Source organism: Rattus norvegicus, chromosome 15 (assembly GCF_036323735.1).
Source record: "Rattus norvegicus strain BN/NHsdMcwi chromosome 15, GRCr8, whole genome shotgun sequence".
NCBI lineage: Eukaryota > Metazoa > Chordata > Mammalia > Rodentia > Muridae > Rattus > Rattus norvegicus.
This window is the reverse complement of record NC_086033.1, coordinates 51079540-51223089: the sequence shown is the minus strand read 5'-3', so window position 1 is coordinate 51223089 and position 143550 is coordinate 51079540. Positions and strand designations below refer to the sequence as shown.

General features: G+C 45.9%; 3 protein-coding genes across 13 annotated transcripts; 2 read left to right on the top strand and 1 right to left on the bottom strand.

Annotated features, from left to right (window-relative positions):
- Positions 1-7097: 7097 nt before the first annotated feature.
- Positions 7098-22331, top strand: Chmp7 (charged multivesicular body protein 7). 2 transcript variants are annotated; one of them, NM_001108872.1, is made up of 10 exons: positions 7098-7491; positions 9318-9489; positions 17894-18079; positions 18235-18368; positions 19134-19182; positions 19408-19527; positions 19774-19872; positions 20077-20137; positions 20567-20746; positions 20953-22331. In NM_001108872.1, exons 1-10 carry the CDS (start codon positions 7193-7195, stop codon positions 21003-21005), a joined length of 1353 nt encoding a protein of 450 aa, NP_001102342.1. In that variant the 5' UTR covers positions 7098-7192; the 3' UTR covers positions 21006-22331. The 2 variants fall into 2 exon arrangements, with proteins under 2 accessions (NP_001102342.1, XP_063130563.1); XM_063274493.1 differs by lacking the exon at positions 20077-20137 and having other exon boundaries at positions 7103-7491; positions 20953-22330.
- Positions 22332-31449: 9118 nt separating this feature from the next.
- On the top strand, positions 31450-38762 carry R3hcc1 (R3H domain and coiled-coil containing 1). The gene is made up of 8 exons (NM_001399508.1): positions 31450-31547; positions 31763-31890; positions 32255-32392; positions 33136-33874; positions 34596-34768; positions 36354-36424; positions 37598-37693; positions 38465-38762. Exons 2-8 carry the CDS (start codon positions 31781-31783, stop codon positions 38596-38598), a joined length of 1461 nt encoding a protein of 486 aa, NP_001386437.1. The 5' UTR covers positions 31450-31547; positions 31763-31780; the 3' UTR covers positions 38599-38762.
- A 1484-nt stretch (positions 38763-40246) lies between these two features.
- Positions 40247-131543, bottom strand: Loxl2 (lysyl oxidase-like 2). 10 transcript variants are annotated; one of them, XM_039093153.2, is made up of 15 exons: positions 129716-129839; positions 102538-102908; positions 92401-92576; positions 76126-76337; positions 72722-72944; positions 69094-69298; positions 65549-65632; positions 63563-63714; positions 61197-61364; positions 58669-58831; positions 53027-53270; positions 46578-46693; positions 45346-45482; positions 43267-43378; positions 40247-42656 (listed from the first exon to the last, which is right to left on the bottom strand). In XM_039093153.2, the coding sequence occupies exons 2-15, from the start codon at positions 102899-102901 to the stop codon at positions 42577-42579; spliced, it is 2436 nt and encodes an 811-aa protein (XP_038949081.1). In that variant the 5' UTR covers positions 102902-102908; positions 129716-129839; the 3' UTR covers positions 40247-42576. The 10 variants fall into 10 exon arrangements, with proteins under 10 accessions (XP_038949081.1, XP_038949076.1, XP_038949077.1 ...); XM_039093148.2 differs by having other exon boundaries at positions 102538-102913; positions 129716-129811; XM_039093149.2 differs by having other exon boundaries at positions 69094-69295; positions 102538-102913; positions 129716-129811.
- Positions 131544-143550: the final 12007 nt, after the last annotated feature.

Below are 143550 nucleotides of genomic sequence, written 5' to 3'. Positions count from 1 at the left end.
TCTCTCGGTGCTACCGAGTTCTGTGATTAAAGTCAATGGGAAACTACAGCAGCCCTAATGTAAGTCAGGCAGGGTGACAAAGGGCACAGACCTGTCAGGAAGGAAGGTAAGAATCACTTCTCTGGAAAGAGAGCCAAAACCCTGCTGAGGTGTTTGCTTCAGGTGGAGGAAATACTGAATGGGTAGTAGAAGAAGGTGATTAGAAATACCAGCTAAGGCCATGTGACCAGTGGTAAAAGAGGATTATAATTGACATGAATGTTTGTAGAAGTTTGGTTTGATTCTTCCTCCTAGCCCCATGCTCCCAGAAATAAGACTCAGACTCAAATATAATTTACAAAAACCTTGGTCATATAGCCAGGCTCTTCTCTGACTAGATCATAACTTTGGTAACTCAATTAGCCTATATTCTGCCATGCAGATGGTCACTTGTGCTTAGGTACCATGTGTCTAACTCATCACATCTTCCTGGGTGGATCTCCTGCCTGGAACTCTTTTTCTTCCTGGATGTTCCTCCTCCTATTTCCTGCCTAAGGCATAGGCCGTCATATTTATTATTGACAGATGCCACATCCATACAGACACAACATATCCTCTCTACAAATGCTTCTGCAATAATTGTTAAGAATGTAGTTATACAAGTATTTGTGTTTTCTTTCCTCAATTTCTTTATCCTGTGATGTAACATCAATTAAGAGAATATCAATGGTTATCATATTTATGCTTGAGATACTAAAAGGATGTTCCTTAAGCGACGTTGCCACCTATTGTAAATTTATAATGTGTTTGTGGTGGTACAAGGGCTAGTTACATCATAGTAGGTGCGATTATGGCTTGATTAAATATATATTGCATTTGCAATTGTACATGGGATAGTTTTAATGTTTAGTCTTTATTATGGCCTGGTTATTGATTTCATTTGGAAATTCAACATGACATAAAGCAGATAAGATTGTAAATTAAGCTGACGAGGGGTGGAATTGTGGTGGTTAGTTTTGGTTGTAAACTTGACTACATCTGGAATTAACGAGAATGGAAGGCATACCTGTGAAGGATGTCCACTTAATTTGAAGGGGGAAGATCCACCTCTAATTCAGATCTTTGAGGTAGCAAGACGCACCTTTAGTTCAGATCTTTAATCCAGATCTAAGCCAGGCCATGCCTTCTTGTGGAAGCCTATGTAAGGACATGGAAAATGGAGGCTTAAGTTCCTTTTTGCTCTTGTCTTGACATTGTCCTGGCATTGGGGCCTGTTTCCTCAGGATTCCAGCACACACTGCAGATAATCTGAGGCATCCAGCCCATGGACTGAGAAACTGCTAGATTCTTAGACTTTCTGTTCATAACCATGTAGCGTATAATTATTAACAAATAGTCCATGCTGTTGCCAGCTTGGCACCTGCTGGCTGTCTCAGTCTGCTTCCAGCCTGGTACAGAGCCTGAGATTGAGTCCGAATGTCTCCTGTTACCAACGCCTTCCCATCAATGCTGGCTCAGACTCTCTAGAGCTACAAAATCGCTCTCTCGGTTCCCCCATGCTAGCTGCTGCTAAATCGCCTTGCACTCCCAAATTTCTGTGGCTAGCTGGGGGGTGCACTCTCACCAACCCACGCTCTGTTGCTCAGTTGAATTGCCTGGAAATGGAAAATACCAGACAATCTTAGTTTAGAATCAACAGATGACACAGCTGCTGGATGTGGAATCTGTCATCCTAAACTCATCAACTATTCTATGTTAGAAATCTTCTGGTGGTAGATTCTGGTGGATTCCACCACCAGATCAAACAGTCCCCAGTCTACATGGTACCTCCTATTGATCCTGCCTTGCCATCCAAAAAAGGAAGTACTCTCCTCCTGAGTTTCCTCTTTCTCTCTGGGACCCGGAAGGCCCACCTCTTCCTTGCCTGGTGATTAGCATCTTGTCTTTATTATTCACTCAATTAATTAGGGGAAAATTCCACAAGATAACCACCTGTTCTAGACCAAGCTAGAGCACAGCTTGTAAGTCATTCTAATAATACCATATATGTATTCATTCTATAAGTCCTATTATAGTCCTAGAGAACACTGAGTAATATGCCTGGGTATATGATGGTTCCTACCCAGGGAACCTGATAATCATGATGAAACTACAAATAAAAATTCACTGGAAAAGTGGGGGGGGGATGAGGCAGAGAGCTGTTGAAGAAGTCATTCAGTGTCAATCTCTGTTGGCCTTATACATATGCATGCATACATGTATGCATGCCTTACATGTGCACATATGGACATGTACACACACATACATACAAAGAAAACTCCAAGACTCATCATCACCAGTTCAAAACTGGTACCAATAATGGGTAATAACAAAGTCTCAGGAGTCAATGTTTATTTTTAAAAAAAAACACCAGTAATTCCTTATGTACCAACAGTGATTCCAAATGATCATTTCTCTTTCATTTTAAGAAAACAGAATATCTTTTATTCCATGTTTGGCAATTTCTCACATGTAAGCAATGCATCTTGATCATGTGTACCTAACTCCTTTCCCCTTCTCCCCTCCAACACACACATCTTTCTCATCTAATGCCTCTCCTTTTTTGGCTAGTAACCCACTGAGTCCCATTGGTGCTACCTGTTGGAATGTTGACTTGAGTTTGTGCAGGGAGCCACAGCTGCAGAGTTCGTGAATGCAATAAGCATGTCTTGTCTCAAAGACAGCATTTCCCAGAGCCTTCCCTGTCCTCTGGCTCTTCCACTCTTCCCACTTCTTTGTCTGTGTATAGAGTCCACTCAGAGAATGTGAGGAATATAAACAGAATGGATCCAGGGCCTATAGCCACAACAAGCGCTTAGCTTCCTTCCTAAAAATGCCCACGGAGAATTGTGAATCTGTTGTTGTTATTGGCGGGTATTTTGTATATGTGGGATTGTGAGTTAGTGGTCATGTAGGTATATAAGTGTATGTGGTTGTGTGTACATTCAATATATGTTCATGTGTATTGAGGTCAGAGGCCAATCATGGTGTTGTTTCTCAGGAGCAGTCTACCTTGGTTTTTGTTTTTCAGAAGGGTCTCTCATCAGTTCAGAGCTTACCAAGTTGCCTAAGCTACCAGTTCGCCCTGGGGATTTACATGTTTCTGTCTCTGTGGTGATAAGATTATGGGTCTGTGCCTCTGCACCTGGGATTTTTGTGTGGGTTCTGGGACTCAAACTCAGATATCAGGCTTGCATGGCATCCACTCTACCCACTGAGCTGTCTCCCTATTCCCTACAAAATTTGTTTGGGTTTATTCTTTTTTAGATTTATTTTGCATCTGAGTAGTTTGCCTGCATGTATGTATGTGCAATACATGCATAACTGGTACCTTCAGTTAGAAGAGAGTATCAGATCCCATGGAACTTGAAATGTGGATGGTTGTGAGCCACTATATGGGTGCTGGGGACTGACCCCAGGTCCTCTACAGGAGCAACAGTGCTTTAAACCACTGAGCTGACTCTCTAGCCCTGTTGTTTAGTCTTAAATTTTATTAAGATGAAGTGATGGCTTCTAAGTCTTTTACACTAAAGAATGACTTGAAGATGGAGGGGAAAATAGTAATCTTTTATTATTATACTTATCAATGATAAGTTATTTTAAATTGTGAGTGTGTGTGTGTGTGTGTGTGTGTGTGTGTGTGTGTGCGTGCGCACGTGTGCACACGCGCTTGTCTACTTGGGCACACCATGCAATCATGTAAGTGTGGAGGCCAGAGGACAACCTTGTTTGAGACAGCTGCCTGACTTTATATGAGAACTTGAACTCAAGTCCTCAGGCTTTTGTGGCAAATGCTTTTGCCCACCAGGTTACCTTCCTAGCCCCATACCAAGATTTTAAGTGGGTGAACTGGACTGCCAGCTTCCCAAATGGCTGCTGTGTTGTTCTAGAAAGTCATGGTCACGAGTAGATGGAAAGTGATAGAAAGTAGATGGAAAGTGATAATGGTTTGGACACAGCAAAAGAGGAGCAAAACAGGGTCTTCCAAGCTTTTTCTAACTGTCCAATCATTAAGACAATTTAATTTAGAGGGTTTTGAGCTCAAATACACTAAGAAACAAATAATACATTTATGTAAATAAAAATACAATTGTTGTTTTTACCTAATATTATACCTAAGAAAATATTCTGGTTTTGGTTGTGAGCCTAGCCTTTAATGGCTGAGCCATCTCTCCAGTCCTAAGAAAATATTCTTATGCTATAAATTATAGGCTTTCATAGATTTTTAAACTAAATTCCTCCATCTATCCGTTTCACAAACAGTCCCTAGGATGTGCCTAGCACTCTGCTAGAAACAAAGATGATTAAGATCACAGTCCATGTTTGCAAAGGCACATAAACTAGCCAGAGAGATGCACATTAGCAGAGACTTAGAGTGGTGTGGCACTTAATACATAGTAAAGAGGTATGCAGGGTTATGGAAAGAGAAACGCAGAGCAAGAAGAACAGGAGATGACAGAACCAAGCAATGGTAGAAAAGCTTCCAGAACCAATGCTGGTAGCTGAGGAGAACTGAAACAAGTCTGGTGACTCTGTAAATCCCATAGTCAGTGAATATTTTATTTCTCACTTTTCTCATTTGGCTCATCCTAAAGGCTGTGAATCCCAGGCTTAGGAACTAGTATTAGAAATAAATGGATAAGACTGGAGGGCTTGCATATTTCTATGGAAATAAAGAGGACTCCTGACAATGGAGCAATGGGACAATGGACAATAGACAATAGGAGCAATGACCTGGAACATCCTTAGAACAGAGCAAAAATGTGTGAAGCCTCGGGGATGTTTGTAGAATGTAGCTGGAATGGGATATCATTCCATCTATGATATCAGCAAATAAATATCCCCTCCCCAGTAGAGTGAAACTGTGTTCTCCAGTCTTAGAATAAAGATTCCTACCATTCCTCATATACCTGCAGCAGACTCATGTCTTAAAGGTCAGTTTGGAGACTTGTACCCAACAGTCCCTGGCTTCACTGATTCTGTTCCCAGTTACCTCTTCAGTCTCCAGAAGGTGGAAGCCAACCTTACTGCCTGGAAGGGTCAATGAATGAAGTGGAATTTTCAGATGTAAGCGACCCCAGATACAGCAATTTGCTCTCCTGTAAATAGTTCAACTCTTAGCTGGGTTGAGAAACCCTGGTTTCTTTTGGGACACGGCTGATTTACTGGGCCTGACAGGTAGCACAGTACAGATTTGTTTCATTAGATTTAATATTTGTAGCTCAGCTCTCTCCCTCCTCCCTCCCTCTCTACTCCTGCCCTTCTGTCCCCCTCTCTACTTCTCCTCTCCTTTCCACCTCTCTCCTCTCTGGCTCTCCTCCTCCCCACCTGATTCAGCTTCCTCTCCTGTAAAAAAAAAAACAGGTAAAGTGGGAAAACTTACCTTACAAACTATGAGAACAACAGCGAAAGCGTTTGAAAAAGATTGTTGGAAAAAGAAAAAAGAAAAAGATTGTTAGGTGAGATATTTTGAACACACTTTGAGAAATATAGTACATAGATATCAATTGGTACATACATCACATAACTAAACACCCCTTCTCCTCCTTCAGAACGCTTATTAAAATTCATTAAAACTCAATGCTTATGAAAAGTCTTAAGGCTATTTCAACTACTCTAAACCCCAAAACGCATCACATTTCCTTCAGATACCCCTTTAGGAAATACCAATTTATAAAGGCAATTGTTAACAGAAATTACTTTTTTTCCATGCCCAAACTAACTTTCGCTTTACTTTTGAACTTTACACCAACAGTTCCTTTCACCCTTTAGGTTGTTTGCTTGCTTGATGGGGCTGGATCTGTAGTCACCTACAGTGCAAGAGAATTGTAAAACTACAATTCTACAATTCCGGGGGAATCCACCCGACTCCCTCTTCTGGCCTTTGTGGGCACTGCACTACGCGGTGCGCTTGCATAGAAGTAAGAAACATACTTTTAAACACACGGTAATTATGGGAATCATTACTAACCTGCATTGTTCTGCTTCTGTAACCTGAAGGCTTTATGCTCCCTAATCAAGGAGAGACGCCATGGTACTTACTATACCTGTGTTTCATTTTTGTTAAAAGTTTGTATCCTGTCGTGCTTGCCAACGCAAGCGTTACTGGTAGTATGGAACCTGTGTTTTTTCCCTTTATAAACCTGTCTTTAACCGGAGCCGTCTCTCTAGACTTGTGGTGAGTGCGTGCCCTTGGCCGGGTCTGTGTAAACTTCAAATTCATAAAGAGCTCGTCCCAGTCTCCTTTTGTGTGAGAATGGTCCGGCTATAACACTACCACCACCACAATTTATTCACAACACTGAACAGATTTTTGTGAGACTCCTCAAGACTGAAAAGTAACTAAGAGTAAGGTTTAAACCTTAAAGTACTTTTTAGTACTTTTCAGTACTAAAGTACCTTTTAATACTTTCATAAAGTATTTTCTGCAGTAGCGCTGTCATTGCAAGACACTTGCATCGCGGTCTGCCCCCTCCTTCGAGGAAGCAGAACTGGTAGCAGCCGGAGCTCCAGATGAGAGTTGGAATGATGCTGGCTTTTTTTTAAAGACCTGGCAGAATATGAATTTTCAGGAGAAAATGGACACCCCAGAGCAAAAGAGCGGGAAGAAAGTGATAATCCTATCTGTAGCCCTAAAAACGTGTCCAATGTCATGGAGTTTTTCGGACCATTTTTGTTAATTGACTGATACTCTAGTGAAAGAAAGGTATCTTGGGCGTTTGTTTAATTTTAAAGTCTCTGGGCTAGGAGCGCTAAAACAGATCGACAGTTCGCGATCTACCTGCAGATCCAGTAGCACTAATTTGGTTAACCTTAAGCCCAAACCACCAGGGAAGGTGCAATTGATAGCCTCTCTAGAACGCTTCTCCAAACTCTATGGTTGCGCACACGCGCAAAACCCTTCATGTCGCACAAAGGCCACGGAAAGAAGGTTCCGCGCCTGCGTTCTGCCTCGTTCGGGCAAGAACGCCCTCTTCTCCCGGTCCTGGCCAAATGAATGCAGCGCTACGCCTGCGCCCTGAAGACTTGCGAGACTTTTATCACACTGGCGGCAGCGGTGACGTGATGGCTGAGGAGGAGGGCGTGAAGGAAGGACGGAAGCCGAGAGGGACCTGGGGCGGAAGGGGACCCGGGCCAGGCTTGTGTTCGGTTCCTTGGCGGGGCTGGGGTTCCGATGTGGTCCCCGGAGCGGGAGGCCCAGGCCCCGACCGGGGGAGACCCGGCGGGCCTCCTGCCGCCCGAGTGGGAGGAGGATGAGGAGCGCATGTCTTTTCTGTTCTCCGCTTTTAAGAGGAGTCGCGAGGTGAACAGCACCGACTGGGACAGCAAGATGGGCTTCTGGGCTCCGTTGGTGCTGAGCCACAGCCGCCGCCAAGGGGTTGTGCGCTTGCGACTGCGGGACTTGCAGGAGGCCTTCCAGCGCAAAGGCAGTGTTCCGTTGGGGCTGGCTACCGTGCTGCAGGACCTGCTGCGGTGAGGACCGAGGCCGAGCGGGCGAGGCGGGGGGCGGCTCCCCCGGGCTGACATCAGACCTGCCCCTTGACAGCCCAGACTCAGCGTCCAGGGTTTGTTCAGTGGGTGGAGGAGGAGGAAGATGAAGAGACTGCTCCACGGATGGATGTCTGGACTCAGAGAAAGAGGGACTGGGGTGGTTGGAGTGTCTGGGATAGTCAGAATGGTCCAGACGAGATCCATCCTTGAGAGGTGTCAGCGGGACACTTGAACAGGGATCCTGTTATGCAGTTACTTCAACAGGACCTCCAGATTTGCATTACCTCTGCAGCAGATCTCTGAGAGGGGTACTTTGAACTAAGAAAGAACAGAGCTAAGGAGCGAATACTCGTGAGATTATAGACATCTTGACTAAAGAATTCTGGCACAGGTCGCACAAGTAACCTTTCCTGTTATGTCCAGGACTGAGATTATTTGGACCAGAGAGGAGAGTTTAACTGTGTAGTTGGGGGCCTCTGAAAGGGCCTCTGAAAGGTGATAAGTGTGTGTGACAGGTACAGTGTTCAGGTCATGCTTGAAGAGGTGACCGATACTTCATGGTTTCAGATACTGTCAAACTCCATTCTCTGGCCTTTTTAATAATTTAGGGCAAGATGGTACAGGTATTATCTTTAAAAATAAACAATCTCAGAGAGATCAAGTAACCTATTCCAGGTTACACAGCTAGAATAACCCCAGGACTGGATCCTTCCTTTGAATTCTAAATCATTTGTATTTTATACTATATGTATCATGCCCAGCCTAGCCTAGCACTATGTCTCTTTCAATGAATAAAGAGAGAGCCAAAGGTCTTGTGTTTGTTTTAGAGTAATGCTTTCTCATTAAATGGTCACCCTTCTTTACTGCTGTTCCCAATACCTTTCATTGCCTAACCTTGGCCTAAGAAACCTTTCTGAAATTCTCCTCTAGAAAATGTGCTTCAGAAAACGTTTTACCTGATGCCAGAGGTGGAAAACAGTTCAGTCAGCCAGGGACAAAACCAAAATGGGCTACCTGATTCAGGACAGTCTTGTCCAAATCCAGAGACCTTTAACACCTTGACCTCTTCTGGCTACTGATCCTTGAAACAGCCTGGTATTGTCCAGATTTGATATTTACACATCCACAGCTTTGCTCAAGGGCCACACAGCTGTGCCCAGATCCTGGCTTTACTGTTTTCCAAACTGTGGCCTGCATAGGATACAGCTGCCACCTGTAAGCCTTAGGTTGACCAATTATCTAGGTCTATCATGAGAACTTGAGGATCTTCATACAGCCCTTCACAGTAACCGTCCATGGCAAGCATTTAGTAGACTTGTTTGCTGTTGTTACTGCTGCCAGGGAATGCATCACGCTTGCAGCCTAGCTTAGAGATAGCATAAAACCCCAATCTGTGTAGCTTTTGGCCTTCTTCCTGAGGTCTGCAAAATGCACAGAGTTTTTCATTTGATTGTTCCCAACCCTCTTGATAGAAGAAAACCTCCACATAGGCCCAGTGAAGCCTTTTGGGCCTCTGTTGTCTTAGTGGGACACTTGCATTTTTTGAGGCCAGACGAACTAGTTGCCATCTGGCTGCCTTTGCCTTCTTAGATCATCATTCTCCTCTTTAGTTAACATGCTGGTGATACCATCTATGGTGCTAAGTGACTAGGAGGCTGAGCACCGAGTGCAGGTGACACTGCTGGTAGCTGGTACAGAATAGACAGGTGATGGTGATGATATCATGCCTCTGGGGGTAAAGGGTAAGTAGGGACCAGGACAGGCCATCGCCACTACACATCTTTACATGCCTTTCTCTCTCTCTGCAGTCGAGGTGAGCTGCAGCGAGAATCAGACTTCATGGCCAGTGTGGACAGCAGCTGGATTTCCTGGGGGGTTGGAGTCTTTCTGCTGAAGCCCCTCAAGTGGACTCTTTCTAACATGCTGGGGGATAACAAAGTTCCAGCGGAGGAGGTGCTGGTGGCTGTGGAGCTGCTTAAGGTGGGTGTGCAGGAGAGGGGTGGGGTGGCACCGGGTGTGACAGGATCACCACAACCTTCTTCTTTTTTTTTTTTAGATTTATTTATTCATTTATTATATATAAGTACACTGTAGCTACCTTCAGATATACCAGAAGAGGGCATCGGATCTCTTTACAGATGGTTGTGAGCCACCATGTGGTTGCTGGGAATTGAACTCAGGACCTCTGGAAGAGCAGTTGGGTGCTCTTAACCGCTGAGCCATCTCTCCAGCCCTCACCACAACCTTCTTAGGGAAATGCTGTCTCTTTGCCAAGTAATGGGGCTAAGGACCAGGTCTTCACTCCGTCTTTTGCTTTGAAATTTGTCGGATTATGAATTCATTGGGTTATTATCACATTTCCAGGGTGAGCTCTGTCAGGAGTTGTCAGTAACAGACAGCTGATCACTTCTGGACATTTGGGGACGTTAATGATAAGCTATAGTTTAGAGTGTGCTCTGCTGTCTCTAGTTTACTGGCAAGGAATTCCCAGAATTTTATTATTAAGTTATTGTATTTATTATTGTACTTGGGATTGCACCTAGGGCCTTGTGTGCATTGGGCGAGCGCTCTGCTGTGAGCTCTAGCCCAGCCTTCTTGCTAAGCTCTGGTTTCCCATGATTCTTCTTTTCCCTCCAACTTCTCAGTAGCTTGCTTATCAGTGTCCCCTCTCTTCTTTTTGGATGAGGCCACCAGGTGCCATCCCTTCTTTCTCTGCTGCCCAGTCAGCTTCTTTACTTGCTACCTTTACCCAGGCCATGTGCTGACAAATGTGACCTCAGAGCCTCGAGAAGCCATGAAACAGCTCTCCTGTTCCACACAGGACTTAATGAAGCTAACAGGAACCATAGTCACTTTCTAAAGTGATGTAGTCAGTCTAATCCTGTGTCACAGAGAAGCAGGCCAAGAGCTCAACAGACACAAAAGTGATGCCGTACCACCTCCTGTTACTAAGCAGATACTTCACATTCTATTTGGTGACACCTGATTTCAATATGTTGATGAGTAGTCCTGTTTTCTCTTGTTGGGTAGAGAAGAAAAAGGTGTTTATAGAGAGGAACATGTCAGGAACACTGATTTTCCTAAGGCTAGACAAAGGAATTCGACAAAAAGAAGAAAAACAAAACAAAATTGTCCATGATTGTGCTGTTTAAAATAGAAAGATACAAAAAAATTTCTTTTTTGTTGTCCCTTTCCTATTTTTGGGTGTGTCCCTTTTCCATTTCTACATGTGAAGATCTCAGTGGTTACTTTAAGTTTTTATTATGTTTATTTTGTTTAGTGGTGAGGGTGGGAACTGTTAATGCAAATGGAGGTCAGAGGGCAACTTGCAGGGGTAGTTCTCTCCTTCCACCATGTGGGTCTCAGAGACTGAGCCTAGCTCTTCAGACATGGCTCTCCAGCCTTGACCTGCTGAGTTAACTCATTGACCCAGATGAGTTTTTTTCCTCAGTACCTAGGATTGAACTTGGAACTTTGTGAATACTAAACAAACTTTCTGTCATCCTAAGAGCCCTTTTAAAATGTTGCACCAAGTTTTGTTCTATAAAGGTTGCCGTGAAATTGTAACAATCTTTGAACATAGTTATCCCACCTCTGCACAACAGGCTCCCTTTGACTTCATCTGGTGGTTGTGATTTCCTTGGGCATCTGCCAGCCTATACCTTAGTCACTGTCTTCAGCTGACTTCTCTGAAGTCATTGCTGAAGAACCCTGCTTTGAGCTTCCTGTCCCAATTCGTTAAAAATGGTGAATTATACTGGTCGGTGGTGGCTCACTCAACCCCAGCACTCAGGAGGCAGAGGTAGGTGGTCTCTCTAAATTTCAGGCCAGCCTGGTCTACAGGGCAAGTCCCAGGACAGCCAGGACTACATAGAAAAACCCTGTCTGAACAAAACAGACAAACAAAAAGAGGTGAATTATGATTCTAGAATTTAGAATTTGCCCTCTCCCATATTACTACCCATTCTCTCTCCTATGTCATCCCTTGTACCCGTTCTAGGATCCTCTTTTTTTAAAAGACTGCTGTTAACAGAGGCTTCCCAGCTACATTCAGTAAAGTGACTTTCTACAGCATCCTTGGATCCATGATTTCTTTTTCTGTTGTGTTCACAAAAACTCCAAGCATAGTACCACAGATCCAGAGTTCTTCATTATCTGCATTCTTGATAAGGCCGTTGTGGGGATTTTGAGTATTATAATTTCTATGCAATATTTTCAGTCTTCATCAGCCGGCCTTACCCTCAGCAGGCTCAAATGCACCAAAGCAGAGCACAGCATCTCCCAGCATCCAAACTGCCTTTTTCTGTGGCACTGCGGGCATCTCCCACTGTCCTTTCATTCTCCCACTGTCCTTTCATTCTCTTCCATGTCCCATATCCACCCCTCAGCTCAGCTCAGCCAGCTGTCTGTAAGCCCTGCCAGTTGCTCATCTGGTTCTGCCTTTAGATTTTTCAAAAGTATGGTAATGCTTTTGGGGTCAATGGCCTTTCTAGACTTTCTTTTTTTTTTTTTTTATAAAGATTTCTTTATTTGTGTTTGTGTATGTGTGACTGCAGATGTTCACACCATGGCATATGTGACAGTCAAAAGGTCAACTTCTCGGGAGCCAGTTCTCTGCTTTCACCTTGTTTTGAGGCAGTTTCTCTTGTTTCTGCTGCTGCACATTGTACAAACTAGGTTCCAGGTGATTCTGCTGTCTTTACCTCACCGTGTTGACATCGGTGGTGAGATTACTGTGTCCTTCCTTTACAGCTTTCTAAGTCTAAGGTCAGCTCCTCTTCTTTAAGCGTGGCACTGCTGTAGTCACATCCTAAAGCTGATCTTTCAGTCCTTACTATAAGCCAGAACTGTGCCTGCTACAACCTGAGGACCAGCTTTTGGCACACCTAAACCTTTTTGTGGTATCTTCAGTGAGCGTGCCACGAGTCTCTGGTAGTGGATGGACAGGAGGCTGGATGCTAGAAATTTTATTTTCAGTCAGTAGAGCACAGGTGTCCTGAAATCCACACTTTGACTTCTTGAGGGATGAATAGAGTATAGGAATTTATCTTTGGTCAAATTGGATACTTTTAGCAGTTTCCAGTTTGTGTTCAATTTTCTCTACCCTGAACTGTGATGACACCTTTTCTTCCAACCTTTTTTCATTGCATCAAAAATGCTGCTGCTGGTTTGTCTCCATTTGCAGACACTGGTGGCCTGACCAGTTTCTTCAGGATTGCCACAGGTTTAGACCTCTTGAGATCTGCAGTTACAACATGTCTCCCTGCTTTCCATAGATTAGCACCTTTCCTGATCTCCACACATAACCTTGGCAGGAGAGTATGCCATGCCACCAGCATGCCAGTCATGGTCATGTTGGTGGTGCTGGCCCCGCTATGGTTTCACACACACACACACACACACACACACAGAGAGAGAGAGAGAGAGAGAGAGAGACAGACAGACAGACAGACAGACAGACAGACAGACAGAGGTGGCAGGCATCTGGGATAAGATAGTTCTAATACTTCCACCTTTGAACCAGTTGGCTTTGACACAGTCTCATTACCCTTTGTGCTTGGGACTCTGGCTGTTCATCATCACTGTTCTTCACTTTGGCTGCGTTGTGATGGTTTAGCATTCATGCCTTGTATCTTCAGCATTAAGGCTCAGGCAGGTGCACCAGATGTCCTATGCCTGGCACAAGCCTAAGCAAGATGAAGACTGAGTACCCCAGATGCTAGTCTTATCTGGGGCAGGACTGAGAAGTTGAAGCATTTCTAGGGGTGTGCTATATACGCAGTATGGCAGGTCTTTTGGTTTTTCAAGACAGGTTTTCTCTTAATAGCCCTGCCTCTGCCTGCCTCCCTAGTGCTGGGAACAAAGCATGTGCAACACTGCCTGGCTCACATTGTTCTTACAGACCAACTACTCTGTTTTCAATAGTGTTGTGATGTGTATGTGTATGATTGTGTGTGTGTGTGTAGATATGGATCGTCATGGCGCATGTGTGGAGGTCAGAGGACAGCTTTTGAGACTTGATTCCCTCCTTGCACCTTGCTTTGAGGCAGGATCCTTTTGTTTCTGCCCTCCAGTGAACTCCAGGCTGGCTGGCCCATTAACTTGCAGGCAGTTAGTTAGTTGTCCTGTGCCCATTTCCCCACTCCATATGGGAGTGTGGGGGTTACAGATGCATGCCATCAAATCTGGCTTTTACTTGTGTTCCTGAGTCACTGCGCTTGCACTCAGCCTCTTTAACCTGCTGAGCCAGCATCTCTCCAGACACATTTAATTTTCCTTTTAGTGTTTACTGATAACTGAAAAAGCTCCACGTGTACTTGTTTATTGCCTGCCATCCTCTCAAAAGGAATCCCATGAACTTTAGGCCCCTGGGAGATGTCTAGTATCTAGTAGTCAATAAATATTTGTTGAAGAATGAATATACACATGCCTGTATCCACTCCATCGTCTTTCTAGAAATAAAATTGCTCCATAGCTTGCTTTTTTCCGCTTTAATATGTTGGGAGCATCTTTCTGTGTCCTATGTGGTGTAAATCTCGCTTATCTTTTTTGACAGCTGTACAGTAATCTGTAGATCTGTCTACCACCATTTATGCAGGGGTTCCCACAAGTGGACTTTAAGTCATTACAGTTTCTCTTGCTTTTCCATCTTTGTAGTTCTGTGCCTTTTACATGTTTAACAAAAATAATTGCCCAGTTAGATACCAGTGGGGTAGCTCAGTTGGTTAAGTACAGACCTGGGTTTGAATCCATAGCACCCACATAAGAAGCCATGGGCAGAGGATAGCACTTAAAATTCCAGGGCTAGGAAGCAGAGGTGGGAGGAGTGCTGGGGCTTGCTAGCCAGCCAGTCTAGCTGAATTATATACCCATCTTGAAAATCTACGATGGAGAGGGATTGCAGAATATACCTGGTGGACTCCACATGCACCCCCCCCACGAGTACCTACATACATGTGCACACACATGTGAACACATATAACCACACACATAAAAAATAATTACCTGGGGGTGTGCATGAGTATGTGTGTGTGTGTGTGTGTATGTGTGTGTGTGTGTGTGTGCGGGCGCGCGCGTGTGCAGTGTTGAAATGACTTTCACAGTGTAGTCTAAGTTGGTCTCAGTTTGTGGTGATCCTGCCTCAGCCTCTGACACGCTGGACTCATAGATATGAGCCCTGCAATACTGTAGTTTTAGGGGTTTGTGTTTACTTTAATCAAGAGTGTCTTAGAAAGCTAGCTCTTCACATCCTTGTCAGCATTGGCTGATGCCAATCTTTTAAATTACTTTCTTTTGATATGTCTAGCACCTTTTAAAAAATGTTTATGTGTGGCTGGAGATCAAACCCCGAGCCTTGGGCTTGCTTGGCAATCACTCTACTACCATCTTGTTAGATCCTCATTTTTTTAACCTATCTTATCTACCATTTACATGGCCCTTTCAAGAATTGCCTGTTTCTATCTTTTACCTGTTTTTATGCTACATTGCCTGTCTTTCTTATTAATTTGTAGAAGTTCTTTATTGTACATACCTGTGCATTAGGAATCAAAGATGTAAAATGTGTGTGTGTGTGTGTGTGTGTGTGTGTGTGTGTGTGTGTGTGTGTGTGTACGTCCTCTTGAGCCAGGGTCTCTCACTGAACCTAGAGCTAGGCTGGTATCCAGCAAGCCCAAGTCTCGTCCCTGCACAGCACTAGGGTTACAGAGGGTCAGCCATGGACTGTTTTCTCTGTGAGTGCTATGAGGTCAAATTCAGGTCCTCATGCTTTAGCAGCAAATGCTCCTACCCACTGAGCCATGTCCCCATTCCCAAAGGTAGAAATATTGCTCCTTAGATTCTTGTTTAAGTTTTATTTGTGATTGTCCTTCAAGTAAAAAAAAAAAATCATTTGTTTGTGTGTGCCTGAATCTGTGTGTATGTGTATGGAATTGCTCATTACAGGATACACATGGAAGTCAGAGGACAACTTGCAGGAGTCCCTTCCCCTCCAACCATATGATCCAGGAGACTGAACTATGATGGGCTTGCTTGGCAACAGGTGCTTTTTTTTACCTGGTGAGCCACCTTGCCAACCCTCATGATGTAGAAGTTTTCATGTCTGCAGTGAGAGCTCCCAGGTTTTCCTTTTGAGTACTAATTGCTGGTCCTGCTTACAAGAGTATCTTTTGCCACAAGTATAGCCTTGTGTGTGCTAAGCAAATGCTCTACCAGGGTACTATATTTCTAGCTTCTTTTTTATTCTAATTACTTTGTGCCTATTTTTTAATTTACATTTCAGTTCTCAAATATTTGTGTTTGTGTGGTGAGGGAAAGCCCTGTCTTCCTTGGCCAGACAGCCAGTTTCCTCCATCCATTTTACTAATGCTGTGTACTGAGTCTGTATGTGGCTGTCACACTGCTTTTAGCCATTGTCGCTGTGAATGGTGGGTCTTTCTGGGAGGGGTTGTTGGTCTAAAGGCTCTGTCTTGCTGAACTCTTGTGTACTGTCTTGAATGTGGTTGGCCACTTGCTTCTTACAATGGTTCCTTTCCCTGGTTTTGTTCACAGGGAACTGTGGGTTCTCTTTGGTTCCCCCCAGGCTATCCTATGGGTCAGATCACTATTTCCACATTGGTCGTCCTTAAGCTTGTCACTGTCTTGTGAATCTCCTTGTGTTTTCTCACTCATACTTGTGTCTTGATGCCCTCTGTATGCTGGGAGCTTGAGGGCTCTCCTACAGTCTCCTTTCAGGCTTGCACATCTGATGTGTCTCTTTAGATGCCCCAAACCAACTTGTCCAAAGTGGAATGTTAGTGTTCGAGACAGGTGTCTCCTGTAGTCTTATATATGAGTCACCTCAGATGTAAACAAGCTCCCTTTCACCTCAGTCCTTGTTCACACACCATGGGTGGTTACTTTTGTCCTTTAAGTTTTGCTGGGATCTACTGCATCTCTCTGTTTCCTAAATGCTGTCCTCTTCAGAGAGGTAGTGATGGCTCTTCTTGCATAAATGGCTTCCCTGCCTCTAATCCTGACTTTTCATCCCATCCTTTGTCACTGTTTGTTCTCTGACAGTCCAGCCGTGGCTTCTTGATAACCACCTGTCCTCTGCAGAATAAAGAAGAAAGGTGTGATGTTCATTTTATACAGTGTTGACATGCTTCTCTTCTCCCAGACACACACACACACACACACACACACACACACACACACACACACACGTACCATGTGAGCTCACACTTCTGTGCCAGGACCTGCTGTTCTTACACACCTCAACCTCTTTCACGTAGGAATGGCTCACCCTTCAACATTGTGATCCATGGGCTTTGAATTATGTTTAAGAACCCTCTGAAATCCCATGTTGGAGGGAAAGTGGCACTGTTCTTTGGCACTTCTATTTCTTAATCTTCTCCCTAGTGTAGCCTGCATATTCCTCCTGTCTATCACAGGTTTTTCCTTTCAACTATTTATACAGCCATAATAGCATGCACATCTGCAGTTCCTCATAAATGGAGACACCAGGATGGAAAGGGGATTATCATATTCTTAGTCTGTGTTCAAGAAGCTGAGGATCTGTCTGGTAGACTGGCAGGCGTAAGGTCATGGGCTAAGCTGGAAGTGAGCTTTGGCTTTTGATCACAGCAGGTTCTACTCTGCCCTCTGTCTTATTCCTCCTATAAGGAGCCTCAGGCCCAACAGACATGGCCATATGCAGCCCCAGGTGCACAAGCATGAATGGAGCTACTGCCACTTTGTACCTCTTATTTCATGCAGCCACTGCTCTCTTCCAAAGTCTAAGTATACAGACCCTTTTCCCTGTGTGTGTGTGGTATAGTACTGTGTACTATATTCATTCTACTTATATGTATTTTTTCATTTACTTATTTTGTGTGTGTGCACACCCACGTGAGCGCCCGCGTGCCCTGTGGTTTTCCTGCATGGTCAGATGGTCTGTGTGAGTCAGTTTTCCCCGTCTACCATGTGAGTCCCAGTTATCAGGAATGGGGACAAGTACCCTCACCTGCTCAGTCATCCCACAGGCCTACCTTAGTTTTTGCGGCAGTCTCTCGCTGAATCTGGAGCTCACTGTTTGGCAAGGCTGACTGGCCACTGAGCCTAGGTATCTGCCTGTCTTGGCCACACCGCTGCTGGGTTGCAGATACATGCTGTGGCAATGCCTGGTCCTTACCTGAGTTCTGGGCATTCAAACTCAAGTCTTCTTCTTGCCAGCAGGCACTTTACCAACTGAGCCATCTCCCTCGGCTGCTTTTTAAGCTGCCACTTTGGATGGGTCAGTACTTTGCCGGTCTTAACATTCTGGCCTCCTGGGTCTGAAGTTCAGGGTCAAAGCTCATGCATCTTGTAGTGGTAACCAGGGCCTTGAATCTCTTTGCATTCCCTGCAGGAAAAGGCTGAGGAGGTGTATCGCCTGTACCAGAACTCACCCCTCTCCTCCCACCCTGTGGTGGCTCTGTCAGAACTGAGTGCTCTGTGCGCCAACTCCTGCCCAGATGAGAGAACCTTCTACCTCGTGCTGCTGCAGCTACAGAAGGAGAAGAGAGTCACTGTCTTAGAGCAGAATGGAGAGAAGGTGTGGAAGCATGCCTGTCCGTGAGTGCATGCATGTGCATGTGTGTATGTTTCATGGACTCAAAATGAGTTGGTCTGCACGCATATACCCAGGCCTGGTGGTGGATTTCTCAGCTTGTGTGGTAGGGACAGCAGTAATTTGTCCCTGTCCCCCAGATTGTGAAGTTTGCCAGGGGACCACATGCCAAGGTGTCTCCTGTCAACGACGTGGATGTTGGGGTCTACCAGCTGATGCAGAGTGAACAGCTCCTCTCTCAAAAGGTTGAGTCGTTATCCCAAGAGTCTGAGAGGTAATCAATCTCCTTCCCTACCTGGCTGACTCTGGAGCCCCAGTGAGTGGATCTTTTAAAAAACAAATACAACACAAAACCCCACTAGGAGTATATCTGCATTTGCAGGGTGCTTATCTAGTATGCATTGAAGCCATGGATTTGCTCTCAGCATTGCAAAAAAAAGTTACTCTTTACACAATTACTAGGTACTCCGTACAGAAGACTCAAAGGAAAGAAAGCAGCAGAAAGTAAAGGAGAAAATTGACTGGTGATTACAACTGTTAACATCTCGTTAATGTTCTTCTGAAGCCTGGTGTCCTACCTGTGAGGAGATAGTAAGGCAGCTCTGTGCCAGCACAGGGCCTGTTTAAGGATTTCTTGCATTTCCCTTGGGCTTTTTTTATAGGCATCCTTGGTAGGAGCCACAGATGCTTTCCTGTTTGGCAGACAAGCATACTGAATTAGAATTCTTCACTCCTTCTCTCAAAGAATCACAGGAGTGTTGGCATGGCCATGGCCAAGGTCTTCAGTGTGTAGCGATCAATCCCATGCCTTCAGTGAAAAGATGTGTGTGTAATTCTCTCACCTTCAGAACTGATCACTTTGCCTTGCCACATATAGAGCTGAAGCTTCTATGAGACTGCCAGTAGGTAGTTGGCTATCGCTGTGGCTACAGGTTTAGTGGATTGTTGACTTCAGGTCTGAAGCTCCTTTGACTAAGTGCCCTTGAACATTATTTGAGACCCTGCCACAGCCCAGCCCTCTTCGTCTGTTCTTCCACAGGTGCAAAGAGGAAGCCCGCCGGGCATGCCGAGCAGGGAAGAAGCAGCTGGTAGGTTCCCTTCTGCAGCCTTGGAGTGGTATCCCCAACTGTCAGAGACAGGGGCCCAGAGGTTCAGAGAACAGTCTGATTGGGGTTCAGGGAGCAGCATCTACAGGTGGCTCAGGCACCACAGCTTACTTTATAGAGAGAAGGCCTGGAGTGTTCTGTGGCTGTGGTTTGTACTGGCTGTGTGGCCTGCCATGTCCCATCCTGATCTGCTTCTGTACCCGCCAGGCACTGAGGTCTCTCAAGGCCAAGCAGAGGACAGAGAAACGCATTGAGGCGCTGCACGCCAAGCTGGACACTGTTCAAGGCATCCTGGATCGCATCTATGCCTCGCAGACAGACCAGATGGTAGCCACGCCCCTCCGTGCCCTCTGGTCCCAGTCTCCCACACTGACTCCCTCCCTTGTGCCTGCTGTTTCAGGGCATCCTGGGTTCTTCCAGGGTGTGGCTGGGTTCTCTTTCTGGTTGGGAAGTTTAACTTCTATGGGTGTGAGGTGAATTGACCTTGGGTGGCCAAGCCCAAAGCCAGCTTTGGTGATGAAACAAGGTTGTATTTTGATAAATGTTGCACAAATAACTTGGTCTTCTCTTTAGGTTTTTAATGCCTACCAAGCTGGTGTGGGAGCCTTGAAACTCTCCATGAAGGATGTCACAGTGGAGAAGGCAGAGAGCCTTGTGGATCAGATCCAGGAGGTACAGGGGCCTGGGAGAGTTCATGAGAAAGGAGTTGTAGAGAACGTGGTTGACTTACTTTGAGCCTCTTTTCCAAACTTGACTCAGCCTCGTACCTGAAAGGAACCATTCCTTGACTATCAGATCTCTGTAGTCCTGAGTATTACCCCAAGGCTTTGAGCTGCCCAGAGCCACCATTCCCTTCTTTATGTTTGTGTCTTACAGCTGTGTGACACGCAGGATGAAGTTTCTCAGACTCTAGCTGGTGGGGTAACCAATGGTTTAGGTGAGTTGACAAGGAGACTCTTCCCTCCTTTCTGAGAGACCTCACTTCCTAGGCCAGGACAGGTCTGATCATGAACTTGACCCTTCTCTGAGGCTCATCTGCATGGGTAGTTGGAGGGAATTGATGTTCTCTCCCTGACAGCTATTCTGAGGGTCCTCTGTACTCCTTCTCCATACTGATAAAGCTTCTGACCAGCAGTCCTCTCTCAGGGCACAGGGAAGGCAGGGCCAGTTTCCTGGGATCAGTGGACCATACCCATCTGACAGCCCAGCTCTGCTTATAGAGAGAATATCTGCCTAAGGTACCCTTTGCCTCATGCCGCATGTGGCTGCTGACCTGCAAAGGTGCTGCTGGGCTGTGAAAGCCAAGCTGTCCTTAGGCATATAGGTCCATTTCTCTCCTGGGGCTAATGCGCCTTCTCTCTCCCAGATTTTGACAGTGAGGAACTGGAGAAGGAGTTGGACATCCTCCTTCAGGACACCACCAAAGAACCTTTGGACCTGCTCGAAAACCCCCATGAGACGCTTTATACCAACAGTGTGCCTAAGCCTAGGATCTTGGATGCTGAACTTGAAGCTGAACTTGAGAAACTATCCTTATCAGAAGGAGGTACGGAGCTATTTCCCATGTCCTAGACACGTGACTCTGGCTGATAGGAGGAGCCAGGCATAGAACTGACAGATTCCATCCCTAGAACTCAGATCCCAAAACCCTGCAAGGGAGAAGTGGTTATGTACATGGAGAAGCAGATGGTCAAGCTTTGGGATGCTTTGGTTGTAGGACTTCCTATTGAATATTATCTTTTCTTCTTGCAGGTTTGGTCCCAAGCAGTAAATCTCCAAAAAGGCAATTGGAGCCAACTCTCTAAAGCCATTGCAGGAATTCAAGCAAAGGACCCTCATGTATTAGAGATGCAGCTTTGTGCGTGTACATAGTTATTTAATGAAAAACACTGAGAAGTTGTCAGAAGAGGAGGAAAGAACCACCTGGATATATCTGGATGCTGCCGCTCATACCAGGACAGATCCAACTTCTGGAAGCCATGCTATGGAGGCGTGCTCTGGTGATGTCATGGACCTACCTTCTCGTCTTTATAGTGCCACAATTTATACAGTTCTGTGTTTGACCCATCGTCTTCATAGCCTGCAGTTCTTGCCATTGGCTCTGTTAGGTTTGTCTTCACCCACCAACTTCATTCCAGCCAGTGAAGGTGAAAGGTTTGCAGCTTGGCCCATCAAAGCCAGCCCTCCCTTCCACTCCCAAGGTTTTTAAACCACTCACTCCCCTAGCCTGTGCTTTATTGGAATGGGAGTCAAACGAGTTTTATTCAGAGAGACCAACAGCCGGGTGTCTGGAGAAACGCTGTCCACAAGACGTTTCTCTACATGCTTCCTCAGTCTCTGGGCATTCGTGGCTCTGAATGTTGGGGTCATGGCGGTTTCCGGGGGGCTTATGTGATTGGGGGCCACGGCCACTTCCATCTTAGGCAGAAGCAGGTCTGTTGATGAGGTTGGGGAAGGATCAATCTGTCTTTTGAACTTGAGCAGGAGAAACACAAATAAACTCCAGGCCCCAGGGTGTGAAAGAAGCTGGGTTCTCAATTTGGCCCCATTATAAATGATGTGTTTTCTGGAGCAAGCCACACAGCGAGCACCACATTTACCTGTTTCTTGAGCCTGACACTCAACTGGCAGGCTCCCTGTTAGGATCTGGAAGCGTCTTACCATGTATCCACCACTCAGGGCAGGGGGCCTGAGCCAGGATGTGCAATAGGAGGAGGTGGCACTCGCCTGCTGCATCTGCTGCATCTGCTGCATCTGCTGCATCTGCTGTGTGCTGCCTTGGGCCTGCCCTGCCCTGCCCTGCCCCTGCCTCCTGCAGGCAGCTCTGTGCTTCGGTGGACTGCAGAACAGGCAGGAGATGTAGATCTGAATGCTATGTTGGCAGCGTGGAGAAGAAACATGACAGCCACACTGCCAGTCTGCTGCCCAGGGACGGTGACTGCCTGGACCTCTTTGCACTGCCCCTCCTGCTTGTGGTAACATGGAGCAGAAGGGAGAACTTTGCCTCGGGCCAGGAGCACGAATCACTGTCTCCCACTTGGCTTTGGCAAATGGAATACTGGGGGTGAAGAAAAACAATCACTATTTTTTCTTTTTTAATCTGGTAAATAATTAAAAGAGAAAAACACCAGGTTTTGTTGTTGCCTATTCTTTAGGTGGTTTCAATTTTTTTTCTTTTACTTTTCATTTGTTTGTTTGTGCTAGGGTCTCAGCTGGCCCTGAGTCCTTGATTAGTCTTCTTTGTGCCTTAGCTTCTTTATTATACTTTTAATTGTGTGTGAGTGTGTATATACATGCATGCAGGTACCCACTGAGGATCATGTGATCTCTTGAAAGCTGGAGTTACAGGTAGTTGTGAGCCATCTGACATGGGTGCTGGTAACTGAACTCAGGTCCTCTTCAAGAGCAGTACCTGCTTTCAACTGCTTGACACCACCCTAGTAACATTGTGTCAATAAAGGAGCTGAATTAAACAGCGGTGCAGAGTGCCAGGAAATTAAGTGATGTTTATGAGCTCACATAGTCCATGGCTGGGCTCAAATTGAAGATCCCACTGCCTTGTCCTCCTAAATGTTGGGATTACAGGCAAGTAATAAATACCACATGCTATTTACTCTGGTCCTTTAAGAAGATGTAGAACTCAGGCTAGGCTGGGGCTGTGGTCTCCTAGGAACTGAGGGGTGACAACAACAAACCATCTGCGATTTTGATGATAGCTACAGAAGGCAGACAGGTAGAGCAGGGAATGGTAAATTTGGCATTGGTTTCTCCCTCAGGCCCCTCTGGCTTTCCCACTTTTACCCTTTCTCTACAGCCTTCCTAATTTCTGTTGTGTTTTGAATATGAAGTATCTCCCCAAAATTTCATATTGGAACACTTGTTTCCCAACTGACAGTACTGGTTTGACAAACTGAGTAACCTATAGGACACAGAGTCTTCAGGAGGAAATGGGTCATTAGGGGGCGGGCCTTGTGGTTTATAGTCCAGTCCTACTTCCTGTTTTCTGTCACTCTCCACAGTAACTGGCTTCTCATGCTTATACTGCCCTGCTTTCCCTGCCATCGTGGATGTATCCCTTCTTAAGTGTAAGCCAAAACTGTCTTAGGGTTTTACTGCTGTGAACAGACACCATGACCAAAGCAACTCTTATGAGGATAACATTTAAAAGGGGCTGGTTTATAGGTTCAGAGGTTCAGTCCATTATCATCAGGACAGGAACATGCCAGCATCCAGGCAGGCATGGTACAGGAGGAGCTGAGAGTTCTACATCTTCATCTGAAGGCTGCTAGCAGAATACTGACTTGCAGTTAGGATGAAGGTCTTTTTTTTTTTTTTAAAGATTTATTTATTATATATAAGTACACTGTAGCTGTCTTCGGACACACCAGAAGAGGGCATCAGACCCCATCATAGATGGTTGTGAGCCACCATGTGGTTGCTGGGATTTGAACTCAGGACCTCTGGAAGAGCAGTTAGTGCTCTTAGCCGCTGAGCCATCTCTCCAGCCCAGAGACCCACAACCACAGTGACACAGTCTACTCCAACAAGGACAAACCTACTCCAACAGGGCCACACCTAGTAGTGCTACTCCCTTGGCTGAGCACATACAAACCATCATGTTCCACTCCCTGGCCTCCATTGACTTGTTCAAACATTTGAGTCTATGGGAGCCATACTTAAACATAGCATAATGCAAAATATATTTAGTCCAACTTCCAAAGTCCCCCATAGTCTATAGCAGTCTCAACAATGTTAACAGTCCAAAGTTCAAGGTCTCTTCTGAGGTTAATCCAATCATTTAACTGTAATTCCCAAAGCAAGGCAGGAAACCAGCTGGGCAAACTCCAAACTCTGCATCTCTATGTCTGATGTCAAAGTGGTTTTCAGTTCTCCAACTCCTTTTTCATTTTTGTCGACTGCAACAAACTTCTTTCTCCTGGGCTGGTTCCACTCCTATTAGCAGCTTTCCTCAGCAGATAGCCCACATCTCTAGCATCTCCAACATCTTGGGATCTCCCAAGAAAACGTCAATGTTACAGCTTCTTGTTCCAATGTCTGGGATCCATCCACACATGATCTTCTGGGTTCCTCCAAAGAGCTGGCATCACTTCTCCAGCTCTGCCCTCTGTAGCACTCTTAAGCTCAGGTTGATCCACTCCATTGCTGCTGCTGTTCTTGGTGGTCATCCCATGGTACTGGTATCTCCAGTTCACTGGGGTCTTCAACTGCAATTAGGCTTCACCAGTAGCCTCTCATAGGCTCTCTTCATGGTACCAATCCTCAACTCCTTTGCACAACCCCTTTAGTCCTGGGCCATCAACTGCAATTGAGGCTGTACCTTCACCAATGGCTTTCCATTGCCTCTCACAGTGCCAAGTCTCAGCTGTTCTTCATGACTCCTTCATGTCTTCAAAACCAGTACCACTTGAATGACTCTTACACATTACCAAGTACAGCTGCAGCACAAGGTATGTCCTTGGCTATCTCTGGAACACAGCTTCTTTGTGCTCTCAGAAAACACCTCCCAGAAAATTTCACCTCAGTGATGCTGGTCTCTTCTTAATCATTGATAATGTCTTAGTTCCAGCTAACCAGCATCAATTGTCCCAGTCGTCCCTTCTATTCTGGACTCTAAAGCCAGAACCACATAGCTAAAGCTGCCAAATTCTGCTGCTTGCTGGAGCTGTAACATGGCCCCCTTGTTCTATTACATTATCACTAGCTTTCTGTTTTCCAATTCCTTCACTGCCTAAGCTTGGCTGTCCTGGAACTTGCTCTGTAGACTGGCTTTGAACTCAGAGATCTGCATGCCAGTCTGCTAAACACTTGGATTACAGGTGTGGTTTACCAAGCATGAATTTAAGTTTTCCTTCACCTAGAACTTGCTCTGTTCTAGGCTCGCCTTGAACTCAGAGATCTGCTTATGTTTGCCTCCTGGGATTAAACATTTGTACTACCATGGCTGGATCTAAATTTAGCTGGGTGGTATCTTGACCCAAGGTCACTACTCCCTTATATCAATTTAATATCCTTGAACACAGGATTCAGCTCCATTTCACTTCCCGGTGCCCCTTTAATACTCGAACCATATATTTTGTATTTTTCCTTCCTCAACTTATTCCTTTTCATTAAAATGCTCCTCATTAGAGTGGACTTTAGTAACCACACAACAGAATTTATACCAGACTGTTTTGAGACTTCCTTTTTCAAAGCAATTAATCTAAATCTCTTCAACTGAGCCTCAGGCAGACTCTTCAGACAATGGCAAAAAGCAGCCACATTTCCCCCTAAAATACCACAAGAACAGTCTCTAGGCCACATACTAAAAGTCTCCACTGAAACCTCGTGGGCCAGGTCTGCACAGTTCAAACCACTCACAGCAACAAAGTCTTCCATATTCCTTCTATCCTAGAAGGAATTAAACCCCACTTAAAGCATTCCAATGCTTTCCAAATCCAAAACCCCCAAATCCATACCCTTCCAAACAAAAAAGATAAACATGCTCAGGCCTATCACAGCAATAACTCAGTCTCTGGTACGAACTTCTGTCTTAGTTATGGTTTTACTGCTACAAACAGACATCATGATCAAGGCAACACTTTTTTTTTTAAGAAGTAAACTTTATTTTATTTATAGACTTGTATTTTATATTACATGTATGTAATTCCACAATAATACATTTTTTCTTTTTTTTAATTGGATATCTTATATATTTACATTTCAAATGTTATCTCCTTTCCCAGTTCGCCCTCTCCCATTCCCTCTCCTCCTGCCTCTATGAGGATACTCCCCCTCCCAACCACCCATCCGCACCTCACTGCCCTGGCATTCCCCTACACTGGAGAATCAAGCCTTCAGAGGACCCAGGGTTTCTCCTCCTATTGATGCCAGACAATGCCATCTGCTATGTATGTGGCTGGAGTCATGAGTCCCTTTATGCATACTCTTTGGTTGGTGGTTTAGTCCCTGGGAGCTCTGAGGGGTCTGGTTGGTTGTTCTTCCTATGGGGTTGCAAACTCCTTCAGTATTTTCTCTAACTCCTCCATTGGGGGTCCCTGTGCTCAGTCTGATGGTTAGCTGCAAGCATCCTCATCTGTGTCAGTAAGGCTCTGGCAGAGAGCCTTTCAGGAGACACCCATATCGGGCTCCTGTCAGCAAGCACTTCTTGGCATCAGCAATAGTGACTGGGTTTGGTGGCTGCATATGGGCTGGATCCCCAGGTGGGACAGTCTAAGGCAACTCTTATAAGGACAACATTTATTTGGAGCTGGCTTACAGGTTCAGAGAGGTTCAGTCCACTATCACCAAAGTGGGAACATGGCAGTGTCCAGACAGGCATAGTGCAGGAGAAGCTGAGAGTTCTCTTCATCTGAAGTCTGTTAACAGAATACTGACTTCCAGGCATCTAGGATGAGGATCTTAAAGCCCACACTGACAGTGACACTCCTCCTCCAACAGGGCCACACCTTCTAATAATGCCACTTCCTGCGCCAAGCATATACAAACCATAACAGAAACCCCTTCTTCCTAAAGTTCTCTTTGCTAAGTGCACAGAGGCACTTGATCACAACAAATGGAAAATGGTAGTCTGCTTTGTCACCACTACCCTGTTTCTGTGGAACACCTCTTGCTTACAATTATTTCATAACTGATTTCGTTAGATTTAAGGGTAAAAAAGTATTCTGCAGTCAATATGGATTTTAAAAATAGATTTTAAAATATGTTATGTATGTGTATATGCCTCACTCCACAGGCACAGTTCAAAAGACAGTTTGGGACAGTAGGTTCTTTCCTTCTGTGGTGTGGGTCCCAGTGATCAAACTCTGGCTGTCAGACTCAGCAGCAAACAACTTTACCTACTGAGTCATCCCTTGAGACTTCAATGATAATTTAGTTTTATCCTCAGGTACAAGTGTGCACATACATGCATGCTCACACACACACCACCCAAATATACTATATAAATACCACAAACCCTCTTGCATAAATAGCTATACACACATACAAATTTGATCTCATCAAAAATGTCAACATTACTGTTTTTATTCCCTCTCTCTCTCTCTCTCTCTCTCTCTCTCTCTCTCTCTCTCTCTCTCTGTGTGTGTGTGTGTGTGTGTGTGTGTGTGTGTGTCTCCAGACCTGTGAAGAACAAAGGTCAAACAAAGTTTTCTTCAATCATTCCACCTTGGCTGTTGTTTGTTTTGTTTATGATTTGTTTTTATTTTATGTTCATTGGTATTCTGCCTGCTTGTATTTGTGTCAGATCACATTTTTTGAGACAAGGTCTGTCATTGAACTTAGCTCACTGATTCAGGGAGCTTGTCCACCTAATGAGAGCCAATTATCTCCTTGTCTTCAGCCCAACCTCCCAGTGCTAGGATTACAGACATGCTTACCTTATTATGTGGGCTCTGGGGGTCCACACTTAGGTTCTTGTGCTTATCCAGCAAGTACTTTACCAAATGAACTGTCTCTCTAGCTCCTCCCTCCTTCTTATAAAGCCTCTAAGATTCCATCATGGATTTGATGATCAAAAGTTCTTTGCATACCAAAGTCAGACACCAATCTAAAACTCCTGCAGGAAGTGGGTGGTGATGGCACACACCTTTAAGGCAGAGGGCAGCCTGATCTACAGAGTGAGTTTGGTTTAGCCAGGGCTACACAGAGAAACCCTGTCTCAAAAAAAGCCAATAAATAAACAAAGAAGCAATAAATAAACAGGCTCCATCATGTGTCGACTGTGGTGCAATATGTTTTTAGGAAGCAAAGGCAAGCAGGTTTGTGCATGTGTGAGGCCAGCTTGAGCTGCATAGTGCGTTCCCGACCAGCCAGGATGACACAGTGAGACCCTGTCTCAAACAAAACAACAAAAGCACTTTCTGCATGAGTTGAAGGAATCGAGCATTTTCAAGGTATAGTACTAAGTCAGGAGTACCCCTACCAGGAGGCCATCATTACATTCTTATCAATCAATAAACAAAAATGTGGGAATGGCTAATTATTTATGAAGGAAAAAGAAGTGGAGAGGCACCAGGTCAGGAGGGGAGAAATCTGCTTTTGCTGTGCTGACTAGTTGTCAGCTCTACGTCCTTGACTGGGCCCTGAGGGGGAAAAATGCAGTTATGTGCGGGTTTTACTAAAAGCCTTGAGAGGTGAGCTGTGCGTGACAGGTTGCAGGTGTCTCCAAGCTCCAGCACTTTGCCTCTTCCACCTCAGGCCAAGCAGGAGCGCTCCTTTCATTCCTGTGTGACTGCAGGTTTGAGACTACCTGCTGACACCACAGTTTATAGGATTTTCTGGTGTTAACATTTTTTTGTTCCCTTAAAATTGCACAGACATGTTCTGGCATATTAATTGCTAGAGATATGTACAGGGCACTCAATCCTCCCTCCCTTGGCTTCTATCTAATACATACATACATACATACATACATACATACATACATACATACATACATACGTTACATATGAGTTTACAACTTTAAAATTACTTTATTTTTAATTATGTCTATATGTACATGCGCACATGTGTAGTGCAGGTGCCTATGAAAACCAGAGATCCCATGGAACTGGAATTACAGGCAGTCGTGAGCTTAATTAGGCTTAATGTGGGTCCTGGCACCTGAACTCAGGTCCTCCGCAAGTGTTGTATGTGCTCTTAACCACTGAGCTATCTCTCCAATACCAATGGAAATATTTTTTTAGTATTATCTGCATCAGCTATTTGTTTACTTTTTTTCTGGAACATCATTTTAATCTGTAGAATCATGTTTTCATTGGTTTGAAGAAAATGTCTTTTTTCTTTTTTTTAATACTTTCTTAGGTTATATTAATTATCGATGTATGGATTTCTGGTGTAAGGGTCTGTGTATTTGTAGTGTGTGTGTGTGTGTGTGTGTGTGTGTGTATGTACAACTGTGGATGTGCTTATATAATTGTACATGCACAATCAGGGCAAGCATGTGGTCAGAGGACAACCTCAAATGCCCTTCCTCAAGCATCTTCTAGTTTTATGATTTGTTTGAGACAGAATCTCCCATTGGCCTGGCACTTTGCTTCCAGGAATCCTCCTGTGGGCTAAGTAATTGACAGTATCTTAATTTTTATTATTTTTAAATTTATCGTGGGTTTATTGTAACCCCACTGTAAGCTGAGGGATTTGTGCAATTATTGATTAACTTGCTTTTCTTCTCTCTCTTTGTTACTTTGCTTCTTCCTTTCTTTGTTGTTGTTATATGAGCTTCCACTGTATATTTTGTGAGCCTTCTGTTTGGTGCTTTCAGTTTTAGAACGTCTGTGTCTTTTTAGTGATCTCTTTTACCATGGTGTATAATTCCTCGGTGTTACGTGGTAAGGTCCTGGATCTTATTCCTGCCTTCCCCTTCCCTGTCCAGCAGGGAGCCAGGAGTTGAGTGCAACCCATGTAGCCTGGATCAGTCCTTAACATCTCAATCATGCTTCCTATTTGGGGTACAATTCTAGAATATACCAGCTTCTCTCACTGACTCAATTCACCTAGTTCTTGGCATCTGTGCTGGACTTTTGTTCACTGTATCACTATTTAAAGGTGTTGAGTCTTAGTCATAGCATATCTATAAGCATTGGTTTGGCAAGCACACTGCATCTGGATTCTGACACTCAACTCTAATCAGCATATTAGTGGTTACTGGCCCTAGTGGACCACATGGCCCAACTTGGGTCTCTGTGTGACAAGAGACCTTTGCAGGTCTCTCATTGAGATGATGCAGGGGACAGATTCTGGATACAGCATTTAGAAACGTTTGAAAAGGTGTGTGATTGTTTTGCCTGCTTGTATGTAGGTGGATCACCTGTTTGTCCAAGGAGTTCAGAAAAGGATCCTTTGGAGTTGGTGTTACTGATGGTTCTAAGCCACTCTGTGGGTGCTGGGAACTGAGCTTAGGTCACCTCAGAAGCAATACGTGTTCTTAACAGCTCAGCCAATTTTCCAGTCCCATAAAAAGGATTTATTTACTTGTTTGTATGTGCACCAAATTTGTGTCTACGTGCTGGTGTCACTGGGACCTGACACAAGAGAGCAGTTCCCCTTCTTAATTCCTAAACCATCTCCTTAGCAACAACCTCCCTCCTTGTTCTTCCATTAGGATCTGGTCAAGGGAATCTAAGATTAGAAATATATAATGCCATCACTATCTAGCATGTAATAGCTGTTCCCACATGTCTGCTGAACTTAATTGGTTGTAGAAGACAAGAAATAACTGATTTTGGAATCAGAACCACTTTAAAAATTTTTATTTTATTAGTTATTTTGTTTATTTACATTTTAAATGTTATCTCCCTTCCCAGATTTCCCTCCAAATCCCCTCCCCATTCCATCCCCCTTCCCCTAACTCCACGAGAGTGCTCACCCACCCACCCACCCACCTATTCCCACCCCACCACCCTAACATTCCCCTACACTGGGGCATCAAGCTTTCACAGGACCAAGGGCTTCCCCTCCCTTTGATGCCAGACAAGGTCATCCTCTGCTACATATACAGCTGGAGTCATGGGTTCCTCCATGTGTACTCTTTGGTTGGTGGTTTAGTCCCTGGGAACTCTGGGGGTCTGGTTGGTTGATGATGTTGTTCTTCCTATAGGGTTGTAAACACCTTCAGCTCCTTCAGTCTTTTCTCTAACTCCTCCATTAGGGACCCTGTCCTCAGTCCGATGGTTAGCTGCAAGCATCTGTATCAGTAAGGCTCTGGCAGAGCCTCTGAGGAGACATCCCTATCAGGTTCATGCCAGCAAGCACTTCTTGGCATCAGCAAGTGTTTGGGTTTGATGACTGCATATGGGATGGATCCTCAGGTGGGGCAGTCTCTGGATGGTCTCTCCTTCAGTCTCTGGTCCACTTTTTGTTCCTGTATTTTCTTTAGAAAGGAACAATTTTGGGTTAAAATTTTGTGAAGAGGATGGGGCCACCCAGAACCACTTTTGACTAGTGTAACTCTAGGCAAGTCATATCACCTTTTTTGGGGGGGGGCTCCATTTTTCCTAGAATAATCTCTTAGTTGCTTCTTTGTGGGAGAAGCCCTATGCTTTTGGGTTAGAGGCAGCTGGGGCCCTGCCCCAGCTCTTTACAAGACAAGAACACGCCCCTCTGCGGCACGTGCGTTATATCCTCCCGGCCGCACGATGGCGCTGATTCCGCTGGGAAGAAGGGGACGCTCAGGCTCTTGGGGACCCTGAGCGCGGCGGCAACTTTCTGGGCTGCCGCGGTGAGTGTTGAGGGTGTCACGGGTTTCCGCCTGGGATCGCGGATGGGAAGGACGGCTGAGTGTTGTGGGGCGGTTTCAGCGGGCTGCGCCTAAGAACTGAAAAGCTAAGGTAGCACGCGGAGAGATGAGGCGGTGCTGGGAGCAGGGGATCCAGCCTGGCCCTGGACGTGAGCGCACTCGGCTCCACACTCACGCGCCTCCCATTCCGCTCCACAGTGGCCAGGGTTGCGAAAGTCTCCAAAGTCCTTGCCGCAGGGACATTTGGGGCTGTGGGCGGCCTCTGGGTTCATATTCTGACCCCCTCCCTGTCCACCGCCCCTACAGGCTCTGCCATCTGTCACCCTGGCCCTTCTCTGCTTGGACGGTGTCTTCCTCTCCTCGGCCGAAAATGACTTTGTCCACCGGGTCCAGGAGGAGCTCGATCGTTTCCTGCTGCAGAAGCAGCTGTCCAAGTATGGGGAACGAGGGAGCGGCTTTTAATGCCAGAAAGTGCAGGGTTTGCCCCTCCCCCAGATTCTGTGCCCAGGTAACTGGCTGGTCCACTGGCAAGGCCCTGCCTTTAGCCTCTGCTGCCTTGTCCAGTCACACCTTTCTTTTGTATTGGAGCATCATCCTAGCCAGGCAGAAGTACCCACACTCTTCTAGATGATGGGAACTAAGCTCCGTGGGATGATTTACTTTGCAATTAGGCAGGGACCTGCTTGGGCACAGTGAACCTGGTGTTAAGCCACCATAAACCTGGGAGCGGCCTGGGTGGGAATCAGTGTGGGGTGGACCTGCAGCCTCAGCTTAATATGCCATTTGGTCCCTTCCCAGGGTCCTACTTTTCCCCCCAGTCTCCAGCCGCTTGCGGTACCTGATCCACAGAACAGCAGAGAATTTTGATCTCTTGAGCAGCTTCTCTGTTGGGGAGGGCTGGAAGAGGAGGACAGTCATCTGTCACCTGGACATCAGGTGTGTTTGTCCTACTGCTTTGGAGAGTCCTCAGCAGTTGCTTGCGTGCGTGCATGCATGCGTGCCTGTGTGTCATGATGATGATGATGATGGTGGTGGTGGTGATGATGGTGATGATGGTGATGATGATTGGGCTAGCTGGCTAGCCACGGAGGGTAGAGCTTGGTAGGAGCCAGGGCCTGGAACCTCCAGTTGTGTGAAGTCACAGTTGCCTTTTGCTTTATCAAGTATGAAGCTGACTTGGCTAACTCAGCTGTTCATGTTGGGCCAAAGGAGAGAGAATGAACACAGCAGTCGGGTTAGCAAGGTTGGGTCTGTACTTCTCTCTCCTTTGTAAGCACGTTCTCCAGAGAGACCTCGGTACAGGGGACAAACGCGTCAGCTTGTAGCCATCTCTATTGCCTTGTGCATCTCACAGGATGAGTATCTTATCGTTGTGACTGATTCTAACAACAGTTCCCAGATAAAATACTATCCTTGTTTATTCTGTAACCGAAGATTCAGCACCGAAGATTGTAGTATTCGAGAGGGACCCTTTGGGTGTGTCAGGGATGGCGTTTGCCTTTGCCGCTGTGCCTTTTTAAGAGATTGCTTTGAGGGTCGTTTTTTGCTTTGAGGGTCGTTTTGGTTGTGACTTTTGCTGAATGCTGACTTGACAGTATCATGCCTGAATGGTAGGTAGCCCTAGTAGGTCATTTTGCTGTAAACCCAAATGTCCTCCGAAACTTTTGTTCCCGCTCCAGAGTACCCAATTCAGATGGCCCCTCTGGTCCCTGCCGTCCTCCTGCCTCCCATCCCAGCAAGTACCGTGGTCCTCGGTATACCTCACATCAGGGTGCAGCTGCTGGTCCCCGAGGTGCTCCAGCTGGCCGATGGCATCGTGGACGGAAGCCAGATCAGCCTCTGTATGTGCCCCGGGTGCTACGCAGGCAAGATGAACCAGTGGCACCCTCCATCCCCAGCCTCAAGGGAGAGGACCCAGCTGGTGGAGTTTCAGAAGAGCCTAGAGAGGGCGGTGCTGCGGAAGCTGAGGCTGATCAGGGAGTTCCCATGTTGGTGACTCAAGAAACAGAGCTCCTTGAGCGCCCAGATCCAGGCTATGCAAATGAGCCACAGCTGGAGCTGGGTGATGCTGAGCCCTCTGAGGATCCTGAGAAGGAACATGGGGCAGAGGCAACCGTGCAGCAGGGGTCCAGCCCGCAACTGGCCATGGAGGAGGAAAACAGGAGTCAAGGGATGCAGAGCCTGGTGAACCAAGAGGAGAAGGTAGAGGGAGAGGAGAAGGAGAAGGTGGACGAGAAGGAAGAGGACATAGGCAGGCAGAAAGAGAGGGTAGGTGAAGAGGAAGGGAAGACAGATGTGCAGAATGGGCAGGTGGATGCAGAGGAAGAGAAGATGGATGAAGACGAAGACAAGGCGGATGGGGAGGAAGACAACAAGGACGATGCTGATCTGGACCATTTCAGTGAGCTGCTGCAGGAGGTGATGAGGCTCTTGAGCCCGGAAAAGGGAGGGCGGAGGTGAGGTGGGTGTGGCCTCGTGTGTCAGGGAGAAGTATCTTGGGGTGGAGGGGGTGGGGGTGGGGTGATGTGTGTTAATGGGATGTGTAGAACGGCTCAGGCCTGGGTGTTGGGCATTTGGGTTCCAGTCCAACCTTTTAGGAGATGCTTATTCCTAAGCTTAAAGTCTGTTTAAGCTTAAAGGTAGTATACGCATCGCAAGATAGTGGGAAGAGAGTCTGCGTGGGTGCTTTTCTCTGTTGGAGAAAACCAGCCTCCTGCTTGGCGCTTTGCCTCCAGAACTGCATTTCTTGGAATGCAATTCCAATGTGCCTGCCCCTTAGGTGGACTTTGGATCAGTTGGGAGGGTGGGCATCTTTGTTTGCTGTTTGATATATAGTCTATGAGAATATTACACTTTTTAGTAAGGTAACTGAAGATATGCAGTTTTGAGCAAACTGCCTTACTCTCTGCCCCTCCATGTTTCCCTCCGAAGGGAGTATACGTGCACTTTTCAAGACGCAGTTGTCAGTCATCCAGTGGGGACTCCCTAAAACCAAACACGCTCCCCTAACACACCTATAATCTGCCATACCCAGATTCCTACTAAGCACACTTTCCCCCAGAACTGTCATTTTGGAAAGCATAGGCGGGGGCCCCGTGTGGCAGAGCGCTCCCTTGTCAAAAGGTCTGTTCGCTCCCAGATCACAGCCAACCTAACGGAAAAGGAGATTGAAATAGAGAAGATCCACCTGGACACATCCGCCTTCACAGAGGAGCTACCCGGGGAGAGGGACCTGACCCACCTGGTGGAGATCTACGACTTTAAGCCAACACTCAAGACTGAGGACTTGTTGGCCACTTTCTCTGAGTTCCAGTGAGTATTAAAGGTTAGGGAGCGGGGGAGACTGGGAGAAACTGGCATGGCACTTTCCTTTTAGGGGTGAATTGCCTGCCTCAGAAAAAAGGCTGTGATGTCTGAGCTTCTCACTCAGGCGCAGGTCCGCCCGATAGCTCTGACTGAGGGAAGGGAAGGGTTGGTGTTTGAGCACTGCTGACACGCTCACAAGCACTAGACCTGGGCCAAGTTCTGCATGTGCAAACCCCTGCTGGGACTAGCAGGCCTTCCGTCAGTCTTAGGTCACAGCTGTCCATTCACCAGCCATCGGGGCACTGGGTCTGCAGTAGCCCGAGTGTTGTCTTGGTGGGTCTATTTATGGGTCAGCTGGCTTGAGCAGGTCTGACATAGAATGGAGGGCTACACCCAGAGACCGGATCTTCTGACTTGCCCGAATTCCCATGGATCCAGTCTTCTGCCATTTCTTCTGTATTCTAGTTTGAATTTTTTTTCTTTTTCCATTGTCACCGCTTTACCTGTGTGGACTCTTTGAAGCCCCTTTCTGGGCCTGGTGAGGTGGCTCAGAGGTTAAGAGCACTTGCTGTTCTTGTAGCTGCCGGGCTTGGGATCTAGCACCCACACAGTGATTGGAAATCATTGGTAACTCTAGTTCTAGGAGACCTATGGGCACAGGCACTCATGTGGTGCATGTTTACACATGCAGGAGGCAAAATACTCAGAGAATAAAATAAACCCAATTAAAAAAAAAAAAAAAAGGAAAGTCATGTTCTCCCTTTCCTTCCCCTATCACCGTGCTTCCTACTGTTCGTTGTCTCCTGCACCTATGCTGAAGGGACAACTGAGGGGGTGGCACTTTTTCAACTGTTTCCTTCTTTTTTTTTTTCTTACATTTTTAAAAAGATTTATTTATTTTTTCTATATAAGTACACTGCAGTTATCTTCAGACACACCAGAAGAGGGCATCAGATCTCATTACAGATGGTTGTGAGCTACCATATTGTTGCTGGGATTTGAACTCAGGACCTCTGGAAGAACAGGCAGTGCCCTTAACCACTGAGCCATCTCTCTAGCCTTCAACTCTGTTTCTAACTGTATGGCCACAGAGGGCAGTGCCACTAGCAGAGGTGGGCGAGTCCAAACTGCCTCTAGCTTCTTCCAGGCATAGAGTCTATGGTACTATCTTGAACAACAGGGAGGAGCCAACCAGAGCCATGCCCCCTCTGTGTTTGTTTGGGTCCATCTCCTCTCCTACCACATATGCCTTTTAGCTTTATTATTCAGAGCCCATGCCCAGCCTAACTATGGCAGAATCTGGTGAACCCTTTTCACCCTTTCCCTAAGTGAGCCTTCCAGTGTTGGCTCCTTCTTTCCTAGATGCTGACTGGTGACCCACCTTACCCGATTATAGGGTGACATTGGTTGTTCTGAAGCAGACCTAATGCTCTGGCACATGGTCCACTCTTTAACAGAGGCCAGAGCTTTGTCTTGGGGTTCAAGTTGGATGGAACCTCACCTAAAGGATCCATGACCTAGTCTGTAAGATCCAGGGGGAAGGGTCTTGAGCACTGGCTTTTGTGATTGACTGTGTCCTCTCCCCACACAGAGAGAAGGGGTTCAAGATCCAGTGGGTAGATGACACTCATGCTATCGGCATCTTTCCCTGCCCTGCCTCAGGTAAGGAGGCTTCCTGTTGGCCTCTGCTCCTTCTCTGGCAGAGGTGCTGGGTCCCTGGGTGGAGGGCCACCCATGTCCAGATGTGGGCTGCCTTGAGCCCATGGGCTTGGCTCTCAGACAACCTGAAACACAGTCTGGATGCTGAGACTCTGGCCTGGGAAGCTCAGGAAGTCTTCAGCCTTTTCTCTTTGTAACAGTGCCTTCAGTGCAGAGGCAGTAGGATCAGTGACATTTACTTAACAGGTGGCATAGGCCAAACCATGGGTCCTTACCTAAACTGACACTGGTTTGAGCGTCTGGTGCTCAGGGTCATGGGTGTTTGTCACAGCTCAGGCAGGTACTGTCTTGTACAGTTTTCACTTCACCCTCACGTGTAGGGCCATCATCCCCTCTCAGACAGAAGGTCGAGGTTCCCAGAATGCCGGAGTCTATATTGGATTACAGACCTCTCACTGTGGAAGCCTTCTCACTTTGACTCCAGTACTCCTCATCCCCTCCAGCCACTATCCCATGCTGTCTCTGCCATTCCACTGTCACTGTAGGAATAGTTATCAATAAGACCCTCTTGGACCACATAAGGTTTGGCCTAGTCCTTAGAAAGTCAAAAGTTGGAGGTGGGGAGGAGCAGAGGGAGTGGTAGGGAGGGAGCCCCTGGAAGGGTGAGTAGAGTATAAAAAGGTGAAGCCACCACTGAGGATCATAGAAGGATAAGCTCTATGCTCTGGCCAGGGTAGCATTGGCTGCCTCCTGGACCTTCTGGGAACAGGATAGCAAGAGGGAGTCATGCCCTGACCTCAGTTTCCTTGTGCATATAACATATCTGCTGGATTCTCATGCCAGGAGCATTTTGGCCCAATATGGGTGTTGCAGGGAGTACCAGTGTTCCTAGTGGGTAAGGGAGTCTGGTTTAAGCTCTGGCTTTCGAAGGCAGAACCTGCCCCTCCTGCTCTGAGAATCTGCACACTGGGCTGCGGCAGCATCTAACAGCACAGATGGCAGTATCCTTCCCAGCCCCACACTGTTTTGTAGAGCTTTACTGAACTAGATCAGAGGCAGAGCATCTGGGACTGGGTGTGTAAATTGGCTGTGGCAGTTTGGTGATACAAGTGCTCCAGACCCCTGAGGGTTTTGCCTTGCACAAGAATCATCCCAGCACTTGCCTCCTTTCTCTAGCTCTTGAGGCACTGGCCAAGGATTTCTCCGTGCTCAAGATCCGGCCACTCACACAGGGGACCAAGCAGTCGAAGCTGAAAGCCTTGCAGAGGCCAAGTAAGGCAAAGCCTGTCCCCTTGCAGGGAGGCTGCCTGTGCTTATGCGTTTGGTTTGTTTCCCTTCTTCAACCCTCTGCTCTTCAAGAGCCTGGGCCACAGCAGCTAGTGGGGCTCAGCTTCCCCTAAGCCTGGACAGGGCCCAGGGTTAGCTACCACCTATGTTACCTTCCTGATCATTGATCTGGGAAAAGCCCAGCTTTGCTTCTAAAGGGCCATGGAGACTACTCTGTAAGGGTCAGAAGTACTTGGGCCTAGATCAGGCAAAGATGGGACCTTGGTTCTGTTGCAGACTTATTTAACCTCCAGTGAGTCACTTGTTACAGGAGCTAGAAGCCAAATGTTAGCCCCTTCCCTTTCCTCTTCCAGAAAGCACAGTGAGGGCTCTGAGAGGTCAGTTTTCATGATAGCAAAGATGAAACCCGCAGAGTGGGCCCAGGGGAGGCCTTCCAGTGCCACCCATGTCACTGCAAATGGGCTGTGTCTTAGACTTCTTGATGTCCAATGATCAGGTGTCTCATCCTGAGTGTTTCCTCTCAGGGTCTTGAGCACTTCACCCCCACTGCACATATAAGCCAGGGTGACAGGAGGGGTAGGTTTGTGTAAGGTCTCACAGGGAGGCAGAAAGATAGACCTGGAGTCGTCCTGGGTCCCTCTCACAAGTATCTGGCTGCTGTGGGCACAAGTGGGCCCCAGCCTCTGTGGCATACTATTACACACGGGCTCACCCTAGCTTTGAATCTACGTCCTACCCACTGTGTCTTCCTTTCAGAGTTCCTGCGACTAGCAAAGGAGAGGCCGCAGACAGACTCAGCAGTGGCCCGCAGGCTGGTGGCCCGGGCCTTGGGGCTCCAACAAAACAAAAAGAAAGAGCTGCCTACTCCCCCAAGTCTTCTGCCATCTTGAGGTCCCGGGCCCAGCTGTCTGAACTAGACTGGGCCCCAACACCACACGCCTTTACGGATACCAGGGCAGCCCCTTGCTCTCACTAGAGCTGCTATGGGGCACAGCAGGCTTTAGTTGGTCTGCTCCCAGAAATTGAGAAGAAATAAAAATTTAAAGTTGGTGTATTGATTGTTTCCAAGTGTGACCTTTAGGGACACTAGGGGGTGCTGTCCCATCCCTTACTGTGGGTCTGGTTACTGAACCTGGAGAATCCCATCTTCAGGGACATTTGTGCACAGGTGGCCCTGTTTGGGGAGTAGGTACTACTTGCTCCATGCCACCTGTTCAGTCTCCCTCATTGTATGGAAGTGGGGCATGTGGGAGTGCTTGGATATTATTTAAGGGAGCCTTGAAAAGTAAGCATGAATGAAGCTGTGAGGTGAGTCTTGAGTGACTGCTAAGCATAGAACCAGACAGTGCTCGCCTTACTTGAGTCTTGAGTGTAGTATTGGAGGCACAATGGCCCACTCTGAAGTTTGGGGGTTGTTGTCAATCTCAGGTTTGCCAGGGCCAGTACACTTTTAACACAGGAGAACCCAGGGAGTGCTGGAGCCCCATTCTGTTAGTGTGCACCCTGTTCCTTGGGGAAGTTGCCCTGTGACTAGCTGTCTTGTCTGGTTCTGACACATTGTGTCCTTACCCAGGTTTCAGTAAAGAACAACTGTTGAAGAAGGGCCACAGCTGACCTCTGCTGCTTGTTCAGGTCTCTCAGATTGCTTCTCTGGGCTGCAGCTTGTGTTGGTGCAGCCCTTCAGGTCATAGGGAACTTTGGAAGACACTGGGACCATTCCTATTTCAAACTAATATGTACTACACTAATAGATTTGGAAGCTCTGGGCCCAGGGGTAGTAGTCCAAATGAAACTTAGGATGTATCAGGAACAAATACTTCTATGTATTAGCATAGAAGTATGTGCAGTGAAGTGGACTTTGGAGCATAACAAAGGACACAGTTGCTAGCCCTGCCGAGTAGATAACTTATGGTCGATATTGTCTCTTCCCAGTACCATAGGAGCCAGCTGACAGTGGACTAAACCAGGAGCCCACAAGAGCACTTTCCTCCTTGTATTTTCTCCAGGATGTTTGTCATAATAACAAAACACTTGAACACTAGTTACATAGGTATAAACAAAAATGCTATTATTCAGTGGAGTTGTGGGATGGCTAACTTTTGTCATCAAGTTAACTGGATTTAGGATCTGGTGGGAGACACATTTCCCACTGAGGAGGGAAGACCCACCCTGAATGTAAAGAGCACCGTCCTGCTGGTTGGGGTCCTACACTGACTGGAAGGGGGGAAGTCACATGGATGTCTACATTTCTCTCTTGGTCCATTGAGATTTGAGCAAGCAGTTCCCCACTACTTTGGCCATAGCTTCAAATTGTTCCTGCCTTCAAACCATGTGCCTAAATCCTTTCTCCCCTAAGTTTCTCCTGTTGGATATGTGGTTGCAGCAACAAGAAGGGTAACACCAGTTGGACCCATTATTAGCGGTGCAGCAGGAGACAGTGCAATGCCATTGACAGCAGCCTGAAGTCCCCTTCCCCCTTAGGAACCTCTGGTTCCTTTTTGATTTTGCTGCGAAGAAGAAATTCGAGATGAGCCAGAATGAAGCAGAGTTAAATGTTTATTTAAAATATTTTAAATATAAATTTAAGTTACAGGAGTAAGAGGTGCTCAGGGAAAGAGTAAGGCACACCTGAGAGCTGAGGTGTGGGCTTCTCAAAGGAAAACCGTCCTTAAGTGTCTTAACAATTAGTTGTACACAGGAGTTCTGAAGCCTTTGGTATTGCTTGATTGGTTTCTAAGTCCCACCCCTAATCTCTTCCCCTTTTTGATAGTAAGAGTAAAAGGTGGCTCCAGAGGTGCCTTGGATAGGACTGTGCCCTGATAAAATGAAACCATGGGTCATAAGTGTAGCATAGGAGTCTTGAGATATGCCTTTGACTGTAAATGAGTTTTCTGGCAAAGTTGTAGGAAACTGTATGTTTATAGCCAGGAAAGGAAAAAGGGCATTTATATTTTGGCCTTAAGCATAACTCCTTGCTGCTTTAACATTCTTACTTGAAATAATCTATACTTGTATGTCTATAATTGTATATAAATATACAAAATGAATATTAGCACCATTCACAATGTTATCTGTGTTGGGATTCTCAGCTGGCAAAAGCTTCAACCAGACTCTGAGGTGAAGGGCCCCCTGCATGTCCCCCCATGATGTTTCTTCCTATCCTGTCTCAGAACCATCCAAGTCTGCAGTCATCCCTTGGAGCCTTGGGATATAGGCCTTGCTGTTGTACTTTAAGTTGTGGCTATAATTGCATAGAATACAGACGTTGCTTTAACTGGAAGAGGTTGTTATAGATAACCTTGATTATCACCCAGATGGCATTTAGAACCACTATGGAAACACCCCTGGGTGGGTCTTTGAGGGTGCCTCCAGAAGAGGTTTAACAGGGAAGAGGGAAGGCCCACCCTAGACACCAGTAGCACCATTCCACGGACTGGGGTTATAGGCTGAATATAAAGGTAAAAGCAACGGAGCACCCGCACTCATCCCGCTTCCTGACTGTGGATGTAACATGACCAGCTGCCCCCGCCACCATGCCTTTCCCACTGTGATGGACTGGACTTTTGAACTGTAAGCCAAAAGTAGCCTTTCCTTAAGCCACTTTTGTCAAGTATAATACAGAAGATTAGAACTGTGACTGATCATTGTTACTAATCTCTGAGGTGAGAAGTGTGGTCACCGAGAACAGAGCTGAACGGGTTATTCTGGTGGGAGTTTGGAAGACCAGTATGCCAAGAGGAATGTGGGACAGTGGAGGCCTGGTACCTGAGGTTTTAGTGGAAATCAAGGACTATCTGTCTATCTGGAACTGAGCTAGAAGTCAGCTGCATCCTGCCTGTGTTCTGAGTGAGTCTTAACTCAAGAGTGATGAACTAATTTGCTTGGCGTAGGAGGTTTTAAGACAGGATAGCATTCGGGCATGCTGTGCTTCTGTTCATTGCTCTTACTCAGGCCCACAGTAAAACTGAGCAAGTGGAACAGAGGGATACAGGAGAATGTGCAGATGGCTAAGGCAAAGAACGTGTACACGTTTAAAGCAGCCAAGAAAGGTGAGTACTCAGAAAACAGCTACAACTGATATAGAGCACATTGCCTTACATGTGTGAAGTCCTGGGTTTGATCCCCAGCACGCTGGAGATGGAAGCAGGAGGCTCAGAGGGTCCAGGCCATCCTCAGCTATACAGTGAGTTTCAGAACCAGACACCTCATGCTCCTGCCACAATGCCTTCTTTGCCACTACGGATTGGTTCCTCAAACCACAAGCTCACATAAAGCCTTCCCTACTCAAGTTGATTCTGCCAAGCAGTTTGTATGATGAGAAGGAAAAAAAAAAAAACAACACACCTTAGTACAGAGGTCTCAATATTCAAGTTTTCCAGAAATGACCTAAGAAGGGGAAGAATGGAATTCAGCTTGACCACCTCTGCAGTTGTTGAGTTCATACCTGCCGTGTTCCCAGAAGAAAATGGCCCATCTATGCAGAGCATGGTGATGTCACACTTGGGATATACCAAAGCTTGGATAGGGTAAGCTGCTCAAAGCTTGTCATCAAGTTTGGATAGCTATGTGCCAGAGCCCTGCCCCTAAGGGAATGAATGAGCACCTTTCTTCTCAGCTGGATCTGGCTAGCAAGGAGGTGGCAATCGGTATTCCCACCAGGGGTCAGTAAGTGACCATTAAGTCATAAGTCATTTTTCTTTCCTTTCTTTTCCTTCCTTCCTTCCTCCCTTCCTTCCTTCCTTCTTTTCTTTTCCTTCTTTTGAGACTGAAGCTTGGTCTAGTGTCCAGAGTGAAAATCTTGTGGCAATCCTCCTGCCTGAGTGCGGGGATTACAGGCATGAGCCATCATGCCTGGCCCAGAGTCGTCTTTACTGCACAGAGAGCTGATTATTTAGGAGTCCACTGAAGTGTTCGAACTTCTGTTCTGTCTCCTCACTGAAGGCTCCACCTGGAAAGCAGGGGTCAAGGAGACAGAATTCAGTACATTCTCAGCTGTGGCCCCCTCTCAGTGTGGTACTCGTGAGTGCTAGAGCCAGACACTCAGCAGGTACCTTGCCAAGTCCAGAGGGCACTTAAATAGGTACAGTGCCTTCAATTTTCCCTGCCACCAGGGATGAGGCCTGTCATGTGCCAACAGGGACAAGATCTGCTTTCCTCCTTGTTGTCCAAGGAAAAACTTCCTTGTTGTTGATGAGGCAGGAGAGTCGCTCACAGCAAAACCCAACACTCAGAGCTCAGGAACTGCTGATGTCCACATAGTTGTCACATGAGTGATGGGTTGGTGTCCTTAGCTCCAGCCCTTATATAGACCTGGGGTCTGCTCTTGCTAGGTCAACCAGTCCTGCACCACCCTCTCTCTTTGGCCAGGACTGGCTGTGAACACCCGATCCCCACCCAGGCCTTCATGCATCTCTGGTTTTCTTTCTGAACTAGGAATTTGATGCTGGCTCCATTCCCAGCTTCTCCCAGATTAGCTGCCTCTAGCCCCAGAGAAAGTAGGGCAGCTGTGTTCTGTGTCCTAGCCTCTTAAGGAGGGTGGGGCCACCGAGGGAACTTACCTACGTGACAATTGTACATCCAGATGCGGTAGCCATCATAGCGGCTCCTGCACTTCATGATGTTGTTAGAGAAATCTGATTCTGGCACCTCATAGTTGGGGTTAATGACAACCTGGAGAGGATCAAGACAGAGAATGCTGCAACTGCCTTTCTGGCTGCCCTCCACCCAGGGCAGAGGCTGGGTGTCCCTAAGAGTTTGGCTGGGTCTGATGCTCTATCCTGGAGTAGGGACCACTCTGAAAAGCCTGTGCCTGGCTTGCTAACCACAGCTTGCCCAGGGCATGTGCCATGTGGCACTGTCTGTCCAGACAAACTGTTAAATGTCTCTTTCTAGGGTGACCTTATTTTTCCCTGATCTCTCTTCGCCCTAAATCTTAGTTGTACCTCAGCTCCACCCACTCAACATGAGGTAAACAGTATCTCCCACACTGAGGTCCAGGCAGCTTCCTGTCTATTCTAGCATCCCTGAAGGATGTGCATGAGTGCATCAGATTACAACCTGTGCTCACATCAGGGTCTTGGGGTGGGCGTGGCCAAGGCAGGAGCAAGGGCTGGGGTGAGCTGTGTGATTTTCACGGTCCTCTCTGCACTCAGACCCAAGATTCCAAAGCTCAGGAGCATATGAAGGAAGTGGATCCAAGTCTCTGAAGCTGGAGGGATGAAGCAAGGACCACCAGAAACCTGTCTGCCCATCCATTCCTGTCTGTATACCGCTGGCTACTTCTTCCCTTCTGGAGTTCTCTTCCAAGCCTTACAGTCTGTCACAGAGGCTAGCTCTTGTGTCCTGTTGACTCATAGTCTAGGCATCCATAGCTCTGTGTCATTAGAAGCATGAGCACAACTGTAGGTCCATCCATTGATGATTAAACAGCGTAGGGGACCAGAACACCAACCACATAGAGACTTATGGTCTGCATTTGCCTGGCTGTAACATGAATATATCAACAGTGTCTCCTCACTGGGAGAGCCAAGGAGTCAATGTGTTGCCTGAGCAAAGGCCAGCCTGGGCTATCAGAGACCTTTAAGCACTTCTAGCAGATATGAAGATACACATTTACCTGCCTAGGGACAGCAAGTTGTCAACATGAGCTACCAAGCACTGTCTACATGTCCATGGCCACGGATGTCCACTTGTTAAATAAGAGAGCTCTGCTCCTGGGCCAGCTGTGGCTCTGGGCTTGACTTGTGGTTGGAAAGTGCTTGGCTATCTACTTTTTGAGCTGATGATGCCTAGTCAACCTTTCAAAGCACCCTGTGGTTACTTCTTTGCAGGTGTTGGCTCTTCAGGGGAGTGTCTAGCAGCAGAGACTGTGGGCTAGACCATGGGCTGGCTGAATGCCCACTAGGAATGGATTCAAGGCAGAATGACCCAATTCTAGTCACACACTTTGCCATCCAACAGGGCAAGCGGGAAGCGCGACGTGTGAGGCTATGTAGAAATGAGTCCTCTGTAGGCAGGAATGCAGCCATGTGCCAGGAGGACACTGGGATACAGTGCATCTCCCCTGCCACATGGCCACCACTGTCTACAGGAAGGTCTCACAAAATAGTCTCCTGGCCAGGTTGTCCTTAATTTGACTTTCTAGCTTTACAGAGTCATTTACATGTGTGGAGAATGATCCTTTTGCAGATCCTCTAGAGGAAGGAAAATCATACCTCCCCAGGATGACACAACTGCTTTTAGTCTCAACAGAACAGTAGGAAGACTAGAGGAAATCAGGATGGTGGCTGAAGAGGAAGCTGGAGACGTGGGTTGCCTCAGAGTATACAGAGCCAACTGCTGACTCACTCAGTCTAAGTCAGCTCACTGATACATTTTGATTTCAGGCTCATGAGGTTAACTGAGTTATATATAACTGTTTCTATATCTTGGGTGGCACCATGGGCTCTCAGCATGCCCTGTAGACTCAGTGTCCCTCAAGCCCACATGCATCATGAAAATTGCTTGACAGATATGATGGCCTCTGAGTGTGGCACCCTGACTGGCCTCATGAGTCTTATTTCTGGACATCCACAGGAAGGAGGCTGGGGGAAGCTGCTTCTCCTCCTCCCAGCAGCTCTGTGTTCTGCCCACCTCACCTGAAACAGGTAGTCTCCAGGGGGCACATCGGTGATGTCTATCCACTGGCAGTCAATGTCATGACGATACATGTCCCAGCAGCCCATGGTGATGCCTTGTTCTCCGAAGTTGGCACACTCGTAACTCTTCTGAATGTCTGTAGGTGAGCAGAGAAGAGCATCATCACATGACTACAGTCCCCACCTCCTCTTCGAATCACCAAGCCTCCCACCCTGATCTACCCCAGCCATCTCATGTGGGTTTCTGATACCTTCTCATTTCAGCAGAACCCTCTTGCAAAATTCCCTATCTATATGCTAGCATCCCCTCCAAGTCTGGCTCAAGGTCCTTTCCTCCACAAAGCGTTCCCTGACTGATCTGGACTATGCTGGCATTTCTGTGAAATCCTTAGCCTGCAGTAGGGATGAGTGTTGTAGTGATCTGTGTTTACCATTTATCTTTTTTAAAAAAAGATTTGTGAGATATATATGTAGTAGCTGTCTTCAGACACACCGGAAGAGGGTATCGGATCATTACAGATGGTGGTGAGCCACCATATGGTTGCTGGGAATTGAACTCAGGACCTCTGGAAGAGTGGTCACTGCTCTTAACCACTGAGCCATCCCTCCATGGTTTATCTTAACATGAGGTCACCTCATCTTTCTTCTCTAGACCATTGGCAATTGGACTACAGGCTCATATCTGATCTGCCTTCCTTGTCCCTCATAGACTGTCTGCACATAGTAGGCTTCAAAACCTCTTTGCTTATATGATTTTATGGGCCCATGCCAGCATCTAGAACCTCATGTGGGTGATAGGTAGAGGACAAATGTCTGTCCCTTGGTGTGTCAGAGTGGCAAGCTAGGCAACTACAGTAAGGTATGATGACCTACCAGAGAATGGTGTGTGCAGGGGGGTCAGGGAGAGAAGTTGGATGCATCACAGGGCTCTATAGGCTGTTAGAGGAGAAGAGATTGGTATTGGGATACCCAGGAAGAATTGTCCGTGGCAAGCAGACAGGGAGGCATGTGAGTCAAGGCCAAGTGCGCAGACCTCACCTGGAAGCCACACAACCCTCTCCCTACTAGTGAGCATTGCTCTGGGGGGCGGGGGGAGGCCACATGAACCCCCAGTAGTGCCCAGAGTGGTGTAATTAGTTGTTGGGCCTGCCTCCCATCCAGGTGGACTGTGTTCAATACAGTGGGAGTGGTCAAAGTTCTGTGAAGCCCCAACCTTCCCCCTTCAAACATACCTCCCTCACACTCAGTGTCCTCCAAGCAGAAGCTGGCCTTGTGGCCCTCAGCCACCTTGGTGCCGTTGAGGCTCAGGAGGTCATAGTAAGTGAATACTTCCATGCTGTGGTAGTGCCTGGCAGCCAGAAACAGAGCCAACTGTTAGTGTCTGGGACCATGGCTGCCTGCAAACAGCTTCCTAGCTGGTGATTTGGCCTCAAGGCAGCCGAGGCCAAGCATGGCAGGGAGAGGACTGAGGAAGGAAATGAGAGAATGGAAGGCCGAATTGAAGACAGTAACTTCCAGGCAAGGATGTCAGGCATTTCACCATGCCTTGATCCTGTGTGGCAGTGTGGCAATGACATAACTTAATGCATGGGGTACTGTGGTGTCAATGAATTGATATGACAGCCCAGTGTCTGGCATTCAATCAGCCCAAGAAAAATAAGCTTTGTAATACTCAGGGGCCTTCCTGAGTACCCACTGGCTCTCTGCCCACTCCCACATGGAATCTTTCTCCAGATTTATTACGAGTCTGACAAGTGCCCATGTAGTAAGATTGTCTTTCCTCTGGGGGCGCTATTGGGACACTATGATTTGTTCAGAGGTGTAGCCTCTTACATGACTGGGGACATGCCCTCAAAGGGGCTTTCAGGACCATAGTCTCTTCCTTTCTCTCTCTGCTTCCTGGTTTCAGTGTGCTTGTCCCTATGCATGTCCCCACACAGATGTGCTACCACCTTCTGCCCTTGGACACCAGAGCTTTGAACCTTCCAAACTTTAAGCTAAACAATCCTTTCTAGATTCATTTCCTCGGTTATTTTTTTTTTTAACTAGTATAAAACTATTACAACAGATTAATTTTAAGATCACATTATTATTTTTTAAAAAAGTCTGAATACAGAAAAAGAAGAAGATAAAAAGTGAAAGGGTGAGGCAGCAATTACAGAGAAGAGTCACCAAGAAACAGGCCATGTGGGGTTGGGGATTTGGCTCAGTGTAGAGCGCTTGCCTAGCAAGCGCAAGGCCCTGGGTTCGGTCCCCAGCTCCGAAAAAAAGAAAAAAGGAAAAAAAAAAAAAAAAGAAACAGGCCATGTTCCCAGAGAAGGTCAAACGTATACCCTAGTGACACATGTGCACTCTAGTCTGGGAGAGGAGCAGCAATCCCATCCTCCTCAAATTGATCAAATCAAACAGGAAAGGGAAGGCTATGGAAGGTTACTGGAATGGAGAGTGGGTGGTTCTCAGAGAGGCATGTGACAGCAGCTCAGTAAAGCAAATCTCTGGGGATCTTTGTAGAAGGGGAGCTAGCTGCAGGGGTGCTCACACAAGCCGGGTGCAGTTCCCTTGACCGATTGTTTACGATGGCCCATGCTGTCACTTGAGAGAAATTGGGAACAGATGTCCTGAAGAGTGACACATCTGGTTTAGGACTAACAAGGGAACTGTGCTGCTGAGGGGAGCCGAGGGGTTTCCAGAATCATCTATTATGCAGGTCCAGGATAGAAGATCTCAGGCTGGCTCTAGTGCCATCTCCACCTGCTATATGTGTGTTATACCTGCAACTATTCTAACACACCCATCTCCTGGGACCACTGCTGGGACATTTAGTAAAGGAAGACCTGTGAGACCAAGGAACTGTGGAGGCAGAAGCTCTGGCTTCCTTTATGCCCAGCCCAAGTTCCCTCTTTGGTAAAGCAAGAATATTATTGCCAACTTCTGGGATGGGGACCAAAAAAAGATAAATGACACAGAACTGTCTATGTAGCCCAGTTGTTAGAGTGCTTCCTTAGCATGCAGGAAGCCTCTGGTTCGATCCTGGTACCATAAAAACCAGTCCTGGTGGCCTGTGAAGCCAGCACTGAGGCGGTGGAGGCAAGGAGAGCAGAAGTTCATGGTCAGCCTCAGTTGCCTAAATGAGTTTAAGGCCAACCCAGGTACATGGGACCCTGGATTGGAAAAACAAAAGGACAGACAGGAAAGAGTCCAAATGGGGCTATACCCAAGGACGTTCTTTTTCTTTCACTGTCTGTCGTGGCCACTGGATGACTGTTCCTCACATCTGCAGTCACTGCTGCAGTGTTCAGTGTTCCTGGGGTCCCATCCCCCAGCGGACTAGCCTGGAGCGTCCTCCACCACGTGTGGAGGAGGGAAGAGGACGATGCAAAGGGTTTCCAGAGAGGAAATTAGAGGTTCTCTTCTTTCTCCCATGTTTGTTCGTGCTATATAAATAACGTCAGGAGTTGCTAAGTTGGACTTCCCCAGGTCATTCATGTTTGTGGGTAAAATGGTGCTGGGCCAGGGCCAGTGGACAGCCCTTACAAGGAGCATTTTGTAGCAGATGAAATGATGACTTTGAGAGAGTCTATTTTGGCTCCCCGCAGGGAGCAGATGAGGCATGTGTCTGACTCACGGAATAAAAAATGTCTGCTCCCTCAGAGAGGGGCTTATGTGACTCGCTGAGCGGCTGGAACGATCTCAGGGAAGTACGTTTATGTTCCGTTGTCTAACCAGGATTCAGATGGAGCCACAGACGGCCTGCTGTGAAGCAGCCTCCTGCAGTCAGACTGCCTTCGGTCTGGATTTTAGTCTTCTCCAGCTTCAGTTTTCCTCTGAGGAATGGGTCCTGAGAAGGAAGCCATGGCTCCCGGCTTCTTGCTGACCTCTGTCCTGAAGTGTGTCTGCTTTAGCTCTTGGACACCCTTGGAGGGCACACGTCCCTCCTAGCTGATCTGGGGTAGAAATGGGAGCTGTCTAACGTTCCACAGGCTTCCAGCCACGAGACGCTGGATGGGTGCTGGGAAGGCCCGAAAGAGAAAAAGTCTTGGGCACCACAGCGGCCCCTTATCAATCAGCTAAGAGTCTAAGAATAGACAGAGCCCTGGGGTAGGCACTGGAAATTGCAAGTTTGGGAAGAAACCTCAGAATACTAACAAGGGGAGTGTGGCCTGGTGCTCGGTAGAATTCTTATATTTATTTGTTTCAATTTCCCTTCTGTGGTGCTAGGAATACTAGGTGCTCTACCACCAAGCCATATCACCAGCCCTTGTTTTCCTTGACCCAGGGACAGACTAGTTAAAGATGGACTCACTTGGACTCACTATATGGCCTCAAATTCATTAACCTGACTACTGAATGTTGGACTTACAGGCATGGGTTACCTTGTAATGGGTTTTGAAGTCCTTGTAATCTAGATAAAATGGAATTTGACCTGTACTGTAGGACTCCAGGGCTCCGTGTCCTGAGACCTGACACTCCTCTCAGAGTACATCATGCTGGATGGAAATGTTGATGGAAGACAGACGCAGGGTGTTCAGAGGAAAACCGCATGCTTTGATACACTGTTACTGTAGATTGAGGAATTCTTCTCACTTCAGAGAGACTCCAGTGTTTCCTAGTCCCATCAGGGATGTCCATAAAAAGCAGGGGTCCTTTTGTGGGATCTAGCTTAGCATCCACATGTGTCAGGCTTACTGAATGGTGAGATGAGAGGCCTCATTACATCTTTGGATTCTGACCCTGGGGCGGGGGCTACTAGGCACGTGAGGAAAGCAGACTGGCTGGACTGATGCTCCCCTTCAGCCTCTGTGATATTCCTGAGTCCAGGGGATATAACCTGTTCTGGAGCCCACTCCCCGCTCCTCCAGCTCCCTCCAGTCCACCTCACTTTGCCAAGGACGGAAGGGCAAATCCCCGGAATGTAGCTGACTACACAACGTTGAGAGGACAACGTTGGCTCTGAAGTCACAAGGATACAATAAATGCACCACCGATGACTCTATATCCAGATGGTGTAAGCCTTCAAGAGCACTAATCTTTGCGATTCAGCTCGGGGTCTTCAAGAGTAGAGCTTTGCTCCTCCATTCAGCATTAATTAATGTGGGAGTGGCTGCTCCTTATTCCCATTCATCGGAGCCATGGCTTTCCTGCTTGGCTCCATTCATGGCTTCAGAATGCCTGCAAACCTGCCGAGATGGAGTATTGATTCTTTCTGAAAACAAGTTTCTTTTTTTTTTTTTTTTTTTTTTTGAAAACAAGTTTCTTGAGTTGAGGATGGGCAGGCCAGCTCTCCTTGGCAAGAGACCCAACTGAGCCAAAGGCAGCTCCCTGAAAGATCTTCCCAGTGAGCGTGGAGAGTACCAGGCAGAGCATCTCATGTCTGTAATCCCAGCACTTTGGAATTGGGAGCAGGAGGATCAGGAGGATCGATCAGGAGTTCAAGGACAGTTTTGGACAGCTTTTGGTCCAGGGTCACCATGGTCTCAGAAAATGCAGCAAAACAAAACCAATGAGCCTAGAGCTCTGGGGACTGAGAGTTTATGTGTGCTGGGTCTCATGAAGTTCCTTGGATCTTATAGTCATGGTTAGATACCTGTGTCTAACTGTCTGGCTCATGTCAAAACGGTGGCATGCTACGTTGGTTAAGAAGATATGAGGCCAGTGTCTGGGCACAAGGACAGAAGAGGGACTACATCAAGGTCACTGACCAAGGACAATGAGAGGACAATGTTGGGTGTTACCCCCCATGTCCAACTGACAAGAAACCAGGGGTGCTTAGTCATGTTCTTCTCCACCTTCCTCTTCCAAATCACTGACAAGAATATTTGTAGGCAAAGGAAAAAAGGGACCACAGGAAAAGTTTAAGGTGGTGTGTGTGTGTGTGTGTGATGATATCACCATATGACTATTTTTAGAGCACACACTGATGGCACTGAGGGTAAGCATAAAACACTTGGAGGCTCCTACCATGTAATCTTGGGTGGGCCACCATATATAAGGCTAGGATATAATTACCTTCCACTTATAGACCCATAGGCAGCACTGGCCTCCTGCTGTCCTGGCTTCCCACTACATGGGAAAGCAGGCACTGAGACTGTCAAGACTTTAATTATACTCCAACTTAGACTGTGGCAAAGACAAGTGATTCCTTGGGCTTTAGCATATTTACAACATTCAGTTAGTTTTTTCAAAGGAAAACAGAAGTCTAAATGGGATCGTAGTGTTTTCTTTTCGAATAGGTTGTATAGCTCTATCCACAAACTGATTTAAATGTGAGTAGATCATAATTTATAACATGAAGAAGAAGCAAGCAAAGGAGGTCCTGGTGAAAGTCTGGAAGAGTCAGTCAGGAAAGCATCACAGTTCAGAGCTGACAGACTGGCTTGAGACCTCTGAACTGAAACTTCCTATGTTATTGTGGGCAGTTATATGGAATTCAATGACCCATTCCCAGGAATGGCCAAACGCTACGGTAACTGCCACTCATGTCATTATGGTGTTAGAGCTGGATGGAAGCCTAGATGGAGCATCCTGGTCTCTGATGTGTACCCAGACCTCAGGGCGGGAGTTGGAGGGGGGTCCTACTGAAATACATATGGGTTCATCAGTCTGCAGCCAGCTGTGGCACAGAGCATGCCCCGGATCTCACTGTGATGGTGGATACAGCAGTCCAAGGGCCTTGCTTTGAAAGGCTATGATCTAGTTCAAACATTTCCTGTCACAGATGGATTATTTAAGCCCAGATAACAAGATCTATTAGAAGTTTATCAACCTCTAGAAGAGGGATTCCTGATGTAAGGAACAATGGTAGCTGCTCTTCCAACCACATGCATGCAGTGTCCTCTACTTGCTCAGACTAAGAACAAAATGTCTGAATTCGAGTCACGTCAAGAAGAGCAAAGGGAACATAGGAGGGAGGAGGTCCAGGGAGCTTCCATGGACCATGGTGGGACTGGCTGGAGGATTTTCCTCTATTCTACTGTCCTGATCCAGTCTTCACAGCACCTGGATCACAGCCACAGATGAGGGAGCCCAGAAGTCCCAGGCAATGTGGCCCAGTTGGCCTAATGTCAGACTGCTGATCAGGAGGTTAGCAGGCTTACACTAGGTCTCATGACTCTGAGTCCTGGAACTCCTATCTCTGTATCCCCTGTCTTCTTAGAGATATTGAAAATACTAAGTTAAAAGGAGGAGCAAGGGAGATTTGAAGTGGCAGCAGGGGAAAGGAATCATTAAAAGGATGACCACCTGAATACAAATGCCGGAATGGAACCCATTACTTTGTAGGCTACCTTTAATTTCTAACCTAAAAAAAACCCCTCATTATTAGTGTGCAAAAATATATGTCTATATGGACAGAGGGTTCAAGGCTATATATAGGAGAATGTTCCCCATAGAGCACAAATGTATTGTCCATGCACTCAGAAACTGCTGACAAGGTCCCTGGAGGGCACTGGCACTCAGATCAGCATGTCTCCTAGGATCAAAATCACTGGAGCCAGGAGCCAGGGACTCAGCAAAAGAGGGAGGGGCAGCCAGTGAGCTGGGAGTGGAGAATGGCTTTCAGGGGTGCAGACTACTCTTTTACCTAGATCATGCAACAACGCCTTCTTGAGCTGACTCTAGATCTCTGTTCTGGGTTTAGAACACCAGGCTGGGTAACTGGCTGACTAAAGAAGATATGACCTACCTGTGGCAGTCATGCCAAATCCATGCATGGCGGCCATTCTTGGGGCGGAAGTCAGATTGGCCATTGTTGTGGATCTGGGAAGAGAAGCGTAGAAGGCGACGGTGGCCTCTGGTGGGATCGGTGTGCACAGCGGAGGCTGAGAGGCAGTTTTCCTCCATGGCACACTGCAGCAAGGCCATGGGCCTGTCCTCCAGATAGGCGGTCTGTTGTACAATCTCGGCGTTAAGTACCAGGTCAGGTGCAGCTGGGGAAGACAGACATGGGTCAGAAAGGAAACCCCGCACTCCTGAGAAAAGTATCCTCATTCTACATGTCCTTCTGGAGCTGGCCTAGGGCTCCCACACTACCTTCCTGTCACTCCCAATTACACTTTCACTTTGCTGGAAGTCTTCAGTTACCAGCATGGGTGGGCAAAATGCTTACACATAGTGGGTGATAGGCAGCCACGGGCTCCTTAGTCCATTCTCTCTATTTTCAAAGACCCCTTAGATGATCCACAATAAAGAGCAGAAAAACAGCCACGGTGGGAGACATGCTCACCGTTGCTCTGACTCTATCTCTTCTAGCATGCATGCAGGTTTATGGTCTACTGATGCCATTCCCCTTAAAATGCCCCATTATTGTTGATGTCTGAACATTACATTATTTTACGGCTCTGTAATATTTCATTCATCACCCACTTCTAGCTTATAGTGTTGCTATATCTTGGATGCTTGGAATTTTTTTTAAATTAAAGACAAGCCTGTGATCAATATCCTGTAGTTGAATTGGACCTAAATTGTGTGTGTGTGTGTGTGTGTGTGTGTGTTTCTTTTTAGAATATATCTCTAGCATAAATGAATTTCTAGCAGAGAAATTTCCAGAAGAGCTGCCTGATTTTTAAGGTTTTGATGCTGTACTGGCTGGTTTTGTGTGTCAACTTGACACAAGCTGGAGTTATCACAGAGAAAGGAGCCTCCCATGAGGAAATGCTTCGATGAGATCCAGCTGTAAGGCATTTTCTCAACTAGTGATCAAGCAGGGAGGACCCAGCCCATTGTGGGTAGTCCTGGGTTCTCTGAGAAAGCAAGCTGAGCAAGTCAGGGGAAGCAAGCCAATAAGTGACATTCCTCCATGGCCTCTGTATCATCTCCTGCTTCCTGACCTGCTTGAGTTTCAGTCCTGACTTCCTTTGGTGAAGAACAGCAATGTGGAAGTGTAAGCTGAGTAAACCCTCTCTTCCCCAACTTGCTTCTTGGTCATGATGTTTGTGCAGGAATAGAAACCCTGACTAAGACAAATTGGTATCAGCATAGTGGGGTAAGCTAGAAGAGCCATTGCGATGTTAAGAGTTCTGTGGAATGTTCTGTAGGAGCTTGGAAATAATGTTGAGAACAGTGCAGAAGATGGAAGCCTGGCTTGTGAAATTTCAGAGGGAAGATTAAAGATTATTTTCGGGGATGTTGCTGTTTTGACTGTGAAGATTTTATGATTTTGGTTAGCTGGGGCTGAAGAATCAGCTGTGGTTAACAATATAAATAGAAACCTTTGCATTACTGGTACTATTGATACTGGTTAGTTGGAGCTAAGAAATTAGTGGTGATTAAGAAGAGACCAGCATCATTGAGGTGAAATCTTCTGAGAAGTGTTTTCTAAGAGTACAAAGAGGCTGTGTTCCCAATATTGCCAAGGTTGTACCTTGTGCTGTGGCTGGACTTAGTGCTGTGTAAGAGTCACCCAGGCAGTTCTGATTTTGAGGGCATGAAGGGGTCATGAAGAGCAGCTGAGGCTGGGCACTGTGAGAGGCCATGGAAGGCCATTGGTGAAGGTGCAGTCTCAGTTGCACTTGGTGGCCCAGGACTAAAGAGGTCATGCAAAGGAGTTGAGGCTTAGCACCATGAAGAGAATCTATGAGAGACTACTGGTGAAGCCTTGTTGTAGCGGAAGACTGCAATGTTTTGAAGATGCCAGTACCATGAGATGACCACCAAGAATAGCAGCAGAGATGGAGAACAGACATCTGGAGCCTAGAAGACAAGGTGTGTGCTACAAAGGGCAGATCTGGAGAAATGACCCAAGGCCTTGGAGGAGCCTAGAAGATCGTAAGTGAATCCCAGACATTGGACAGTTAGTTTGATTTTGCTTGTGATTGTGACTCTGCCCTGATATTTTTTCCCTCTTGAAGGAAGAAAGTATTTTTAATGGAGTCCACAGTTAACAGACCTTGAATTGTAAAAAGACTTTAAATTTTAAAAGAGATTGATATTTTAAAGGGATTGAAATTTTAATATGTAAGAATTTGTAAAGACTGGAATTCTTAAAGTTATTTAGATCTTGGGGATGAATAAGAAAGTAAGGGTTGAGGCTTAATAGTGATGTGTTTGTGAGTCAAGTTGACAAGGGGTCAATTGTCCTGGCTGGTTTTGTGTGTGTCAACTTGACACAAGCTGGAGTTATCACAGAGAAAGGTACCTCCCTTGAGGAAATGCCTCCATAATATCCAGCTGTAAGGCATTTTTTCAACTAGTGATCAAGAGGGTAGGACCCAGCCCATTGTGAGTGGTGCCATCTCTGGGCTGGTAGTCTTGAGTTCTATAAGAAAGCAAGCTGAGCAAGCTGGGAAAAGAAAGCCAGGAGGTAACATCTTTCCATGGCCTCTGCATTAGCTCCTGCTTCCTGACCTGCTTGAGTTCTAGTCCTGAATTCCTTTGGTGATAAACAGCAATGTGGAAAGTGTAAGCTGAATAAACCCTTTCCTCCCCAACTTGCTTCTTGGACATGATGTTTGTGCAGGAATAGAAACCCTGACTAAGACAGATGCATATTGCCAAGGTGGCTTCTCAGAGTTTTATGCATCTCCTTTCGTTACAGCATGGCACAGAGCTTGTGCAGAAAGGATGATGCCCATATTGTGTGTGTATGTGTTGGGTAGGGGGCTCTTTCTACAAATGTGAACTGCAGGGGTCCGACAAAACATGGGCTTAAAGCATTCATGTCAGAGAACAACTCACAATATCCTAGGCCTAATTCCACAAACTGTGGGTTGAGACCCCCAAACGAAACTATGTAAGTGAATATGGGGCGGGGGTCTTGAAAATTTTGGGAACAATAAAAGGTTTCTGGATACACAATGGCTGGAAATTATTCCAAAACCAAATGTGTAATGAGGCTGAGGCGTTTCTAGCAGCATCCATCTATGTTGCTTTGCATGACCTCACTACAGCTTGGGTTTTGAACACACAGCATTGTACACGTCACACAGGCAGCATCGCCCAAAACACCTTGGGCATATTCAAGATTTCCATATGTTATGGGTTACAGTGCTTTTCCTGCACATGACTTGTCTGTTCTTGTAGAAACATGGCTCAATGATAGGAACAAAGACTTTTAATACTTTTCTCCTATCATTCCTTTATAAATAAATGTCACATCAGCATGCCTTTGAAATTGTATTGTGTTAGAATGTTGCATGTCAAACATGTGCTTGAGATGCTGATTTGAATTTCATTTAAAAAATGTTAAAATGAACTTTGATTTGGGATAAGGATGACTATGCCTCAAGTTGCTTTTGGTCATAGCAATAGGAACCCTAGCCATGCAAACTTGATTTCATCCTTAACAAATGAAAAAGTTATATGAATACAAAAGAACTGTTGTAAAATAGATGTGTGATTTATAACCAGCAAAAGTTTGATTTGTGTGCCTATCTTATTGACCTCTGTAGTTAAAGTCTTGTAAAACTGTCTCAGTCATCTTGAGTGGAAAGTTTGAAGAAACTGGTCCTTTAGGACTGATTTCTAACAGCTGCAGAAATCCCTGATTTCAATTTTCTGACAGTTGAATGTCGTGCTGCTATTGAGTTTTAATTAAGAGTTTGACAAAACCTAGAATCACTGGAGAAGGGAGTGTCAACTGAAGGATTTCCTAAATCAGATTGGCTAGCGAGCATGTCTGTCAGGGATTGTCTTATTGTCAGTTGGTCCAGCCTATGATGGGCGGTACCATTCCCTGGGCAGGATTGTATGAGAGCAGGAAGGGTTGACAGAGAGCCAGGAAGGCAATACAGGTACATTAGTCTTTCTTTACTCTTGACCATGGATGTGACCCTTTAAGTTCTTGCTTTGATTTCCCTGCAGTAACAACATATAAACTACAATTATGAACCAAATAAACACTCTTCTCCTTTGTTACTTTTCATCAGGATACTTATCCCAGTACCAGGAGTGGAACTAGAGCACAGCAATCATCTCAAGAGAGTATGCTCTGGAGTTTTGCTTCTCCAAGTTCAAAGGGAAACAAATAAAAACTAACTTCCCTAGTCTTTCTTAACCGTGCATATGGGGAGAGCCCCAGTTTAATTCCTAACTATCCCTATACTTCTCCTGCAAGTTCTTGAGAGCCTAGCATGCTGTCCACAGTTCTGCTGGTGACCTGGCCCCATTGCTGGGTCTCAGTGAACACCAAGCTCACCAGCATTTCCTAGAGCTGGCAGCCTCTGTTGAGCAAATGCATTCAACTGAATAAGGTGTGGAATGTAGGGTAGTTAAGCACAGCATCCAGGTGGGATGTGGGCAGAGAGAAGACTCCCATCAGGAGACCAGATCAGCTGGCAAATCCTTCCCTTCAAGGACATGCCAAACTCCCTCAGCATCATGGTGTAACTCTTCTGAGATGTAGATTCCCTGGTTAGCACTGAGAACCTAGGTACTCTGAGATGAACCGAGCAGAGAGGTGGTACTCATCAGGCTTGCTCCTTCTGAGAGGAGGTTGGCTTCCCTTGAACTCAGGATAGGTTAACTACACATAGTTTACATTTAGCTTGGTAATCTAGAGGTAAATTAGGCAGACATGAAGCTACCAAATATACTGGTAGCAGATGTAGATGTTGGGTTCATGTGCAATGGGAATGCTGGAGACTGAGCAAGGGAGTGGAAGCGAAGACAGCATTGGCCTGGCTTGGGGGAAGAAAATCAATGAGCCTTGTGCCCCATATCCCATATGAGTCTGCATAATCCGTACAGTATGGAAGAAATGTGGACAAGTGGACATATTTAGTAATGGCGGTGTAGAAGGAAATGCAGCTAAAAAAAAGTACAGAAAGGCAAAGAGGAAGACAGATTGTATGTGTAGGGCAGTTAGAATCCACTGCCAAGGAACCATGTATTCAAATATATGAGCCTTCAGGGCACCATAGATGGGAAGACCTACGCTAAACACAGGTGGCTTTAAACTGTGGGTTAGAGTCCTGGACTACATAGAAAGGAGAACTCCAGCCTTCGTCTTTCTCTCTGCTTCCAGACTGTAGATAAAATGTGACCCTCTGCTTCCTCTTCCTCCTCTTCCTTTCCCCACCCCCATGGACTGTATCCTCAAACTTAAAACAAAATAAACCCTTCTTTCCTTAAGCCACTTTTGTTGGACATTTGATACTAAAATTGAGAAAACATTCTTAAAACTAGCCATTCCCTGTTTCCTCAGCCAGGTCCTGTGTTTGGGGAGTCAGTATTGTTTGTCCCTTTTAGTCCCAGAATCCACTGTGCCTTCCCACCCTGAGCACACACTGTGAAACCCCCGAGTCTTGGGAAGAGAAAGAGATGGTTCCCTGAATGCCTCTAGAACTGGAACAGTAGGAAGAGTGAGAGGCAGCCCTTAGATGTTCTTACTTTCTGAGCAGGCGACTCCAGCACCATACTGCACCCCACCCTCGGGGCAGACCACCTCCTCGTCATGGCGGCAGTGTGCCAGGGATAACTCCGTTCCTGAGCACTTCACTCCACTCATGATCACTTTGTTGGCGAAGATATTTCCATGCCAGTACCAGGTTTCCTGGAGAAATCAACCAAAGAAGTCATTAGCAGGTCACCTTGTCAACTTCTGGTTTCACAAAACCCTCACAGTTTTATGATCCCATTTTCCAAATGGAGATGGCCAAGGCACAGAGAGCCATTTATTCCAGCTATGTGATTAGTTGGTGACAGGATGAGTGAACTTCTAGGACTAACCCTCGCTCTGCAGGAGAGGAGAAATTATTCATGTATGCCAATAATTAGCTATCTTATTAAATTCAACTTCTGGAATTAAATCTAGTGGAAGTACTTTATAGAACAATGACTATTATCGTACACTCTCACACTTCAAGAAGTTTCCAATAGAGAAAACCAGAGAAGGTGTGGGGGATGGGGGTGTTTAGGTAAAAGGTGTAAAAGAGAACATAAGTGCCTGTGCTCTGGAAGTTTCTAAAGTTTATTCATATGACAACTTGGTTCAGCAACAATATCTAAATAAATAATACCCAAATCAATCTCTGTCTACTGATTGATGGGTAGATACAGGTTTAGGTAAATTATAGAGATGGGCAGTTGGTCCACTCTCCTTAAGTTCTATAACCATTGATTCACAGCCTTGGACTGAAAAGAAAAGAGAATTTAAAATAATGACTATGCTGAACATGTATAGACTTTTTTGAGTTACTTTTCCCCAAGAAGTACAATACCACAACAGTAAGCATAGGGCTTACATTATATTAGAGATGCAAACCATCTAAAGACAGGAAGTTTAGGGGAAGACATATGTAGATTCTAGAGGAACATAGCACCAATACACGAGAGGATTGAATCATCATGTTCTAATAACGGGGGTCCTGTTCTAGTCCCCCAGGGATACTGAGGGATGACTGTACCTAGATCCTATTGGTCCTGTTTTCCAAAATTCTTCTAATTCTTCACAGTAAACACCCAGGGCCCTGAGCAGAGATACAGAGGTAGGGCTTGTCTTAGGTGGCTCTTTAGGACCCCAAGCTGAGGCCCAGGTGTCTTGGGAATGAACTGTCAGAGAAGAAAATTAGCCAGCCAGTAGATCTGTTGCATTGTGTGTGTTTGTGTATGTGTGTCTGTGTGTATCTGTGTGTGTATCTCTGTGTGTGTGTCTATCTGTGTGTACGTGTGTGTCTGTGTGTGTATCTGTGTGTGTCTGTGTGTGTGTGTCTCTCTGTGTGTGTAGTGTGAGCTGTATCTCTCCTGAAGACTAGAATGATGAGCTGCAGACAGAGCACAGACATCCCCTGTCTCAGCCCGTATCAATCCATGGGAGACTAACAAGCTCAACATGGAGACTAAGTTCCTTCCTTAGGCCCCAGGAAAGCCTATGTGGTACCAGGAAACAGAGTCAGGTTAGCAGACAGGATGGACCACAAGTCTTGTCCTGCTTCATGAAAATGCTCAGAGCGGGGATACTGAGGATTATGGACTCCTCGTCCCTTAGTATAGGTGGGCTGCCTGGGGCACAGGGGAGCGGGCACTTTGCCACAGACTATCATGCAGGGATGGAATTGGGACTAACCCGGATGTCTAGTCCTGTGCTGCCTGTGGAGGGCTGGGAATCAGAAATGAGGACCAGAGTGAGCTTAGTGGCTCTCTTGACTCATTAGGTCATTAGAGAGGGCCTCTGGAAGGAAAGTGTAGCCAATGTGACAAGAGCTCAGATCACAGACTAGAGATTTGGTAGATATCAGTAAAAAAAAAATGAGGCAGAGACAGCAAGGAGGAAAGGGTCCAGCCAAAGAGGTTTGAAGGGAATAAACTGAGGTGTGCAACGTGCTGATCCTGGGGCTGAGTTCTCCCCACTTTGCTCAAAGACTGAGTAACTTCTCTCTACAAACAGCACAGAGGACATGCCAGGCTCAGCCCTCAGCCTGGGGAGAACCCAAATATGCAGACTTGAGTGGTCCACAGATAGCGGTAAGTGACCCAGAGGTGTCCAACCTGCCATGAGTGGGCCCCATGGGATCCAAGGAGCTCAGCATAACCATGGGTGCTGCATAACACAAAACCGCAACCTACTTAAAACACCGCGAGTTTTCTCTGTGATGTTTTTGCAACTAGAAGGAAGGCACAATATGAACTCTGTAGCTGGCAATGTTGTGTCACAATGTCACCCAGAACCAGAACCCCTTACTCTGTAGCTGGAGACTGAGACCGAATAGGAGAGCCTTGCTTCAGTTTGGGGATGTCAAGGAAGGAGCTATGGCTATGGCTATGGCTAAAATGAGGTCTCTTGCTTTGGTCCAGGGTTTGCTTGATCGTGTCCCTTCTTAGTGACAGGGGAACATTAACTGAAGAGAAGGGCTGACTGACAATGGGCAAGGCCATGCTGGATGTAGGGTGGGCTAGACTTTGAGGGTAGGACCACTAACCTGGAAGGCGTTGCTGGCAAAGCCCAATCCTAGCTGCCGGCAGACCACCATGGCTTCCACAATGCCCCAGTTCTGGCCACATACATTCCCCCACACGAGGGACCCATTTCTCTCTGTTAGTACCTCCACTCGACCCTCATAGGGATTGCGGCCTCCATTCAGGCGCACCTGTGGATAGCAAGAAACATGGTCATGAGGATGAAAGGGAGGTTCTCTCCATACTGCCATTAGCTCCAAGCCAGGGGGTCCTCACTGGTCACCCTTGAATTCAGAACATCCTTAAGGACCCCCTGTGTGCCAAATTATGCCAGCATGAACTCAGTGAGGCCCCACCCAGGTGTCTGAACCTCCTGAACACCACTCTTTTGGGAATGTAGCACTTCCCAAGAGGTAACATGAATTATGTGTATAGCATCTGGATGCTGCTGGAACTGGTCACTCACTCGTAGATACTAGGTGCCACTGATCACCTGCAGAGCCTCTCTCACCATGGCTCCTTTCACCCAGTGATAGAAGAAATGAAGCTTCACTGTAGCTGGACAAGCAAAACCCAGAGCCTTGTTCATGCTAGGCAAACACTCTACCAATCAAAGCACACCCCAGATCCCATTCCCTAATGCTTATACATAAGCCCCAGTGTTATTCACTCTGGAGTGTAGTCTCTAAGGGGACAATTAAGGCCACATGAGACCATATGGGAGTGCTATAATTCAACCAGACTGATGATGTCTTTAGAAGGAGCAAAGAGCCCCGAGGGATGCAGCAGGCACAGAAAGAGGTTTACATAGGGACAATAAGAAGGTGGCTGGAAACAAGTCAGAACAGGGAAGCCTCAGCAGACATGGGGCCCTCAATGCCTTGGCTTGGCTGTATTTTCCTTGCAGAATCAGGAGGGGACCAATCCCATTGGTGAAGATGAAAGCATTTTGGGGGAGGGCGGGGTCAGCAGCGGCAAACCTAGGGTGATAATATTCAGATGCATTGATTCTGCCCAGCAGGGCTGCTGACACACACACTTGGGAGCCCCACACCAGGCTATGCAGTGCTTGACTGGCCACTGTGGCAAACATAAACTCTCCTCCATTGGGGTTGTGCTCAAGAACCACAGCCTTGAACCTGGGTCTTTAGAAAGGTTGTGGAGATCCAGCACTTCTGTTATCACATCCAGGCATCCAACCTGGCTCAGCTCTATCTACTAACCATCAGAAGATTCTGGAATGTCTCATTTCTTTGGCTGAAGGTCTGTTACGTCACTGAGCTTTGACTCTCTAGGAGAATGTCCCAGCACATTGGGACTTACGGCTGGCCATCGGTTGCAGTCTTATCAGGATTCTCTTAAGATACTTCTGGCAGTTCCAGATGGTGTTTCCCTATGTTTGCATTCCTGCTCACCCACAAGGAAATGCGCAGCACAGCTGCCTGTTGCTGGGTTCCTGCCTATGGTTCAGTTAAGGATAGTGAATTGCATCAGGAGTGCCTTGGTGTTCTGGTTCTAAGGTTGAGAACTGCTGTCTAGGCAGGAGCCTGCCACATCTGCTGCCATGATGTGTCTGTTTAAACAATCATACAAGAATAGCTCTATGACATAGGTCACACAGCACCCAAAAAATTTAAGGCATGGTGAAGAGCGCTGAGTAGGAAATACTGGGTGATTTGTAGAACTGGCTAGACTTCCTGAAGGACAAGGGGATTTTTCTGGGTGAGCAAGGTTGAGCAAGCTTTCAAAGCCCTGCCTCAGGAAGGGTGGAGTCTGTCTCCAGTCGCAATTCTGCTGACTTTTTAGTTCCTTCTGATTACACACTGTTGCCTGCCCTGTGCTCTGTAGATCTGCCATCTGTCAATGTGGCACCTCTGAGTCCTTAAAGTGAACCTATACCAATGGTGTCAGAGGTATTGTAGACCTTGGGTCCCTTATAGAAAATTTGGAGCTGCCACTGTACCACATGCCTAGTCTCAAAGCAAAGAATAGCCTACAGGGAGAGGTCAGCTATCAGCCACACCAAAAGCAGCATTTATTTTTGCTCATTTGGCACACTTAAAAATGCTGGGTGGCAATGACATTGAGCATGCAGTGGCAAAGGCGGCGTCAAGAGTTCATCTTAGGGGCTGGAGATATGGCTCAGAGGTTAAGAGCACTGACTGCTCTTCCAGAGGTCCTGAGTTCAATTCCCAGCAACCACATGGTGGCTCACAATCATCTGTAATGGGATCCGATGCCCTCTTCTGGTGCGTCTAAACACAGCTACAGTGTGCTCACAGGGGTGAGCGCTCTTGCTTACCCTGGGGAGTCCTTCAGAGTAAGGCTACTTGGTCTGCATTCTTCAGGCGAGGCATCTCAGATCCCTCTCAGCATCCCGCCTCCTCACCTTTTTCTGGAAGCCCATGATGGGGATGTTGCATCGCACTCCGGCGTCTTCCTCGTGGTTGCAGCCCTGCGACTCTGTGTTGAGCTTGCAGTCTATGATGGACTTCTCTGTCCCTGTGCACTGGACCTCGTTGAGGTGGATGGGCCCAATCCCTAGAAAGGGAAAAGATGTGTGAGGTGAAATCATCTGGGAAGTTTCTTGGAACCTGCAAGAAAGACTGGAAATCAGACTCTGCCTCTTCCACTTTCAAAACTCTCCCGACCCAGGCCCCTTCTTCCTGGGGAGAACAGGGGTAGGGTGTGTATATTTTGCCAATAGTGCAGATAAAATCCGATACTAAGCAGCCATGTGACCTTGGTCAGATCACACAGTAATATGGTTTTGAATGCAAAATGTTCCCCAGAAGCCATGTTCACCAGCTGCTTTTGAAAGACTATGAAAACTTTCTGAGCCTTGGTGGAAGAGGTGTCACTGGGGAGCGGGCTTTGAGGTTCGAAGGCCTGGTCTCACTTCTGGTCCATTATTTCCTTTCTGACTTCAGATGGACACGATGCAACCAGCTGCCTCATGTTCTGGCCACCATGCCACTCCACCTTTTTCTTAAGTTATTTCTTGCCAGGTCATATCAGTAACTCAGACATCGAACCTCTCTAATTACTGGGCTTCCCTCTTCAATAAAGGCATCAGACTAGAAGATGCTACTAATTTACCCTGTAGCTAGCACATTCTGTGCATTTAGGGATCTGAAAGGAGTAACTATGGCTCTACTTGTGAAAGTCCCCATAGGAAATGGGTAGACTATACAAATCATGAGGTTTAGAAAGGGAGCACTTTAAAATACAGTTAAGGGTAGGGTGTAAAGAGTGTATATCCCAGGACAGTCAAGAAGCCAGGGTGAATAATACTGGGGTTGGGACACACCCCTAAGAGTGAGAGAAGAGACAATAACTCACTAAGAAGAGGTGTGGAGAAGACTCCAGAAAATAGTTGTCCCCCTTCATAGAGGGACACAGTGCCCATGGGAACTGCCTAAACCTCTCTCCTCTGGTTGCTTCCAGTTTTCACCAGTGTCCTGTGTTGGCCAAACCCAGCTATGCCTGGAGGCACATGGCATCGTGGTGAGGGTGGAGAGTGGGCATAGAAGGGCAGACAGGAGAGATGCTGCCACAGACATGGAGACAGTGCCAGGAAGCTTGTCTTTCTGGGGGTGGGGTGGTGAGAGTGAGCCTCAGACTGGCCCCTCTGCTCACACTGGCACTGTCTGTTTTGAGCACATGACCTTCTTGAAGGGTCTCTGCTCCGGTACCTCCTTCATCTCAGACAATTGGCCCACCACATTCTGCTCCCTCATCTCCCCAAATCTGGATGTTAGTCACCAACCCTCAACCATAACAATTGCTGCCCCTGTGGATAATGACCAAGTGACTTTTAGCCCCATCTCTCTGCCCTATTCTAATATCTTCCCTGCATAAAAACCTCATGAGTGGTTGTTTTTTGGTTTGGTTTGGTTTGGTTTGGTTTGGTTTTTGATTTTTCAAGACAGGGTTTCTCTGTGCAGCCATGGCTGCCCTGGAACTCACTCTAGAGATCAGGTTGGCCTCGAACTCAGAGATTCCCCTGCCTTTGCCTTCCAAGTGCTGGGATCTGCCACCAGTGCTCAGTTCCCCATGGGGTTTTAAATTTATGCCAAATGCCTTCAACAGCTTATCACTGCCCTTAGAGAGCAGTGTCCATGGTCTACTGGCACCAAATGATCTTGGAAGCCCTACACTTGGAGACTTCCCACTTATGCTCCAGTTCAGCCCACTCCTCCTACCTCAGCCACAGAGATCACAGGCTCCTCCCAGCTCAGTCACAGGGCTCTGAGGTTCCATCATGGAGTCTAGAGCTCCCCCCTCTGCATGGCTCACAATCCTCCACAGACTACCCACTGACACCCATCCATCCTTCATTTCATTGGAAAAGTCTTTCTGGCCCTCATGCTACCTGTGCACTCGCTCCCTGAAGATGCCTTCCCCAGCAAGAGGGCAGGGATCCCATGTTTTCCTTCTGTATATTCCCAGCCAATGCCTGGCAAGACAGGAAATTTCCACAATGTCCACACAGATACAGCTGACATCACTGAGCACCTTTGACCTGTAACCCATCAGGCTATGGACTCAGGAGAAGGTGGAATCTGCCTTGAAAAGTTCCCAGTGCCTAGGCAGGCAGGAGCCACACAAAGACTTATGACATAATGCAGTCAAAAACAAAAATGGAGATGACCGCAGGCTCCTTGGAATCCAGGAGCCTAGAGACAGCCACCATTTAGGTATCCTGAGGCCCAAAACTGACTTTTAAAAGGAAAGTGCCAAGTTTCTGTTTCCATAGAAATTTAGAAAGGAAGACGTTTCCAATTTCTTGGAATTTTACAAATTAGTAAAAACATTCCATGAAAACTTGCCAGAAGATTACAAGGATCCAAAGCACAAAGGCTAAGACAAATTGCAGACCCCCCAAAGGGAGCCAGAGCCATAGGATTAGGGCTCGGGTTATAAATTTGAAGATGATGACAGAGATGCCCATAGCTGACATTTACTGTGAACTGGATCCCAAACATCCAGTTTATCTTAACTCAGTTAAACGTCAGGGGAATCTGCTGCTGTGAATGGATCAGGCCTGTCGCATGTGCTTCTTACCTTGGACGGAAGGCTTTTACAGTCACTTTAGCCCTACCCTGCCCAATACACAGGAACCAATGGCTACTCAAAACATAGTCAGGGCAAGTATATGATCTGTAAGCATAAAATACATGACGAACAACAAGGCTATATCATGAAAATGCAAGCAATCTTGTTAACAGCATTTCTGTTAATGACATGTTAGAATCATGATATTTTGGATATACAGGGTTTAACAAGATACATTATTAGAGTTAATTTCACCTGCAGTTCTTCTCATATGGCTAGAGAAGGTTCAAAATTATATCCGTGGTTTGTATTATATTATTGCAGGAACACACTGGTCTACAGAGCTGGAAGGTTCCTCCAAGGGTTTGTTCAGTTGATCACATCTGTTCAATTGGAGTGTGCCTCCTCTTCCAGGGGTGCCTTCCTCCCTCAGTCCCTCCCTGGACATCTCCGGAGCAGTTTCTGCTGGGCACAGACTCTAAGGACAGGAGCTAAAGCACATGGGCCTAGCCCTCATATGGCTCAGCTGTTGGGGAAGGTGAGTGGGTCAGCAGACATCTGGGACCTTGTTGCTGGTTCCTGAAGTACCAAGGGAAGAGCCTGCTATACCCTAGTTTTCATCCAGATAATACTGGAGCCAGACACTACCACACACATCACCTATCCAGTTACCTTGTTTCACAGTGAAGAATCTCAGGGCTAGAAGGTTCTGCAAGGTCACCAGACAAGTAAATAGCCAGACCAGGATGAGGACTCAGCCTCTGTCCTCTCACTACCCATGGGTGTGGGTGTGGTTACTTGTTCCATCGGCTAGAGCCAGGACTCAGGAGCTGACCCTATCTGCTCTGGGGCTTGTCTTGAATGTGGTACTTTTCCTTTCCTGACTATTGCCGTCATATACCCAATGTGGCAGAAGGCACACAAACCTTCCTCAGTGCCTTCAAGGCTAACATCAAAGGTACCCAAGGCCTCTTCTTCCGAAAATTCCTCAGGCACTTGTAAATCTTTGGCTGCTCTGGGTGATGAAAGAATTAGGTCATACAGAATCCACTCATGACACATGGTGTGTCTGTGTCATCAAATGCTTGCTTGTTTATGCCTCAGGATGAGTGGCCTTAGTCCTATGGACCTTAGGAAAGCACAGACTCTTCATGTGGATCAATTGGCAGAGTGGATTGTGGGAACACTGAAGAGTATTGTCTCACTGAGGCCTATGCTGCTACTGGTGCTGCTGCTGCTGCCCCAAACCATCTACCCATTATTGCACACTTGAAACATTGGCACAAGAAAGGATCAAATGTGATCCAGACTGGGTGAGGAGGGAGATAGCGTCAAAAAAAAAAAAAAAAAAAAAAAAAAAAAAAGGAAGCAAAAAAAATTTAAGAGTGAGGAAACTTCAGCCTTTCTTCTGCAAACTACTAGGGTTCCCTGAGCCTCAAATTCCTCAAATAATGGATCAGAGGAACTGAGTTCCTCTCCAGCAGGGCGGGTCTATGACCACAGGTCTTTCCTCAGTTCATGCCAGGGCAGCTGAGGGCAAGGCACCCTGCAGGATGGTCAAGCAGACGAGCTAGGACAAATGAACTGCAATGCTAGGACATGCGAGTTCTGTGTTCTTTAACTGAGCTGGAGGTGAAGCTCAACTAGGATGCTGGGGTCCTAGCAGAGGGGACCACTGATGTGGTGTCCATGGCCTGGGTGAGGGAGGACTGTTTCTTCCCTCAGGATGCAGCCAGTGAGCTTGCCTGGGTCCTTTCCATGGGATGATGGCTCACACTAAAGAATATGGGTTCCCTCTCACAGTCTAGGAGAGTGATTCTCAACCTTCCTAATGCTGTGACCCTTTAATAGTTTCCTCATATTGTGGTGACCCCCAAACCAACCATAAAATCATTTCCATAGCTACTTCATGACTATAATTTTGCAACTGTTATGAACCATAAAGTAAATATCTGATAGTCAGAATATCTGATATGTGACCCCCAAAGAGGTTGCGACCCATAGGTTGAGAACTACTGACTTGGGATATCTCATCCTTGCCTATAGTCCAAGCCTCAACCCCACTGCCATAGTAGCCTCCCTGCTGGTCGGTGCTGAACAGATTCCCAGAAAAGGCCAAGACTGGAGGGCTGGGCACTCACGAGGCTGCTTGATCTTGGGAAAGCTCCTGACAGACCAGGGCTTTCAAGGCGGAGTGGTTTTCATGAACTCACCCAGGAAAGGTTGTGGTCTGTTCTGTGGTCAAGGGGACAGCATTTCTCCTGGGGTTCTCCACAGAATACTCCCCATTCTTTTGCTCCTTAGTCATTGGAGTGATTTGTCTGGGATACATGATAGAAACCAGCATCCTTCTCACGACTGTCTCATGACATCAGAGAGGGCTACCCTGTTTCCTTTCTCTGCTGCCAGGATGAGCCCCGTATTGGCAAGGCAGCAACAGAGTGGAAAAGCTGAGGTGACGGTTCTTTTGGTTACAGCCATGCTTGATGGATTCTGTGGTCTTTTCCTGGAGGAAGGACCTGGAATTCTGGCTTTCCCATTGGAGCAGCCGAGAGTACAGAACAGGGCATTGGAGACCTGGGCTACTCTGTCCACTAGTTGTTCTCCTACCATTTTGCTCTGCCTCGTCTCCCTTTCTCTAGGAGGCAGTTCCAAACCCATCAGATGGGGCTTTAGTATTCTCTGAGGAGCTGGCTCAGGAGGCAGGGGTATTCCAGGATTCCCTGACGGGTGGGCTACTGCAGGGAAGGAGCAGAGAAAGCTGCTATTGGGAGGAGTCATGATCACCAGCTGGACCTAGGTTCCAAAGGCCACATTTTGCTCTAAAGAGAGGCTCCTACCTTCCATCACCCCATTTCTTACCTTGCCCCAGCCTGGAGCCTGTGACAGCCTCTTTAGCTGTGCCGAAGCCCAGCTCCCTGCAGACCACGCTGGCAGACACCAGGTCCCACTTGTCATCGCAGACGGTACCCCATTCTCCATTCTTGAGCACCTCCACGCGGCCCTCCCCGACCTGGGCTCCACCTCTCAGTCGCACCAAGGGTTGCTGGAGAGACACATGGTCCTGCTGAGTGCAGAAGTGACACACATCTTTCGAGTTGTCAATGCCCCACTCCTGTCCCCACAGCCCTGCCAGATCCCCAATAACTCAGAGTCAGAAAACGATCACTTGTTGAGGGTCGGGTGGCAAAGGTTCCCTCTGTAGCTTCTCATAGGTCTTTGTCTGGGAGGCCATCAAGGCTATAATCGGTTCATCATCCCGTCCCAGCCTTGGCTCCCAGACCCCACCATCAGCAGCATCCTTCTGCCTCCAGGTCTGGAATCTCCAGTGTTAGAGCTACGCAGACAAGTTACTACCTTCCGAGTCCACAGCTTACAAGTGAATCTTTATTTTCCACTGCTTGTAATAGAGCCTTACAGTCTAGTCCTGCAGGGAAACCCCTTGGTGAGGAGCCAAATACAGGTGGTAATTCTGCTCACAGAGGGGGAGGCAAGAGGGAGCCTACAGGAAGTAGCAAGACAGAGTGAAAACAAAACAAAACAAAACAAAACAAAACAAAACAAAACAAAACAAAAAAACCCAAGGCCTTACCAGGAAAGACAGATCTAATCAGGACATGATTCAGAGCAGAAGCTGCAAGGGATAGGGAGCCTTCCTAGTAGAGACCAACAGCCATCCAAGTCCAGTTCAAAAGAGGCAGCCTGTCCAGACACTTAGAGAGGGAAAAGAGGGAGGAGAGGGTAGTAGTTTAAATGTCCCTAATCTTATTCACGATCTAGAAGCCTCAACCCCCTTCTGGGACTTCTGGAATTACCTGGGAGTAAGACCCATTCCCTGCAAGTTTCATGAAGCCTGTGGATTATGGCTAGGTCAGGAGTTGGCTTCATCCTTCTACATAACAGCTTTGCCTCAGTTTCCATGCGCATGTACATATCCATTTGTGCACACTCTGTGTGTGTGTGTGTGTGTGTGTGTGTGTGTGTGTGTGTGTGTCTGCAAGGCTCTGAGTTACTACTGATATTCAATGGAGGGCTATGAAGTCACTGAAGGCAGACCAGACCTTATTGTGCTGCGACTTATGTGGTCCTCAGCCTGTGACTTCCTTCAGTTCATGTACTGATGACCAGGATGAGTCAGACCTGCCTGAAGGTGGTATAGTTCAAGCATTCAAGTCCTCTGCCACTTTGAGGAGAAAGGCACCATGTAAGAACCTGACTCTCTACTCTCCAGTCACCTTTGGTCTCCCCACAATGTTGCCCTGGGGCTAGCATTGCAAGGGAGGGTGCTGTGACACCACTCAAGTTCCCCAGGGACTGCTGAGGGACTGCTAGTGTGAAAAGGAAGGGAGAGTGGGTGAGCGCAAAACACTGAGTGGTTTCAGAAACTTTGATTCTTACTTCAGAAAGCAGGGCACAGTGAGGAAAACCGCTGGCTCCAGCTTCTGTTTTCAGCAAAACGTGACCTCCTTCCCAAGCTCATGAGTGGGATGCAGGGCCCCCCTCGCCATTCACATGGAGCCACCATTCTGACCACAGCTAGATGGAGACAGAATATCAGATAGCCTAGCCACAGACCCTGGAAGTGGCCAGGTGGCAATCCAGCTGGCCACACAGTGAAGACAGAAACCAAGGAAAATATGAGGTCAGCCTCCCACTTCGTTCATTGGTTTGGTATGAACTTGACTTCTTTCCTTTACACAGAACAGCAGACAAATTCCAAAACAGTAGGATCTGGAACTCTGGGTGACAGGGAAAGCTGGGGGCGGGTGTGGGGAGGAGGCAGGATGAGGCCATCAGAAAGAGGGGCAGGGGAAGTGAAGGTTCAGGCAGGGCAGACTGGGTCCTAGAAATAGCATTGTCCAGCTATGCCTGTGACACAGGGCTAAAGGTATCTGATAAAGTAGGCACAGATCTGCACTTCCATGGCCCCCTGAGGGGGTTAAGAAGGCCAAGCTCGATGTTTCCCAGAAATACCAGAAAGTTAGGAGGTCCCTTTAAGTCATTCCCATAGCTTGGGCAGAAGGCTGGACTCCCAGCATGTATTTCACTCCTCTCACTGCTGGGACTTTCATTCAAACACTTCCCAGCCAGAGTGAGGTACACAGGAGAGTTTATTGGAGGCATCCTTCCCTCTGACTTCCTATCTCAGGGAGCCACCCCAGAGGTAGCCAAAGAAAAGTGTAGGCCGGAGGAAGAGAAGGGAGAAGAGACACAGTTATTATTGGTCTGTGGAGGCATTTCTACTGTTCCCCCAACCTCCATCCCTCTGTGGACTCCTTGCTCCCCTCCTGTCCCTTGGCGTGGAATGACTCTGCCAACATGATGTCTTCTGTGTACACAGATCTTTTTTTTTTTTTTTTTTCGGAGCTGGGGACCGAACCCAGGGCCTTGCGCTTCTTAGCGCTCTACTGCTGAGCTAAATCCCCAACCCCTACAGATCTTAAATGGCCCGGGGACTCATCCCATGATGGATGTGTCCCGTCAAGCCTGTGACTCAAATCCTGATCTATAATCAATCCTTCTTCCCTTTCCATGTGACCCCATGTTAGCAATTTCCAGAATACATATCCCCCCAAAACATCCAATACCCAACAACACATACGCATCTTAAACACACATAGACACATCTCCAATACATATATATCCCCAACACACACACACACACACACACACACACACACACACACACACACACACACACACATATATATAGGGAGAGAAAGAACAGGATTGTTTGCATATATATACACATATGTATACATACAGACACACACACATATAGGGGGAGAAAGAACAGGATTGTTTGCATATACATACACATATGTATACATACAGACACACACACACACACACACACACAAAGAACTTTTATATGACTTTGGAGGGGAGACAGATGACAGATTAGAGACCCTTTCTTTTTCAGAGGATCAGTTTGCCCTGTTTAGGTCACTCACCTGTTCTGGGGAAATTAGTCAGCTGAGACGGAGGATCTAATTTATATGGGAAAATATCCCCTCACTTCTCCCTGCCTCTGCCCCCAGCCCAATTAGTCTCACACACCCTCCATACAAACCAAGATGCAATTCCTGTAATGACAATGTGGCCAGCGAATAGATGACTGGCAAGTGAAACCTTTTTCTGAAATAAACTCAAATGAGTTAGAAAAACCAGCTAATGTCTCATGCCTTGAAGAGTTGCATCCATTCCTCCTACAGCTCCTGAGTCATGGATACTTTCTCCTGCATGAACTTTACAGGAGCACAAGGTCCCTGGCTGGCTACTCTGTATCACTTGCTCACGCGGACTCACTGAACTGAAGATAAGGAGCTTGTGCTGGCCAGTAATGGGGTGCTCTCCACAGAGTCAGCTCTGATTTTGATTGAGGCAGCAACAATGGTGGTCTCAGCTGGGGCCAGCTCGCTCTCCTGTTCCCTGTCTAATGGTGACCCCCTCCTAGGCCAAGTGCCTATACCTTTTCCTCAGCTCTTACCTCCGGCTTATAGGCTTTCCGGAACCTTGAGGGTCCATCAGGGCTGAAGATCTGGCTAGGCACACAACTGACCACAGCTGGCTGCCCGTTCTCACAGGTGGCATTCTTCACAGGGTCCCGGAACATGGGAGGGCCCAGCTTACAGCTGGAGATGTGTGCTTCAGTTCCCGTGCAGTTCATAGAAAACTTCCAGTAGCGCAGCTTCCTCCTTGAGGCAAAGGTTCTGCAGGGAAATGGGAGGGGTGGGTAATTAGGACATCCCAGCAGTCACCTTTTTCCTTCCTGTTTAGCAGATCCATTTCCCAGAATGCAGTCACCCTGCCCTCTCCCACCCCTGTGCTGGATTATAGGCACGCACCAACACTCCTGCCTTTATTTTTATTTTGAAGGCATAACAGTTAAAGGAGAGTGGTTTATAAAAGCTCCCTTTCTTAAAGAAACAGCCAAACAATAAAGTAACTAAACCAGTCCCATGAAAATAGCATTAGTCCATTCAGGGACAGAGCTCTTACAACCTAACCACCCCCTGAAGGTTCCACTTCATAATACTGTTAATTACAGTGCAATTTGTGGTAGAGGAGACAGTGAGCCCATAGCATTACTGTAATGGTGGATGAAGGTTAGAGACCAGGATAGCTGGAGGAAGAACTATGCTGGGAGAGCTGGTAGCCCATGGCGAGAGCCCTGGTACCAGAAGAAAGACCCACCTCCCAGATGAGAGATATCTCTCAATTCTGGTAACTGGGGCCCACAGCTAAATCTACAGGTGCATACTTCCCTGACTTCGGCTCCATCTTTTCTGTGAATTGGAACACTGTTGTAAGAAAGTTAAAAACTCAGGGTGAGGACTTCTCTCTCCTTAGTTTTGGTCAAAACAGTAACTCAATCTGTTAATCTCTCAGCATTACTGTATTCATTGTATTCAAATGGAGGAGTTATCATAGCACTGTAGTGGCTAACTGAAAAAGTGCTGGCAAAGCATTTAAAACCCTGCACAGATCCAGGCAAGCAGTGTCTGAAATGAATAAAACCCTAGTGGTGATGTGGATCAAGTGTGAAATGTTCTCCAGAGGCTCATGTGTTGGGACATTTGGTCCCCTGCTGGTGGCTTTGTTTTGGGAGGTAGGGCCTAGCTGGAGGAGGTGGGTCTTCGCAGGACAGATGCTCAGAGTCATAACCTGGACTCTCTTCTGCTCTTTCTGCTCTTGATCCTCAGGGATGTTAGGAGTCCCAGCTGCATACCCCTGCCAGGGAATTCCACCAACACAATGGACTGTGTCCTCCTAAACTGTGAGCCAAAAGATCCTTCCTTCCTTGAGTTGCATCACTTTGATATTTTATCACACTGAAGAGAAATGTTAGAGGACAGAGAGATGGCTTAGAGGCTAAGGGACATGCACCGCTCCTGTACAGAACTGGGATTTGGTTTCTAGCACCACACCTGTCACTCTAGCTCCAGAGAGAATCAAATGCCCCTGTCCTCTGCAGGCATGAATATAACACACACACACACACACACACACACACACACACACACACACACACACTCAGAGAGAGAGAGAGAGAGAGGGAGAGAGAGACAGAGACAAAGATACAGAGAGACAGAGATAGAGAGAGAAAGAGAGAGGGGGGGGAGGGAGAGAGAGACAGAGACAGAGACAAAGATACAGAGAGACAGAGATAGAGAGAGGAAGAGAGAGAGAGAGAGAATGTTAAAAGAAAGAAACTAATAAAATGGCTAAAGGAGAAAAAGAAAGGGGTAAGAGGTAGTTAGGAGCACTGCTGCTCTTCCAGAGGACCCAAGCTCAACCCCCAGCACCACATGGAAGCTCAGAACTGTCTGTGACTCCAGCTCCAGGAGGGTCTAACACCCTCACACAGATATACATGCAGGCAAAACATCAATGCACACAAAACAAAAATAAATCAATTACCAAAGAGAGAGGAAGACTCCTTGCTAAGGCAGTAGGACAGCCTGTGGAACATTAGGTTATGAATAATCGTGGTATTTAAAGAGGGTATGCAGAAGACACGTCCTCTGAAGTTGTCGAGCCTTTCAGTCTGTGTGCTTGCCCCTGGGCAGGACTCAGAGAGATGCTTGAGGAAGCTGACTGTTGTACCCTGACAGAGGAGGCTATGTGACAAGGAGTTCTTGGAAGGGACAGATGTGAGGTCTGTCCCTGCTGGTCCAGTCTCCACAGAAACTTCTGCCTTGTCTTGGGGTGAATGTGCGTGAACACAGAGGAAGAACAAATTCTTTAGATGTCATTATTGCCTCCCTTTTACCAAAATGTGTGTCTTGGAAGAACACTAGCACAGCAGTGGGTACAAACACTCAAATCTCTAAAATACACAGTATATCTGATAGTTCAGGATGTGTGTTCACCATGATGACATCATACAGTAGAGATGCCCACAAGGGGCCTGTTATTAATTCCAGAGCAGCTCCCCCTCCCCACTTCCTGTGAGGCCGTAGCACTGAGAAACCATACCTCCCTTCCATACATGTGCAGAAGCATACACTTGGGGGGCATTACTGTTGCAGGTCAGAGCACACTGGACCCATCGCCGGCTCAGGAAAGTCTGCCTGTTTCCAGATGTTTGGTGAGCACCACCCTCTCTTGCCAGCATATAGGGCTGCCTCAGACCTGTTTCAGTCTTCCCCAGACAGCCCTGCTTCTGTCTTACATCAGCTCTCTGGAATTCGAGGCCCACCATGACTCTCCACAGGCCTCCAGCTGCCAAAGCACCACCCTACCCCCATCTTAGTCACTTATGCATTATTGGCTGAGCTGGCCAAAGAGAGTCAAGAGATGAGGTGAGGGGAAGGGAAGCATAGGCTGCCCCCCAGGCCTGGATGACTGAGGTTAGAGACATCCTTCTTGCCAAGCTAGAAGCCAGCAGGGCTGTAGCAGTTAATGAGTTTGATTTACTGCACAGAGAGTCCCAGTGGCTTTCTCTGGCCAAAAGAAAGCTAGATTTTGTGAAAGTCTGCCAGGGGCTCTGTGTCTGTTCCAACTACACTTTCTAAACCTGGGGAAAATCACCCAAGGAAGGGATTGGAGTCTATCGGGTCCACGTGAGAGAACTTTAGCTAAAACTCTCCTTGCCCAACCTATGTTTTGCGTTTACACAGTCTATATATTCTCCAGTAGCTGCTGGAACTGCTGGTGGATTTCCCTGGGCTGGAGCATTTGGTGCCTTATGGGTAAGCCTTCCTATGAGTTGCATTAGTTCTGTCATCTAGCTTGCTTCCCACAGGAGTGTGAGTTACTTTAAAGCAAGGTTAAGCAGGCAGTGAAATGGCCCCTCATTAGGACTGTACTGACCTCACAAGAATAGGAAGCTCCACCCTTCCACACCTCCCCACACCCCTGTACTCCCCGCTCACCCTGCCCTCTTACTTGTAGGCTTTGGGGTTGTAAGTCTTCTCTGCTGGGAAGCCAAACATGCCACAGACCACGTGGGAATTCTTGGCTGTCCAGTGCTTGTCACAGATCTGCTTCCAGGCCTTGCCCTCCTTTACCTCCACGTAGCCCTCTGTCACAGGCTTGCGATGGCGGAAGGCAGACAGGATGGGTCGAATCCGGATGTCTTCCACCTGTATATTTAGGCTCTAAGAAGAAGGAGATGTGGAAGGTCAGGGGTTTATGACAAGAGTGGACGTGTGCCAGACAGCGATTCCTTCCTCAGGGGCCACGGGCTGATTTCTGCTGGCCCACCTCTCCCCAGGCTCTGCAGAGGAGCCCAAGTTCTCCCAGTGATAAAAGCACTATTATCAGTTGTTATACATTAGGCGGTAGTGTGGTAGCAGGCATTGCCCTTTGATGACTTGGAGTGCTCCAAGAAGCTTTGAGGAGGTTCCCAAAGCTCCCCTTTTTCCTATAAGAAAACATGGGGAGCCACAGGCAGTAGATTCTTCTCAAATGGGCTTTTAAACATAAAATCATAAGGTAGAAAGTATTTTTTGTCTTTTTATAATCTCAAAATGAGGGTTCAGGGCTTACAGGAAAAGAAGCAATGCCACCCAGTGTTGAGCATGTCGTGTGTAGGCAGCCTCAAACCTGGGGAGCTGTGAGCTAAATAGATCTGGGGATGATTATTTGGCTGTGGCAAGGCAAGACTCTACGTGTCCTGAGTCCCTTAGAAAGCTGCCCTCTAATCTTTCTGGGTCAGTGAGGGCAGCAGTTTGGATTTGGGTTGAGAGGGACTCATTGGCAGGGCGCTTCTGAAGGAAGTAGAAGACTATCAGGGAAAGTGGGAGGAAGTACCTACTCCTGGATATCCTCTGTTCCCTGGCACCCAGTTGGAATGGCCTTGCGTGAGAAGTGAGACCTTTAGAGGTCACATGGAGAGAAACGACTGGGAGAGGGGTCCCCGAAGTTACCCTGATACTTTTTATGCTTCCCCAAGGCATAGTGCACCAGTGTTCAAATCCAGAATGTCTCACTTTGAGATCTCCTCCCTTGTCTCTCTGGAGGCATTGTCATACACTGCAAGAATCCCTAATGGACTCCATCTATCTGACATGGGACTGGCCAGAGAGTCCTATCTAAAGCACTTAGCTCTACTTGTTCCTCAACCAGACCCTTTTTTCTATAATACACAGCTATCTAAGTTAGAGGTGTGCATAATCTTTCATGGCTGATTCCAGCTGTGCCTCCCTCCCTGCTCGATGTCCCGAGCTCCAGTTCGCCCTCAGATACTATGGGCCACAGCATAAAATATCAACAGCTACTAGGATGCCTGGCGTGTTTATGTCAAACACTTCCCATGCAGCCTCTAATCTAACCCTTAAGTAGAATAATGTGATTTATTGCTACTGTCCACAATTTACAGATGCAATAGATAGTAATTCTAATTCCTTCCTCAGACCACCCTGAGGTACACTGTGAGGCACACCCTGAGCAAGGCCAGGGAGGGAGAGGTGGAGCTGGTAAGGGCCAAGCTGAAAGTGACCCAAGCACTCCAGTGACCCAAGTGCCCTGTCCAGCCAGAATGCAAATGAATCAGAGATTGAACAGAGCCGTTATTTGGGTGCCCAGGGATTAATGTCTCCTGCCACAGGCTTCAGAGTCCAGAGCCAGACCTCACTCCACAGGTTCTGCACAACAGTGGAAAGAATTCGACTTTGCATACTTTATTTATTTGCGAGAATAATGGCATTTGGCCACAGCTCCCTCCGTGCAAAGCGGAAGGAAAGCTGTCAGGGCAGGGTTAAGTTTTCTCGACTGGATCCTTTCAGCTCTCATCAGCCCAAAGGACTCGTGCAACCTAGACACATGGGCAGTGATGAGCCAAGAAGTGGCCTGAGGTCCAATCCAAGCCCTCGGGCTAACCCCCTCCCTGCCTCTTTCCACATCAGGAGGGACCTGGCACCTAGTGTGGATGCCTCATGCCCAGAAGGAAAGTTATGGCTGTCCCACTCGTCCATGGCAAGCACAGCAGACATATTCCATTCACAGATCTTCTCTGGGCCATCAGCAGTTGTAGACCCTTATGGATGAGACATATGAGCCCTACCATGGTACTATAGAGAAAGAAGAGCTGGCTGGGAAACTCAGCAGCCACCCAGACAAGGGATCTGCACAGGGCCTGAGGCCACAGTCACACTTGTTGGAGCACTTATCTCCTTTCCTGCCTTGATTTAGGACAGGATACAACCTATTGGCAGACCTGTAGGCTTTACAGCAGAGATAGTGAACCCCAGGGTTAGCCCCAGCTATGATTGTCTTCATTCCTCTCCCAGCTCAATTCATACATGTGTGTCTGTGTGATGCACACATGTGTGCATAATGGTACATGTGTATGGTACATATGCATGGTACACATATCTTCCTGTGTATGGAATTTAAATGTCTTTGTGTATCTATGAGCTAGTACTATGTCTGTGAATTTGTGTACATATGTACAAGGCTATGTGTGCGTGTCATGTGAGTCCTTGTTCATATATGTGTATGGAGGCATATGATGGTCTGTATGTGTATTTGTATGTACGGAATGTGTGTCTGAGGGATGGAGAAGAGAATGGGAATGGTTCATGTTTGACTACTTGGTCCTCAGTTGGTGGAACCATATGGAAAGGATTAGAAGGTATGGCCTCCTTGGAGGAGGTGTGTTACTGGGGTCAGGCTTTGAGGTTTCAAAAGAAGCCTGCCACTCCCATTTCACCTCCCTCTGCTCTCCTGTTTGTTGATCAAGATGTGCGCTCTCAGCTTGTCCTGCTGCCTTACCTTTGTCAAAGCAATAGAAGTAATTCAGACCAGAACCATATCCATGTCATCCACTCATTCATTTACTCACTCAACAAAATATAGTCTGTTGTTCAAGGTCCTTACCAGACTCCTCTGCACCCCTTTCTGTGTTTTGTTTCTTCTTTAATAGCAAAGGCCTTGGCAAATCAAGCGTCAGTCGACTGCATTTAGGGTTCTGTGAACAGAACTACATCTATTCCCTTCTACAACTCCCACAAAACCTACAGGATGGCAAATAACACGTCCCTAATTGTAGGTAAAAACATGAGAACATTTGGTGAGGTTGGGCAACTTGTTCAACTTTATAGTCTTATTAATAAGCAGGGAAAAGTAAAAGTGGAGCTGTCTCTATTCCGGCTTCTGGGGAGAGTGGCCACTGGCACCCTGAGCACTGTTCTCACACCCCTTTCTTGCCCAATATTGTAGTGACTCTAATACTGGTTAGCCTCAAGCTCTGATTTCTGGGTGGTTCCCTCAGGGTTGCCTGACACATTAGAAGTTCAAGACTGTCCCCAGAAGGAATGTGAGTCAGAGGATGGTGGACATGAGGGATGAGCTGCTCTTGCCCTCAAGCCAAGGAAGTGGCAGGCAAGCTTCGGTGGCATGTACTCAGGGCTCATGTGAGCTCGGCAGCTGCCCCAGGTCTTGGAAGACCTCAAGGCTAAGAAGCAGATGCCTGCACGCACCACCTCCTTCCTACTTCACTGCTGTGGAATCCCTCCATAACCACAAGGATTTTCTTTTTCCCAGAACTTCAGCTCCCAAAGAGGTTTGTTTGAAATATCAAAATGAGTAGTTCTTTTTTTTTCCTGCAGATATGTTAAAGTTTTGTTACAGTTACCTGTCTGTGTATGTGTTGAGAACATATATGTGGGTGTGCATGCCACAGTGCATGTAGGGGATAGAGATTAGCCCTACGAATTGAACTCAGGTCATCAGGTTTTGAGGAAAGCCATCTCGAAGATCCAATTTGTAGATTAAAGACCTGAAATGTCTTGAACGCTAATATTTACCTGAATGCTAATCCTCTTGCCCGAAACACAGTGTACAGAGTTCCAACAAGCTTTTCTTCCAGAGTCTTGCAGAATCCCCTCCCCTTGTCCTCCACAGAACTAATTTCCTACCTCTCAGGGAGGCCATAGGAGTAACTAACACACATTCTCAGCAGAGGAAAGGAAGATACAATGAGGTCAGGGGCCTGCCATGCTGTAGCTGCTGGACTGGTGGGAAGAGGGTAGAGAGTGAATGACCAGGAATCAGACATCCAGGCTAATGCCTTGAACCATTTAAAAGGCATGGAATCTATTGGTGACTTGTAAATCATGGAATGTGTCAGTCTGGGATCTTTGCCCATGAGGAGTCACCCATTTACCTCAGGGTATGAGGCAAGGAGGAGCAAAGCAAGGAGCACACAGTTTGCAGCCAACTCTTTTCTGGGGGGTCTAGAAAATCTGTAGTGAGCAAATGGCTTCTCTGCAGAACCAGGCAGATCTCAGCTTGGTGCTTTATCTCTTCCCTCTGTTCTAGAAGCCATAAATTAACCTCTTAGTGGAATTTGCTCCAGGGCTACAGACAGTGGAGGAAATGTCATTATTTATCAACACCCTCCTGGGACATAAGCTTGCTCACTTGGTCTGTCCTTTATAGTTAACATGTTTTTGTATCTTGCTTGAAAGGCCTGCAGTACTCCTTATTTGACAATTCTTTTTAAAATGGGTAGTCACACTCAGACCCATGTCTCCTCACCCCCTTCTCAATATCTCATACCAACCAACCCAGATGCCCACAACTTTCCTTATACAGACAGAGCAATCAAGGGAGTCCAACTTTGCAGACTTCCTGTGTGCTTGCTTCTGCTTTCTTCTTCACCCCTATAGCCCATTTGGCCCCAGCAACACCTCACCTTCTCTACTGATTTCCCATCTACACTTCTGTGGCCCAAACGGGTATGCATGATGTGATGGTTGTATATGCTTGGCCCAGGGAATGGCACTATTTGGAGGTGTGGTCTTGTTGGAGTAGGTGTGGCCTTGGAGGAAGTGTGTCACTGTGGGCATGGGTGTGGACTTTAAGACCCTCATCCTAGCTTTCTAGAAGCCAGTCTTCTCCTAGCAGCCTTCAGACGAAGATGTAGAACTCTCAGTTCCTCCTGCATCACATCTACCTGGATGTTGCCATACTCCTGCCTTGAACATAATGGACCAAAACTCTGCTGTAATCCATCCTCAATTAAAATGTTGTCCTTATAAGAGTTGCCTTGGTCATGGTGTCTGTTCACAGCAGTAACACCCTAACTAAGACACAGGACAATTGTGGAGATTTAAACAGGCCATTAAAATTCTACCACCTCTTCCCTAGATGCCGAATGAGATCTAATCCAGTTCATGGCCAGTCTCTGATCCAGTCCATTGCTACATTCATTCACAATGACCAATGTGTATTATTCAGACAGTTCTAGGTTTCCCCAGGGCACTGGCTTCAGTCATTTAACCAACAATCAGGTTAAAAAAATTGATTGGTATATATAGCAGAGGATTGTCTTGTCTGGCCTCAGTAAGAGGAAGCAACTAATCCTGTAGAGACTTGATGCCCCCAGAGAAGGAGGATGTGGGGTAGGACATCCTTTCAGAGGAGAAGGGGAGAGGGGATATGGTAAGAACTCTGGAAGGAGGGACTGGGTGGTGGAGGCAACATTTGGGATATAAATAAATAAAATAATAAAAAAGCAAAAATGGTTGATTGCTTGATTAATCCACACATACATTTATTTCTTCATATGTGTTTACAGGGTAGTACTATGTCCCAAGTCTTGCATAAGACCCTGGGATACACACAGGTCAACTGCTCATGCAGGCTGCTTGCTGTCATAAAGCTAGTAGTAACAGAAGCTTTACCACATTCTCCATGAAGCACTCTTTCTGCCCCAAATATCTCTTTAAGAACATTTATTTGCAAGAGTGTATATATGAGTTTGTGCATGTTTGCTGCCAGGTATGCGAAAGCCAGTGGTCAAAATCTGCTATCTTATATGCCATCTTATTTTTTTTTGAGACAGACTCTCTCACTGAATCCAAAACTTGCTAATTCAGCTATAACAGCTGTCCAGCAAGACCCAGGGATCCTTCTGTCTCCACCCCACAGCATAGGACTATGCTTCCCTGTCTATTTTTTATGTGATTGCTAGTGATCAAGCCAAAGTCCCCACACTTGTGAGGCAAATAATTGTTGGCTGAGGCATCTCTTCAGCATGCCCCAAATATCTCACCCATTTAGATTTGATTGTTTTTAATTCCTCCAGTATCTGCTTTCTGATGCCCTCATCTGAGCTAGTAGTCCTTGATGTATATTGGCTACTGTAGAGGAATTTTAATTCAGCAACATGGCTGCTTTGATCACATCCAAAGACCATCTAGGTTTGCTGTGAGCTGGTTGGAATGCAGACCTACCTTTAATACATACTTTAATCCCTCTGACTGGAATCTTTTAGTATACACTTTTTTAAAAAATATTTTTTATTTTTATTTATTTATTTTTTTTGGAGCTGGGGACTGAACCCAGGGCCTTGCGCTCGCTAGGCAAGCGCTCTACCACTGAGCTAAATCCCCAACCCTAGTATACACTTTTAATTCCAAACAATGACATCTAATTGAGGGGCAACAAGGTGATGAGTCAGAGAAAGATTTGACAGAATGAGTCAGAGATAGGATATGCCCAACTCTCGGGAGAAAAGCTGTTTAAGAGCAGTGCAGGGAGAGTGGAGTTGAGTTCATTGAGTTCAGTGAGTGGGGAGTTGAGTCAGTTGGGAGTCAATGAAGTGAATGCAGTGCAGTGGAGTTGAGTTTGTTAATGATTTCATGCAGTTCAGTGCAGGTCAACAGAAGCAGTTGAAGCCAGAGAGGAAGGTGCTGTTTTTTTAAAGAACAAAATCCCAAATGTTTGATTTTACCAATAAAGACTTAGGAGCCAGATGCTGAGGTGAAGGCCTGCTAGCTCATAGAGGTAGAGAAGGCACCCAGCTGACTTTCCTACTCCACCGATGTTCCAGAGGGAAAAAGTCCCTTTTTCTACACTATCTTAAATACCCATCGACTCAATGTCCCTCCTTTCTGCTTCCTGTGTTTTCTTTTGCTCACTCCCTGTCAACTGGTTGCTTGCTCTGCCTCTTGATCTAGGGTTGACTTTATTTAATCTTGTTTACAGAAAGCTCTTGGATTAAAGTTGTGTGCTAGGGCTGAGCCACAGCACAACAAGAAACAGCCTTTTCTAGTTCACAATCTTGGGGTTCACAATGTGATCAAATATCCTGCAACAAGAAGGAGCCAGAAGATTAGAATAAATTGCCAGAATTAGTTTGAGGCAGAGCAATTCAACGAGAAGCTGAGAGAAGCCAGATTGAATCAGTCAGCTTGGAGAGGAGTTTGAGCCAGAGCAGCTGAGTTGAACCAGCCAGCCAGAGTTCAGAAAGAACTAGAAAAGGTGAGTTTATTCATCAGTAAGCCTCCAAGATGACAATGACAATTACATCAGGACACACACACACACACACACACACACACACACACACACACACAATTACAGGTTACTTTGTGTTGCTTTCTATCTTTCCACAAGATTTTATCTCCTAATAGAAGTGTGACTGTGCCTCATCTTTTTATAGGTCTGGTGGTGTAAACATATTATCCTAATACCCAGGAGACTAAGGAAGGGTGGCTGCAAGTTCAAGGCTTGCTTGGGCTTTAGAGAGAGTTCAAAGCCAGCCTCAGCAATTTACCCTGTCTCAAAATTAAAAAAATTAAGACTGGGAGGAGGAAGAGGAAGAGGAAGAAGAAGAGGAAGAGGAAGAGGAAGAGGAGGCTGCAGCAGGCATGTAGTTTAGAGGTACAGCACTTGCTTAGCATGTGTGAGGCCCTCAGTAGCAAACAAACAGAAAAAAATTTTTTTTTATTTAGTCAATGACTTTTTTAAAAAGATGTAACAACTTAGCTAAATATGTTGGGCACTAAAGCCAAGAAAAACATTAGACTCTTTTTAATCTTTGTTTAATGTCTAACATACAGTCAGGAAGTCTTTGCCTCTTGCCATAACACAAGCATTTCTTATAGGACCTGTGGGTAGGCACAGAGAACATGTGCACCTCTTATGCCCAAGCTATTCAACATCTCATCTCCTTTTCTCCTAAGATCTGAGACAGAAGAGCTGGGGAGGTGATTCAGTTAGCAAAGTGTTTCCCAGGAAAGCATAAGGACCCAAGTTTGATTCCCCAGAACACACGTCTGAAGTACATACTGTGAACCCAGTGTTGAGGAGCTGGAGACAGGCAGATTCCTGGGGCTAATTGGCTAGACAGTCTAGCCTAACCAATAAGACCAAGATGAGAGACTGTCCAAATACCAGGGTAGACAGTGTCTGATGGGAAACAACATCTAAAGTTGGAACAACATCTAATGTTGTCATCTGTCTTCTACATGCATACACACATGTGCTTATACACACACAGACACACACACACACACACACACATGCTCTTTATTTGCTTCCCCTCCCAGGACCTTACGCACAGTTACTGAGCTGAACTATCCCACAAAATCTGACGCTCAGCACAGACTTAGATAGACTAGGGAGGTGGGTACTGTCTGTGCATGTTGTTAGAAGAATCTGCCTAAAGTATAATTATTAAATACTTACAATCAAATAAGGAACTCAGATGTTAAGTTGCTAGTAGCACTCTGACTGGGACAGTGAAACAAAGAAGAAGAGAATATTGAATCTGTGATGTCTATCTATCTGTCTATCTGCCTGCCTGCCTATCTATCTATCTATCTATCTATCTATCTATCTATCTATCTATCTATCTATCTATCTATCTATTTTGAGGCATGGTCTCTCTTGGTATATGGATCAGGCTGGTCTTGAACTTACCACCTTCCTGCTTTAGCTCACTAGGGATTACAAGCATATGTCCCCTGCCTATGATTTTCTTTCTCTCGCATTTTGCAGTGCTAGGGGATTGAGTCTAGCACATCAGACCCACTGAGCAAATGCTTCACCACTGACCTATATCTTTAGTCTTCTTTTACTTCTTGAGAATCAGGGTGTCACGAAGTTGCCTAGGCCAGCTTTTGACTCACTCTGTAGCCCAGGAACACTTTGAATTTATAATCCTCCTACCTCAGTCTGCCAAGTAGCTGAGATCCCAGGCCATGCTCTGTGGTTTCCATTGCTCAGCTCTGAACTGGACTGAACTGGTAGTGAAGGGGATGCAGCCGGGACTGTGTGGAGAGCTGAACTCACACTGACGCCACTAGAGAAACAAGCTGGCTGTTTGGCTGGACCTCCTATAAATCAGGCGCTCTGCACCGCTGCTGGAAAATGCTTTCATTTTTCCAGCCTGGAGGAATGTGTAGGGTAACAGAGGCTTCTTCAGAGAGTAGGCCAGCCCTACTGCAGGCAGGAAGCTGGTGAGACACCTGCTCTAGCCACCAACCCCTTGTGTCCCAGCAGCTTCTCTGGGCTTGCCTGGGTTCTAAGGTCTTGGATTCAGCAAGTCCTATTCTGGGCCTTTGACTATATACAGCAATCATCATCATGGTAACACAGCAATGGGTTCTGAAATGGTCTTCCTCTACTGCTAGACAGTAAGCCCAAGAAGAGCAAGACTATCTATCCATCAATCCCTTTCATTCTTGTGCCCAGCCTAGGGCTCAGAGAATGAATGAGCTGATAGATCCTTGTTACAATAGCCTTATGGGGATGAAGGGAGAGATTCAGCATTCATCTTCCAGCATGGTTCATGTACCTGGACTTTAGGGCACGTGGCAGAGCCAGTCTGGACTCTACAAGCTGTGCTATACTCTTGTCATTAGGCTACCCTACAGGCTCAGAGAATAGCGCCTTCATACACAGAATCTGGGTGGCTTTCTCCCACCCAGTTTAGCCTATCCACAGATGCAAACCTCGCCACCACCTCTCCCATTCATTTCTTCTTCAAACCTCCATTCAATATACTAGTCCAATCCACAGTGCTCAAAGTTAGAGTACATACTGTTCATGTGTTCATTACATCTAGAGTATAATGCTCGCACAGTCTAGTGACTACAATGCTGTTTGTTTGTTTCACCTCATGGCTTTTTCTAGCAGTCTCAATGCTTTGCAAAGGGCTGCATGAGCAACCCACCAGAACCAAATTTCCAGATTTGCTGGGTTTTGCATGATTTCAAATATTTGGTTCCATTTGCCACATAAACACCCTCTGCTTTTCAGACATGGTGACCTATTTTCGATTGAAAAAAAAAGTAGGGTACCTTATAGCTTATTATCTTGTATACCTTATGGTAGCCAATAGTCCCCACTACATAGAGGTTCTCGGTGAATAGAGCACAGATTATGAACACAGAGTAAGGCCCTCTATGTCTTCCTATGTATGCTCACAGAATGGTGGAAAAGAAAGATACCCCAGAGAACCACCTCTGATCAGCCAGTTCAGCCCTCAGAGGATGCGCTGCTTAACCCTTTCTACTCAGCTCCTAAGAGTTAGGCACAAAGCACTGTTGTCACTTCTCTCTTTTGCAGGAGGGAAGTTGCTCAGCTCTCCCAAAACCAGCTGGGAGGTTATATGGAATCTTCCAAACTATACCCTTTTCTTAAACACAATCTGCCCCTCTGCCCTAGAGCTGAGATCAGAGACAATAAAACTACCCAGCCGGGAAGTGCCCCTTTGCAGAAAGTCTCTCCAGAGACCTTTTTCCAGATGCAGGCAGATAAGGCTGTGGTTGGGAGGGAGACATGGAAACATCTGGCAGGGACAGTGACAAATAAAAACCTGGATTCATTGCCCAGTCCCTGTGGTTACAGGAATAAAGTGATTTTTTCAGGCCCCACCATCTTTCCAGAAGAATGTTAGCCTGTCGAGTCAAGGGACATAAATGGCCTTCTGGTTCTGCCGCATCCCTCTGTTGACAACTGAGGATATCCTGGGCTGCCTACTGTCTTTAGTGATGATCCTGAGGTTCAGGGAATCCCTCAAAGAGTAGACACCATGCCTAGGCATTTCTAGTCTGTCCTGCACACAGGGTTACCACCATACAGTTTTATGTGGTGCTGGGGGGGGTCAACCCTGGGCTTTATGAATGTTAGGCAAGCACTCTACCAACTGAGCTATAGCTCTAACCTCTTGTTTGCTTAAGAAATATGTAGAAAGGAAGGCAGGCGGTGACCACTGCAGACTCACACATTTCTTGATCTAACAGGCCCCAGCAGAAGCCTTGTAGGACCAAGCATGTGATCTAGGAACTCGTACCAGCTGCAGGGTTTCTCCAGAGGACAACTGGATTTGCCATCTCTCCTTATCTAATGCTTTTTCCAGCTACCACAGACAGGAAACAAAGTGTCCTGGTTTAAGAGGCTCTGATATCCTGAGAAGTTTGCTGGGGGCTCTGTTTTCTGTATTTAAAAATATCTGTATTGCACAAGTCATTCTTTGCTCCCACCTACCTTATTTTAAAAACATTTTAATGATTGATCCATGACTCATTTGTCTCTATAGTCAGCCAAATGGATATTTTAATGTGCTATCAGGTGATATCAGAGGTCAGCCATTGTCTCCATAAGACTTAGAAATTCATGCTTTCAGCTATTGGTTCAGAAGCTGAGGATCTACAGTAAGCTGAGATGCTACAGTCTGTGTTGGAAAGGAGGATAGACACACAGTCAGTGAGTTTCTGTAGTAAAATGATTGTATAGTCTTTCATTGCCCCAGAGGATGTCCAGAGTAAACACAGGTGTTCAAGAAAACTGACAGTGTAAGAGAAATTCTACCAGCTGCTCCAGACTTAGTGACTCGCACCTCTGGAATCCTCCTCCCAACCCATGAACTTTGGTCACCTCGTTCTTTATAAGTACTTCATAGTCTATAAGGCTTTCTTTTATATTGACACATCTGATTCCCCCAGGTACTTAGAACAACCTTGCCAATGACAGAAACCCACTGTTACCATAGATACTGACAGTTTTTTTTTTCATTGTATGGCCAGCGATGGCCTCGAGCCGATTTCCTTTTTTTTTTTCTTTCTTTTTTTTTTTTTTTATTAACTTGAGTATTTCTTATATACATTTTGAGTGTTATTCCCTTTCCCGGTTTCCCCCTCCCCTCCCCTTTCTTATCAGTGTTCCCCTCCCCATCCTCCCCCCATTGCCGCCCTCCCCCCAACAGTCTAGTTCACTGGGGGTTCAGTCTTAGCAGGACCCAGGGCTTCCCCTTCCACTGGTGCTCTTACTAGGATATTCATTGCTACCTATGAGGTCAGAGTCCAGGGTCAGTCCATGTATAGTCTTTAGGTAGTGGCTTAGTCCCTGGAAGCTCTGGTTGCTTGGCATTGTTGTACATATGGGGTCTCGAGCCCCTTCAAGCTCTTCCAGTTCTTTCTCTGATTCCTTCAACGGGGGTCCTATTCTCAGTTCAGTGGTTTGCTGCTGGCATTCGCCTCTGTATTTGCTGTATTCTGGCTGTATCTCTCAGGAGCGATCTACATCCGGCTCCTGTCAGCCTGCACTTCTTTGCTTCATCCATCTTGTCTAATTGGATGGCTGTATATGTATGGGCCACATGTGGGGCAGGCTCTGAATGGGTGTTCCTTCTGTGATACTGACAGTTTTATCCTGGATTGTTCTGGCTACAGTCATCAAGGCCCTTAGGATCAACTCTGGAGACTCCTCCTTTGGAGTCTTTTTGTAAGTAAGGGGCTGTTTTCTCCTCCATTGAAAAGAAATTCACTATCAAGAAGTCACAAAGGTGTCTCAACCTGACAGAGAAGTCTGGGGAAGACAAGTAAGATCTGCTTCAGTACTATCTTTCCTAAAGTAAGAATTAGAGTTTGCTAACCCTAACCCTAGCCTTAACCCTAACCCCCTAGCCCTAACTCTTAACCCTAAGCTCTAGCCCTAACTCTTAACCCTAAGCTTAACCCCTAACCCCAGCCCTAGCCTAGCCCTAACCCTAACCCTAACCCTAACTGTTGAGTTCTTAGGGTTGGAGCTAGCAACTCCTAGTTCTCAAGGCATACTTCTGACATTCATTGCTGAGGAAATCTCATCTGAACTGGTGCAGTTTTCTTCCATTCTCTTCTTGGGGGATATCTGAAGCATTCTCATAGAGATGCAATTCTGTGGGGGGTCATCTATAATATTGAGATCAGTTTCTGACCTCCAGGCAACCAGTGAGTCTGTAAGGCCAATAGCTAGCTTTAAAGTCAAGGTGGTGAGGTGCCAGAGAAGAGGCCAAGAGAGGCCTGAACACACAACACACATACTGTTTGCCATCGCTTCTCTGCACACGATGACACACATATACACCAGTGAGGCCTGTTCAGCTTGTAGATGCCTCTAACATGAGGTAAATGCCCATCCATAGCTTCTGATTGACAGGGGAGCTTAGAGTTTTGTAATCACATAGTCTAAGCCCCTTCCCCATTTGGAATCTGATTACAAAATTTCTGGCAGGGGGCAGAGAGTTTCTGCTTGAACTCCTCCATCAACAAGAAGCTCAGTACACACAGAAGATGAGTCTAGGGGCAGGGGACTGCCTCTGCTGAAGCCTGCATCTCATCCACCATCTGCCTCTCTGTCTTAAGTCTTCTCTGGGAGTTGGAACAAACTGTAAACATTTGTCTCCATGGTAGCACGCTAAATATTTGAAAAGAACTGACAGAGCCTCCCCCAGTATCTCTTCTTGACAGAAATTCTGCATTTCCTCCTAAGATATGGTTTCCAGACATGTCTCTTGGCCTCTCCTGTGGGTGACCTGGTTAAGAGATGGACCCGGAACTGAGTCAGTGAGTTCAGGGACACAGCGCTTGCAGGGATTAAAAAATCAGTGCCTTTCATTCACTCCTCTGTGATTGTACTCTTGTGCCCCATTTCTTTCACCTGGATATTGTCAAAGTCCTTTTGACCTCAAAATATAACACACCTTACATTTTAAGTAGATAACTGTCACGTTTGCGACCTATTATTTCAAACCAGTGCAGTCTTCCTAAATCTTCATTTCCTACATCACAGCAATCCCTCTTAGTTTGATAGCTTTTAGTATATTTTCATTCCACATTTTTGTTTCCAGGCAGACTCCTCATGCTTCATATATAGACAGGAACAGAGGCACAGGGCACATCACTAGAGACCATTCACTACGCTCATACAAAATTAGTCACCAGCTCTCCAGGGAATCCTTAATGTCCAACAATACCATCTAACTGCATATCCACCAAAGCTATGGCTCACTCACTCACCCACAATGATTTAATATGGGTCATTTCTTTAGCAGAGAGGAATGCTCCCATGACTTCAGCTACTGACATGAGGCATTTTGGGGAAACTTCTCAGCATCCCACAAACATCCTGTGTAGGTGGTCTGGGCGGCCCCTGATCAGACCAGGGCTACACATAAGCTTGAGATTTAACCATGAAAACCAGCACGTAGGAATCTTCTTGCAACCCAACAGTTCTCTTTAGGCATCTTGAATCTAGGGCCAACATGACCTACTTTCACTGGACACGGAAGGGAGATCCCAGAGGGCAGCTCACTGACTGAGGGTTTGTTCCTGTGTGTCTGTGGCTAGAAAAGGTAGCCTCCTCCTGGTTTGTGTCACCAAACTGGTCTGTATGAAAGGAGATCTTTTAGGAAAGCATGCGGTTCAAAAGCCATACCTGCCATCTAGTCTGTCATAATATGTCTGCTCTATAACCCTCTAGGTGACAGCAAAGTCACCAGAATCTGTGCACTTGGCTTCGGCACGGTGATCCAGCATTCCTCACGACACATGCTCTGTCTTTCCAGCAACTAAAGATTGTGTTTTTTTCTCATGGGAATCCTCAGATCATGATGAATGTTGTTTCCTCCAACAAATGTCAAAGCTGAGAACTATGCTTGGCCAGCACACTTCCAGAATAAGGAAGTTCTTTCCCGCATTTTTGCCCCAGATTGTCTAAGCCTCTTCCATTTCAGTGGGGTTCTGTTTTCTATGTAACGTGGCTCACGGATGAGGATGCAGCTCAGTTGGTAGAATGGCTAGCATGTGCAAAGCCCTGTAGGAGGTCAGCTCACAGAGTTCCCTTTCCAGGATTATTTATTGCTGTTGTTATTTTGCTGATAGCATGTAAATCTTATTCTCTCATAACCCCAAACTGGCTGATATTTTTTGGGACTGTTTCTTTCTATTTGCACCATTAACATTTTCTTAGCTACAAAGCCTGGACCTCTGTTCTCTCAACACTCTGCGTGGATAGTTCTGAGCTTCTAGTTGAACACAAAGCCACTGAGGATGTCATCAATAAGCTCAATGTCTGCCGAGACAAGTCAGTGCTATGAAAGGATGTCTGCTCTGAGTGCTTCTCTTCAGGGTATAGTTTAATGCTTGACTTTGGGTGCTTTTCTGCCTAAGGGAACAATAATCTCTGGTATGCATCGCTAGGGAAAAGGTAGTGCAGAAGTTGGAATCTGTTCACATGTGGTACCTAGAACTCTGTGTGTTGGATGCAACCATGATTAAGATGTAGCACCTACCCTCTAGGAGCTTCTGGTCTCATTAGAAAGCAGAAACACGTACATGTGGGTGCTGTTTCCTTTGAGGATATAGAGTGGGCATGGAGTTCTGGGACACTGGGTTGCATAAGCCCATACTCCTCAGTGTCAGTTCCATGGAAAAACAAAGCTTGGTTAGTGGTATTCAGTCCCTGAATTGCATAGACTCTATGGTGCTCTTGTTACATGAATGAGTGAACATGTTTGAAGATGATCACTAGCAAGTGGTCTCAAGCTCCAGCCGAGGGAAGGATGGGAACTCATTCCATGCTCCACATAGACTGGACCCAATTCTAGCATGTGCTGTGTGCTCTGGGGGTTCAGAAGACAGAAGCAGGGCAGTAGAAGTCATGGAAAGATAACAACTGGGGCACAGTCTGGGGACATCTGGAGCCTAAATGGAGGACAATTTTAAGTCTCTTTTCAAAAGCAAATTCAGAGGCTAAAGAGATGGTTCAGCAGTTAAGAGCACTAGTTACTCTTCTAGAAGACTAGGTCAAGTCCCAGCACCTACATGGCAGCTCACAACCATCTGTAACTCCAGTTCCAGGGGTTCCAATGCTCTCTTCTGGCCTCCTTGAGCAACGTGTAGTACACAGACATATGTACTGGCAAAACATCCATCCCTGTAATGATATCTATCCATTCTCCAGAGATCCTTCAACTTGCCCATGCATCATATCCAGCTGGTATGAATCCCCACATATACCTAGTATGCAACAAGCAGGCAAGACACAAGGAGAAGAGAACACATTCAAGTGGAGATGCTGTCGATGGCATGTGGAGGCTGAGTATACACGGGTTCTGGGTTCCATACTCACAATAGCGTAAAAAGAATAAAGCATAGCACTTACCTCTATTTGGTTGATCAATGAATTGTCAAATTTGAAGCCTGGAATTCTTTTTTCACTGCACACCACACCAACATCTTCAGTGTGCTTGCAATCAGTGACACCCCAGCCATTAGAGGAGCAAGCTGCCAGGGTTGACTCTTTGCCTGTGCAGTAGATGTTGTCCAACCAGATGGGGCCTGCGGGGAGTGTAGGAGAGGAAGTAAGTATCCTGTCAATGCAAATCCAGGTGGCAAGGGCACTAATGCCTTACATGGAATTCCTCTGAATTTTGGCAGGCGTGTGTAGTTATCAGTTAGTTTTTATTGTATGAGGTTGTCCATCTCATCATAGATCACTGGAGTTCCCTTGCCTGGACCGGCAGCTGGTGTGATCAGAGGAGAGGTAGTTTGAGTACAGTTAGGACAGAAATCATGTTTAATCTTGAAGGTTATGTGGTAGATCAGTTGCCTTTCTCAATGCTGTGATAAACACCTGGTAGAGGCAACTTAAAAGAAGGGTTTATTTTGGTTCAGTTTACAAAGGAATACAGTTGATCATGGTGGGAAGGCATGCCATCAGGAAGTGAGGTGGCTAGTTATACTGCGTTCCACAGTCAGGAAGCAGAGAGGTGAATTTTGCTGCTTAGCTGGCTTCCTTGTTTTTCTCCTTTTTATTTAGTTTGGGATCCTAGATAGTACCACCCACTTCAGGGTGGGTTTTCCTTCCTTAGTTAATTCTCTGTGGAAACATCTAGATAGGCATGCCCAGAGTTGAGTCTCCTAGGGGATTTCAAATCATGTCAAGTTGACAATCAAGTTTAATTTTAATTTAAAGTATCATCATTATTGTATGTGTGTGCATGATGTGTGTGTGGGAGGGGTTTGGGGGACACATGCCACAGTGAGAAAGTGTAGAGATCAGAGAGCAGTTTTGTGGCATTGGATCTTTTCTTCCAGGTTTCTGTGAGTCCCAGGGATTAACTGATGGCCTTGCATGGCAAGCACCTGTACACACTGAGCCATTTCACCCATCTGGCAATGACGTTTTACCACTCGGATGGTACTACAGAAGAACAGGGGCTTTTGTGGGAAGTAAAGGTGCCCTGTGTGAATGTGTAAAGAGCTAACTTACTCTTCTATTGCTGTGACAAAACACCGTGACCAAGGAGACTTATAAATGAAAGTGTTTAATTTGGGGCTCATGGATCCAGAGGGTTATTGTTCATAACCATTAGGTCAAGAGCATGGCAGTAGGCAGGCAGCCAAGATATTGGAGTAGTAGATGAGAGATCACATCTTGAAACACAACCATGAGACAGACAGCTAACTGGGAGTGGCATGTGCTCTGGAAACCTCAAAGCCTGCTCTTCATTACACATCTCGTCAAACAAAGCCACACCTCCTAATCCTTCCCAATTTCTTCTCAAACAGTTCCACTGAGAATCAAGCATTTAAATATATGAGCCTATGTGGGCGGGGGGGGGGGGAGGGCAAACCACCACAGGAGATGAAGAATTGAGTGAATTACTGACAAGGACCAAGGGCTCGGACTCAGAGGAACTGGCAGAGCCTTCCTTGGGTCTGTGTGTGGATATTGACAGTATGAGCAAATACTAGTGACTATAGCTTCTCTTAGATGACTGCAACATGACACTGACTACTCCTCCTACCAAGACTATCTGACCCCTACTTCTGGGCTGTATGTAGCACAGAGGCTGATGTTATGGATTGCTGTAGTCGGTACTGCTCCACCAGAACTGGCACAGCCCACCCAATCCCAGCTTTCCTATATGTGTGTCTGTGTGTCTTCTGTCCTTTCTTCTTTTTCTTGCTGTCCCAGTGAGATTTCGAGGTCCATGCCATGCAAGATGCAGTCCAAACCTGGGTTTGAATTCAGGTTCAGTTTCTTCTACCTTTGAAACACAGGTCAAAGCCCCTTTCCTATCAGCAAGATGGAGACAAGGATTTGTGAGCTGCAGAGCTCTGGGTTGACTAGAGAGTTCACTGCCACTCTAAAGTGACTTGAAGATAGAGACAGTGACAAGAATGTGGGTTCTAGTTATAACCACAACACAAGTCAGTCTCATCTGCCTCTGCACATAGAGCAGCTATAGAAGAAGCCACTCAGGGAAAAGTTCATCTGCTCTGTAATCAAGAGTTTGCAGGTTTTACGGCACATCCACATGCATTACCAGATTGATCTCAGGGAGACCTAGGTGACACTATTGCTCTCTCCTCATAGACACAGTGCCTGAGTCAGATAGCTCAGTCTCTGAGCACCAGGCCATCCATGAGCCCAGAAGCCTATGAGCCAGTTCTCTAATTAGTTCCTTCTCAATTCTTTCTTTCACAGGCCAATACATCACAGCCATCATTACACATTCAGCAAAGTCACTGTGGAATGTGGCTCACCTCTGGTCCTTTCACCTTCCTTTCATTAGCGAAAAATTTTATGTGCAAAGCCCTAGGGGTGGTGGTGTGGCTTGAGTGTGAGATTCCCTCCCCCTCCCCTCCCTCCAGGCTCCTACATTGTCATGCTTGATCCTCAGCTAGCAGCACTGCTTTAGAAGGTTGGGAAACCTTTTGGAGGTGGAGCCTTGATGGAAGGAAGTGAGTCACTGGGGAAGGACCTTAACTGTTATAGTGTGACCACATTTCCTGTCAATTCCCTGCTTTCTGTTTAAGAAGATGTGACAGGATAGGGTAGATTGGTGGCATGCCTTCAATCCCAGCACTTGGGAGGCAGAGACAGGCAGATCTTTGTAAGTTTGAGGCCAGTGTGGTCTACATAGCAAGTTCCAGGGCAGCCAGGGCTATATTGTCTCCAGAACAAATAACAAAGACAAGAACAAGTGTCAGGAGTCTTAGATTGTAGACTCCTGCTATGTAGAGCCAACATGATGGACTGTGTGCTCCCAAACTGTGAGCCAATATAACTCTTCTTCTCTTAGGATGTTTCTTGACAGATAGTTGATCACAGCAACAAGAAAACTATGTACTGCAGGGAGTTCCTGTCAAAAACACCATTTGCTATTTCCTGTGTGTCAAAGGTGCTGATGCTGCAGGAAACAGTGCAGTGTTCCTCAAAACATGTTTTGTTTTTTTTTTTATTTGTTTAGTTTGTTGAGATGGGAATGTTGCTGGGGATAGGACTCAAGGCCTTGTACTTACTAGACAACTGCTCTACCACCAAACTGTGTCCTCACTTTAACACTATCATATCACTCAGAATTCCAAAATTGAAACCAGGTATGGTGTCATACAGCTGTAATTATATCTTCTAAGGAGACCAAGGATCACAAGTTGAAGGCCAAACCAGGCTACACATTGAGATCTAGGTCAACCTGGAAAGCTTAGTGAGACCCTGTCTCAAATTTTAAAAGAAAACAATTACAGGTGTACTCAGACCCATGTCTGTAATCATAGCACTCAAAAAACTTAAGACAACACTGCCAGGAGTTTGAGGCTAGATTAAGCTACACAGTGAATTCTGGACTAGCCTGGGCTACAGAGGGAGATCTTGTCTCATACACACACACACACACATACACACACACACACACACACACACACACACACACACACACACACACAGAGCTGTGGGTGTAGCTCAGTGGGTGGATGCTTGTCTAGTATTTACATGGACCCAAAACAAGAAAGGAAGGAAAGGATGAGGGAGGGACAGAGAGAGAGAGAGAGAGAGAGAGAGAGAGAGAGAGAGAGAGAGAGAGAGAGAGAGAGATCAAAAGCCAGGCCTTGGGGAGATATGTTTGTACACACATGCTCACAGCAGCACAATTCATAACTGGCATCTCTTGACAAACTGTGTACATATAAGGTAAAACTGTAGAAGGAAAAATTCTGACACATACTTCGACATCCAACCTTGAGGACATTCTGCTAAATGGGAAAAGCTGGTCACAAAAGGCCAAATATGGGATGATTCCTACTTAGAGCTGTCAAACTCTGAGAAACAGAGCAGAAAGGGAATTGCCAGGGGCTGTAAGAAGGATGGGACGGTTATTTAATGCGTCTGGATCTTCTGTTTTGCAAGAACGTTTTGGAAATTAGTTGCACAAAAACGAAAAACACACTTAACGTTACTGAACTGTATATGCACTTCAAATGGTTAAGATGTAAGTTTTCATACATATATTTCACTACAATGAAAAATGAAGATCTAAGAAAGATGCTAGGTGGTTTTCCAGTAGTGATGTTGTACTTGTGTGTACATATCTATGTCTGTACATATGTGTGTATGTAGTATATCTACATAGACATGTGTAAGATTGCCCTGTGTGTGCATGTACACAAGCGGAGGCCAGAGCTTGGCATTAGCATGCCTTCTTCCTTTGAACTGTACCTTATTTTTTTGTAGCAGGGTCACTGTTCAGCTTCTCTGAACCTGGCCCAACAGCTTCATGGATGGGGCTGTCTTCACTCCCCCATGCATGGGTGTTATATAAGTACACCCTTCATGTTTATGTGGGTGCTGGGGATTCAAATTCAGGTCCTCATATTTGAACAGCAATCACTCTGACCTCTGAGCCACTACAAAACCAAACCAAACCAAACCAAACCGAACCGAACCGAACCAAACCAAACCAAACCAAACCAAACCAAACCAAACCAGGCCTGTCATTTTTCCATTGGTCTTTTTACAGGCCTCCAGAACAGCAGACCTACAAACTTCTGCTTGAGTCCTATCTGCCGCAGGCTTGGGTGATCTGTGACTCTGTCAATTACTGAAACAAACTTTGCCCCCATTTCCAAAGTCAAAGTGATGTCCAACAGACAGGCTGTCACGAAGACTCAACAAGCTGATGAACAGGCCCAGAGGCACATTAGGCCTTCTTTTCCTCCTTGTCAAGTAAAAAAACCCAATGTATTCTAGGGTTTCCATAATGGGTGGGGGAGGTGATCAAGACACTCTCATTGTGGAGATTAGAAAATTGGTCTGTGAAGCTGAGGTTCTTCGAGGCCAAGGAGGACACGGGGCCAGTCCTCCTGACTTGCAAGCCTGGCTACAACATGTGTACTCTGATGCCTGGCTGGTGGCAGCTCAAAGGAGTGAGCTTTGGACTCACTGTGGGAACAATGAGTTGATTGAAAACATCTGGACTGGGTTTTCCAACCACTTTCTCAATCTGGGCTAGTTTCCAAGCCGTCAGGCTCCACTAAAACGCATGCTTGCTAATCGACGGCTGTTTCTACAGCAAGCTCCTATTTGTTTTACTGCGTACTAGCAACAGAAGGGCCCCTCCATCTTGCCAGCGAGGCTTCTTCCCCAGGACATTCTGAGGGAGCAGCTAAAGGGCAGATTGTGAAAAGAGGCAATGCCCTTACTCCATTGGTAGCCAAGGAAGCCACCCTTACTTTGGCCTGGAGGACCACCACATTCTGTTTCCCACTTAGGGAATATTCATTGCACAAAATAATGGGTTTCAGCCTGGCATGGTGGCACATGCCTGGAATCTCAGCACTAGGGAGGCAGAAGCAGAAGGATCGGCCATGAATTTGAGGCCAGTTGGGGCTACCTAGCAGTCTCAAGGAGAGAGTTTCATTTTGATATTATTCACCCCCACTATTCTTCTGCCCAATTGTTCTACTGATCCCTTCCTCTTCCTAACTTGTCTCCCCTCTGCTTTGGTTTGTTGGTTTTTTTGGTTGCTTTGTTGGTTTTGTTTTATTTTGCTTTTTGAGACAGGTTTCTCTGTGTGATCCTGACTGTCCTGGAACTCACTATATAGACCAGCCTAGCAGAGATTCACCTATCTCTATCTCCAAGGGCTGGGATTAAAGGTATGCACCACCAGCCGGTTCAAGTCCTCTTTTTAAAGTCTAGATTTCATATATGAGAGCAAACATGGTAATTTTCTCGATGGCCCTGACTTACTTCATGTCATATGATGGTCTCCAGTTCCAGCCTTTTCCCCCCAAATGACTTTATTTTGTCTTTGTGATAGCTGATTAATATTACATTGTACGTATATGCATTTCCCTTATTCAGTTATCTCTTTTTTGTTTGTTTGTTTGTTTGTTTTTGTTACTGTTGTTTTCAAGACAGGGTCTATCTATGTAGTCCTGGCTGTCTTAGAACTCACTCTTAAAGACCAGGTTGGCCTCAAATTTATGTGCTGCTTCTTCCTCCCAAGTGTTGGGGTTAAAGGTGTGCACACACTGTTCAGCCTTCAGTCATCTTTTGATGGACATCTCGTTTAGTTCCATCACTTGGCTATTATGAAAATTCAGAACATCTTTAAAGCATCTTCAGGGAACAGCAGAATGTGTGGGATCAGCTCCCTGGGGTACCAAGGGCACTGTTATCCAGCAGAGCTACACCTTGCTTTCCAGCTCCTTTCTGGTAGTCTTGCTTTCTGCTGTGCTTGACCATGGTGCCTTCTATTAGATACAGAATATACAAACCTACACTTTGCTTACAACAGCACGACAGCATCACCATTCATGGGTCACTATTTGATCTGGTTTCAAGTCAATGCTTTCTCCAATATATCTAGTGCCCATTCGCTAGATTGCCCTGAGTCCAACACACCCTGTTTCCATGTCTTCCTGTGACAGAGTTCTAGGCACCTACGGGACATCCGCATGCTAGGAAAGTAGTACTTGGGACATAGGAGGAGGCTCATATTTGGAACACAAAAAGCCATTCAATCAGAAGTAAAACTATGTTTTACTCTTCCCACTCACTCACAGGAGCCCCTCTCTGGTGAAAGAAGTAAACAAATTAGAAGACGCTCTGGAAGAGCATAAATAAACCTGCTCTGAAGCTCAGCCCTGGTCTGATCAAGGGAATGGAAGTTATCCCAAGTCAGAACATGCAGGATCCTTGGCCTTGCCAGTGTTGGTACAACTGGGTAGAGGGGCCCTACTCTGGTTCAGGTTACTGTGAAAGCCCATCAGAGGGTATGAAAAAGGCCAGTTTCCCTATTTAGAGCTCTCTGAAAGGGTCCCGGCTTGTCTGGGCTCAGAGAGGCTTTGGAAATCGAGACCTGCTTGCAGGTTAGACTGAAAAATCCAGGGGATCCCTGACGATCGCCCTATTTTCATCATGACAGCCTGAACCTCAGAGGTGTCTGGGTTAGCTACATTGTTCCCAGCCCATCCACAGAGCCTGACTCCATGGTCAGCCCCAGTTGGTCAGACTCTGTGGTCATCATACAACAGCCACTTTCATCAACTGTTCTCTGTGTTCTCCCACACCAAAGCACATCAGTCAGCTCAGTACTGAGTGCACACCATGTACCCAGTGCGACAATAAATCTCCACTGCAGCTGATGAAACTTAAATACATTTATATTTGGAAGTTCTCCCATGGTGCCACTTTATATACAGATGGCTGAACTCTCTCTCTCTCTCTCTCTCTCTCTCTCTCTCTCTCTCTCTCTCTCTCTCTGTGTGTGTGTGTGTGTGTGTGTGTGTGTGTGTGTGTGTGTGTACAAGAGTGTGCATGTGACTTTGTGCGTGGGTGTACATGTGCATGTGGAGACCAGAGGACACCACTTAGGTGTCATTCCTCAGGTGTTGAACTTTTTTATTTTGACAGGTTTTCTTCCTGGCTTGAGACTCTCCAAGCCTGTCTCTCTGCCTCCCTAGTGCTGGGATTCTAGGTACATCCCACCATACTCAGTCACTACCTCCTCTTTTTGTGTGTGTGCTCACACATGCACGATTGTATTTTGCATGTGTGTAGCTGTCTTCTCATCTCTTAGACAGCTTAAGTCTTAAATCCCTGCAGTGTTCAGGTTGCCTAATATTGGCTTCTCTCTGTCCTTTCCCTAGACTGCAGCTGTCATAACCCTCAATGGCCTCAGTGTCCACATGGATGGCCTTTAGAAATTCAGTACTCGGTCATCACACATTCTCTCTCTAGAGACCTTCTGACCCCTGGCTCCAGCTTCTCCTCAAGCTCACGGCTCAGCCCTGACTGTAGTTGATAATTGTACCCTTCTCAATCTCCATCTCAATCATCATGTTCTGTAGCTGTATCTACCACCATTTCATTGGTTAAAAGTAGTTTTGCAGGACTGATCCCTCCTCCTCCTCCTCGTGTCTCCCTTGTGCAGCACGGACTCTGCAGAGCGTCATTTTATTAGCTTCCTTTCAAGTCTCCTCTTCTCTCTTGAACCCTGTGATCCTTGTCATCCTTTCATAGCAAAGTCCTACCCAATAAGCCCACCTATCCTGCCATCCCATGCTGGATCCTATGGGGAAAGATCCACAAATTCCTCGTTTGATGATAGATTTGTTGCTGATTTGATTATAAGAAATAAAGCTGTCACTGGGTAAAAGACACCATTGTTGGAGAGTATTTACCATAAAAGTTTGAAGCTACAATAATCTGAAATGGAGACTATAAATCTGATCTAAGCACTAGATCTCTTGGATGGAATAAACAGAGATGTGGACATACGGAAGAACACTGGAAGTTCAGTCAGATGCGGGAAGTGGTTTGAAAGGCCCCCGGCTAATTGGTCTTGGCTGCTTTGGCTCTCATTGATGCCAAGAAGCCCAGAACAAGTTTTGAGAACACGTGACTCTAAGCATGGGGTGTTAGGCCAGTTCTTCCATTAGGAAGCTTCCCATTGGAGCTGAGGTGTGCAAGAAATGGGACACTTCTTCCTATCATTTCTAGACTAACTGAAAGAAAGGTTGAAGGGTTAACTTGTCTATCCACTGTCCCCTTGACCCAGATCGAGTCACACCCAGAACTTTGAGATCAGAACATTCTCGGTTGGGTTGGAAATGGTCTGTAGTTTTGTGCAGTTATCAATGGTCAAGGGAGTGTGGACAGCTCTAGTCCAACAGTCTGATTCATGCCAAGGTCTGTGGGCAGCTCAGCTGAGGAGCAGCTGGGGTCGATGTGCAGCTCCTGTGTGGGTATGTATGTGTGTGTGTGTGTATGTGAGAGAGAGAGGAGGAGCTGGGGAGAGAGAAAGAGAGAGAATGTGTGTGTGTGTGTGTGTGTCTGTGTCTGTGTGAGTGTGTGTATATGAGTATATGAGTATGTGTGTATGATTGTGTGAGTGTGTGTGTGTGTGTGTAAGCATGTAGACATCAGAGATTGATTCAGGTACCTTCTTCCACTTTATGTTTTTGAGACAGAGTCTCTCATTCAACCTGCTGCTAGCCAATTGGCTAGTGTGTCTGGCCAGTTAGCTCCAGGGAACCACCTGTCTCCAGGTCCTTAGAACTGAGGCTTCAGTGCCACAATGCCCAGATTTTATGTGCCAGATATCCAAACTAAGGTCTTCACACTTGCACAGCAAGCTCTTTACCCAGAGCCACCTCCTAGCCCAAGAAGAACAGCTGTTTGCAAATGCTACCTTTTACCTACACCTGCACACCCAACCAGGGACATAGACTATGGGGATATACCAGTTCTTGAAGAGTCTATTATACAACAAAGTGGTATTGGCATACACCTTTAGTTCCAGCACTCAGGAGACAGAGGCAGGTAGATCTGAGTTCATGACTAACCTGAGCTACAGAGAACGTTCTAGTTACACAGGGAAACCCTGTCTCAATCAAACAATCAATAAAATAGAAGGAAAGAAGCAAAAGGCCTAGTAGAATAACATCTGAGGAACATCTCCCTCTGGATGCCGTAAACACAAACCAGTGCAAGAACACAAATGCACTTTCGAGAGAGCATACACACACACACACACACACACACACACACACACACACTCACACACACTCACACACTCACACACTCACACACACACACAGATACAACAACAACAACAATAACAATGATCTTCATGTGGGTAGAACTTTAGCCTGTAAAACTCTTTTGAGAAACCATGAAAGCTGTACTTGGAAGAAGAAATCTGGACAGGGAGTGTGGCTTAGTGAGATGGGCGTGGGCTAATTTCACCTACTGACTGAGGGCACCAACCACCTTGGCTTCCCTGGGACGTTCATGCTCAAAGCAGGACAGTTCATGCTGGCTTCCCCTCTATCACTCCCTGGAGGGGCCTCCCACCCATCTTCCAGGACACAGCCTGCAGGGCAGATGGAAAACTCTTGAAAATTCACGCTTAGTAGGAATTACAGTTTCTTTGCAGGCTCATCAGAGAGTGCATCCTGGCCTTGCTATGTGACATGCACTCATCTCCACAGCATAGTCTCTTACCTTCGCCTGGGCCGTAGGAGGAGCTGGCAGTCCAGGACTTGGCCTCCACATAGCCCACTTCCCGGCAGACAACATGGGCAGCATGGATAGAGAAATCATCATCGCACACAGTGCCCCACTGGCCTTCGTAATAGACCTCCACACGGCCTTCATTATGTTTCCTCTTCTGGCCCGCCAGGCGGACCTGGATCTTCACCACGTCGGAGGGCACCTGATGCTGGTGGTGCTCGGGAGGCGGCTGCTGGAAGTACTCGGGATATTGGAGCTGGTAGGGCCAGCTCTCATATTGTGCTAGGCTCAGGGAGGGCAGCAAGACAAGCAGTGCCAAACAGCTGTAGAGGCAGGAGCCAAAAGGGATCTCCATCCTTGTCCTGTGCTGAGAGGAGGTGTTGGGTGGCAGCAGGGGAGAGAGAGAGAGAGAGAGAGAGAGAGAGAGAGAGAGAGAGAGAGAGAGAATATGAGTCTAGCATAAAGGCTATAGATACCTGTAAAGTATTCTGAGACATCACCTTCCTGGCTTAGCATGCAAGCTCTTCTGGGCTATATTCCAACCCATTTCCCTTCCCACCTCATGTTTTGGCCATAGCTGTCTGAGTTCCCCATGTCACCCACCATCTCCCTCATCTCAGAAATGCTGTCATCAGAACTCTGAACTCAAAGACCTTTCCTTTCCTGCCATTGTACAGGTATGGAGGTCACAGGACAACTTGTGAGAGTCGATTCTCTTATTTCACCATGTGGGTCCTGGGGATTGAACTCAGGTCACCAGTCTTGGCAACAAGCTCCTTTAGCTGCTGTGCCATCTCACCAGCCCTCTTCCCTTTTTCCTAATTGAGAAGAGGGCAGAGTTGAGAGGAACTGACAAAGGATGGGGAAAGCACCCCTGGTTGTCAACAGAGGGTAACCATTATCTCTCAGGGCTCGAAGAGTCTCCCTGAGACATCAGTGCTTTCTAGAAATGAACACAGCTGAGTGAAGAGACTACTTAGTGGCATCTGGGTTCTTCACTGAAGGGTCTCAGAGCCACCCATACATAGCAACCATTATGGAGGAGCCATGGAACACATCTAGGATGCTCCATTCCTCCCAGCTTCTAATCTCTTCCTGGTGCCTCTAATAGGAAAATCCAATCATACCCAACCAAAACAAGGTTAAGAGCTGCTGGAGAAGTCTGCCTGGGCTGGTCTCCTGGGACACAAGGCTGGCAGAACTGGAGGACAGTGGGTCCCAGAGGCAAGTGCAGGCTTCTCAGAACACTAAAGAACAATATACTGCTATGATTATGACTTTACTACTTTATGCCTTTGTTGTATTTGATTTTTGCTTGTTTTTGCTTTCCTGTACTTTGATTTGTTTGAGATAAGGTCTTACTCTGTAGCTAAGGATGAGTGAAACTCACAGTGATCCCTCTGCCTCAGCCTCCAAGTGCTGGGATTACAGGCACCAGCCATCATACCTGCATCCCCTGCTTGTCTCGTCACCACTTTGCGATTGTTCCTTCTGCTTATGAACAATGTTTAAGATAAAATGCCAGGTGGTATCGCGCCCACAGCAGCCCCACACAGCTCGTTTACAAGTCTCTTAATTGCATCAAGAGGTCACAAGAAGGAATTGACATCTGCCATCCAGCTTTGTGAGGGAATATTCTAGGATGTTCAAACAGAGTTTGAGTCACGTGTTCCTGACACTGGAAGGCTCCTGAGGCACCATGGACTCAAAAGAGCAAAGGATCTGGAGGGAAAGGATGTGCATGGAAAGGTGCTCACATAGGTCTCTGCTTTTCCCAGACAGTGGCTAGGAGGTTAGAGAGCTGGGTGAAATTTTCAGTAGCCTCCAATGACTGAGAAAATAAAGTCAGACGTCAGGTGAAGAGACCGATGAAGAAATATATTAGGAGATGGGGTGTAAATAGCATGTTTGGAAACCCAAAGAAGAGCAGAGAAAGAATGCACAGAAGACATCTGAAGAGCAGTGGGGAAGAGCTTCCAACAGGGGTGAACAGAGGCCAGGTGGAGAAGTGTACTTCATAGAGGAAAGCACCTCTGGCCACATGAGAAGTCTGAGACAGAGGAAATCTAGCCGTGGTTAATGGGTGTGCTCTACCTAAAGAAGTTCAGGAAGCTGCTCCACGAAAATGGGGAAGCAAGAAGATAATGGGATGACATTTTCTTTCTTTTTTTTTTATTAACTTGAGTATTTCTTATATACATTTCGAGTGTTATTCCCTTTCCCGGTTTCCGGGCAAACATCCCCCTAATCCCTCCCCCTCCCCTTCTTTATGGGTGTTCCCCTCCCCATCCTCCCCCCATTGCCGCCCTCCCCCCAAAAATCTAGTTCACTGGGGGTTCAGTCTTAGCAGGACCCAGGGCTTCCCCTTCCACTGGTGCTAGGATATTCACTGCTACCTATGAGGTCAGAGTCCAGGGTCAGTCCATGTATAGTCTTTAGGTAGTGGCTTAGTCCCTGGAAGCTCTGGTTGCTTGGCATTGTTGTACATATGGGGTCTCGAGCCCCTTCAAGCTCTTCCAGTTCTTTCTCTGATTCCTTCAATGGGGGTCCTATTCTCAGTTCAGTGGTTTGCTGCTGGCATTCGCCTCTGTGTTTGCTGTATTCTGGCTGTGTCTCTCAGGAGCGATCTACATCCGGCTCCTGTCGGCCTGCACTTCTTTGCTTCATCCATCTTGTCTAATTGGATGGCTGTATATGTATGGGCCACATGTGGGGCAGGCTCTGAATGGGTGTTCCTTCTGTGTCTGTTTTAATCTTTACCTCTCTATTCCCTGCCAAGGGTATTCTTGTTCCCCTTTTAGAGAAGGAGTGAAGCATTCACATTTTGATCATCCGTCTTGAGTTTCATTTGTTCTAGGCATCTAGGGTAATTCAAGCATTTGGGCTAATAGCCACTTATCAATGAGTGCATACCATGTGTGTTTTTCTGTGATTGGGTTACCTCACTCAGGATGATATTTTCCAGTTCCAACCATTTGCCTACGAATTTCATAAAGTCGTTGTTTTTGATAGCTGAGTAATATTCCATTGTGTAGATGTACCACATTTTCTGTATCCATTCCTCTGTTGAAGGGCATCTGGGTTCTTTCCAGCTTCTGGCTATTATAAATAAGGCTGCTATGAACATAGTGGAGCATGTGTCTTTTTTATATGTTGGGGCATCTTTTGGGTATATGCCCAAGAGAGGTATAGCTGGATCCTCAGGCAGTTCAATGTCAAATTTTCTGAGGAACCTCCAGACTGATTTCCAGAATGGTTGTACCAGTCTGCAACCCCACCAACAATGGAGGAGTGTTCCTCTTTCTCCGGGGATGACATTTTCAAAGGCTGACATGGGAGCAGCAATATGTCGTCAGTGAGGTGGGAAACAAAGACGAAATGAGAACAAGACTAACAAAAGTGGACGTACTAGGAGGGGATGTTAAAGCTGAAGGAGAAGTAACCCCTGTAATGGCATAGAGGTTTAGGAAGGAATGAAAGATGGAATAGAAAACTACATAAGTGAACCTTAATGCAAACCCACCATATAAAACAATAACCCCCACCTGTGTTCTAGAATATCTGTACTAAGAGCTGGGGAGGTGACTCAATGGTAGGCCAGTTGCCTATCGTTAGTGAGACCCTGGGTTTGGTACTCAGAGTTACAATGCAAGAATAATAACAGTAACAACCGTGTGTGTGTGTGTGTGTGTGTGTGTGTGTGTGTGTGTGTGTGTGTGTGAGCAAAGGAGATGGGTGGAGATTAAAGTGTAAGATTCTTGTGTGGTCTGAGAAATGGTGCAAGTCTATTTTCTAATGGACTTAAGGAGCCTGAACAGATGTGTGTTACAGTGTTTGTGCTCACAATCATAAGAAGAGCAAAATAACAAAAAAAAAATTAGAGCAGATTACTACAGTAGATAAATAAAGGGATTTTAAGAAAATACTTGATCTGTGAACTTGCTGTTGCTGTTACGGAATACCTGGGATAATCAATTAGTGAGGGTGAAGGGAGTTATCTTGCTCATGGTTTCAGAAGCTTCAGTCCATGGTCATGTGGTCACATTGCTTTGGGCATGTGGAGGCTCCATGTATGACAGAAGGAGCACATGACAGAGGAGGCTGCACTCCTCCAGGGAATGGAGGAAGAGAGAAGAGCTTGGGGCCCTCTCTCATCTCCCTCTCTCTTCTCTGGTGTTTGGACTTGTGCAGAGGCCAGAGGCAGACATTGATGTCCTCCTCAATTGATCTCCACTTTACATTTTGTGCCAAGATCTCTCCATTGAACCTGGAGTTCACTGATTCAGCTCATTGGCTGGCTAGCGAGCCCCGTGGGACCTATCTGTCTTCCCAGCTGTGGGATTACACATATAAGCTACCATGCCCAGCTCTTATGTGGGTGCACCCAACTCAAGTCTACATTCTTTTGCAGCAAGCATTTTACCAACAGAGCCATCTCCAGCCCCCACTATTCCTTCTGCAGGCAAACCCAGTGGCTAAGGTTCCACTACCTCTCAACAGTGGCAAGGACCGGAAACAAACATAGCCTTTGAGAGACATAAGAAAAGCACAATAAATACTCCAATGAAAAGACAAAAATCACCACATACTGAACAGGATAATCAAACTACATTTTCTCACAAAAGACATTGAGACCTGCCATGAAAAGATGGAGGCAGATAGAGCATGTGCAGCTCAACCAAAAGACACATGAATCAGAGTGAGAGAACATTGACTCCAGGACAAGAAAACACCAGAGCCAACAAGAGTCAACCTGCTAGAATGCTACAACTGTGTAAATCTGCATGGATCAGTTCAACACACATGACATAAATATTGACAGAATGAAAAGGAAATTGGATTCATCAGTTGATCCTTAGGCTCAGTGGAGACTCCACACAAGACAGCTCTGGCACTGACCACAAAAATGAGACTCAACAACCTGACGATTCGCAAGCTTCGGAAAACTGGATTCAACAACTCCACAGAACACATTCCCTTCAAGGACACACAGACTTGCCAAATAGAACCCCAAGTTGAGTCAACAACAAGCAAGTCTCAACACAGTCAATGAAACCACACAGAGTGTACTGTCTGACCACAGGAGAATTTAATCATGCGCCAAGGCTGAAAACCTAACGACTATTTGTCCATTTCTAATAAAATATACTGTGGACTTGGTGAATTCTGAAGAGGAGTGCTGGCTGGGGGTGTTGGCGGAGTGCTTATTAGCATGCACAAAGCCTGGGGGTCAAGTGTCAGCACTTGAGAAATGGAGACAAGAATTTTGAGTTCAAGACCATGCTCAACTGCACAGCAAGTCTGAGGCCAGCCTAGGCTATATAAGACACTCTCAAAATAAGCAAACAACAACAAACATAAAAGTGAGGATGTTTTAGATCCTAGCTTTGCTGGTTCAATTCAAAGTCAATTAACAGTGACCCTCTACTGTCAAAGTTCAAAGGTTAACACTGGCCATCACATGGCAAATCACACAGAGCATACATGTGTCTCTTCTTGTCTCATGCTTTCTTCTTATGGCATCACCAGAATTAGACCAGGAGCTCTTCTGTGATGACTTTACCTAATTCTGGTCAAATCCTCTGAATACCACAGTCAAGTTCCATTTATGCTTTATGCAGACCCTTGGACACATACTTCTAACCATGATACTAGAGAATCCACAAACATAAGGGAGTGATTGGCAATGAAATATTGTTCATTTCCTTCAGCCAAATACATTTATTTGTTTGGCTATCTCTCAGACATCTTTCTCAGGTGAGCCCCTGCTCTGAGTGAATGGAACTGTGAATGGAACCACTGGCTGTGACAATGACTGGAATCTGACAGCCTAGACTGGTGCACCTCCAGGACTCAGGTGAATGCTCAAGGGCTGAACGATATGAACCTGGGTGACCTGACCATATCCTGAGGGTCTGATTTATCTTGTCTTGCTTTTTGTTCTTCAATGCTTCCCCTTTGGGTTTTTGTTTTTTGTTTTGTTTGTTTTTGAAGTGGGTCTCACTATGTAGCCCAGGCTAGCCTGGAACTAGAAGTCGTCTTGCCTTTTCTTCCTGAATGCTGGCACGCACCACTGCTCCCTGCTCTCTATGCTTCCTTTTTATGGAAATTAAATAAAGTCAGTGATCTGCCAGAGGTCAAGCCAAGTGATTTGCAGTCAGTACATTAAAAAAATAAAAAGATTCTTATGTTTCTCAATATAGGAGTCACCCCCATTCACCATTACTGCTACCCATTCACAATTTCAGCTACCCATCCTCAATTTCATGAGAAAAACATTAGGTGGAAAATTCCAAGAACAACTCATTCATTTTAAATTGTGCAGCCATTTCAAGTAATGTGATGAAATCTCATGCTGACCTATGCCACACCCCCTCTGTTTGCTCTCCCCATGATGTCAATCAACCCTTTGTACACTGTACTTCGTATCTTGGCTGTCTATACCAGCCACCCATTCATTGGTCAATCATTACCTTATATCTGCCCTGATACCGGGCCCATCACAGCATGCAGTACCTATGTTCAGGTAGCCATTGTTTTAGTAGTGATGGTCCCAAAGCATGAGAGCCCAGAGGCTCAAAGCTCAGATATGAAAGAGAACAAAAATCACAACATGCTTCCTCAGGAAAGAGAAGGCTTACAAGCTGAAGGAGCTAAGATCTATCAGGAGAACAAACCTTCCACAAAACTGGAAAGACAGAAGAAATTTAAGTCAGAACAGTGAACACCAGCAAACCAAGATGCTTTGAGAGTATCCTAGTTAGGTTCCTACAACTATGGTAAGCATCATGGCTCAAAGCTGCTTGGGAAGGAAAGGATTGTTGATTTGGCTGAGACATTCCAAGTCACACTCCATTACTGAGGAAATCAAAGCAGGAACTCAAGGCAGGAACTGAAGTAAAAGGTATGGAGGGATGCTCCTTGTGACTTGCTCCGCCCGCTTTTTTTTTCTTTCTTTTTTTTCGGAGCTGAGGACCAAACCCAGGGCCTTGTGCTTTCTAGGCAAGCACTCTACCACTGAGCTAAATCCCCAACCCCTCAGCCTGCTTTCTTATACAGCCCAGGATCACCAACCCACAAGTGACACCACCCACAGTGATCTGGCCTCTCCTAATCAGTCATCAATCAGGAAAATGCCCCACAGACATGCCCACAGGTCAATCAGATGGAGACAGTTCTTTGAGATTCCCACTTTCCAAGTGAGTCTAGATAGTACAACGTTGACCAAAAACCAAATAGCACAAAGAAAAATGGTAGAGATGGTGAAAGACAGATTCATGACAAGTTGTATTACAGTGTATTATTGTAATAGTTTATTTCATTATACACTGTGAATCTCTTACCAGGCTTAATTTACAAATAAAATTCCATCATTAGAACGCATCCATAGAGAAGGGACGATCCACGTAAGAACCCATGCTACCTCTGGGAATCACACACCCACTGAGAGTCATCTTCAGCTGAATGGACATGACATGCTCCAGACAAGGCTGACCAACTTTTGACACTGTCATCCTCAAGCGTCCTGAGCTGCTCATTAGCTATCATGGGATACATGTGGCCCTTGGGCTTCAGGTTGGATGGGTATTGATGTGAAGCCAGCAACAGCTTTATCCCAACGGAAGAGATCAAGCCACAGAGGCTCAGTAAGTTAGGCTGTTCCGGTGGTTAACTATAAGCCAAGATCTGAATGTAGGTCACCAGGTGGCCAAGGCTGTGCCCCTCCTTGTGCTCTGTGTCCCTAGCCTGGCCTTTGTCACCCCCCTCCAAGGGCTTCAGAGCCTTGGATATCCTCTAATCCTCTTCCAGAAAGAAGTGGGAAAAAATATGATCTTGTAATTTAAAAGGAGAACTCTTAATTTCTGGCTTTGAATGTCTATAGACTGCATGCCCGAATCCCAGACTCCTCTGTGTCCTCTGTGTGGTGCCTGGTCTTCCCTGGAAAGAAGCTCTTGGCTTCTTTACCTTGTCTGCTCCACTGTCAGACATCCAATTCAGCAACTATTCCCTTCTCTTAAAAATGATCTTAATGTGCTTTTCCCTCTCTGTAGGGAAAACTTTTTGAAAACACATTGATAAAGCATATTGATAAAAGTCTGAGAAAATGCAAACTTGTAAGAGGGAGAAAGCAAACGTGCCAATCCCCATCAAATCTGCAGGGCTCACCTTTCCACCTTCCCTCTGTGTCTATTGCCTTTGAAAGATCTGAATCATGGAGCATGCCTATAGCTTCTATATTCCAGAGCAAGGAGCAGGAACACTGAAGGTTTGAAAAACCTTGGACTACATAAGCAAGTTCAAGGCCAACCTGAGATACATAGTGTAATGCTATCAAGCAAAAACAAAAACAAACAAACAAAAAACAAGAAAGATTGGGGATGTAGCCCAATGGAAGAGGGCTTGCCTAGCATATGCAAATTACTGCTTCCTTTTCTACACATTGCCTTGGAAACTGATCTCTCTTTGTCACTCTCTCTCTCTCACAAGGTCTCATTATGTAGCCTGATTGGTTGTTCTAAAACTTTCTATAAAGACCAGGCTGACCGTAAGTAATCTCTCAGAGATCCACTTGCCTCTGCCTCCCAAGTGCTGGAATTAAAGGCGTGCACCACCACACCCCAAAAGCTTGAAAACTGCTTTTTAAGGCTGGGGTATGACATCCAGGGCTACATAGAGAGACCCTGTTTCAAAACACACACACACACACACACACACACACACACACACACACACACACACACACACACACACCCCTCTGAGTTTTAATTGAATAGTACATTACAGACAATATGTCTAATTCCTCTTATATAGCTAGTATTTATTATTGTGATGATTAATCTTGATGGTGGACTGGACTGGATTGTGAGATACCTAAGAAGTTAGTAAAGAACATGTCTGCACGTGTATGTGTATACAGGAGTGTCAATAAAGGATGATCTTAAGTTGGGGAGAAGAGTGAGTGACAGCAGGCTAGGCTGTCCCCTGGATGAAGTACAGGAAGTGACACAGGGAAGATGCTACTCCTGGCTGCCATGTCCTACCCCTCATCACGCTGAGCTGCCCCTCTAAAACCATGAACCAACACCAATGTCTCCCTCTGAAGTTGTTGTCTGGTATTTTTGATATAGTGACCCCCAAATTACATTTACAGATTATTCAGTCATGCAGGTAGACTGTAATCCTGCTTTTAAATCTCTTTGCCACTGTATCCATTGTTGAGATGAAAATTCTTATTGCTAAAATGCTGTATAGCCTTGGAATGCATTCCTAAAAGTACACTAGCTAGGCAAGAAAGTATAGTCAACACTTCTGCAAACTATGCTAACTGCCTGGAAGAACCATGGTCAGTTCCTACTGCAGTTCAGTTCCCTCCGTACCTCAGCAGTACAGAGGTTTCCTTACACTGATATACAAACATAATACTTTGCTTTAATTAGAATTGCTGTGGCTACCCAGGCTCTTTCTTTGGTGATATGTCTCTGTGCCGTTTTTCTTCCTCTTTTCTTGATCTTTGTATGATTCATCTCTAAGCTGCCATGCAACTAACCCACAAGAGGGAAAAGTTCCAGGCATCAGAAGACCAGACACCCAAAGCACTGTGGCTGTGCTGACCCCATAACTCTAGGCTTCGCTTTTCTCCAAACAGTAGTGATTACTTCTCTCCTTTTCTGACTGCTGAACACAATGAACATGGTAGATTCCCCATCTGCTTCTCCAGACACATGGAAACATCCAGAAGGATAAAGGTAGGTCCTGCCAGAAGTCAGGGAAAGATGGAGAGACGACAAAGTAATTAAGAGCTCTTGCAGAAGAACCAAGTTCAATTCCTAGCACCCACGTCAGGTGGCTCATAACCATATGTAACTCCAGCTCCAAGGGACTTCACACCATCTTCTGGCTTCCAAAGGCACATAGGCGCACATGCACATAAGCACAGAAAGAACCAGAGAAAGACAGACAAACATACAAATAAAAAATAAAATAAATAACAAAAAGAAAAAAGGGCTAAGGGAGATAGTTCTGTGGCTTAAAAATATTTGCTGTGAAAGCAAGAGAACTTGAGTTCAAATCCTTATCAGCCACATAAAAGTTGGGCATGTCCATGTATGTCTCTAACCCAAATACCAGGTATAGAAACAGGTGGTTCCTGGGTACTTGCTGGACAACCAGTCTAGACAGAGGGTTTCAAGTTCAGCTAGAGACTCTGTCTCAAACAAAAAAGCAATAAAGGGGAGATACACAATGTCTTCCCCTTGGCCTCAGCATACATGTGCATGGTGGCGTGAACCACCACATATACCACACAGAGGAGGGGGAGGAGGGAGAGGAACAAGAGGAGAAGGAAGAGGAAAGAGATGAGGAGAGGAGAAGAGAGGAGAGGAGAGGAGAGGAGAGGAGGAAGGGGTGTGTGTGTCAAAAGCCTGTGGATGAAGCCCCATCTCACTATTGAGAGAGTGATCAGATTATAAGAAGCTGTATCCTCAGCATCCCTTTGAAAACCTCTGAGGAGTTTCTTCAAATCCACATTCTCAGAACACTGCACAGCAGGGAAGTTGCATCACAGACATCATGGAAATTCTGGAATCCTTGGTCTGTGAGCAGAGGGTTCTGCCAACTGAGTCAGTTGGACACAGGGGATGACTGTAGAGATTTTGAAGCTCAGTTCACACATACTGAGGTTGGGCTGGCCGTGGGGGTCTGTTCCATAAGACCTTACTTGAAGAATGTCCTACTGAATATCACCTGAGAACTTTGCAGGAGATGGTCTTCAGTACTCATATGGTGGAGCCCAGGAAAAGGTCAGCACCAGAATGCTTCAAGAAACATGACTAAGGGCTAAAGCATCTGACTGGCAGAATACAAGACATCAACTGCTAGAAGGGGGTTGCTCACCAGTGGTGCTTATCAGAAAATGATAAATTTTGTCCCTTGTATTTTTTCACAGTTTGAAATTAAGCAATTGAGAGTACTCTTTCACTCATTCAATCCACTTGAGAATACAATGTCTTCTAAACCCTCCTGACAAGAGGTGCTGGGCTCCAAGGGCCCTTTAAGGGGTATGTAGAAAGAATTCACTCACACACTGTGACTCAGGTCCCTGGACTTCATCAGAAGCATTGGCTCCCCAAGACCTTGTATGTGACTCACCAGTCGGTGGCCACTTGTGGCTGTCCCCACACTCAACCTCCATACACAACAGGACAGATTACTGCTTCATTCTGACAGCAACTGGTTCAAACTCTTATGTCTACTGCTCTTGAGCTTGGGAATCCCAGGTGTACTTGGGTTTTGTAGACTTAATAATACTGTAGACTTGAAAGGATACATTCCTTAAAACAATCTTTACATGAAAATGAGACACACCTGTTTCATAAGATATTTTGTAAAAAGAGTCAAGGAAAAGCTTCTTGAATCTCTGGCCCACAATGGAGGTCAAATCTGAATAGCTGATGTATCTTGGATCAGGCTGCTGCTGTGCTCCTGATTCCAGTCAAGCTGCTCTAGAGCCTATGATAGTGTGGGCTGATGCTCAGTTATGAATGTCAGGGCTGCCCTTAACTTTGAACTTTGATTTCTCCAAGTATGAATTGGGCCTGGGGGATGAACCTCAGCAAGTCCTTCTAGATCCAGCTTTTATAAACCATTGTTTAAGAACCAGAAATTCTCATTTATACACTATACTATATTATAGAAGCTCAACTGCCTATGCTTTATAAACTAAGTAGGTGTTAAACTGTGCTAAGGGACAAAGAACTACAGGACATCTCCAGTAAGACTTTGAGGTGGGGCAACATCAGCCAAGGCTTGCTGCTTTTTCAGAGTTGAAGGAAGGATGAAATCAGAGAGTAAGAAGGGACTTTAGATCTTCAATCTCGGATGTCTATGAACACTGATATTTCAATTGTCCCAACATCAGCATCATATCTTTAGCTGTCACTCCAGAAACTTTCCAGCATATTCTAGAGTCCCTGATTTGATTCTAGGATTGACAATGTACAGATAGTCAGATTTAAAAATCTGTCATGAGGGGGACTCTGGGTGAGATGGTACACAAGAGGCTATAAGAGTCAATAGAGGAAGAGAGTTGTGATTAAGGAAAATGGTCTTTGTTCCCAAGAGAGAAATACAGAAAGATCTTTAGACAACCATGAAAAAAGTGAGAGTAGGAATTCTGGAAAAGAGCAGGAGTAAAACAGCGACATGTGCTCTATCTCCATAGTTCCCCAGCAGTGTGAAGAGAAATGAAGCGCCTTCCAAAAGTGTTTGGTGCCATAGAGTAAGCCCTCAACATTAGGCTGCCCCAAAAGAAGATTCTGCCCTATCTCACGGGAAAAAAGAAACTCAAAGAGATCCACCACATGGAAATGAGGACAACATAGCTCCTCTTAAGGAACCTAACTCAACTTCCTAACTCAAAGACACTGAAATAGGTAAAATGCCAGGCCAAGATTTGAAAAGTTTTCTGGTAAGAATGATCAATGATATGGAAGAGGATACAAACAAGCAGATGAATTTAACTGAAGCCTTTGAGGGAAAAGTTGGAAACAGGAGAAAATCAGCAATATGAATGACAAAGTCAACACTCTAACCACAAGCATCTTATGAGAGGAAAGGGTTTGCTTCAGCTTATAGGTTACAGTCTGTCCTTGAAATCATGACAAAGAAATCACGGCAAGAACCTGAGCAGGAACTTAAAGTAGAAATCACTTTCTTATACAGCCTGGGATCACTTGTCCCAAGGAATGGGGCCGCCCACAGTGGGCTGGACCCTCTCACAACCATTAACAATCAAGACAACCCCACACACCACCTCAACTAGACATGTCAATGGATCGGTTTGATCTGGACAATTCCTCATTTGAAGCTCTTCTCTCAGATGACTCTAGGTCATATCAGGTTGACAATTACTGCTTACTAGGATAGTGTATGAGGGCTCCCTTTTATCCAAATCATCATTAACATTAACAAAATCCATCCTCCCTCAGGTGAGCTAGAATCTCATTGCAGTTTTCATTTGTATGTGCTTAGTGAATGAAGACATGAGCTCCCCCACCCCTTGAGAAGTCTTTGACCACTTATATTTCCTATTTGATAGCATCTATTCCAATTTTCACTTTCTGTGGACTACTTGTTTAAACTCTTCTGAGTTCTCTTTGGATATCAATTGAGATGGATAGAAGTCCACATGCCTCTTCTCACTGCTGTTGGCTTGCTATACAGTACTTTTAAAATGATGTAATTCCAGTTATCATGTCCTGCCTGTTTCTTGCCTAGTACTTTGTTGGAGTCCTATTCCTGAAGCATCTCTTTGTGTTTTACTCTAATAGTAAAAGTATCTACTTTGATTTGGGAGGGGGTTGCAGGGTAAGCTAAGGATCTAGGTTTAGTCTCTTACATGTGGCTATCCTCTGTTGCTAGTTACTGTTATTAGTTACTGCAGAAACTACTTAGTGTAGTTGTGTGTGTGTGTGTGTGTGTGTGTGTGTATGTGTGTATATGTGTGAATCTATGGGTGTGAGTGTGTGTGTGTGCGTGTGTGTGTGTGAGCTTGTATACTTACCCATACATGTGAAACCAGAGTTCAATTTCCAGTATCATTTTCTATTGCTTCTACTTTATATTTTGAGACAGGGTATCTCACTGAACTTGTAACTTGTTGTTTTGGTAATACTTGAGTCTTTCTTACTTCTTACTGGTACATCTGTTTTTCTAGTGGAATTTATTCATATTTCCTAATAAGGGTGTTTAGCAGTTTTCTTCTCTTAGTATGGGATTCTTTCTACCTTCTTCTGTAATTGTGATCTACTAGTCATGAGTGCCCTTAATTTATCCTTGTCATGAAAGGTTCTTCTTTTGCTGTTAAGGACAGTTTTGCTGGGTATAATAGTCTTGGTAGTTATTTTCTTTCAGTGCCTGAAATAGATCATTCCATGACCTCTTGGTACTCAGAGTTGCTTCTGAGAAAATATTAATCTAATAAGTTTGTCTTTATATGTTACTCAGCACTTCCGTTGTATATATTGTAAAATTTTTTTCTTTGTTCAGTACTTTTGGTAACTTAACTATAATACGTCAACAAAATACTTTTATGGTCATGTCTATTTGGTGTTTTAAATGTTTCCTGTACTTAGATGCTTATGTTCTCACCTATATTTGGGAATTTGTCTGCCATTGTTTTATTAAATAGATTTTCTATGCCCTCAGCCTGTAGATCTTCCAACAAACCCAATATTTGATTTTTGAAAGACACTCTTTTGAGCTCTCCCATGATCTCCTCACTCTTTCTTTCCTTTTCCTTTTCCTTTACTTTCCTTTCCCTTCCCTTCCCTTTCCTTCCTTCCTTTCTTCCTGTTATTAACTTTTTTAAAAGTCTTATTTTCAAGCTCTGCAATATTTTTCAATCTGATCTAGTGTGTTACTGAAGTCACCACCTGATTTTTCTTATTTTTGAGCTCCTCATCCCTGAACTTTCTGTTGAAGTCTCTCTTTAACTTCTCTGTCTCAACCATGCATATGGTCACATGTCTTGTTCTGATCCCACAGTGTCTTCTTAGGTTACAGGCCTGCATGTGTGTGTTGTCTTTCAACACACCGAGCATATTTCAATCCTCTGCTCCACATTTTATCTTCTTTGATATCTCTGGAATCAGTTGCTTAAAAGTTATGAATTTTACTGGTATCATTTTTTGTCTTTTTTTTTTGTATTATTTCTAGGATAAGAGCCGTTCATCTGTTGGGATGGACATCATCTGAGCATCTATGGGATGGCTTTCTTAATGCCTTCCTTTTGATGATGTGTCTAGAGGACTCTATCATGGGCTCCCTCCAAACAGGATTTCTTGTTCCTGTCATACTCTCCAAGGCTACTCTTCCACCATGTTTTTTCTTCATATACTGTGACCTGGTAGCTAACTTAAAATTAGAAAGCAGCGTGGCACAGTTTCACTTTGCCTGTGACCAGGTGGGCCAGATACAACTTTTTCCAGGTTTCAAGAAATACACCCCATTGGTAAAGTGGCTCCATAAAGTGTCAAGGGATGGAAACAACTAAATGACCAGAAATCCAGAAAATAAGTCTGACAAAGTAGACACAAAACTCATCAGAAGAAAAAACAAAGTCACTACACATTTGAAAAGGGGCTAATTTACAAAGAAGTAATTTTATGATTTTTAACCACAGATATCTCCCCAGTTGACCCTCTGTAAACTCATAATGGTTCCTCACAAATGACCTCTGTGTCTGTTCCTGTATTTTATTACTAACTGGAATAATGAGGCCCACCAGGAAATAAGCACCTTAAATCTGTCAATTACAGAACACGGTAAAACAGAAAAACTATCATCTGAGCAACTTGAAACTATCTTCCATAATCTGTATGTTTCATTAAACTTTATTATAAAACAAGGAAATATGTACAAATATGAACTAGTACTCTTGTATGAGCTGTGTGGAGAGTCATGGGACTGCATCTGTTAGACACTGTCTCCTGCCCCTGATTTTGGCATATGACAAATCCCATTCCCCTTGACAATGGCCACGCTGAGCCATAGCTCCCTTCCCAGAGTTCACTTCTCCCTCAATGCCTAGGAAGCAGCAACTACTGGTTTTGGCAATAGCAATATTCACACATCACACAGACGAGGGGAAACACATCACATGCAAACCATACACTGTATCTGGAGCCTTGTACTTTTTGGATTTTTACAATGTTCTTGTGGTACCTGATCTTTGTCTGGCCCTCATATCTAGCTGTTCCCCCAACCAGGCTTAGTCTCTTCCTAAAAGAGATTTCTGTAGGCACCCACTATATGTGACTGCGTGTGATTCTATGGGGACTGTGTGTGATTCTATGTGTATGACTGTATGCTACTGTATGTGACTTGGCTTCTGGCCTCCCAAGTCACTGGTCAGACTATTCATTCCCCCCAATATATTTGTATTAAAGTTCGTTTGTTTTTAAGATTTTTCATTTTTTTAAATTTTATATGTGTAGGTATTTTTCCTACATGTATGTCTGTGCACCATGTGTATGTCTTGGTACCATAGAGTTCAAAAGAGGACACTGGATTCCCTGGAATTGGAGTTACAGACAGTTGTGAGGTGCTATGAGGGTGAGGGCTGGAAATTGAATCCAGGGCCTCAGGAAGAGCAAGTGCTCTTAACCACTGAGCCATCTCTTCATCCTGTATCCCAATGTCTGGGTTTTAGAGCACCCATTCTTTTTTTTTTAAAGATTTATTTCATGTATATGAGTGCACTGTCACTGTCTTCAAACACACCAGAAGAAGGCATCGGATCTCATTACTGATGGTTGTGAGCCACCATGTGGTTGCTGGGAATTGAACTCAGGACCTCTGGAAGAGCAGTCAGTGCTTTTAACCACTGAGTCATCTCTCTAGCCCTGGAGCACCCATCCTTATCCTGTTGCCCCAATACAAAACATGGTCGACATAACCTCACCACAGAAGGGCAGTGTGACCCTTGTTGCTCTCATTCAAATGAAAGGACTAGAACTCAGCAGATATCTGTCACCAGTAAAAATATTCTATTTGACATCTCTAGAGATGTAGACTTTGAATAAGGGGCTTAGGGGAGAGCTGTCTCCTCCACTGGACTGGGATTCCTGCAGAGACGAATAGGAGAGATGAGTGATTCTTGGCTCTTTCTGGAGTGGTGGTCTGGGGCTATGTCTGGCTACACTTTGTGGACCGAGGCTGTGTTGAGCAGAAGAGGTATAGCCAGAGCATGAGGGAAGCCCTTGTGAACGCCTCAGACACAAATGGAGACTTTTAGACACCAGACTGGTCCAGGCCTGATTCATTTTGCCCCTAGCCCTGAATTCCACCACAGTCGTCTCTATTTCTGGTTACAGAGGCACAGTGAGGTGGTAAGAAGGTGGCCATGGAAAGCTGAATAGTTTTCAGCCTTCAAAATGAGAGCTTTGTTAGCATGATTTGTTGTGACCAATTGGGGTTCCCCACAGTCACCTCTGGGGTGGGGTGGAATCTTACTTTGACCAGGCTGTTTCCTGGGGAGGTTGAAACAATTTCAGACACTTTCAAATGTGCTTACGGGAACCGCTTAGATCTGATGGAAAGGTAAAAACCAACCAGAGGCCAGGGAGACAGCTCACAGGGTAAAGTGAGCAGAGGGTTCTGTGGTTAGTCAATCTATCTGACACTGTGAATATAGGATCCATAAGATATCCTATCCCAAAACATAAGATATAGAAGCAGTTGAGAAAGACATTGCAACATCAGCCTCTGGCTTTCACATGCACTTGCGTGGGTGACCCTATCCACATACATGCACAACATACATGGGTGTATATGTGTATAACACACAGTAACAAAGTGACATATCATCTCTCCAGCATGTTCCCCATGGTGAAGACACTGGAAAACTCACAATCCAATTCAAAGACCACACATAGAAACTCACAAGGCCAGGATGCCCACTGGGTTCGAATATCCAACCTACATAACCCCTACCAAAAGGGGACCTCATAGCTTGGTTACATAATAGCAGGATGTCAGATGACAAGAAAACCCACAGGCTCAACTAACCTGGGCCCATAGGGACTCAGAGACTGAGCCACCCACCAGGAAGCCTGGGGTAGGCTCTCCGAACATATGTTACAGTTGTGTAGCTTGCTCTTCTTGAGGGACTCCCAACAGTGGGAGCAGGGCCAGTCTCTGACTCTGTTGCCTATCTTTGGGACCCTTTCCAGCTACTGGGTTGCCTTGTCTAGCCTTCTTAAAAGGAAAGAAGGTGCCTAGACTTTACTGCAGCTTGACATGTCTTGGCTGACACGAAAAGAAAGGCTGAAGAGAAATGCATGAGGAGTGGATGGGCGGGAGGAATGGGAGGGAGGGGCTGGGAGGATAGGAGAGGAAACTGTGGTCAAGATATAAAATTAATTAAATAAAATCAATTAAATTTAATTTTAAAATTAGTTAATTAAAAAGAACAGGATGTCAGCACCCAAGAGTAGGCTCAGATTCTGCAATTAGAGAATCGTTATAGGGTCCTTGAGGGTGATAGAAAAAGTCCAAAGTATGCAGAGGAGTGCCGGGTTCACAGCCAAGGCTCAAAGGGTGATGACTAATATAATCTCACACTGGCAACAATCTGGACAAAATCCAGGAGGGTACCACTCCGTTTGCATTATATTTTTAAAATTAATTTTGTATCTGTGTGCATATGCAGGGGTTGCATGCATGCATGAGAGTTTTGCACATGCATATACATGTACACATGCATGGTCAGGACAGACATCAACCTTGGGTGTTGTTTCTCAAGGCTCCACTCATTGTTTGTTGAGATAGGGTTTCTCACTGGTCTGAAGCTGTTCAAGTAACCTAAGCTGGCCAGCCAATAAACCTCAGACACCCACCAGTCTCTTCTCTATAGCATATCACCATGCCCAAGTTTTTACTTGGGGTCTCAAGATCATACATGTGGTCATGGAGACCTTGTTGCTCGTATGGTTTCCTCTCAACCACTATTAACATGCCACATGGGAGGCAGGTTTTACCCCTCAGACACATGCTCGCACACGGGTGTGCACATACTTTCAGACACACAAAACTAGCATCTTGGAACTAATTAGATTGTTCTAACCTTGAGCGCCTCTTGTAAGGAGATGGAAGTTCACAAAAAGTAGCAGGGAGAGGAGATGAAAAGTGAGGCCAGGATGATATGCAAGCTTGGGATGCAATCCAGTCATTCCCTACAAGCCTGGTGTCTCCAGGGATGGAACTGACTACAGCCTGAGTGCTCAGTCATGGGAGGGCTCAGATAGTTGAGTGAGCTAAGTGTACTGCGTGGGAGATGGTGGGAGTCCAAGTGAGAGGAGTACACAGTCATTCAGAGTCTGTAGGCTCATTCCTGAATTGAAATCTTCCCCAGACACTTTATCTAAGAAGGCATGACCATCAAAGGGAGACTCAGCCCTTCATGCACACTGGGCATCTCCAGGAGCTGTAGACCAAGTGAGGGTCTGAGAGGAACAACTTGGTCCAACAGTCCATCATTTCAACCGTTGCTCTCTTTACATGATAGCCAAACCCAGACAGGGCCGTAGCCACATCTTCAGTTGGAAGCACCTGGCTATGCCAGAGTAGGAGTGTGGTACTGAAAGTGCTTAAAAGCCTCAGACCTGGGACTGTGCTGCCCGTGGCAGCCTTGGCTCCCATGAGAGAGCCCAGAGAGCATTAGCAACAGGCACCAACTGCCACATCAGCGAAGCTGGCTGGGCTTGACTGCACAAAGCCAGCTGGTACCAAGTCTCCAGTGCTCATTCAAGATAATGGCATCTACAGGGCGGTGGCATATACCCAGGGGCCTGACAGTTCTTGTGTGTACTGAACAGGATAGACTTTCTCAGTTACTACTGTCGCCAATCAACATTAGTGCTAACCTCAATTCTCCATCTAAGATGGATTCTAACAGTCTTCCTGTATGTCAAGGAGGCTACCAGCGCCAGCTTTAGCAAGCCTCCCACTCTCTTTAACGTCATAAAAACTAGCGCCAGCTTGCCGCCCAAAGCTCTGGCCAAGTTCCTACCTGCTTTCACATTCATCTGCCTCTGGGCTTGCAGCTCCCTAGAAGACCAATCATCCACCTCTCGGATACCACACTCCTGTCTAAGGATGTACTCAGATGTGTGCGTTTTTGAAAATCCTGGGAAACCAGGTCAGCAAGATGGCTTGCCAGCAACAAGCTTCATTACTTTAGTGTCAATCTGCAGAGTCCTCTCTGGTGGAAAAGAACTGATTCCTGAAATTGTCCTCTGATGTTCACTGACGTGCCGTGGCTTCTGTGTGCACACACATACATACATAGAATGTAATGCTTTTTAATTCCTAAGAAACTAACTTTAAAAAAAATAGAATCAATAAATGAGTTCATCAAGGTTATAGACTACAAAATCAATGTACAAAATAATGATATTCCTATATACTTTCTTTAAAATGTTTACTTATTTTTTTTTTTACTTTTGATTGCATAAGTCTCTGTATGAGTGAAGTTCCTGTTAGGGCAAGAAGAGAGCGCCAGATCTGCTGGCGGTAGTCATAGGCAATTTCAAACCAGCCTATGTGGACGTTAGGAACCAAATTCTTGTTTTCTACAAGAGCAGTACGGGTCTTAACTATCTAGCTGCACAAATGTTACACCCTGAAAATACAAGACATTGTTGAAAGAAATGAAAGATCTTCTCAATAAATCCCCGAGCATCCCATGTTCATGAACTGGAAGGCTCACTGTTTAAAAACTAATCCTTGGTAGCTAAAGCTATCCTCAACAATAAAAGGACTTCAGGGGGAATCACTATCCCTGAACTCAAGCAGTATTACAGAGCAATAGTGATAAAAACTGCGTGGTATTGGTACAGAGACAGACAGATAGACCAATGGAATAGAATTGAAGACCCAGAAATGAACCCACACACCTATGGTCACTTGATTTTTGACAAAGGAGCCAAAACCATCCAATGGAAAAAAGATAGCATTTTCAGCAAATGGTGCTGGTTCAACTGGAGGGCAACATGTAGAAGAATGCAGATCGATCCATCCTTATCACCCTGTACAAAGCTTAAGTCCAAGTGGATCAAGGACCTCCACATCAAACCAGACACGCTCAAACTAATAGAAGAAAAACTAGGGAAGCATCTGGAACACATAGGCACTGGAAAAAATTTCCTGAACAAAACACCAATGGCTTATGCTCTAAGATCAAGAATCGACAAATGGGATCTCATAAAACTGCAAAGCTTCTGTAAGGCAAAGGACACTGTGGTTAGGACAAAAAGGCAACCAACAGATTGGGAAAAGATCTTTACCAATCCTACAACAGATAGAGGCCTTATATCCAAAATATACAAAGAACTCAAGAAGTTAGACCGCAGGGAAACAAATAACCCTATTAAAAAATGGGGTTCAGAGCTAAACAAAGAATTCACAGCTGAGGAATGCCGAATGGCTGAGAAACACCTAAAGAAATGTTCAACATCTTTAGTCATAAGGGAAATGCAAATCAAAACAACCCTGAGATTTCACCTCACACCAGTGAGAATGGCTAAGATCAAAAACTCAGGTGACAGCAGATGCTGGCGAGGATGTGGAGAAAGAGGAACACTCCTCCATTGTTGGTGGGATTGCAGACTGGTACAACCATTCTGGAAATCAGTCTGGAGGTTCCTCAGAAAATTGGACATTGAACTGCCTGAGGATCCAGCTATACCTCTCTTGGGCATATACCCAAAAGATGCCTCAACATATAAAAGAGACACGTGCTCCACTATGTTCATCGCAGCCTTATTTATAATAGCCAGAAAGTGGAAAGAACCCAGATGCCCTTCAACAGAGGAATGGATACAGAAAATGTGGTACATCTACACAATGGAATATTACTCAGCTATCAAAAACAACGCGTTTATGAAATTCGTAGGCAAATGGTTGGAACTGGAAAATATCATCCTGAGTGAGCTAACCCAATCACAGAAAGACATGTATGGTATGCACTCATTGATAAGTGGCTATTAGCCCAAATGCTTGAATTACCCTAGATGCCTAGAACAAATGAAACTCAAGACGGATGATCAAAATGTGAATGCTTCACTCCTTCTTTAAATGAGGAAAAAGAATACCCTTGGCAGGGAAGGGAGAGGCAAAGATTAAAACAGAGACTGAAGGAACACCCATTCAGAGCCTGCCCCACATGTGGCCCATACATATACAGCCACCCAATTAGACAAGATGGATGAAGCAAAGAAGTGCAGACCGACAGGAGCCGGATGTAGATCGCTCCTGAGAGACACAGCCAGAATACAGCAAATACAGAGGCGAATGCCAGCAGCAAACCACTGAACTGAGAATAGGTCCCCTGTTGAAGGAATCAGAGAAAGAACTGGAAGAGCTTGAAGGGGCTCGAGACCCCAAAAGTACAACAATGCCAAGCAACCAGAGCTTCCAGGGACTAAGCCACTACCTAAAGACTATACATGGACTGACCCTGGACACTGACCCCATAGGTAGCAATGAATATCCTAGTAAGAGCACCAGTGGAAGGGGAAGCCCTGGGTCCTGCTAAGACTGAACCCCCAGTGAACTAGTCTATGGGGGGAGGGCGGCAATGGGGGGAGGGTTGGGAGGGGAACACCCATAAGGAAGGGGAGGGGGGAGGGGGATGTTTGCCCGGAAACCGGGAAAGGGAATAACACTCGAAATGTATATAAGAAATACTCAAGTTAATAAAAAAAAAAAAAAAAAAAAAAAAAAACAAAAAAAAAAAAACCTAATCCTTGGGTCGACCTGTGTATCTCCAACTCAATCCTGATCTTAGCAGATTTCTTTGTGAACACTGACAAAGCTACCAACTCTAAAAATAAATATGCAATTGAAAGAAATCCAAAATCTATTCTGAAGTGAACAAAGAAGACAAACGGACACTATGGTTTCTAATACACTGACAACCAAAATGGTGTAGGGCTTAAAGAAAGACAGAAAGAATAGCACAGAATTGAGAATCTAGGAATATACTTGCTCATCTATAGTCAATTGATTTGGATGAGAGTGTTAAAACTATTAGATGCTTTTTCAAAAAGTCATGCTGGGGCTGGAGAAGTGGCTTACTGGTAGAGCATTTGCCTAGCATCCACAAGGCCCTGGGTTCAGTCCTCAGCACTACAAAGCATAACAAAACAGAAACTCTTATTCCTGGGTTCAGTACCCACATTACATAAACTAGACATTGTAGTGGTGCATGCATTTTATCCCAGTCCTTCAAGATAGAGACAGGAAGGTCAGAAGTTCAAGGTCATCTCCAGCTACATGCTGAATTCGAGGTCAGCCTAGGCTATTTAATTGAATAAAAGGAGGGAAAGCGGGAGGGGAAAATCATTCTAAAAAGGTGGTCTTGGTGCTAGAGACTTCTCTGACACTAAGGCTTAGGAAATCAGCTACATCCTGGCCAGGTACTCCTCCCTGCTAAGTGTATACCACATTTGAGGGTGGAGCATGCCAGCCAACTAGGATAAGGAGTATCTGCGGCCTTGACCCAGCTTGAACAAGGCTAAAGGCTGAGACATCCAAGGCCACATGTACAGTTGTGACCGAGTCTCTGTGGGTATCTGCCTGTTTCTTCCTTTTCAGCACACAACTGTTACTCTGGCAGACTCTGTGGTCCCAGGGCAGGGTGGGCTCCAGCCATTTCATCTGAGTCTTCAGCATCTACCAGGGTACAACTACCAGGCAAACTGACCGAAGAGCTTTTCTACAGAAGGAACTATTCTGCAGAAGAAGAGGCATTTCCTCAGTTTCCCTAAAACTTTACTAGGAAAGAAATGACACTCCTGTAACTGCAGCTGGAGACACAATCTTACCTAGGGAGTCTGCTTGGATGGACATAGCCTGGTACTTGAGGGAGAAGGGAATTAAAGCTTCGAGAGGTCTTTAAGGCTGACATATACCTCTTCTGAGCTCCTCAAGTTGGTGAATGAGGTTGGACACACACACACACTCTCTCTCTCTCTCTCTCTCTCTCTCTCTCTCTCTCTCTCTTTCACTTTCCCCCATTTCTTAGCCTCTAGCTGACTGTATTATGGAGGAGCTGTTCACCCTTGCCACTTTCCATGCAAAACAAACAAGACAACAGATAGTCTAGTCCCGGAAACAAGAAGTCCTTTCCCACACACAGTTTGCGGAGGAAGGGGGATCCTAACCCATGATCATTAATAAGATGTAAAATGGTATCTTAACACTGCATTTAAGAAGCAAATAAACTTAAGTGATGAAAATCCAAATAGCAAAACACTCTGGTGCTACCAATGCTCATTAGACAAAGGCAAAATAAAGCAAGGTGTCTAAAACGTGGGACTTTAGCAGGGAGACAGAGAATCTTCTTCCTCTTTCTGCCATAGGTGTTAGGGGCATCAGTGTGAAAGATGCCAGCAGCCAAAATGGCCAGGTGATACTCAAAGATGGGTGACTGTCCTCTCCTAAACTCTTCTCTGTGGCCTTTGTTTTCTCTAGAATGCAGGTGTATGTAGTCATTTCCTTTATCCTACCAAAGAAGAACCTCAAGGACGGAACTGGCAGTAGCCTTACTTCCAACCCTGAGAATGCTTTCCTATAACAGACCTAGGCTTCTTGTAGCTGATATCTCAAGCTCCAAAGGACCAATCACCAAATGATTGCAAAGTATCTCCTCCCAGAAAGCAGTAAACTCTAGTGCAGCCTGCTAAGGGGTCCCCTTCTGGGAGCCGAAGGGTACTCAGAGCTAATATTCTTTGATTATTTACCTCGATCCCAGGAATGAAGTCAGTTTGTCTGGTGCTGTTTGCCCAGCAACTGGCAACACTGCCCAGACAACATCTGCATTTTTTAATTTCAAGTGTGAAATGAATTAAACACTACCCATCTCAGTCTTTAGTGGGACTTTGTAAAAAATAGAGAAGTGGCTTGGAAGCCAGCAATGTCATGTGACAGGAACATAGCGCATTATACAGAGCATCAGGATGGAGATCCACTCAATTTGGAAGAAAGTTGGGAGAAGAATATCACATAGATTGTGTAATAGATGATAGTAAAAAAAAAAAATCCTAGATCACTTTCTTGAGTGTAACAATAGCATCACAGTTACCTAACCTTTCCAGGATTTTGCTGATCTATGAACATCAATATGGATAAAATCATATGATGTCAAGGTTTGCCTTAAAAAAAAAAAACTTCACTGAGAAAAGAAAAACAGGTCATAATGTAAGTGGGGCAAAATGTTAGGACTAATGAGAAGAACATTAATTATTCAGAATGCTCCCAAGAGCATATTTGAACATCTTCAGCATAAAACAGCTTAAACAAACAATTTAGAAATTTCTAGGACATTAGTCAGCTTTCTGATGGTCACATTCACAGCCCAGGAAATCTGTTTCCCTCACAAAGTACTTTCCAACTGGTCATCCAAAGGTCAGAGGGATAGGAAAGAGCCCAGGAGAGGATCCCAGCTGGAAAGGAAGCAGAGCAGTGGAAGTGTCCTCAAAGACTCTTTAGGGAAGCTTTAGAATGTCAGGATCCAGTGTGGGCTTTGTCCCTAAAACTGGGTTTTATTCCCTGTGTTACTACTTGATGTGGAACTGATTTTGCTTTTTTAACACAAAGGTCAGAGCGGAAAAGCAAATATAGACTAATGAGACCCAGTGTCCTTAGGGACAGCCTATAAACCATCAGGAACCCGTTGGCTTCACAGCTATCCCAAGGAGAAGAGAGTAGGATTAGGAAAAGCCAGAGACTAGGAGGACGTTATAATTTCTCCAAGATAAGGTCAGTCCAGTGAGTCAGACGTCTTTTTCTGTGTGAAGTGACCCAGAAATTGGTCAACCCTCTACCCAGCCCCTAGCCAACTAAGTACACAAGACACTGTGCACCGCCCTATTACTGATTCTCCCAAGGTGACAACTGGGTTTTGCAGGCTGGAGGCACTCACATCCAGTGGTGACTTAAGGGAGGGCTCCAACTAAATCAGGACTGTTGAGCTTCAGCCCTTCAATGTAAAAGGGGAAAGTATACCTTGGGCTGATTTTAGCCCAAGGGTTTGGGGGATAAAACTAATTTGGGCGTATTTCTGATGTCACGTACCTCCCATCTGAACTGGGAGTTCCCTAGCCGCAATGGGTAGGTTACTCAGTCTCCTGGTCCACGCAGGGGCACTCTGCATTCTGTTTTGTTGAGATACTGTTTGTTTGGTGGTTAATTGGTTGGAAACTCTTCAGTAATCTTTGTCGCAGTGGTCCAGGGAGTGATGGAGAGAAAGTAATGTCTGTTTCTTCCCATCATTTCGGGGTGGGGTGAATAGAGACACTTTCAGCAAACCACTACATTCTGTGACTTCAAAAGTTGGGGACTGGGGCGAGTGGGGGGAGATGACACCAATAGGAAACAGAGAAAAATAAGGACACGGGGACCAAAAGGCCTGCGTGTTTGCAGTTAATATTAAAGACCTCGAGACTAAACACACCGGACTCTACACACCACCCAGGGGTTCGCTAGTGCGGGTTCTTTCCTACAGTTCAGTCTCTCCTGGATAACGGCGGTAAGAGATTCCCAGAAGACTTGGGAATGAATACTTGGCGCCAGGACCTTTCTCCTACTCTGTTCGCTGAGCTCTGGCTCTCGGTAGAGCCTTTCCAGCAAGCTGGGTAGAAAAATCCAGTTGCAAGCTATTCGCTCCACAGCTGCCTGGCACTCGACTCCACGATGCCCAAAGTCACAGTCACAGCCATACTTAAATGTCTTCCTTGCCTCCTCCCCGCCATAAGCTCCATCTCTCAAAAGCCAGAACCCTTGGTTACCATCCTAACTTTCCGATGCCCCTTCTCCATTCTGCACGCTTCAAAGCACGCAGCTTGCGCCCCAAGGCCCCGTCTGGAAGAGCCCTGGTTGCCCAGAAGACTCAGCTCCCGGGATAAACCGACCGCCTCCCTGGACCCAGGCAAAGTGGGACTGGGCGGGGCTGCTGGCTTGGGGTTGGGAGTAGGGGGACCTGTCAGCCTGCACGTCCTCCTGCATTCCTGGCCCAAGCTGCCCCAAGGGAGGAGGGAGAGAGGGGTAGGAGGATGGAGCCTGGGGATGCTCCTGCTAGCCCTCGGGCTGCGCGCAAGAGGGGAGAGGAGGGTGACAGAGGTAAGCGTTCTTACTTGGTAGCTGGACTCCGTGGTGGCCAGGCAGGGACTGGGATCTCAGCGGTGGCCCCTCTCCACGCCGATCGCCGAGGGCCCGCCCGCGGAGAAGCCAGGGGAAAATGCAGGGAGGCGCGCGCTACAGTTGCGGCAAGCTTTCGCCTCCCGCTTTTAAAGAGAAACTCGCGGCAAACCCCACCCCCGACCCCAGCTCGCCCCGAAGGCGGCCTCTAGTTTAGCCCGGCCTCCACCCTTTGTTGAACTTCCTCGGTTTATCCTAGGATTGGGGGGTGGGGTGAGGTGGGGTGGGGTGGGGTGGGGGTGGATCAGCAAGAGTTGCAGCTGGCCGCCCGGGAGACCGCGCCGTTCCAGACTGTGCACTCCTTTCCACTAGAGGATTCTGCGCCTTCCATCTCCCGGCCCCCGCGTTCCAGTTCGCTCAGGGTATGATTTACTAAGATTAAGGCGGGCGCTGAATGCAGCTTTTTTACCTGAAAACTAAAAGTTGAAGTCATTATCTCGCTCAGGCTTCGTGTGCCTTCTCTGGTAGACGGTTTCTGAACAGCAAACCCAAACTGCTCGCCTTACAATTCGAGCTTCACATCTGTGCACTGAGTCAAGACAGAAAAATTGAGACAGGGGCGGGAAAAGAAGCCAGTCGCTGGAATCTGACTGGAGTTTAAAACTTTATCACAACTGATAACCCTGAAATAGCCTAATACTGGTCTTCCTAAAGACTTCTCAAAGCAAGAAGTTAAAAATAAATCAAGCTGGTTTAGAGGTCTGTGTCTATATAAACTCCCTCAGAAAACCACCTAGAAATTCTGTTTACAAGCAAAATTGTTTCAAGATAAGGACTCGGGGAAAACCAGCTCATATAGATTTAATTTGTCAACTTTACTTAAATGCTAAACCTTGTAAATGATGTCCTTTGAGCAACGCAGTTCAGAAAGCCAAGGGATCATCATCACAGGGAGAAAATGCCTGAAGGTACACATCTTCTCAACACCCTAGGATCTAAATTGTGTGTGGGCACGGGCACATTCGTGGCATGTGTGAGTGCATGAGTGCATGTGCTGTGAAGGCCAGAGGTCAACATTTGGAGTCTTAGTAAGGCCCCACACTTTTTCTTTTTTTAAATAAAAAATTTTTAAATTTGTTGAGAAGTCCATGCTCACAATGTATTTCACTCTGCCCTTCTCCCTAACTTCTCCAGATCCACTCCCCACCTCCCAGCTTCCTTTTCTCTTGGAAAATAAAAATAAAAACTCAATGAGTTTCTATTTGTGCTGCCCATATATGCACAGGTGTGGGGGGCATCCCCTAGAGCACAGTTGAACTAAAACAAACCTTAACAAACATTGACTCTTCCTCCCAAGAAAGGTATAAATTCTCTAATAGGTCCTCGGCTAGGGTTGGAGGCTTGATAACCCTTCCCTGCTCTGAGCTGGAATGTTTAGTGGCTTGGTCTTATGTAGATCTTGTGCAGGCAAACATAGCTGCTGCAGTGTCCAGAAGAAACTGTTTTGCCTCGCCCTTCCTGATCTCTGACTCTTAAAATCTTTCTGCTCCCTCTGTTTAGATATTCCCTGAGCTTTGATGAGGAGGGGATATGACACAGATGCCCCATTTATGCCTGAGCACTCCTCAGATACTTACCCTCTGCACTTTGACCAATTGTGAGTTTCTGTGTTAACTACTATCCACTGCACGAAGAAGCTTCTCTTTTGCGGTCTAAGAGCTGCAGTAATCTACAGACATGAATTCAGAGAGCAGTTCGCTATTGATATGATAGTAGTAGGTTCGCCTGCATGGCCTATGAGCACCCCAGCCATGGTTTCTTTGCAATATTTATAGTATATGCAATAAATTTAGATGTTTATGTGTTTTCTCCTGTGGACTGGGCCTTAAATCCAATCAGAGAGCAGTTGGTTATACCCATAACCTTTGTGCCACTGTAGTACCCACCCACAGATATATCTTGCTAGATATTTTCATTGTAGCTTTCAGGGTTCACAGCTAGATAGGAAATACTGTTGTTGACATTTCTCACCAGGCAGCCAGCATAGAGCATCCAGTACAAGCTATCAGGGAGAAAACTTCACGGTAAAATAAATTACTTTAATGTAAGTGTTATCAGGGAATTAATATGGCAGCTATATTTCTTTACCTTAGCATAGTCCCAAGTAACCACACAGAGAAACTAAGATTTATTTCAAACTGCATCTTGGGGTTGGGGATTTAGCTCAGTGGTAGAGTGCTTGCCTAGCAACCGCAAGGCCCTGGGTTCGGTCCCCAGCTCCGAAAAAAAAAAAAAAAAAAAAAGAAAGAAAGAAAAAGAAAAACTGCATCTTAATACTTGGGCAGTTAAATGATCTCCCTTAACTCCCTGTGCTAATCTGGCTGCCTCCCAGCCCCAGCCCCATGATACTTACAGTTTAATATTTTCCTAGCTCTCTCTGATGTTTCTTCCCATGGTATCTTCTCAGAACCTCTTGGCTCTCCTTCCAATCTCTCTCTCTCTCTCTCTCTCTCTCTCTCTCTCTCTCTCTCTCTCTCTTTCCCTCTCCTCACTGGTGAAAATTTCACCCTATTTTCCCCTTTGCCTAGCCATTGGCGATCAGCATTTATTGACAGGGCAAAGAATAAATGGTAAGAATTGTTTATACAAACTTGAGACAGGAGATTCTAGACATAAGCACTACAACGATGATTGAAACAACATATAAGGGCAGAGAAACCTTTACATGGTGCACAGAAACATTATGCCTACAGGTCAATGCCAGCTTGAGTCCTCCATGTCTTCAGTGACAGGGCCTCGCCTTATCACTGGGGTTCGTGTGAGATACGAACCCTCCTTTCCTGGGAGGACATGACACACACAATACTTGGGAAGGAGTAGATGCAGCACCCCCGCAGTGAGTGTTGAGACATCAACTGAGGCTGTCCCACTGACAGCAGAGCATCGCAGTAGGCAGGGGCTGCCCTTTTCTATGTGGTGGAGTGACTCCACCTGCAATTCAGGCCAATAGTCTATAAGACCCCAGGTTGGGTACAATCAGGAAGACTAGAGCTAAACCAAATGGTTTGAGCTGATCTAACCAAGCTCATTGGTGTGTGGAAATGCACTGAGCCCCCTTGAAGATGCACCAGGACGAGGAAGCCCAATGACAAATACAAGTGCTGGACTGTTTTCCTGCTGTATTAGAAATTAGACCTTGATAATGCACTTTCTTATTCCCTTAGCTACTGGATCTCGAGGCCAGTTCATATTCACTTGGAATGCACCTCTAGAGTGCTATCCTAAGGCAATCTTCACATTCTCACAGTTCATCAGAGAATGATGGCCCAGGACCTTGCTATTCTTCCTGACCTCTGTAAAATGGTTTCATTACATAGATGACATATATATGTTAACCTCTGAGTGTTTAACAGAGTTAGCTGTGCTGATGCTGGGTCCCCTTCCCTCTGTCGGTCTCATTCTCAGCTTGGTTCCCTGTTGCTGAAGAAGCAGATGCTTGAATGTTCGTTTTTAAGAAAATAAAATAGGCCTTATTTTGGATGGGGGGGGGAATCATCTAAAAGATATACAAGTTCACCTAAAGGAATGAGAATGGGAATGTCCACACAAGGTGCAAGGCCCAGGGACAGTTGGAAAGTTCTCAAGAGCAAGCTACCATGGTGAGCCACATACAATACCTGCCCAAGCTACTTGAAGACTCTACAACAGACTGTATCTGTAAAGGAGCCTCAGGTATAATTAGACCCCTGGGATGTTGATTGATTTCTGTGTCCCACCTTGCCCAAGTTGCCTATCCTCGGTCTAACTTGATAAAGTTGGGTTCTGTGTGGGATTGGGACAAAAAATGTTGAGATGTTTGAGCCAGTTAAGATCCTTATATGATGGGCTAGTCATGTGCCCCATTACTCCAGTAGGGACCACAGCTCTGAAAGTGACACTTACATAACTCAAGTTGCCCCATAAGAGCCTGGCAAACGGACTCTGTGGGGGCTATGCCTATTAGTGAGGGAAGCAAACGTGCCCTCACCTGTTACAGGCATTTCTATACAAGTGAGCAATAGGTCAAGCCATCATCAAGGGTCTCACCCAACTGAGTGTTAAGTACGGAGTCCCACAGGAAATTGACAATGACTCGGATAATCATTTCACAAACCCTCATGTGCAGAACCGGGAGGAAGGCAGCCAAGTGCAGTGACTCTTCCACCCAGCATATAATCAAGCTAGTACTGGATTAATGGGGGGGGGGTAGGAAGAATGGGTTATTAAAACATCAGCAAGGGGGCCTGATCAGGAAAGAATGCTCACAGCTCTCTTGGAAGACCAGAGTTCGGTTCTCAGCCCCCTCCCTCCCACAGCTCACAATCACCTGTAATTCCAGCTCCAGAGGATTCCTCTGGCCTCCACTGGCACCCACATGTGCATACCACACGCAAACATTCAAACCCACAATTAACTAAGTAATAATGTAAAGACAACCAAGGAACTTAAGTAGAGGAGGTTTCCCCACTCAAACCAGAACAGGGACTTGAGTGGTTATAATGCTGTTAGATAAAAATCCCAAGTACCAGAAGTAGGTTACTTCTATACTTGGCCAGGGAGGCCCCTGATGCACCACAAAGCATAAAGGTTTGCTGCTGTTGGTTGCATCCAAGAACTTGACAGAAGACCCTATGGATGCAGATGCCCGCCTTCTTTGGTTACAGGACATAAGAAAAGAAAGGTAGGGTTGAGTTGGCTTTCATGGTGTCCCATGCAAGTGCTCTGTGGGCTGCTTGGGAGAGCGATCTGTAATAGTCCTGCTCAGCTGTGGATCTTGTGTGTCACAGTGCTGAGATGCCAGGCAAGCTATGCCAGCTTGTACAGTAGTGGCATGATTATAACAGCTAAAATCAGCAGCTTTCCCACTGGATTGGAGACTCCACAGGAGGGTGTTCACATCTGCTAGTGTAAGTCAGGACAAAATCTGAGACTGGGGAGGTCATAGACCCTTGGGGGCATGGGGGCTGGGGGGACTGACTGTTGTTGATCACACTGTTGCTGTTGGCTGTGATCTATCCTGAAAGGGAACTTTTTGCTGTGGATAGTATACTACAGACTCATAATCGCTGGTGGGTTATTGTCTGGACTGTTAGTTGGTTTAGGAGAACACAGCCCATCATGGGTGGCATTCCCTAGGCAGGTAGTGCTGGGCTGTGTAAGAAAGCTAACTAAGCACGCGCCTTTGAGCAACCCAGCAGACAGATCTCCTCCCCGGTTTCTGCTTCAAGCTCTTGCTGGATGGAGTTCCTGCCCTGATGTCTCCAATGAGGAGCTATATCTTATAATCGGAAGTAAGCCCTTCCTTCCAATACTTGCTTTCACCCAGGGTATTTTATCAAAGTCACAGAAACGAAACTGCAAGTCAGGAGGCTCGTGCAACTCAGTAAGATTTGGAGGCTCCTCCCCTGGGTTATAGAAGCAGAAAACCCAGCCACTATGGCCAGGAAGAGATGGTACAGATAATGAGGTGACCTTCAGTTAGTCCCAAACTCCCCAAATGCTTGTACTTTTATAAAAGTGCCCTTCAGTGGAATCATCCCAAGGGTTTTTCATAGCTGGTCAGTCTACTTAGAAAAGTCTACACACTTATCAGCACTTTCCCACTTGCCCAAAAAGCTACTGCAGCTGCTTCTTGTCCCATGGTAGGGGCCACAGCCAGCCCTGCTATAGCCTCTACCATCACTGCCTTCCCCGAGAAGTCTGATCACATGCTGTTCTTCACTGCTCTCAGAGGACCTGAGTTCGGTTCCTAGCACCTACTTTAAGTGGCTCACAACATTCTGTAACTAGCTTCAGAGGGATCCAATGCCTCTGACCTCCACAGGAACCCACACTCATGTCCACACCCACAGAGACCAACACTAATAATTAAAAATAATTTTGAAATTGAGTTTAAAAACTGAGTAGAAAATATACAACACCATTGGGGAAGTCAGGGCAGGAACTCATCCAGCTCACTTTGCTTATCTGAAAGAATTTCCTGAGGCTGGGGAGACAGCTCAGCAGTTAAGGGTGCTTGCTGCTCTTACAGAAGATCCAGGTTCAGTTCCTAGCACCCACATAGTGGCTCACAGTTCCAAAGACTCTGATGCCCTCATCTGACCTCTACAGGTACCAGGTATGTGTGTGATGCATGTAATACATGGATAAAACATTCAAACTCATAAAGTAAAATAGATAAATCTATTTTTAAACATCTCCTTTAAAAATGGAACTGTTAGGTGTTTGCATGAACTACATTATTTAGATTAGGGATATGATTCAGTTAAACTCAACATTGTAAATGTTCTGGCCCTAAATAAGCTTGGTTTATTGCTTTTAACATCCTTCTTGGATGTCTTTAAGAAAGAAAGCACTATTTTTTGTAGGCAGTTTTGATTTTATCAGTTGCAGTAAGGTTTTGTACTTCAACACAGATTCTGAGGAGTGGCTTTCCGTGCTTCCTTCATTTTCCTGTCTTCCTATGGTGACTCATTGTGACCTGTCCCCAGTGTGACCCTCAGAGCCAGGAATGTTATTACATCTTTTTCAACAATGTCCATCCTCCTCTCATTGGATCTTGTTTAATCCCTTGAGTGTAGGGCTTGCTAACCCTGACCCTGACATGAAGCAAAGGACCTTAGAGGTCACAGAATCCAAAGCCTTTCATTTACAAAGAAGAAAGTTGATCCTCCAAGGGGAGAGAGGCTTGCTTCCTCTGTCAGTAACAGCATGGTGGGGAAACAGCCCAGTACTGCTGCTTCTAACATGATGTCTTGCCTTTTCCCTGATTTCTGTCACCTCTGCTCAGGTAAGGCCAATCCTTGACTCCCCACTGTTGTATGAAAGAATTTTCCTAGGAAACATGCGTGTTCTCTCTCTCTCTCTCTCTCTCTCTCTCTCTCTCTCTCTCTCTCTCCCTCTCCCTCTCCCTCTCCCTCTCCCCTCTCCCCTCTCCCCTCTCCCCTCTCCCCTTAATACAATGTGATGAACCAATGAGTTTTTATTGGTTGATGTAGGAGTGTCCAGCCATGTAGGAGTGCCCAGCCACTCTGGGCCGTGCTACTTCTGGGCAGATGGTCCAGGACTATATAAAAAAGTGGGCTGAGCAAGCCATGAAGAGGGGCCCTGTAAGCATGATTCCTCCATAGTCTCTGTGTCACTTCCTGACTCCATGTTCCTGCTTTGAGCTCCTGCTCTGACCTGCTTCAGTGATGGACAGTGGTGTGGAAGTATAAGCCAAATAAATCCTTTCTACTGCAAGTTATTTTCGATTGTGGTGTTTTATCATGGCAACTAACACTAAAGCAGGACAGAGGTGCCACCTACTCCTCCTACTTGATTCTGTTTGACGCCAACACACTGTGCTGAAAGCTGAGGATTACAATAGCCTCCAAGTACTGGGGCATGTGAAGAGCTGGAGGCTCAGCCAGAGTCACACCCCCTCTCCCTAGGCAGCAGCCTGAAGGACTCTTTTCAAAGACCAGTCTATTCAGGTAAAGCTGGGATTCTTGACTTCACCTCGGAAATGAATGTTTGGATGAGCTAGCATGAGGCAGAGTTGGAGTTTACTGAGAAGAGACTTTGGGGAGCAGCAAGACTGCTCAGGGGGTAAAGATGCTTGCTGTTAGAGCCCCACATGGTGGAAGGAGAGAGCTGACTCCTACAAGTGATTCTCTGGTCTCTCTAACACATGCCATCCATTATATGTGTATGTGAGCACTAAAGAAACAAAGTTTCATGTGAAGGTCAGGGTTAGCAAGCCCTACACATGTGTGATTAGATAATATCTATAACAGAAAGGGGGGCATTCAGGGCAAGTATAAGACACCCCAAAATGTAGAAGTGTGGTGTGGGCTTCTCATGGGAGAGTCACACTTGAAATAGGAGCCTACTTATAATTTAGTTTTAGTGGCTCTTAGGTTATACCCCCTTTCCAAAAATAATTATTTTATTTACTTATTTGATTTTTTTAACTTCATATGTATTGTTATGGGGGTGTCAGATCCCCTGGGGCAGGAGTTGCAGACAGTTGTGAGTTGCCATGTAGGTGCTAGGAATCAAACCTGGGTCCTCTGGAAGAGTAGCCAGAGCTCTTAATCGCTGAGCCATCTCTCCAGCCCCCCAACTCCTATCTTATTCTTAATAAATAAGGTTGGGGTGGCTCCAGAGCTTTCTTGGATAGATCTACATTTGATACAACAAAACCATGGGTCATATAGGGCTAGGAAAAAAAAAGGGTTAAGACGTGCTTTTGATTTCAGATGGGATTCTTTGTGCAATTCCGGGAAATATTTACAGCTCCGGAAGGAGAGAGGCTATATTTCACCACATACACTTGGGCCTGAAGCAAGGGCTCACTGCCACTTCAGCATTCTTGTTTGACCATCTCTATACAAAAGAAACACCCTCTTTATGTAGGCAGCCTCCATGGAATGTTAGCCATGTGGACTCAGCTGGAGAGAGGTGAGTTGGAGAACAAAGCAGTTGTTCTCCACTTCCTAACGCTGTGGCCCTTTCATACAGTTCCTCAGGTTGTGGTGAACCCCTCCAACCATAAAATTATCTCGTTGCTACTTCATAACTGTAGTTGTGCTACTGTTATAAGTGCTAATACAAATATCTGGTAAGCAGGATACTGATAGACAACCCCCAAAGGGGTTGAGACCCACAGGTTGAGACTCGCTGTTCTATGGTGAGGTACAACACTTTTTACCCTTTCCATTTTTCTTCTCTTTCAGTCTTGTCACACAATCACTGGAAGTAGAAATTCAGAGTGAAAAGCTCCCAGTCTGGGTGCACATAGTCAGGAGTCTCTGGCATTTAAAGCCTGAACCAATAGGACCTTAGCTTTCAGAGCTTACATTGTTTGACTGAGTCCACCAGTGCAACCACTAGATCTTGGGCATTTGGGTGTTTCCAATGCCCCTCTACCTTACCTTTCTATTAGCTTCTGCAGCTAGCCTGGGAGCCAGTGTCACGCTTTGCACCTCACACAGCTAACCAGTGTTTTCATGTGCACCAGATCCAACTGAAATAATAAACCTCTATGGCTTGTCTGAAGGAGAAATGGCTTGTTGGTTTTATTACTGATTCTCCAACTCTTAAGGGTGAAGGAAGAAGTTTATATTCATACAACTGAAGATCTTCCCGTGATCTAGTTGTTAATATAAAAGGAGACCAAGCAAGCAACTATGCAAACATTGGTCCACCTATTTAAGAAAGAGATTTGGAAATGTCTATCTGTGAAGGGTACCTGCCTCGCCTGGCCTTGGGGAAGGGATCATGGCCAGTTGTATCACATATTCCATGTTGGACAGACATCTAACCAGCCCTGTGATCTGGTTTCTCAGGAGCACAAGTCTGAGAATCTAACACGATGACTTTTAGTTCAGTGGTGATTGAGAATGTGAGTTGCCATGTAGGTGCTAGGAATTAAACCTGGGTCCTCTGGAAGAGTAGCCAGTGCTCTTAATCGCTGAGCCATCTCTCCAGCCCCCTGATCCCTGTCTTATTCTTAATAAATAAGGTTGGGATGGCTCCAGAGCTTCCTTGGATAGATCTACATCTGATACGACAAAACCATGGAGGGTTAAGACCTCTGAAGAAGCTGCGCCCTCTAGTGGCTACATCCTTGCTCAACAATGAGCATTTGCTCTCCAGGCTACATTATGAAATAGAAAAGGAATCAAGAAAATTGTTCTTAAAACTCCTGTACCACTCTTGGTGACATTTGCAAAAGAGAATTTGCTTAGAAGACAAGATCGTATGTTCTGTTAAGACAATTGCTTATGTTTTCTGTTGATCTGTCAGGCTTCTGACTACTCAGGAAACCGAAACTTAATACAGTCAAAGTTCATTTAATTGCTTGTGTATATTAAAGTCTCCTAATGTCCAAATTATAAACTACCACTGATTTAAGGTGGCTTCCAATATATTTAATGTCCTATAGTTGCATGTGTGTTTCCAGAGGAGAAATGCTTTGGGCAATCTGGTCACCCCACAGTCATTTCTTTACAATAATTCAGTTAGTTTTGTCACTATTGTGACACTTTGTAACTGTTGTCCCTTGATTTTCTGCAGAAGTGCAACTCTAACAAACTAAACAGGCAGCCTAAACAGAATAATACAGTAACAGCCAAGAGAGGTGTTACAGTACTCTTCCCTGAGATTCCAGCTATGACTTCTTCCAACTGCCCACCTCAGCTGCAAGTGATCCTGGGAGATGCTGGAGTACATCAGAAATAGAAGGTTGACTGAAAGGAGACTCCGTGATGTAGCTTCCATGAGGTCATCATCCATGATGGGGTGAGACTTGGCAGTGACATAGCTGTTGGGGTGGGGAGCCATCATGCATCTAAGTAACTTCATTCCAGTCCTCTGAAAGAAAACTGCTGGTTTACCCAGTTGGGCTTTGGTGGAACTGCCATTGGTTTCCTATCTAGGCGAATAGATGTCTGTTTGTGTCTCTCTAAGAAAAGTGAATGCAATGAATGGGTGCACCAATGTGGGGCATGAAAAGCAGAGATGAGTTTAGGAGGACTGACTATGTTGTCTTTGCTGTGGGTAGTAAGGCATGTGACTGAGGCTGTACGATCTGAGGGTGCAGCATTTGCAGGGGCAATGCTAACATGGCTGTTTTTCCCACTGGGGTACAGCGTGGTATGCTTTTCTCCTACAGCAGTGGTCACTTAGGCCTTGCTGTGCATAGTAAGACATGTAACTGAAGCCGAGCCATGCGGCGGTGGAATGACCAGGTGGAGAACCCTAGGGTAGCAGTTTTCTTCTTTTTGATATGAAGTGGGGTGTCTTTTTGAGAGCGGGTCTACTGTGTGTGGGCGTGCAGAGATACCCTGAAAACAGTTAAAGGACTAGAGAATATATTGCAGCCCCTCCTGGGGCAATTGCATGACTGTTGCTATGGGTAATAAGACATGTAGCTGAGACCAACATATTTTTACTACAGAAAAAATGATGAAATGGTTGTATTATGCACGAAGGAGAGAACAACACTGTCCTGGTTAGCTTCAATTGTCAACTTCCAACAGCCTAAAGGAAGGAGTCTCAGTTGAGGGGTTGATTAGATCAGACTGGCCTATGGGCATGTCCATGGAGGAGGGTCTTGATTGTTAATTGATGTAAGAGGACCCAGCCCACAGTGGGCAACACCATTCCCTAGACAGGAGGTATAGTCTTGGACTGTATAAGGAAGCTAGAAGCATGACCCTGCGCAAGAAGGCAAACAACATTCCTCTGGGGCCCTTGATCTACTTTGGTTTAGAGTGAGTTCCTTGGTTAGAGGCAATGCTTTATGGAACAGCAAGCGGGCCTGCCCTGACTTCTCTTCATGGATCAACTGTGACCTGGAAGTGGAAGCCAATAAAATCCTTTCCTCCTTTCAGTTGCTTTTGGTCATGGTGTCACATCAATAGAATGGAACTAGAACAAACACCAAGTATCTGTGACTGGAAGTGGGCAGCTTCATACACATGAACCTTATGTTTATAGTATGGGAAAGATGGTGGAGTAAAAAGCTTGCAAGTTTAATGTATGCAAAGTAACCAGTGAGTGCTTTTCTATGCGGTTTGCATCAAGACTTGCAACTTGTAAAACAGCCAGTCAAGCCTTTGATGTTTCCAGTTTTGCAATCAGTGCTATTCAGCCAACAAAATTGCTGTTTGCGAAGTCCTGCTACTTAAAACCCCGCCCAAATGTATCTGCCTTGACTAGATAGGTTTTTGTTGTATATATGAACTGGTTTAAATTATTCTAGACCCCTGATTTATGCCAACTCTGAGACAGTGTTGGAACAGGGAGAGGTCGTGAGAGGTTTTCTGCATGAGAGATGGGTTGGCAGCTAGCAAGGTCCACACTCTGGCTTGCAAGCCAGCAGCCCCAGGTTCTCCAAGGTATGTCAGAAACTTGCCCAGGTGGCTAGGGCTGGCTGAGGACAGCGTCTGGCTCTTGCATTCCAGCTGCTGGTATTTATGAGGTTGCTTTGTACCCAGAGCCAGCTCGGCACCACAGGAGAGGTTGAAGGTTATAAATCCTGCCCTTCCCTATGTCCCCTGGCTCCTTTAATTTCTGAGATCAGATGAAATCAGACCCGTTCTAGGTGCCATAGCCAAGGATAAGCCTTACAGCTGAGTTACTGTTAGTAGCCACTGATCTGCTAGAATCTGGCAACAAGGGGGATATAAAGAGGAAACTGCCAAACCGCACAGCATTGATCACCAAAGCAGCAGGGACACCATGTGGTTTGAAAAGGAACTGCAATTCCTGTGATGAAACCTTAAATTCCAATGGGGCGGGATCTGGAAGTAAGGCTTTGGGGGAGGGACACAATTAGGGTTAGGTAGGGTCTTTAGGAGAGACCTTCCTGGTGGGACTCACAACCGTGTAAGAAGAGAAAGGGGAGAAGGGCCAAACTATATCTCTGCTGTAAGACACAGGGAAAGACAGCCTTTTAATAAATCAGGTAGAGAGCTCAACTTCCCAGTCTCCAGAAGTGTGACATAGACATGTCTACTGTCTAGACTACCCAGCCTGTGGTGTTCAGTGGCAGCATCCTGAGCTAACAGACAGATCTACAGGGGATGCTCCTCCTACCCTGGCCTCCCAGCCATAGCTGCTGGGGTACCACTTCTGGGGCTCTGCCCACTGTTTCCACGATTACCCACAGTGCCCTGACACGGCTTCCCTATGATGCTCTAGAGTCTTCCACAGTAAAGAAATCTATCTCTTAAACCACAACCCACCCAGAGATGAGCTGGACAATGTCATGCCTTTAATCCAGTCTTCCAGCCTCCCTGAGTCTGAATCATTGACCTTGAGTACCCAGGTCCACTCCAAATCCTATTAGCCCTGCCTTTAAAGGCCCTCCAGAATCTGCAGAGGCTCTCTTTGCTCAGCGCTCTCTCATCCCATCGTGAACCAGCCATACTGATCCTTGTAGTCTCCCTTTGTCCCAGAACTCACATTCAAGTCCAAAACCAAGCAATTCTTTTGAAATGTCAGTCTGGTCATATCACTCCCGATGAACACTTCGCCCTGGCTTCTCTCATGACAATGGCGTGAGAGCCCACAAGCTCCTGATTTCTCTGCTGTGCACTTTCCCGGCCTTTGCTTGCTTTGATTTTCTGCACAAGTCCCACCACATTCCAATGCCCCAATCTGCTCCTGGCCCAGGGTCTCTGCATATCTTTCTCTCTCATTCTAGAACCATCTTTCCTTGGGTCTCCTTAGGCTCCCTCTCTCTCCTCCTTCAAATCTTTGGTGGACAACATTTATCTGGAAGAACATTCTTGGCTGCCTATGCAAATTGCTTGCTACTCTTCTGGAATTCCTGATCCTTTTCCCCACTCTCTTGCTGTACTGGCTAGTTTTGTGGGTCAACTTGACACAAGCTGGAGTTATCACAGAGAAAGGAGCCTCCCTTGGGAAAATGCCTGCAAGAGACCTAACAGTATGGCATTTTTCTCAATTAGTGATCAAGGTGTGTGTGGGGGGGTTGTGAGTGGTGCTATCCCTGGGCTGGTAGTCTTGGATTCTATATGAAAGCAAGCTGAGCAAGCCAGAGGAAGCAAGCCAGTAAGCAGCATCCCTCCATGGCCTCTGTATCAGCTCCTGCTTCCTGACCTGCTTGAGTTCCAGTCCTGACTTCCTTTGGTGATAAACAGCAATGTGGAAGTGTAAGCTGAATAAACCCTTTCCTCCCCAACTTGCTTCTTGGTCATGATGTTTGTGCAGGAATAGAAACCCTGGTTAAAGACATTTGTTCTCTGGCTTACACTCCCTAGCATGTTCTGTTTTTCTTTCTTACTAGAAGGTAAGCTCCACCAAGCCCCAATTTTCTTTCTTTTAATCGTCTCTTTCTCCTGTTATTTCAAGTACTCAGCACCCAGTCTGTTTGCCCAAGGAGTAAATAGACGTTTTACATGTCTCTGGATCTTAGTGCTGTCTTTTAGGTCCTTGGGACAGTCAGAAAGCCTTCCCCTCTTAAACCAAGTCCAAAAGCAATACTAACCAAAATAATGGTATGTTTTACTGCATTGAAATAAAAAACTATCCATCAAAACTGAGCTTAAAGAAAGTGGAGTTATAAAATGGGAGACAATACTTGTAAAAAAACATAAAATGCCAAGTTAGGTAGCTTTCAGAAGTTCTGACCCACACACCTGAAAGACCTAAAGGAAGGAATTGTTTATTTTGGCTCAAGGTTTAAGAAAAGGCTTAAAATCATAGTGCTAGGAATGTGGAAAAGAGAAGGCTGCCTATATTTGGGGG

What these genes read in the sequence shown, in the direction of transcription:
- Chmp7 (XM_063274493.1), top strand. Translation starts at nt 7,193, where the DNA reads ATGTGGTCCCCGGAGCGGGAGGCCCAGGCCCCGACCGGGGGAGACCCG. An exon ending in GTGCTGCAGGACCTGCTGCG is followed by an intron (nt 7,492 to 9,317) that starts GTGAGGACCGAG and finishes CTCTCTCTGCAG; the next exon opens with TCGAGGTGAGCTGCAGCGAG. An exon ending in ACTATCCTTATCAGAAGGAG is followed by an intron (nt 20,747 to 20,952) that starts GTACGGAGCTAT and finishes TTCTTCTTGCAG; the next exon opens with GTTTGGTCCCAAGCAGTAAA.
- Loxl2 (XM_039093148.2), bottom strand. Translation starts at nt 129,739, where the DNA reads ATGACTTCAACTTTTAGTTTTCAG. An exon ending in GGAAAGCCTATAAGCCGGAG is followed by an intron (nt 69,299 to 72,721) that starts GTAAGAGCTGAG and finishes TTCTGCACTCAG; the next exon opens with CAGGACCATGTGTCTCTCCA. An exon ending in TCATGGGCTTCCAGAAAAAG is followed by an intron (nt 61,365 to 63,562) that starts GTGAGGAGGCGG and finishes TGCTATCCACAG; the next exon opens with GTGCGCCTGAATGGAGGCCG.